This window comes from Mauremys mutica, unplaced genomic scaffold (genome assembly GCF_020497125.1).
Source record: "Mauremys mutica isolate MM-2020 ecotype Southern unplaced genomic scaffold, ASM2049712v1 Super-Scaffold_100033, whole genome shotgun sequence".
NCBI lineage: Eukaryota > Metazoa > Chordata > Testudines > Geoemydidae > Mauremys > Mauremys mutica.
The window spans coordinates 252225-395841 of NW_025423255.1; the positions used below are offsets into that span (position 1 = coordinate 252225).

The 143617-nt window shown below is 51.3% G+C and overlaps 1 protein-coding gene and 1 long non-coding RNA gene across 2 annotated transcripts; both read right to left on the minus strand.

Annotated features, from left to right (window-relative positions):
- Positions 1 to 35966: 35966 nt before the first annotated feature.
- Positions 35967 to 120092, minus strand: LOC123358218 (zinc finger protein 420-like; the record flags this gene model as incomplete). The annotated part of the gene is made up of 2 exons (XM_045000883.1): positions 35967 to 36699; positions 119230 to 120092. Coding segments are annotated over 2 exons (1596 nt in total), but the record flags the coding sequence as incomplete, so codon positions are not given.
- LOC123358219 lies at positions 46333 to 53931 on the minus strand. The gene is made up of 3 exons (XR_006575692.1): positions 53869 to 53931; positions 46963 to 47118; positions 46333 to 46393 (listed from the first exon to the last, which is right to left on the minus strand). It is a non-coding gene; the product is annotated as an uncharacterized LOC123358219 (long non-coding RNA).
- Positions 120093 to 143617: the final 23525 nt, after the last annotated feature.

Below are 143617 nucleotides of genomic sequence, written 5' to 3' on the forward strand. Positions count from 1 at the left end.
GGTGTCCGATTCAGGTGGACTCACTGCAGGAAGCTCCTGGTGTGGAACAGGGGGGCTGAAAGGTCCAAGGTCAGTCCCAGGAGGGGCTGAAGCCAAGGAGGCTTCTCCCAGTGAGGGCGTCTCCTGGGGGTGTCACACTGAGGAGGCTCCTGCCTGGGTTTGACTCCGAGCTGTTCCAGAGCACGGAGCCTGTGTGCCCGTCACAGCCCCCCAGCATGTGACCTACAGGCTCCACTCTGGCAAAGCTCCCTGTCCCTAGACTTTAGCATCACTAGCCCCTGCTTAGTGACTAGGGGTCAGTTTAGGGCAGCGGACCCCAAAATGTGGGGCGTGACTCCTAGGGGGACACAGAGGAAGATTGATGGGGGCACCTCAGGGCCTGAGCCAGCCCCCACGGAGGGCAGGGAGGGAGCCCCACTCAGCCCCACTCTGTCCCAGCTCTTCCCCAACCCCACCCTCAGCCTGGGCCCGTGGCTCCCAGCCCGGCCTCGACCCCCTTACCCCTGTCCGCACCCCTCTCCCCAGCAAGCAACGGCCCCACTCCCAGCCCCGGTTCTCGACCGCGGCTTCCGAGGGGCCACAGCCATGGATACGAGGGTGCAGTGTGAAATGTTTGGGGACGACTGGGTTAGGGTGACGTCCTCAATCACTTCTCTGCAGTCCAATGAAAGCGATTCCTCACCCACCCACCCCTCCGTCAGGACGGCCTAGGTACGTTCCGCTGCCCTTCACTCGTACAGGGAGGAGAATAACATTTCATTCCACTCAATGCTAAAGTGATTTGCAACCCACCACCATCCCAAACTGGTCATTTTGGGGAAGCGGCCCCATCATGCTGCATAGCTAGGCAGAGTAGGGGTGTCTATGCAAACACGGCCTGTTCCTGAAGTCTTCCCCCAGCTCCTCACTAGATGTGAGGGGGGAGCTCATTCAGCCCCTGCTTACGCTTAGTATTTAAAAACTCCTTAGTGTCCCTCTCTCTGCCGGCCTTAGATTTCTCCTCCTGTCCACTTCTTGCTAGCTCAGATGAGGTGGCCGAGTGGTTAAGGTGATGGATTGCTAATCCATTGTGCTCTGCACACATGGGTTCAAATCCCATCCGCATGGGCTGCATTTAATCTTTGTTCTCCTTTATAGGCAACCATCTCCCCCCTTTGGTACAATGACAGATCAAACAATGTTGCTTCTTGCAAACAAAAACCTTCTCAGAATCTCTCCCCCACCCCCCCTTTGCTTCAAATAAAATGTCTAAATACCAGATTTCTAAAAAAATTCTCTAGTCCTGCATTTCTTAGTTTTTATCTCAAAAGGGAACAGCCTCATAATCTCCCCCAAACACCCTGGGACCTCCCCAAATAATTAAAATACCCCCAACCTGAGCAAGGCCACAACAGTGAACCAGAGCTAGTGTCTAGGCCAAGCTGTTCCGAAGGAGACAACTCAACCATTTTCTCCCTGCTTCCCTTGGCAAAGTCTGACTGAGAAAACAAAATTCCCCAAACTGAAAATTTTCTGCTGAAAAACCACTACTAGTCTGTTTGGGGACTTTGGTTTGAATGTACTATTATTATTCTCTTCTGATTTCTGAATCAGTTTTGTCATCCAGGTGTGTTTCCAGCTGTTGAGTTGTGGGGGAGAGAGGCCAACTCATGATGTCTCTACTCCCCCTTTCATAGTTTCTTCCAACTGGCTAGGAAGTACCTTTGCTACGATGTGAGTCAAGCAGTGTCCATTGTCGCTGTGCTATCTCGGAGAAGTCTGCATTGTACACGGTTCCTGGGATAGTCCTTGGGAGTGTGGATCCCTTTAATGGGCCAGCAGCAGGTCTGGCTCCTCCATTGTCACACCTGAAAGGCTGGTGGTGGGCATTTCCCAACCTCATCTCAGTCACACACACAGAGCAAAACTTCCCAGCCAATGCTACACACACAATCCAACACAATAGTAATGTTCAACAGATCAAGACTTTTGAAATGATACCTCACCAGGCAGACTTTGTACAAACCGTATCATCATTGTATGAGAGTGGTGAATATGGGGCTTACAGGGTGCTGCTTTGAGCACAGCATGCCACACCTGGGTTCACATTGCTATGTGGAGACGGACCCTTAGAGTCCATCTCTCCTGGGATAAAGATGGCAGCATGGCTGGCCTGGACCATCTGACGTGGGCTCATGAAGCTAAAGCTGAGAGGCTAAAAACTGTGGTGCAGATATTTGTGTTCACACTGAAGCCTGCGTTCGGAAACCCTCACCCCTCGTGGGGTCTCAGAGGTTGGGCTCAAGCCCATCTGTCTGCCCTGTAATTTTATAGTCTTGCAGCTCAAGCCCCATAACCCTGAGTCAGCTGACCCGGGCTTTGAGACAGGTGCCCTGGGTGTGTTAATCACAGTGTAGACATAATATTAGGCTACGTCTCCAGTGCAATGAAACACCCATGACTGGCCCATGTCACATTAATCAGGGTCATGCGGCTTGGGTTGTAAAGTTGCAGTGTCCGTGTCTCGGCTCAGGCTCAGTCCCCTGCTCCAGGAGCCCAGAAGGTTGGGAGGGAGTTTAGCAAGTGGAAATGGTAAAACCGCAGGGGAGTATTACCCTGGACTCATGGCATTTCTCCATTGGTCTGTCTGCTCTGGGGCAGGGACAGAAACACGTCCTTCTGCTTTTGTTATTTCAAAGGGCGGGTCAGGATTTTCATTCGCAGATACGGTGCACAAAACAGGACTCAAGCCTCGGCATAAACTAAACGAGCTGCCCACAGATTCTGACAGCCACAATGAGCATCTGGTGTGAGAGCTCAGACCTGCCCCTGTCCCAGAGGGAGGGGGTCATCCATGAGGGGACTGGACCACTGACCTATCAGCTCCTAACTCCCAAACTTTCAGTAACTCTATCCTCAGTGCCTGTGAGTGTAATTTAAACCATAAGAAAAACCACACTAGGCTAGGCCGAAGGTCCATCTAGCTCTGAATCTTGTCTTCTGACAGCAGCCAATACCAGGTGCCCCAAAAGCAACTCAGTAAGGTACCACTGGAACTTGAACCCAGGATCTTCTGTATACACAGCAGTGGTTTTAGCCAGCTAAGCCCATGGTGCCTACAGCTGCCGAAGGGATCATGTCTGCACACACCTGACTCTCTGCCAACCTCCATCTGGGCCTGACAAGCTTTGCTTGTGTTTGGATTCAGTAAAGCAGAGGAGCAGGTGAAGTTTTACTCCCAAGGTTCTTTGGACAGATCTACACTACAAAATTAGATCGGTGTAACTACATTACTCAGGGGTGTGAAAAATTTACCTCCCTAAGCAATGCAGTTATATCAGCCTAACCCCGGTGCAGATAGCGCTGTGCCAACAGGAGGGCTTCTCCCATCAACATAGCTTGGGGAGGGGCTTGGTTAGTGAAGATGAAGAGAATAGGTGGCCCATGGCTCTTGCATTTGGGGAGGCTGGGTATGAGCGCTGGAAGCTCCCTAAAAGTGGGGGGCCCATTGGTGCCCAGACCATGCCACTGACCCCCCACCCTTCTCCTATCTCTGAGGCCCCACCTGTGCTCCCCCCTTGCTCCTGTTTGGCCACTTCCCACCCCCGCTCTTCCTCTTTGGCTGAGGACGGCTGAGCCACCTTTCGCTCGCTCCTCTCCTCCCCCAAGGCCTTCCTGCCTCCTGCTCGTGCCTCTCCACCCCCTACCACACGGTCTGCCCACCAGCCGCCACCTCGCTGACCCATCCCTGCAACCCACCCTGCCCACCACCCACACCTCAGTGCCCCTCCCCTGAGACCTGCCCTGCCCACCACTTGCACCTCTGTGCCCCTCCCTGGAGACCCACCCTGCCCACTTCTCTCACCTCTGCCCCTTCCCTGAGACCTGCCCTGCCCACTGCCCCCACCTCCGAGACCTGCTCTGCCCACCGCTCGAAACTCTCTGCCCCTCCCCGAGACCCACCCTGTCCACGTCTTTCTTCGGTCATCTGTTGTTATTCCATGAAGCATCAAGAATGGAATAAAAAGCTGAGTTTACTCCAGGGTGAGGAAAGAAAGGAGCCACCAACCCCCCGGCATTGCTGCTTTAGTTAAAGTGTTTTAACTAAACAGCTATTGAATGTCCTCCCTATGCCCCTTGTGTCACCAGAGCACATCCATGCTAGCAGTTCGTGGATGGTAACAGAGAGCAGTGCACTGTGGGCAACTATCCCACTGTGCAACTGGCTGCAGGGTGTTTTGGGAAGGGTTTGCAATGCCTCACGGACTGGTACAGCATCACATGATGCAGGTTTCTCTATCCCACCGTTCCACGGGCATTTTACTAGATTGCCAGCTGCTTTTCAACAGCAGTGTGCGTGGCGGGGTAGAGACTGTTTGTGTTCTGGGGAGAGACAGTGTGTGTGCTGGGGAAGAGTGAGCGTGTTGAGCTAGGTAGGAGCGGATCATTATTATCCCTTCTCGAAAGAGAGAGAAGCTCAGGCTGAGAAAGGAGAATTGACTTGTCTTAGGTCACACAGCCAGTCAGTGGCAGAGTTGGGAATAGGACCCAAGAGCCCTGATTTTCAAACTAACCTTTGGATCTTGAATTTCATACACTGAATGACCTGAATAAAGTGCTCTCAGATGAGCTCCAGACCAACAACAGTGATAGTAATTATTCAGCAAATATTTGAGAAGAACTGCAATGTTAGAGAGAATCATGAACTGCTCAGAGACCATTAATGCAGAGAAGCCGCAAAATTCATCAAACACAGAACTGGTTCTGACTTATTTACTTGGTCTTAAAAGATACCAACAAGGACCTGAGTCTCCTCCCTGTCAATAACCCCCTGCTCAGCCAATCAGGGTAGAGACTGAGGACGGGAGGCTGAGGGTTCTCACCAGAGAGCCCAAAGGATGGCCCAGGTCACTGGTGGGGATCACTGCCCGAGCACTATTTCAGCCCCACATTTTTGGGTGGACTTCCCACAGTGGGAGCTGCAGAGCACTCCCCTGCAACACACACACACACACACACACACACACCCTACCTCCTGGTGTTGGGAGGGGAACAGGAGAAAGGACAAAAGAAGCAAGAAACGAAGAGAAAGGAGGGAGGGAGGGATGGAGGAAAAGGGGAAACAAAAAGGACAAACCCTAATGTCCACAGTGATTCTGAGGGACAAAATCCCAGGTGCGCAATAAAATTCTGCCTCCTTAAGCTCGTGTTTTCCATGCCTAGAATTCAACTCTCACCAGATGGATCAGACTGAACAGGTTTCAAAGCTCCAGGAGGCTCTTACCTTCTAAACAGGGACGGCTGTTTTCTAGTAAAATCACTAAAAGGGAAGGAGAAAACTCGAAAGAGGTTCCTCCTGGCGCTCACGTCCGTGAACCCGAATACTCCCTCAGTCCTCAAAGAGAGACCTGGAGAAGGAGACTTGCTGCAGCAAAGCCACAGGGGTCTCTGAGGTTTCCCTGGCCCCTCGCCCCTGCCCTGCCTGGCTGATGTCAGCATCTCTCTGTGAGGTCACCACCTCCCCACCACCTTGGACCAATAGGCTGAGGTCCTGCCAAAGGCCTTTGTGATGTCACTGCCACACCCCTCCCTTGCTGGGCCAATGTCCTGCCCCTGGCCAGGCACTTTGCAGGTTTGAGCTACTCCCTGTGGATCACCCCACTCAAGGAGCGTTCGTTCTAGGCAGCAAGCCAGCTAGACAGGGAAACATCAGATGCTGCTCCCAATGCTACACTCAGTTTTTCAGAAATGAGTCGACTTTATGGCCAGAAGAGATCATTAGAGCATCTAATCTGACCCCCTGCATATCACAGGCCTCCTGTAGGACACAAGAGCTACTTTTGGGGCAAACACATTCCAGAAAGGCATCTAGTCTTTATGAAATGACATCAGGAGATGGAGAATCCATCACTTTCCTTGGTAGCTTGTTCCTGTGGTGAATCATCCTCGCTGTTGAATCTTTGTGCCTTAGTTGTAATATGAATTTGTCTCTTTTCACCTTCCAGCCATTGGCTCTTGTTATGCTTTTCTCTGCTCGATTAAAGAGCCCTTTAATACCCAATCTTTTCTCTCCATTAAGGCACTTCAACACTTCAATTAAGTCACCTTTCAATCTTCTTTTGATCAGCTAATCAGGTTGAGCTCTTTCAATAGCTCCCTAGAAGGCATTTTTCTCCAGCCCTCAGAACATTTGGTGGCTCTTTGCTGCCCCAGGTCCAGTTTCACACCATCTTTTTCAAATGAAGACACCAAAACTGGAGGCAGTATTCCAGTATCAGTCTCACTGATGCCGTGTCACCTCCTGTGACGTTATTGACATAATCTGTAACTGTATAGATCACCGTTGCGACCACTGTTCTATATTCACAGCCAATATTGTAGAAAGGCTGTTGTGTAAGGGGGTCTATGGAGAGGTTCTGATTGGCTGATTATAATTATGCCATCTCTAGATGTATCATTTTTGAAGTTGACGTTATATTGGCTCTCTGCTGTCCGTATTTCAAACCTGTGCTATGCTTCCAGGGAGACAAGTTGGTGTCAGTTCTGCCTATTTTGCTTGATGGCCCATTAAGGACCATCAGCTACACAATCGACCCACTGAGAGAAGGCAGATACGCGTTGTGATTCAGCAAGGTCTGCAGGGACCTGCCTATGGACAGAACTCTAAGGTTTTTCTATGCCATGTGCTCAGGGAGATGTATTTTCCATGCCCTGGTTCCTCGCTGACCCAGAGAGAACAAAGGAACACGAAAACAGAAACCTTCCCCCACAGATTTGAAAGTATTTTCTTCCCTTATTGGTCCTTTTGGTCCTGGGCCAACCAGGTTATCTGAGCTTTTTAACCCTTTACAGGGTATGTTATGCTACCTGTAGCTATACGTTTATGACACCCTGTAAATAGCAATCTGCAGAATCTGATTCTGAGAAAGGGCAGGGTGAAGGGCAGTGGCTTCAGCAGATTTACTGAGCATGCTCGGTTCATGTGAGCATGCTCAGTGCACCATAAGTAGCAAATTCCTACACACAGCAGTTTCTCACACTACACCTGAGGCAGCATGAGGCAGGGGCTCCATCACTGTCCAGAGCCCACCCAAGAGCAGATCCCCGGGGGCTGCGAGACCCTCAGCTTCTGGGACCTGTGTGTGGAGTCTCTCTTCTGCCCACCCAGGGCTGCCCCTGGGGTCCCTCTGGCCCCTAGCGCCTGCAGCCTCTGGCCAGGGGCAGCAGAGCCTGGGACTGGGTCCAGCTGGAGAAAGTCCCCACCTTGGATGGGCACAGAAAGTGCTTCAGTGAAAGTCTGTCCTTGGAGCAGCCCCTCTGGCGCCGCAGCAGCAGCCCGGAGCTCAGCCCCGGCTCCCAGCGCACACTGGAGGCAGCAGCACCAGCAGTGTCTGGTACCTTACAAAGCCCGGCCACCAGGAGCTGCCCCACGGATCTTTTCCTTGTTTTTCCTGCATCCTTCCTACCAGCCCCCCACTGCTCCGGCCCCTTCCTGGCTCCTTCAAGCCCAACCCAGGCTGCAGCTGCCACACTCACCGGGCCAGGGACTTTCTGAGGTGGGAACTAGCCCCATCTCTGCTCCTCCTCCTCCTGCCCCTGTGTGTCCCAGAGCCGCTGCAGGGACTGACACGCACCCAGGCTCTCGCTCCTATTAGCGCTCGCAGGGGCCAATCCAGCTACGGGAGAGTGAGCACCCCTGGGAGCAGGGAAGTGACCACGTCTCCCTGCCAGAGGGTAGGGGAGGAGGAAGAAAGGGAAAGAGGAGAGATTGAAAGGGGATAAGGAGAAATAAGTGAGGAAAGCAGCACCCAGCTCTTTTCTGCTGCATCACCCCTGAGCAGATTGCTCCTGAGCTCTGGGTAAATAGCCCCCAGTGTCTCCCAGATCCCCCTGCTCTCAAGACAATGCACATAGGGAGCTCCTTCCTGCCAGGCGTGATTACAAGTAGGTGTAGGTGTCACCCTTATGCCATGATTGGAGAAAGACAGCAAAGCTTGGGAACACGCATCTGTATTTCCAGTCCAGTGTGACAATCCCGGCTCCAGGAGGGGTTTGTTCTCTGCTCCTGCTGGATGGGCACAGAATGGGGCAGCAACAGGTTTGTGTCAGTTTTTGTTGCTCCACGTTCCTTAACTTAGAACAGTGTGAAATGAAGAAAATGGAGAGTGAATTAAAGGGAAATACACAAAGAAAAGTTCCAGCCCCTGTTGCTTATTGAAAGAAATGACTCAATTTCCCAGTTACTTGTTTTATTAACATGAACAAATAAATCCAAGAGCGCACGTCACTAAGGCTAAATGACTATAGACACCACTCAGCTAAGGGTTAAACAACACAGTGATAAAGTTCAGGTCAAATCAGGAAATCAATGAGATAACAAGGATATTGCGCTGGAATCAAGTCGTCAATTTAGTCCAACCGTCAGATTAATACAGCAGAAAAACCAACCCCTATAAATCCTGAAAGAGCAACCCAAGAAGGCAGGTGCACATTTAGTGATGCCGAAACCCCAGAGATTTTTCACCCAGGCAGTGCAACCCAGATTTACCCAGCTGAATATTTCAATGCCGAAACCTAATTATTGCTGACATTTAGCCCACAAGCTCAACGCTAATTACAGTTTTCTCCTTAGATTTCACTATTCTGTAGCTAATACTTCTCCTCGCCCTCTCGCCCCAAAACACATACAGACCTTAAGAGAGACATTAGTAAAAGAAGTTCAGACAGCTCTCGCTGAACAATACGTATCTGACCGCTCAATTCCTTGCGATGCTTGCACAGGTGAGGCGCATGCATTCTGTCATTTCATAGGGCAGGGTTTTAAGGCTATTAAGATTTGGGGAACTATTCTTCCTAGCATCTTCCCGTTGTAGATTTCAGAGGTGTTCACACCCTCACCAAGCTGCACTGTTACATCCCAATCGAATAGAAAGGCCGGGAGGTCTCCAACTTCATAAAAAGAAACAGACAAAACAATAGAAAAGGGAACAAAATGTTTCTAAGATAATAAGGGGTTGGATCTCTGCACCTCTCGGGCTTTGGAGTAGGAACTGTAGCTGCAGTTTAGGAACCAGGTACTGGCATAGATTTCCTCTCTCTCAAGTGCAGGGCGTGACCTATGTCTCATTCTCTCTGTCTCCCATCAGGTGATGGGACAGTGAGTGAGAATGAGGAGGGGAAACCCCAGCAGGAAGATGCTGAGGAATTAGAACCACCTGTGCTCTATTTTCACACTTTCTAATTTTTCAAAGAAGCAGGAGGCAGAGAGGTGATACAAATGCATTAGACTCAAGAGAAAAACTAACGACAGGTCTACACTAGGAGGGGGGATCGATCTAAGATACACAACTTCAGCTACGGGAATAGCAGACCTGAAGTCGACGTATGTAGGTCGACTTACCTCGGCATCTTCACGGCGCTGAGTCGACTGCTGCTGCTCCCCTGTCGACTCCGCTTGCGCCTCTCGTGGTGCTGGAGTACCAGAGTCGATGGGAGAGCGCTCAGGGATTGATTTATCATGTCTAGACTAGATGAGATAAATCAACACCCCAATAGATCGATCGCTACCCGCTGATCCGGTGAGTAGCATAGACCTGCCCTAAGAGACCAAACCACAGACTCTGGACTCAGCATTCAAGTATCCTGCAGTCTGAACTTCACATCTGATACATTCCCTCATTGGCTACCATTATTTGGCCAGCAAGGAAGTGATCCTTGTCCAACAAGGCAGCCAGATTGGGACCCATAGGCATGGAATGGCTCTGAAGGAATCAGCTGTTTCTCTCTGTGCTTCATCTAACTTTGGAGCCAGATGGTAAAAGACAGTTGTGCCCAGTTTAATCATGGTGTCCTTTAGGAATGTGATCAATGCCACTTAACTAGGGAGCAGGATTCTAAAAACACCATAGCTTCCATATCTGGGGTGAAAATCAACCACCACTACCTGCAGTTTCTACCTGAGTTCTTGTCAAATCTTTGACCTTGGAGTAATTTGACACTTCTCTGGCGTAGAATTCTTCACCAACCACACAACAGATCAGTAGCAACAGTGAGGTACAACTCCCCCTACTGTGCCCTTTTATTTCTTTAATCTGGTGGCACAGATTTAAATTAGGGACTAAATTCAGGTGTGGCTTAGAATCCCTGTAAGACAACAAATCTCGGGTCTCTATTAAAAATAGGTATCTTTCTGCAGATATATCACATTCAACATGGGTTTCAATTTCTACACATTTGCAGCATCCCCCAGGGATGAGCTGAACAGAAATGTCACCTCCATTTTTCCCCATCTCTACCTAGATAGGGATTGCATTTCCCAAATAATAGGCAACATGCACCTGATTAGGAAGGAGATCTCTTCAGGAGCGATAGGGCCTGGGCCACAATGGCTCTGGGAGCCCAATGCATGGGTATTTTGCTTAGTTCCAAGTCATTTACTAGGGTATCATCTTCCCAGCCCTTTAGAAAAAAGATTGACCTAACCAACTGCACAACAGGGGGACTGGGATGGTGATGGGGAATAAGGGAATCCCTCTGACTTACCCTATCTCCTTCTATTGTTACAGAGGGTGAAATGACATTTTCCCCTATCCCTGCCCTGTTCCTGCTCTTTGTTATAGTTCAATATAGTTTAAGTGAGGAAAATGGTAGTAAAAATATCTGTTCTCCAGCACAACCTGAACCAACATCAGAGCAACGGGGAAATGAAACAATTTGTTCCCAAAGGGGGAACTCGATGACTAACAATTGCTGTGAAATGGGGGAACAGTATAACCGTGATGCTCAGGGTTTGTTTAGACTAGGGAAAGTGATGGAGTTTAGGTCAGGACAAGGGGAAAGCTAATGCCAACCACTGCACCTGGGCTGCATCTGCTCTACAACTATAATTGTCTTTTTACACCAAGATCACTAATTTGAGCAGCCAACGCCATGTACAGCCCTAGTGGATGTCAGGCACAAGTAGTTTTTGCCTCAGTGTAGCTTGTTGGGAATCAAACCTCTCCCCCCCAACCTGGAGCTGACGGAGCTTGGCTGTTCTCAGTGGTAGCAGATGACAGAACAAGGAGCAATGGTCTCAAGTTGCAGTGGGAGCCATCTAGGTTGGATATTAGGAAACTAATTTTGCTAAGGTGGTGGTGAAGCACTGGAATGGGTTACCTAGGGACGTGGTGGAATCTCCATCCTGAGAGATTTTTAAGGCCTGGCTTGACAAAGCCTGGCTGGGTTGATTTAGTTGGGGTTGGTCCTGCTTTCAGGAGCATGGCCCAGATACCTCCCTGAGGTCCCTTCCAACCCTGATATTCTATGGTTCTATGACATACACTCCTACGACTCAATAGAAAAGATCATAGGACTGACCCCAAAGAAGGGTGAGCTGGAAAAGGCAGAAGCAGGCAACTCATCTGGGGGAGCTGAGCTACTAGGGTGAAGATGGTGCAAAGATCACTATGTGGGAATTAGCAAATGTGATTTAAAAAAAAAAATCTTTGCTCAGCCCTAGTCAAGGCATTTATTACAGTTCTCTCTTACGTGGATTTTCTGATGCCTGATAAGGTGTGAGCTCCAACTGAAGCTTTTCCCGCACTCAGAGCACCTGTAGGGCGTCTCCCCTGTGTGGATTCTCTGATGTGATATGAGGGCTGAACTATCAGTGAAGTGTTTCCCGCACTCAAAGCATGTGTAGGGCGTCTCTCCTGTGTGGATTCGAAGATGTGTGATAAGGTGTGAGCGCCGACTAAAGCTTTTCCCACACTCAGAGCACGTGTAGGGTCTCTCTCCTGTGTGAATTCGCTGATGTGAGAAGAGGGTTGAACTATCAATGAAGTGTTTCCCACACTCAGAACATCCATAAGGTTTCTCACCTGTGTGGATTCTCCGATGCGTCATAAGGGCAGAGCTTTGATTGAAACATTTCCCGCACTCAGAGCACATGTAGGGTTTCTCTCCAGTGTGGGTTCTCCAGTGTGTGATAAGGGTAGAGCTCTGACTGAAGCTTTTCCTGCACTCGGAGCACATGTAGGGTCTCTCTCCTCTGTGCATTCTCTGATGAGTGACAAGGTCTGAGCTCCCATTGAAGCTTTTTCCACACTCATGGCACGTGTAGCGTGTCTCTTCCAAGTTGATTCTCTCGTGTGGAATAAGGTCTGAGAGGCTACTTAAGTTTTCTTCTGACCTCTGCTGAGTCTCACAAGCTGTTTCTTTTTCTGGGAGTGCACAACTCCCGGAAACATTCCCTTTGGATCTTCCTGACAACGTTCCATGTGGTTCTACTTGCTCAGCATCTTCCTGCTGAGGTTTCTGCTCCTCATTCTCACTCACCATCCCAACACCTGATGGGAGACAGAGAGAATCCAGACATAGGTCACTCCCTGCACCGGAGAGAAAGGAAATGTCAGAGAGAGGAATGGAAAAAGGGATGAACAAACCAAAATATGCGTGGGAGAGATCAAATCGATCAGGAGCTGGTTTTCCCCAAACCCTTCCCCAGAGGAGAGAGGAAGGGATCAGCTTTAGTCCGCATCTCACCAGAACACTCTGGGGAAAGCTACATTGGGCAGGGACCTGCTGCCACTTGTCAGAGTATAGGTGGGAAGCCATGAGTCACATCTGCCTAATGATTCCACATCTGCAGGGAACAATCCTGAACTTGGAGAGCTCACAGGGTCTTTGTAGGGCATCCCAAATGTTTCCTGAATTCAGAGACAGTTTTTGAGTGGGTTTAACCAAGTCCCTACCTGTGAAGGCAGCTCTCAGGAGCACTTCTTTCTCAGAGCCCTGGAGATCTGGGACCCACGGCTCTTCCTCTCGTTCCAGCTGTGAGATCACATCAGGTTTGGAATCTGGAAGCCCTACTCCAGGCAAAGAAAACAAGGGAGGTCAGTGGAATTTGTGGGATACTTGTCACAAGGAATAGTCCATGGTTTTACCCCCAGCTCATTGTTAAGCAGTAACATCCCAAGGCCAGCTTCCCTTAGCTCAAAGTGGCAGGAGAGTTGTTAATCATATGCATTACCTTCGTGCCTAAGAACGAACTAACAGTGGGTCCCCATTGTGCTAGGCAAAGTACAACAGAGAATAGTACCTGGGCCATGCTCTGAAGAATTTACAGTTTAAATAGACCAGACAGACACAGAATGGGGGAAGGGGTAGAACCCACTGTTAGAATAGAGATATTCAGGCCTGCCTGTAAGGCCTATAGTCTAAGAACTTAGGTGTATTTTTATCACTTAGCTAGTTACAGAGGTATAAAAACAAAGAGAAAAAATCACTGTCTGTATTTGTAAGGGCCTTGTCTTACTGTGACAGTCTGAGGCCTTGTTCTTAGGCTAAGCAGCAGAGGCAGCCATAAGCTGGGAAGCGAAGGGTCACATCCTCACATCCCAAACCAGTCACACTGAAATAAGGTGCTATTGGGCTGTTAGGAAGACAATCCTGTCCTGATAGTGCCCATCACCACCAGATAAAGAAACAGATCTTAAGATGGTTAAAGAAAACTTAGTTTGACAGCAGCTGGTCTGGCAAGAAATCACTTCTCAATGGTTGTGAAACCCTCATTTCTGTATTGCTTTATATTTATGTCTCACAATTTTCCATTGTTAATCTGTCTGGTTCTCTAATTGTTTCTCTCTGCTGTATAATTAATTTTGCTAGGTGTAAGTTAATTTGGGTGGTGGGATGTAATTGGTTAGAGAATTATGTTACAATCTGTTAGAATTGGTTCATTAAATTTCAGTACAATGATTGGTTAACGTATAGCTGAGAATATTACTCTATAAACAGGAGGGGGAAGGGAAATTGGAATCATGTTTGTTAACAGGGGGGAACGTGGAACAGGAACACAGGCCAGGCTCTGCGGCATCAGAGCTGGGAAGGAAACACTGGGGAACAGACTCTATGGGAGTATAGAGATAAGCCCGACTGGTGTGAAGGGCTTCGGAATATGCTTGCTTAGAAACTAACCCCAATAAACGTGGCATTGTCTGCGCTTCAGACTTCTGGTCTTTTGCTGTTTGCTGTCTGCGTGACAAGAACCAGGGAAGCGGGAGGCCTCTAACATAACTGACATGACCTGATAACTAAGAGGTAAGCTTTTAAGGAAGATTTTAATACACGTTGGAAATGATCAGGGACTCCCATGAGCACTGATGAGGGGACCATGCAAAATATGCATTTAGATCCTTGTCTTGTTTTATATCCTTTCCCCATTAGGCACACTGTCATGGATCCATGGGATCTGTGCAATGCCTGGGCTTTTAAACAGTGCTTGGGAAGCCTCTGGCTTCAACACTCCTATTTCAACCTGTTAGCTCTGCCAGCAGGTCCAGCTGAACGACACTCCTGTTCAGAGACTGTTCCTCAGTCAATGCACAGAGCAAGTTTTTGCTGTGGCACTGGGCAGACTGTTAAAACATAGCAGGGTTCATTAGTGAACCGAAACACAGCACTGGAAAGTCCTTAGATTAGCACAGGGAAGCAAAGAAGACAATATAGTCCATACTGGCCAATGCCCTTGAGCCAGGCTGCTGTAGAAAACGCTTTGGTTTCCTTTAACTGCACCTGTCCATTTGTCTTTGCTCCAGTAGAGCTCCCTGCGCTTGCGAGCCCAGTTATTCCTGCTCCCAAAAAATGTAACGAGCCCATGTGTGCTTCACTCAGCCAAGCGGAGATCCTCCCATGGACAGGTGACAATTATTCCCTTGTCTCTGTCGGGTATTCCATTGATCTAGGTTGGTCCCAGTCTGTCCTTAATGACCCATTCATATCACCCCATGACAGCTACGTGACAAAACACCTCATGTCTCCTGCTTTTTATAATCATAGCAATACCAACCACAGAGGGAAACTGAGGTGCGTATTGGCATCATACAAGTATCACCAAAATTCCCACCTCTCTCACACACACACACTGCTCACAGCCCCTGGAGAGAAAGCAACGCACAGGAATTAGACGTTAGTCCAGTGAACACAGTGGAGGACAAGCTGCAATCCTCAAACCCTGGTGAAAAAGGAGAGGCATGCGAGTCCCTATCCAAGCACGTGCCTGGGATGGCAAGCCGCGGGGGCCGCCCGGGTGGTCCCTGTGAGGGCGGCAGTCAGGCAGCCTTCGGCGGCTTGCCTGCAGGAGGTCCGCCGGTCCCGTGGATTCTGCGCCAATTCAGCAACGGGTACATTATGTAGATTGATCCTTGCCTATGATTTCAGTTATAACTGTCTCCATTAAATCAAGTTTCTGTGTGTTCCACCAAATTTCATCTTCTCAATTAACTTTGAGTAGCCATGTACAAGGGCAAGTTGTGCCCCAATACGTAATCTTATAGGTGTAAAAATTGCACAGGCTACACCACCAGCCTGTGACATCATCAACAAAGTGCCCATTTGTGCCTGGGTAGGGGCCCTGCTGTGGGAGGGAGGATGCAGCAAGGACTCAGGATCGGTGGCCGGGGTCTCTGTGCACAGAGATGGGGAGGTTATACGGGGAGGGCGTAATGAGTGGGAGAGGGAGGTCAAGAGTTAAGATAATAATATTTGGGGAAAACATGTATATAAGTGAAACTGAACAGAAAGAAAACTGGAGTGTAGGCTCTAGAACAAGGCTTGGGTAGGGATTCGGGGTTAAAAGTCTGGGATCCCCCACAGCTCTGGATCCCCAAACCTCTCCTCTCTCCCACTGACCCACCCAGCCCACTTCCCAAGTGCCCTTCCCCGACACTCTCCTCCCCTTCTTCCCTTTACTCTCAGCTGGCATCACCTCCCGGCACCTTGGGAGCATCTTCTGTTCCTTCCTCGTCTCTCACAACCTCATCCCTCCTTTCTCCATCTTAACTCTAACCCTGCACACACCCGCCCCATGTCCTGGCACCCCAGAATTATCTACTCCCCCCCTTTGCCTCCTCTCACATGGCTCTGTTCTCCTTTCACCTTTGGGCTCCTGAATGACAATGTTATACTCTCTTCCATCAAAAGAGGAGCTCATCTGACTGTCACACAAGCCCTGCATCGGTCACACACTTATTTACTCAATTTAGAATTCTACAGGAGCCATATTTTCCTCTTAAAATGAGGGAAAGGCATGAAACCTACAGTTATTAATGTAGCCAATAAGGATACATTAAATGAAATTTAAAAATGACTGATGACAAATGTCTAAAAATTATTCTAGTGGGTGGGAGATGAGGCAAAAAACGGGAGGCAAGGAAACTTGTCAAAACTTTTATGACAAATGAAGGTATAAAGTTATTACTGCTCAGGTTCTTTAGAGACCCCACAGCTTGTACTGACCAAGGTAACAGGACTCCTTACCCAGCGAGGTCACCATCTCATAGTTCTCCTGCATGACATCCCAGTAGAGGGCTCTCTGAGCGGGGTCCAGCAGAGCCCCCTCTTCCCTGGTGAAGTACACAGCCACCTTCTCTAAGGTCACCAGCCCCTGAAAGAGCAAGAGTCCAACACTCGGTACCTGCTGCCCCAGTCACAGCCCCACACTCGTGGGGCAGAGGAGCCAATCAAATGGAAGCTCTGGGTGGCTCACAGGCAGAGTCCCACCCCCACCCCGCTCAGAGCAGCCAGGAAACGCCAGGGGGAGGGGACGAAGCGAGAGCCCCTTGTCTCTCCCAGCAGATCCATCACCTCCCTACTAGCCACAGACGGACACAGGAGATGGAGGCCCTGGCAGGTGCAGGGAGAGCTCGCTGGCAGGGAGCCCAGCGCTGTTCTCATTGTGAAGAGCTGGACGGGGCCAGACTCAGTGGGGGGCAGATGACACAATGGTCCAGGGGGGCCTTGCTGAGGGGGTTCCTCCAGCAGGGGTGTCCTGTCTCTCCTCCCCCCACTTCTCTTCAGCTGTCTGCCCCTGCACCTGTTCCTGCAGCCCTGCCCCCCACCCCCACTTGGAGCTGCCCCGGCCAAGCTGCTCCCAGGAGCCTCCTGTGCTGTGCGGGGGTGGGGTGGGGGAGGGGTTTGCTGATGTCGGGGTGGCCCCACCCTCCTGCCTCTGTGCCCAGTCTCTGCTGAGCTGAGGTGGGGGGACAAGATTCTGTGCTGCTGCCTCTGGGTCAGGAGTGGGAGCTGCTGGCCCCTGCTGCCGTGTGAACGAGCCTTCGGACTAGTGAGTGCCGCTGGGCTGGAAGTGACAGCGGGCTGGGTCTCACCCTCCCCCCACACACACACACATTCATCCCACCACAGACACGTCAGTTACTGTTGTTACTTCCTTTTACTTCCTGTCAAAATGCGCAAAGTACATGTAGTCTCTGTAATTTTATTCTTTCACATTCGGTCAGGATGACAGTGCTGGTAGTTTAGCTTTTTAATGGGTCTGTGCATTTCATCATTTTATTTCTGTCTTATGCTTAAATTCAGTTCTTTGAGTAACGAGTTCTAAAACGCCTCACCTGGCCTGGCTGGAGTAATTATCATTATTACTGTTATTGCCGTATTGTGCTTTGTCATTCGTTACACAGATTGTGTGTGTGTGATGAAGCAGGGAGTGGGGAGGATTGAGCTGGGGATGTTGCGGGGGAGTTTTACTGGGACTGTCTGCATTGGGGATGGGATATCAGGGTGTGACTTCACTTGAGGGGCGATAGCTGAGCATGTGACCTGAGCCGGGGGGGGGAGAATGGGCCCAGGTGACACCTTCTGCCCGGGAAACTGGACAAAGGCTGGAGGAGGAGCCGGGGGGTGTGGCTGGAGGAGATGGCTGGAGGGGGGCGGGTTCAGTTTGGAGCTGGCTGGGGAAATGGAGGGAGGCCAGAACCGGGTCTGGCTCCCTACCCCCCAAGATGGACCTGACCAAGGGGTCCTGTTGTCTGTACCTACGAGCTCTGTTTGGGACTGTGTTCCTGTCGTCTAACAACCCTTCTGCTCTACTGGCTGGCTGAGAGTCACAGTGAATAGCAGGAAGTGGGGGAGGTGCAGGGCCCCGTCTCCCCCAAACTTCATGGTACAGTTACATCTGGAAAGTAACTTAAAACTTCTATGAAAATAAATGCAGTTCCAAGTATGATACTGATAGCAGTGATGGAGTCAAATGTTAGTGAGTCACATACATGATTGTGATCAGTAAACATAAATGCTAAAATAACTAGAAAAATTAATTCCTGTTCTTAATAAAGGAGAAAAAACCATAATCACGTATATAAAAGTAAGTAAATACGTTATCAGTAGAATGAAAATCAAATTGACTAAAATAGAGGAGATAATGGCAGTAACACAGAGTGTGTCTGTTTTTATCTCTTTAGTAGAGAGGGTGCAAAGTATCAAACTTGTGTTTCTGACACCTGCATCTAAGCTCCAGAACTGATACCTCAAGGCTTGGGAGAGGGAATATCTTGCTGTATTATCTCCTGATTGTTCTAAATTTACTCTTAAATTTAATACGTGGCTGTAATTGGAATCAATATATATTTATCTTTCTTTATATAACAATTAGATAGAAATTTGCTGACAGAAGCATTTCTAAGTTATTTTCTGCAGAAAAACCTACAGTTTTCAGGTGCCTCAGTAGTCCCTGGAATCACAGTTAAAGTTGCCCCCTCCCCAAAATCTGAAATGGCCCCTGGTGAGCCAGGAGCGGCCACAGGGCTGCAGGGTATCTGGGGCTCCGGCAAGATGCAGCCCCCGTGTGAGTGCGCAAAGCTCATCTTGAGCTGCAGGCAGAGCGCCGGGCACCACAGGCCACAGCAGCAGTGTAGGAGTAAGGGTGGGAACGGCAGCCAGTGATTTTAGTTTACCGTTCATTTATTGTGTGGTGTTATAAATAACTAACAAGTTATGTCACATGGAATCACTGTGTGCTAAATAGAGAATCGATTGTTCGGTCTGTAGCAAGAATAACCATGTATTAGGTATCTACGTAAATAGGGCTGACAGGCAAGGCCTGTAGGCTGAGACCTGCAAGATTTTAGCTTCACTATTTTAGGCCTTGGAGCTAGGAAATGCTGACAGAAGTAAATGGCCGAGGAATAACCCGATGCCCTAAGATGATGGGAAAAGAGGTACCAAGTGGGAACAGGGTGAACAATTAGCCAGAAGATTAATTTTAAATAAAAAAATTTCTGGAAAGGCACCTCTGTTTCCAAATGTGCCTTAACCACAGGACACAGGTGGTGCGTCAATGCTAATGAGGTATAATCAGAATCACGTTATATAAAGGGGGTCCCCAGAGTGGGAAAATTGAGCTCCCTGTGGGAAATTCCTGCAGGAACCATCCCTCTACTGATGATCAATCCATGAGAGACACATCAGACCCTAATACTATTGTCAGGATGTGAGTGGAACTAGAGTTGTAACTTTTGCACAGGTCTTTATAGAATTTCTGTGCGCTTGGGTCGTCATAACCTTAACTGTAACTTTAATAAAACTTGTAAAACCGACTAGAACTTGTGCTTGTGAATGTCTGTGTGGTCACTTCCCTTGGTCTCTGTGTGTTCCTAGAGACTGTACATTTGAAGCAAGTAGCAGAGACGACTTTCACTCTGTTAAGCTTGAAACTGTCGCCACCAGAGCCGACCCTGCGGGGGTGAAATGCCACATTACAAACTGCACTTTACATAAAATAAAAGGCTGCACAATACACCACACACCAGGCCACCCTCACTTCAGCGCTGCTGCTGGCGGTGGCATGGCCTTCAGAGCTGGGCGCTCGGCCAGCAGCCGCCGCTGGGAGGCTGCCCAGCCAGTGCTGAATTTGTGCCAGGGCTGAGCTCTGGCGCCTCTTTCAATACAAACTAAGCCCTAGAGGGAGGCACCAGGGTCTGGACATGATGGTGGGGAGCACGTGAGGGCCAGGGGGGATGGGAGTTCACCCAGGGCGCCATTTTCTCTAAGGCCAGCCCTGGAGCTGGGTATGGGGGAGGGGCACATCCCCTAAGGCCGTGGTTCTCAGCTAGGGGTCCCTGGGCCTCTGGGGGGCTGCGAGCAGGTTTCAGGGGGGCCTCCAAGCAGGGCCCGTGTCAGACTCGCTTGGGCCCAGGGCAGAAAGCCCAAACCTCCCTGCCTGGGGCTGAAGCCTGGGGCCATGAGCCCTGCCACCAGGGGCTGAAGCCAAAGCTTGAGCAATTAGCTTTACGGGGGGGCCTGTCACATGGGGCCCCAGGCAATTGCCCTGGCTGCCGCCCCCTAACGCCAGCCCTGGCTTTTATATGCAGAGAACCAGGCACATGCAGGGCTGTGGAGTTTTTATAGCATGTTGGGGGCCTTAGAAAGAAAAAGATTAAGTACCACCCCCCCCCCAAGGCTCCCTGGTGGGTGCCCCTCACATCTCACAGCAGCCGCTGGTTAATCAGGTCGGGCTCCAGCCCAGGGAGTCTGGCCCATTTTCCTAGCCCCACCTAGGGGGGTTGTTTCCTGTCCCACAAATTAGAGCATTTCCACCCTCCAACCTCATGGGTCTGTTCCTAGATTGGAAGCCGCATATTGAACAAGTCCCAACAGGTTTGCTACACCCTGGCCTCCTCCCATTCTCCCCCCTGGGAATTTCCTGCCCCGCTCCAACCTCCAAACCAGACTGCCCAAACCTCCCTCCTCCTGTGTATTTGCTGTCCCTCTCTCTCCAGCAGGAACCCACCAGGACCTCCGCCCCCTACCATAATCCCTACCTGAGCTGGCTCCACTGCAGCCATTTCCCTTCCCTGTCCCATGGGAGGATGGGATGAGCTGGAGTGAAACATGGACGACATCCTGCAGCCTGGCAGGGCGAGAAAGGCAGTTGCGGAGGTTTCAGAACAGGCTTTAGTTCATGTCACATCACGACTCCCCCAGGATCTTTCCCTGCAGAGACACAGCCTAGGCTCTGCCATGCTGGGAACATGCTCCAGCTCTTTATTGCAGGGGAGACCTGGTCCCTCCTGCCAGGCTAAGCCCACAGGGAGATTTTTCAGCCTCCCCAGTAATAAAGTCTCTGAACAAAATGCTGGAAAGGAGCAGAACCAAAGGGGCTGGGCCGGCTCCATAGGGACACTGGCTCCTCCCTTCCCCTCCTGTGCGGCCATGTCCTGTCGCTGGCAGAGATCGGCCCCCCCATCTCCCCCCCCAGAGGCAGCCGTGTCTGCGGGCTCCTCCAGCCAGCACCTACTAACCCCCACCCACGCTGGGGGAGTGACACAGGACAGCAAATTCCACCTACCCAAGGACAAATTGCTGCAGATAAACGGGCTGGGTTCACATCCCAAAGCTGAGGAGAATTGAAGAAATAGGAAAAATGAGAGACGAGAGAGTCAATAATTTTAGGGTAAACGAGGGAATCTCCTTGGATTTTCTAGCCACATGTGGGGAGGGGAGAGAGAAGGGGAAGAACCAGAGAGAATTGTTCTCAGGTTTTGAGACGGAAAGAAATGGAACAAACAGGAAAAGGATGTGAGTAGCTCACCCCCGTGACCATAGGCGTGTGCAGCCCATTTCATTAGGGTGTGCACCCAGGGAGCCTTGCCCTAGCCCCACCCCATCCACTGCCTCCCCCTTCCTGCCCCCTGGCTGCCCCCCTCAGAACCCCCAACCCCCCCTGCTCCTTGTCCCCTGACTGCCCCCTCCTGGGATCCCCCCACTGTAACTGCCTCCCTAGGACCCAACCCCCTACCTGTCCCCCTGACCCTTATCTACCCCCCTGCCCCCAGACAGACCCCGGGGACTCCCACGCCCCATCCAACCGCTCCCCACCCCCTGATAGGACCCCCAGAACTCCCGACCCATCCAACTCCCTCTGCTCCCTGCCTGCCCCGACCCCGCTCCACCTCCCGAACCCTCAACCCATCCAATGCCCCTGCTCCTTGTCCCCTGACCGCCCCCTCCAGAGACCCCCCACCACTAATCACCCCCCCAACTATCCAACCCCCCTCCCCACCTCCTGGCAGCTCTGTCTAGTGGCTGCTCCCACCCACACACTCAAAGTGGCAGAGGAGGTTCCCTCTCCTTCGGGGGGAAGGTTGCCTAGTGGTTAAGGCACAGGACTCAGGCTCAGGTGCTCTGGGTTTGAGTCTCTGCTCTGCCACAGACTCCCTGCTTAGCCTTGGGAAAGTCACTTCACCTCATTGTGCCCTAGATCCCACCTGCTGAATGGGGCCAACACTTGACCCTACCTCCTGGGCTAAATCCATTCATGGCTGGGTGATGGGGGGGGAAATGGAGATACCAACATGGGGAGAGTTGGGCTGAATTTCTCCACAGCCGGAGAGTGGGAGCCAGCTCCACAGGGGGGATGGGAGCGAGAGGGGCTCAGGCCAGCTCCACACAGAGGGGGGTCAGGGCTTCAGCCCTGCAACCTTCACCACTAAGGTGGCTGGGGCTCCCGAGCCGGGGACTTCAGCCCCACATCTTCTGCCAGGGCCCAGGGTTCTCCTCCCGGCCCCAGGGGGGCTCCTCTCCCCCTCCATCCCCCCCAGTGCAGCTCCTACTGGGGTCTGGGCTCCCCCCCCCGCCTCCCAACCCAGCGGGGCTTCTCCTCCCCCCTCCAGCTCGGCTCCTCTCCCCCGCCCCCTGCCGGTATCTGGAGCTTCTCACCCCCCAACCTTCCCCCGCCCCAGCCCAGCTGGGCTCCCCGGGGCACCCGCCGCTGCTGTGGCCAGAGCCGATCCTGGCGGGCAGGGAGCAGCGATTCACGCGGGGGCCCTGGCAGAGCCCCCAGCCTGAGCGGGGCGGGGCAGCCCCAGGGGAGCGGGGGGGGCTCTGCTGCTGCTGGCCCCACCCCCCACGGACCCCTGGGGCTGTTTGGGGGAGCTCACTCAGCCCCCCAGGAGGGGGGGGAGCAGCCTCCCCAGCCGGGGCTCAGGGCATTGGGGTGCCGGGGCTCCCCCCATGCGCACGCCTGGGCCTGGGACACTCACACACACACTCTGCCCCGGGGCTCCCCTGGTGCCCAGAGACCGATCAACCCCCCGCCTGCCCCCCCGCCCTTCCCCGCCTGCCGCTTCGGCCTCTCCCCTCCCCTCCGCCAGCCGCACCCAGGGGAACCCCGGGCTCCAGGCTCTGTCCCCACCTGGAGCCCAGCGGGGCGGGGGCAGCTCCTGCTGCAGCTGAGAACAGCGGCTCCGCTCCGGCCCGGGCGGCTCCAGCGCTGTTGGCAGCACGTGGCCACCAGGGAGCAGCTGCTGAGCCCGGGCTCCGCGTCACAATGTGCCAGAGCCCCGCCCCCAGGAGCTGCCCCGCCCCCGGCCTGTGCCAGAGCCCCGCCCCCATGAGCTGCCCCGCCCCTGGGCTGTGCCAGAGCCCCGCACCCAGGAGCTGCCCCGCCCCCGGGCTGTGCAAGAGCCCCGCCCCCAGGAGCTCCCCCACCCCTGGGCTGTGCCAGAGCCCCGCCCCCAGGAGCTGCCCGCCCCTGGGCTGTGCCAGAGCCCCACCCCCAAGAGCTGCCCCACCCCCAGGCTGTGCCAGAGCCCCGCCTCCAGGAGCTCCCCCAACCCCGGGCTGTGCCGGAGCCCCGCCCCCAGGAGTGCCCGACCCCTGGCTGTGGCAATGCCCCGCCCCCCATGAGCTGCCCCGCCCCCGGGCTGTGCCAGAGCCCCGCCCCCAGGAGCTCCCCCACCCCTGGGCTGTGCCAGAGCCCCGCCCCCAGGAGCTGCCCGCCCCTGGGCTGTGCCAGAGCCCCACCCCCAAGAGCTGCCCCACCCCCAGGCTGTGCCAGAGCCCCGCCTCCAGGAGCTCCCCCACCCCCGGGCTGTGCCGGAGCCCCGCCCCCAGGAGCTGCCCCACCCCCTGGCTGTGCCAAAGCCCCGCCCCCCAGGAGCTGCCCCGCCCCCGGCCTGTGCCAAAGCCCCTCCCCCAGGAGCTGCCCCGCCCCCGGGCTGTGCCAGAGCCCCGCCCCCAGGAGCTGCCCCCGACCTCTGGGATTTCTTCTCCTGCCTCCTTCTTCCCAGAACCCCCTGTTCCCAGCTGCTCCCTTCCTGTGTCTGCAAACACCCCCCGGGCGGGCTGCACTGCTCGCTGGGGCTGGCTCCAGTGGCTGAAGTTGCCTCCATCTCTGATCACCCGGGGAGAACAAACAGAGGAGATGGGCCCAGGGAGTGAAAGCGGAATTAGGGGGCAGGGAAAGAAGGACTGTTTGGAAAGGTGGGTTTTTTGCAGGGGGGGGTGATCCAGATGGAGTCAGAAGCAGTTGGGCAGCAGAGGCTCAGGGAAATTGAGGGGAACCCCCTGGGTGTCCCAGTGTTGGCCAGGGATTGTACAGCACCTTGCACAATATGGGGTCCCAGAGCCGTAACTAGCTATTTTTGCACCCAACGCAAAAAATAAAATTGCGCCCCCCATAGGGTACAGGTGGGGGGGGGGAGCCCAGGGCTGGGGCAGCAGAGGGTGTGTGGGTGGGGGACCACTGGTGGGGAGGGGGGAGCACAGAGCTGAGGCAACATGGGGCATGTGTGGGGGAGAGCCCACGGCAGGAGGGTGCAGGACGGGGGCAGAGCCCAGAGTTAGGGTGGCAGGGGTGTGTGTGGGGGGGGAGAGCCCAGGACTGGGGCAGTAGAGGGTTCAAATGGGTGGGGGGGAGCCCAGGTGTTGGGCAGCAGGAGGGTGTGGGTGGGAGCAGCTAAATTTTTTTTTCCTTTGGGTGGCAAAAAAATCTATAGCCAGCCCTGCCTCCACCCACTGTGAGGTAGGTATAAGCGGATCATTATTATCCCTACTCGAAAGAGGGAGAAGCTAAGGCTGAGAAAGGAGAATTGACTTGTCTTAGGTCACACAGCCAGTCAGTGGCAGAGTTGGGAATAGGACCCAAGAGCCCTGATTTTCAAACTAACCATCGGATCTTGAATTTCAGACATTGAATGACCTGAATAAAGTGCTCTGATGAGCTCCAGACCAACAACAGTGACAGTAAATATTCAGCAAGTATTTGAGGAGAACTGCAATGTTAGAGAGAATCGTGAACTGCTTAGAGACAATTAATGCAGAGAAGCAGCAAAATTTATCAAACACAGAACTGGTTCTGACTTATTTACTTGGTCTTGAAAGAGAACAACAAGGATCTGAGTCTCCTCCCTGTCAATAACCCCCTGCTCAGCCAATCAGGGTAGAGACTGAGGACGGGAGGCTGAGGGTTCTCACCAGAGAGCCCAAAGGATGGCCCAGGTCACTGATGGGATCACTGCCCAAGCACTATTTCAGCCCCATATTTTTGGGTGGACCTCCCACAGTGGGAGCTGCAGAGCACTCCCCTGCCACACACACACACACCCCTCTCCTGGTGTTGGGAGGTGAACAGGAGAAAGGACAAAAGAAGCAAGAGACGAAGAGAAAGGAGGGAGGGAGGGAGGAAAAGGGGAAACAAAAAGGACAAACCCTAATCTCCCCAGTGATTCTAAGGGACAAAATCCCAGGTGCAGAATAAAATTCTGCCTCCTTAAGCTCGTGTTTTCCATGCCTAGAATTCAACTCTCACCAGCTGGATCAGACTGAACAGGTTTCAAACCTCCAGGAGGCTCTTACCTTCTAAACAGGTTGTTTTCTAGTAAAATCACTGAAAGGGAAGGAGAAAACTCGAAAGAGGTTCCTTCTGGCGCTCACGTCCGGGAACCCGAATACTCTCTCAGTCCTCAGAGAGAGACCTGGAGAAGGAGACTTGCTGGAGCAAAGCCACAGGGGTCTCTGAGGTCTCCCTGGCCCCTCGCCCCTCTCCTGCCTGGCTGATGTCAGCATCTCTCTGTGAAGTCACCACCTCCCCACCACCTTGGACCAATAGACTGAGGTCCTGCAAAAGGCCTTTGTGATGTCACTGCCACATCCCTCCCTTGCTGGGCTAATGTCCTGCCCCTGGCCAGGCACTTTGAAGGTTTGAGCTACTCCCTGTGGATCACCCCACTCACACCCAGCCTCCCCAAATGCAAGAGCCATGGGCCACCTATTCTCTTCATCTTCACTAACCAAGCCCCTCCCCAAGCTATGTTGTTGGGAGAAGCCCTCCTGTTGGCACAGCGCTATCTGCACCGGGGTTAGGCTGATATAACTGCATTGCTTAGGGAGGTAAATTTTTTACACCCCTGAGTAATGTAGTTACACCGATCTAATTTTGTAGTGTAGACCTGTCCAAAGAACCTTGGGAGTAAAATTTCACCTGCTCCTCTGCTTTACTGAATCCAAACACAAGCAAAGCTTGTCAGGCGCAGATGGAGGTTGGCAGAGAGTCAGGTCTGTGCAGACATGATCCCTTCAGCAGCTGTAGGCACCATGGCTTAGCTGGCTAAAACCACTGTTTTGTATACAGGAGATCCTGGGTTCAAGTTCCAGTGGTACCTTACTGAGTTGCTTTTGGGGCACCTGGAATTGGCTACTGTCAGAAGACAAGATTCAGAGTTAGATGGACCTTCGGACTAGCCTCGTGTGGTTTTTCTTATGGTTTAAATTACACTCACAGGCACTGAGGATAGAGTTACTGAAAGTTTGGGAGTTAGGAGCTGATAGGTCAGTGGTCCAGTCCCCTCTCAGACGACCCTGACCCTCTGGGACAGGGGCAGGTCTGAGCTCTCTCACCAAATGCTCATTGTGGCTGCCAGAATCTGTGGGCAGCTCGTTTAGTTTATGCCGAGGGTTGAGTCCTGTTTTGTGCACTGTGTCTGCGAATGAAAATCCTAAACCACCCTTTGAAATAACAAAAGCAGCAGGACGTGTTTCTGTCCCTGCCCCAGAGCAGACAGACCAATGGAGAAATGCCATGAGTCCAGGGTAATACTCCCCTGCGGTTTTACCATTTCCACTTGCTAAACTCCCTCCCAACCTTCTGGGCTCCTGGAGCAGGGGACTGAGCCTGAGCCGAGACACGGACACTGCAACTTTACAGCCCAAGCCGCATGACCCTGATTAATGTGACACGGGCCAGTCGTGGGTGTTTCATTGCACTGGAGACATAGCCTAATGTTATGTCTGCACTGCGATTAACACACCCAGGGCACCTGTCGCAAAGCCCGGGTCAGCTGACTCAGGGTTATGGGGCTTGGGCTGCAAGACTATAAAATTACAGTGCAGACAGATGGGCTTGAGCCCAGTCTCTGAGACCCCACGAGGGTTGAGGGTTTCCGAACCCAGGCTTCAATGTGAACACAAATATCTGCACCACAGTTTTTAGCCTCTCAGCTTTAGCTTCATGAGCCCACGTCAGATGGTCCAGGCCAGCCATGCTGCCATCTTTATCCCAGGAGAGATGGACTCTAAGGGTACGTCTCCACTGCAGTGTCAGCCCAGGGGTGGCACGCTGTGCTCAAAGCAGCACCCTGGAAGCCCCACGTTCCCCAGTCTCATATAATGATGATACGGTTTGTACAAAAGTCTTGGTCTGTTGAACCTTAATATTGTGTTGGATTGTGTGTGTAGCATTGGCTGGGAAGTTTTGCTCTGTGTGTGTGACTGAGATGAGGTTGGGAAATGCCCACCACCAGCCTTTCAGGTGTGACAATGGAGGAGCCAGACTCGCTGCTGGCCCATTAAAGGGATCCACACTCCCAAGGACTATCCCAGGAACCGGGTACAATGCAGACTTCTCCGAGATAGCACAGCGACAATAGGCACTGCTTGACTCACATCCTAGCAAAGGTACGTCCTAGCCAGTTGGAAGAAACTAAGAAAGGGGGGGTAGAGACATGAATTGGCCTCTCTCCCCCGCAACTCAACACCTGTAAACACATCTGGAGGACAAACACTGTTAGGTGTGAGAAGTATAAACTGTTCAATATGTTCAGTTAGTTGGTTAATAAGATGTTTATGAAGTAAATTGAAATTTAATGTGGATAAATGTAAAGTAATGCACATCGGAAAAAATAACCCCAACTATACATACAATATGATGGGGACTAATTTAGCTACAACGAGTCAGGAAAAAGATCTTGGAGTCATCGTGGATAGTTCTCTGAAGATGTCCACGCAGTGTGCAGAGGCAGTCAAAAAAGCAAACAGGATGTTAGGAATCATTAAAAAGGGGATAGAAAATAAGACTGAGAATATATTATTGCCCTTATATAAATCCATGGTACGCCCACATCTCGAATACTGTGTACAGATGTGGTCTCCTCACCTCAAAAAAGATATTCTAGCACTAGAAAAGGTTCAGAAAAGAGCAACTAAAATGATTAGGGGTTTAGAGAGGGTCCCATATGAGGAAAGATTAAAGAGGCTAGGTCTCTTCAGCTTGGAAAAGAGGAGACTAAGGGGGGATATGATAGAGGTCTATAAAATCATGAGTGATGTTGAGAAAGTGGATAAGGAAAAGTTATTTACTTATTCCCATAATACAAGAACTAGGGGTCACCAAATGAAATTAATAGGCAGCAGGTTTAAAACAAATAAAAGGACGTTCTTCTTCACGCAGCGCACGGTCAACTTGTGGAACTCCTTACCTGAGGAGGTTGTGAAGGACTATAACAATGTTTAAAAGGGGACTGGATAAATTCATGGTGGCTAAGTCCATAAATGGCTATTAGTCAGGATGGGTAAGAATGGTGTCCCTAGCCTCTGTTCATCAGAGGATGGAGATGGATGACAGGAGAGAGATCACTTGATCATTGCCTGTTAGGTTCACTCCCTCTGGGGCACCTGGCATTGGCCATTGTCGGTAGACAGATACTGGGCTAGATGGACCCTTGGTCTGACCCGGTACGGCCTTTCTTATGTTCTTATGTTAAATCACTGGCTTTAAAATAAGATCCAATCTGGAGCATATGAACTATTGACCCCTGGACTCCATCTCTGAGAGGGGACTTGTTTACCATCAGGACACAGGCTCAAACCAGTCCAAACCGGTTTTTCCCGCCAAAACCAGCCCTCAGCGTTCCATCTCCTCAGCACTTTTCCCGCCACAGAAGTGATATAAGGACGTGTTCAGCGCCTGTGTGGGGCCGTTCCCCGCCCCCCCCAGCGACGGCCCGTCCACGGTCGGGTCTTCCCAGTGCTCCCGAGCTGGAGAGTGACGAACCCCCTGGGTCCCGCCGTGAGACTGAGGAACAGGAGGCCTGTCACCACCATTCCTGCCGTCCTGCATCCCTGGTGTCCAGCCTCCCACAGGGCCTCCCTGCCAGCGACGAAACCCACCCGTCGTCTGGACTCCCCAGTGCTCCTCCTCAACGGCTCTAAACCAGCCGGAGAGTGGAAGGTCCTGGGCCTCGCGCCGGCCCGTGGGACCCGCTGCACCTGCACAGGGGGGGAAAGGTTTCTGTGCTGGGACATCGTTTAGTGTTTTCCGGTTTCCAAGGGAGGGTTTCTGGGCCTGAGCGTTAAGCTCCCAAAGCCAGTCGCTGTTTGATTGGATTCATTAAGTTTGCATTTTCCCTTCTTCCCCCAGTTTTCTGTACCTTTACCCTGACTACACTGACCTTTGTTTGTGCCAAACCACCTTGTTGCCTCTTTATTTTATTGACAGCTCACAAGGAGGGAGGCTAAATCCACTGGTGATAGAGACAGGAGGGAGTCGAGTTTGTATCTCCTGAGAAAAGGGGCGTTTTCCTTTCCTATTTCTCCCCTTCCACTTCTAACGTTTTCCTTTGAAGCGCTGCCTTATTCCCCTGGAGGTCACAGAGGGGACGTGGCCACCTTCCCCTCTGAGAGTGAGATATTGGCTCGGCTCTTTCTTTACGCTGCTGCTGTTAGTCCATGAAACATCAGGGATGGATGCAAGGCTGAGCTCACGCACCAACCCCCTGAAACATTTCAGTGGCCCAGAGAAATCCTGCCCCCGGCTATTGGCATCATCTGGTGGCCTCTGGGTGACTGGGCAGTGCTAAGATGTAGCCACCTCTGGGGTGGATCCATGGTGGCCATTATTTGCTAGTGACAGGCATGGACATTTCTTACCTAGTTTGTCCCTCCAGGCCTTCCATTCTCCTGTTCAAGAGACATCCCCCAGGGCTCCCTCTGCCTGTGTGACTGGCCAGCCGGGGGCGGTGATCACTCTCTATCCACTTCTCAGGCACTGTGAGGTAACAGTGTTGCTGGGTGGGGGTGGGGCTGTGTGGGGAGATAGCAGCTGAAGGGGGATTGTGGTGGGGGGAGGCCTCTGGGTGGCTGGGCAGGGGGTACCCTAGTGAGGTTGGTGGGTTCTAGAGATTTGGGGTTTCAGGGGGTGGTTGTGATGTGCCCAGCCCTGAGGCTGTGGGTCCTGGAGGTGGGTATCGCTGGGGGCCTGGTGGCTGCAGAACAGCCGGGGTGGGCGTCTCTTGGGGAGGTGGGACAGGGGGTTAGAGGGAGCCTGGTGCTGTGCCAGGGGCTCCGTCTGGGCTTCCCCCGCAGACTCCTGGGATCGCTGCCGTGCCCAGTGCACAGAGTGTGTGGGGGAGAATCCCCGGCGCTAGGCCAGGGGGTGCCCCTGTAAAGCATCAGGGGATCCATGCAGAGCACAATGGATTAGCAGTCCATCACCTTAACAACTCGGCCACCTCCTCTGAGCTGTCAAGAAGTGGACAGGAGGAGAAATCTAAGGCCAGCAGTGATAGGGCCACTAAGGAGTTTCCCAATACTAAGCGTAAGCAGGGTCTGAATGAGCTCCCCCCTCACATCTAGTGAGGAGCTGGGGGAAGACTTCAGGAACAGGCCATGTTTGCATAGACACCCCTACTCTGCCTAGCTATGCAGCATGAGGGGGCCGCTTCCCCAAAATGACCAGTTTGGGATGGTGGTGGGTTACACATCACTTTAGGATTGAGTGCGATGAAATGTTATTCTCCTTCCTGTACGAGTGAAGGGCAGCAGAACATACCTAGGCCGTCCTGATGGAGGGGTGGGTGGGTGAGGAATCGCTTTAATTGGACTGCAGAGAAGTGATTGAGGACGTCACCCTAACCCAGTAGTCCCCAAACATTTCACACTGCGCCCTCGTACCATGGCTGTGGCCCCTCGGAAGCCGCCGTCGAGAACCAGGGCTGGGAGTGGGGCCGTTGCTTGCTGGGGAGGGGGGTGCAGACAGGGGTAAGGGGGTCGAGGCTGGGCTGGGAGCCAGGGGCCCAGGCTGAGGGTGGGGTTGGGGAAGAGCTGGGACAGAGTGGGGCTGAGTGGGGCTCCCTCCCTGCCCTCCATGGGGGCTGGCTCAGGCCCTGAGGTGCCCCCATCAATCTTCCTCTGTGTCCCCCTAGGAGTCACCCCCCACATTTTGGGGACCACTGACCCCTACTCGCTAAGCAGGGGCTAGTGAGGCCAAAGCCCAGGGAAAGGGAGAACAAGTGCGGGGGCCCCAGCACTGGAACCATGGCCCCCCCACTTCTGTGTGTGGCTCCGCCCCCTTCCACACCTTCCACCCACGGCCCCACCCACTGTCACCTCTGTTCCACCCCTTCCCCCACTGGCCCCACCCGGTCACTCCTTTACCCCGGCCCCGCTGTGGCCCCGAGACCAGAGAAGCTCTGTGCCCCTGCTGCAGCCCCCGGGCCGTAGCAGGGAGTGGGAGCTCCTCCAGCCCTGGGGCTGACATGGGGGAGACTTTCCCAGGGGGGCCCAATTTGGCCAGGGCCCCTAGTCATGGGCGCCAGGGCCCCCTTGGCAACACAAGGTTTGGGGAGGCTGAGCCCCCCCCAAGCCTCCATTACGAGCCGCCCAGGCTACCTCTGCTCAGTGGGTGGCCAGTCTCCCTGTGTCTCTGCTGTTCGTGCTGGGGAGCCCGGCCGGCCTTAGGGGTGAGGTCCCTGGCAGCCGCCCAGGGCTCCAGGGGGTCAAAGGGCACCGTGTGGCCGTGCAAAGCTGCTCACTGCTCTCCCCTGCCCCAGTGCTCCTCCGTGGCCCCACAGAGGGTGGGGGGAGCGAGGAGCAGCACTATGTGCCCCATGCGTCCTGGTCACTTTCCCCACCTGGGCTGGGCTGTGAGGGGAGCATCAGAAGCTGCTGCTCTCTGCCCTCCCCTTACGCAGCCCGGCTGAGGAAAGTGACCTGGATGCAGGGAGCTCGGATGATGTCCCTTCTCGCCCCCCCCTGCCCCTGCTAGGCAAGGCTGCTGTGTGGTGTCTCCATGGCTGCACTTTCAGCGATGCAGGTTTCTCTCTCCCATTGTTCCAGGGGCATCCTACTAGATAAAATTGAGCAAGAAATGCTTCCCAGTGGTTTTTAGGACTGGAATTGCTATTTTCAACAGCCATTGCCATTTTTTTTTCTAGTTTTGTTTGTTTGAAAGGAAGACAGTGATATTGCACTGGCAAATTCCCCATAGAAACAAAGAATAATAAAGGCACCTCAACTTTTCCTCATTTATGGAGGACAATCTTATAATATGCATCCAGATCTCCTCCAGTCACACAAGCTGAAAATTGTTTCACTTTACTGCAGTTCTGTAACCATGCGGGAACCAATCCTGTCTGTGTTCTGTGCACATCCAAAATTCCTGCTGAATGACCCGCCTTGGGAGCAAGTTACCAGTGACCCAGGGCTGGGACAGAAGGAGGGTGCAGGTGTGGGGGGGAGCCCAGGGCTGGGGCAGCAGAGGGTGTGTGTGGGGAAGGGGCAGCCCAGGGCTGGGGCGGCAGGTGGGGGGGACGCCCAAAGCTGGGGCGGCAGGGGGGTGCGGGTAGGGGGGGCAGAGCCCAGGGCTCGGGCAGCAGGGGAGTGCGGGTAGGGGGGAGGCCCAGAGCTAGGGTGGCAGGGGGTGCGGGTGTGGGGGGCAGAGCCCAGGGCTCAGGCAGCAAGGGTTGTGGGGGGGAGCCCAGGGCTGGGGTGGGGGCAGCCACATTTTTTTTCCTTGGGGTGGCAAAAAACCTAGAGCCGGCCCTGCCTCCACCCACCGTGAAGTAGGTAGGAGCGGATCATTATTATCCCTACTTGAAAGAGGGAGAAGCTAAGGCTGAGAAAGGAGAATTGACTTGTCTTAGGTCACACATCCAGTCAGTGGCAGAGTTGGGAATAGGACCCAAGAGCCCTGATTTTCAATATACCTGCCCTGGAAATTTCCACTACATGCATCCGCTGAAGTGGGTATTCACCCACAAAAGCTCATGCTCCAAAACATCTGCTAGTCTATAAGGTGCCACAGGACTCTTTGCTGCTTTTACAAACTAACCATCAGATCTTGAATTTCAGACATTGAATGACCTGAATAAAGAGCTCTGTGATGAGCTCCAGATCAACAACAGTGCACAGTAATTATTCAGCAAGTATTTGAGGAGAACTGCAATGTCAGAGAGAATCATGAACTGCTCAGAGACCATTAATGCAGAGAAGCAGCAAAATTCATCAAACATAGAACTGGTTCTGACTTATTTCCTTGGTCTTAAAAGAGAACAAGGACCTGAGTCTCCTCCCTGTCAATAACCCCCTGCTCAGCCAATCAGGGTAGAGACTGAGGACTGTGGACCTCCCACAGTGGGAGCTGCAGAGCACTCCCCCGCAACACACACACCCACCACCTTGGACCAATAGTCTGAGGTCCTGCCAAAGGCCTTTGTGATGTCACTGCCACACCCCTCCCTTGCTGTGCCAATGTCCTGCCCCTGGCCAGGCACTTTGCAGGTTTGAGCTACTCCCTGGGGATCACCCCACTCAAGGAGCGTTCGTTCTAGGCAGCAAGCGGGCTAGACAGGGAAACATCAGACGCTGCTCCCAATGGTACACTCAGTTTGCCAGAAATTACTCAACTTTACGGCCAGAAGAAACCATTAGACCATCTAATCTGACCCCCTGCGTATCACAGGCCTCCTGTAGGACACAATAGCAGGTGAGGGAGGGGGTCTGAGGAGGCGAGTGGCGCGCAGTGGCAAGGGGGTGGGTGAGCCGGGCGAGTGGGCGGGCAGTGGCAAAGGGGTGGGTGAGCCGGCAGCATGAAGGGGGGGGGGATGAGGAGGCAAGTGGGAGGGGCTGGTGAGCCGGCAGCAGGGGACTGAGGAGACGAGCTGTGAGTCGGTGGCTGACCTGTTCTGCTGATCTGGTCTGGCTCCCAGCCCCTCTCCAAGGGTTGCAGCTGTCTGGAGGTGCTGCCTTCCTCAGTCCCACCTCAGTCACTCCACAGAGCAACTGATTACAAAGTGGGGGGAAGATCTTATTCTACTTCTAGCAAAAAGACATTTTCCTTTTACCTTAATTATACTACCTTAGAGGCCCGCTATAACATATTACCAAGGTTCAATGCCACCGTTTTGGCAGGACGGTGCTAGGGAAGGAGGGTTTGTTTCCATGGGGCGGGTGGCCCTTGGGGGGGATTTTTTCGGGGAGGGGCTCGGCAGCGCTGGGGGCTGGTGTTCAGTAAGGCCGGGGGGGTTTCATCCCTCAGCTGTTTTCTTTGGAGTAATATGGCCCTCGCCGCTTTATGAGTTGTGCAGGCCTAGACTAAATCAGAGACTCTGGACTCAGCATTCAAGTATCCTGCAGTCTGAACTTTGCATCTGATACATTCCCTCATTGGCTGCCATTGTTTGGCCAGCAGGGAAGTGCTTCTTGTCCAACAAGGCAGCCAGATTGGGACCCATAGGCACAGAATGGCTCTGAAGGAATCAGCTGTTTCTCTCTGTGCTTTGGATCCAAATGGTAAAAGACAGTTGTGCCCAATTTAATCATGGCGTCCTTTAGGAGTGTGACCAATGCCACTTAACTAGGGAGCAAGTTCTAAAAATAGTTTACCTGGGCCACAGGTCACCATAGCTTCCATCTCAGGGGTGAAAATCAACCACTAGTACCTGCAATTTCTACCTGAGCTCTTGTCAAATCTTTGACTTTCCTTGGATTAATTTGACACTTCTCTGGCGTAGAATTCTTCACCAACCGCACAACAGATCAGTAGCGACAGTGAGGTACAACTCCCCCAACTATGCCCTTTTATTTCTTTAATCTGGTGGCACAGATTTAAATTAGGGACTAAATTCAGGTGCGGCTTGGAATCCCTGTAAGACACCAAATGTCAGGTCTCTATTAAAAATAGGTATCTTTCTGCAGCTACAGCACATTCAACACGGATTTCATTTTCTACACATTTGCAGCATCTCCCAGGGGTGAGCTGAAGAGGAAAGTCACTTCCATTTTTCCCATCTCTACCTAGCTAGGGATTGTATTTCCCAAATAATAGGCAACATGCAGCTAATGAGGAAGGAGATCTCTTCAGGAGCCGTTTCCTGCAGGGCCTGGGCCACAACGGCGTTGGGAGCCCAATGCATGGGCACTTTGTTTAGTTACAAGTTATTTACGAGGGAATCCTCTTCCCAGCCCTTTAGAAAAAATACTGACCTAACCAACTGCACAACAGGGGGGGATTGGGATAGTGATGGGGAATAAGGGAATCCCTCTGATTTACCCCATCTTCTTCTGTTGTTCCAGAGGGTGAAATGACATTTTCCCCTATCCCTGCCCTGTTCCTGCTCTTTGTTATAGTTCAATATATTTTAAGTGAGAAAAATGGTAGTAAAAATATCTGCTCTGCAGCACAACCTGAACCAACATCAGAGCAACTGGGAGTGAAACAACTTCTTCCCCAAGAGTGAACTCGATGACTAACAATGCCTTTGAAATGGGGGAACAGTATAACCGTGATGCTCAGGGTTTGTTTAGACTAGGGAAAGTGATGGAGTTTAGGTCAGGTCAAGGGGGAAGCTAATGGCAACCCCTGCACCTGGGCTGCATCTGCACAACAACTATAATTGTCTTGTTACACCAAGATCACTAACTTGAGCAGCCAACACCATATACAGTCCTAGTGGATGTCAGGCACAGGTAGCTTTAGCCTCAGTGTAGCTTGTTGGGATCAAACCTCTCTCCCACCTGGAGCTGACGAACATTCCTGGCAGGAGGGAAACACACTCATTTGACTCAAAGGAAAGGAGTTGATAGAAAAGATCACAGGACTGACCCCAAAGAAGGATGAGCTGCAAAAGGCAGAAGCAGGCAACTGATGTGGTGGAGCTGAGACACCACGGTGAAGATGGTACAAAAATCACTGTGTGGGAATTAGCAAATGTGATTTAAAAAACAAAAACAAAAAACTTTCTCCAGCCCTAGTCAAGGGATTTAAAACAGTTCTCTCTCACGTGGATTTTCTGATGTGTAATAACGTGTGAGCTCTGTTTGAAGCTTTTCCCACACTCAGGGCACGTGTAGGGCTTCTCCCCTGTGTGGTTTCTCTGATGTACGATAAGGTGAGAGCTCCGCCCGAAGCTTTTCCCGCACTCAGAGCACGTGTAGGGCGTCTCCCCAGTGTGGATTCTCTGATGTTTGATAAGGATAGAGCTCTCCCTGAAGCTTTTCCTGCACTCAGAGCATGTGTAGGGCGTCTCCCCAGTGTGGCTTCTCTGATGTGCGATAAGGTTTGAGCGTCGATTGAAGCTTTTCCCGCACTCAGAGCACGTGTAGGGCGTCTCCCCTGTGTGGATTCTCTGATGTGTAATAAGGTTTGAGCATCGATTGAAGCTTTTCCCGCACTCAGAGCACGTGTAGGGCGTCTCCCCTGTGTGGATTCTCTCATGTCTGATAAGGTGAGCGCTCTCCCCGAAGCTTTTCCCGCACTCAGAGCACGTGTAGGACGTCTCCCCTGTGTGGATTCTCTGATGTGTAATAAGGTTTGAGCGTCGATTGAAGCTTTTCCCGCACTCAGAGCACGTGTAGGGCGTCTCCCCTGTGTGGATTCTCTCATGTCTGATAAGGTGAGAGCTCTCCCCGAAGCTTTTCCCGCACTCAGAGCACGGGTAGGGCGTCTCCCCAGTGTGGCTTCTCTGATGTGCGATAAGGTGAGAGCTCTGCCCGAAGCTTTTCCCGCACTCAGAGCACGTGTATGGCGTCTCCCCAGTGTGGATTCTCTGATGTGTGATAAGGTGTGAGCGCTGATTGAAGCTTTTCCCGCACTCATGGCACATGTAGCGTCTCTCTTCCAAGTTGATTCTGTTGTGTGGAATAAGGGCTGAGTGGCTACTGTAGTTTTCCTCTGGCCTCTGCTGAGTCTCACAGGCTTTTGTGTTTTCTAGGAGTGCACAACTCCTGGAAACATTCCCTTTGGATCTTCCTGATAACATCCAATGTGGATCTACTTGCACAGTGTCTTCCTGCTGGGGTTTCTCCTCCTCATTCTCACTCACCAGCCCATCGCCGGATGGGAGACAGAGAGAATCCAGACATAGGTCACTCCCTGTGCCTGAGAAAAAGGAAATGTCAGAGAGAGGAATGGAAACCAAAATATATCTGGGAGAGATCAAACCTATCAGGTGCTGATTTTCCCCAAACCCTTCCACAGAGAAGAGAGGAAGGGATCAGTTCTGGGTCCTCATTGCACCATAACTCTCAGGGAAAGTGAGATCAGGGAGGGACCTGCTGCCAGTTGTCAGTCAGAATAGGAGGGAAGCCATGAGTGACATCTGCCATAATGATTCCACATCTGCAGGGAACAATCCTGAACTTGAAGAGCTCACAGGGTCTTTGTAGGGCATCCCAAATGTTTCCTGCATTCCTAAGCAGTTGTTGAGTTGTTGAACCAATTCCTCACCTGCAAAGGAAGCTCTCGGGACCACTTCTTTCTCAGAGCCCTGGAGGTCCGGGACCCACGGCTCTTCCCCTCGTTCCAGCTGCGAGATCACATCAGGTTTGGAAACTGGAAACCCTACTGCAGGCAAAGAAAACAAGGGAGGTCAGTGGAATTTGTGGGATACTTGTCACAAAGAATATTCCATAGTTTTAACCCCATCTCATTTTTAGACAGTAACATCTGTAGCTCTCAGGATTCATCTGCTTGCCTGCATCAATATCTCTTTTCTTATAAGTACAGTATTGTGATAGGTTTATTAATTCATATTAAAAAAATATTTGGCTGTAATGCAAGAAACCTACAGGCCAAAAACCTGCATTTTAAGCTAAAGCAAAGTTAGCATAGCTACATCCTGTGCCCTTTTACTCAGAAAAGGAACTGTTTTTCCTATACCCAAACAAAGTGCCTATGCTTAGGTCTAAGACCCTTTACCTAGACCAACAGACAATGAAGAATAGCAAAGGGGATTTTTCAAAGTTGCACTCACAGACTGAACAAGTACCCCACAAGTGCGCAGATACCTGTCATCCATACGCACATACATACTAGCCTATGGAGTAAGCGTACCCTAACATTTCTATGGGGGAAGACTGAAATTTGGGCATAAGAGGAAGAATTTCCGGCATTTATTTCTATAAAAAGAGGTAACCTACCTCACTATGGTATCCCCACCCCCACCTCGACCTCCTCCTTCTTCTCTACACTTCACCATCTTCAACTACGTATTCATGCTATCCATCTACGACAGCTATTAACCAGTAATACGCTGCACTTATTTTCTTTTCAAACCTTAAGTTCAAAAGGGACTCGGCTAAGCTTGGTCTCTCTAAACTTTATTTTAATTTGTGTATCAGATTATTTAGTTGACCTAAAAAGTAAATTCCAAAGTAGATTTGACAGCTCTTTGCATTAGTTTCCCTTGCAAGAGCTGGGAAACCAGAACCGCCAGAGGCGAGGCCAACAGCAGTTTATCAAAACAGGGTGTGAATATTAACCGAAGTTTGCAGCACATAATATTGTATCATCATATGTATCTCCTGAACAACAGTAATACAATTGTAACTCTGTAATTCTACCTGTTTTACAATTTACTTACTATTTCATTGAGTTTAATAAAGTCTTTATGACTATATCTGTCTCCCTGTGAGCTTCCTGTCATACCCCCGAAGGTTCCTTTATCAATTCTGTGGAACCCGATTCGAAACACGAACTTTTATCTTTATCTTTTATCTTCTGATTAAACAAATTGGCAAGCCTAAACCCATATTAATTAATATAAATGATTAAGTATTATTAATTAATTAAAATAATTACAATACAAATTAAATTAAGTTGATATATCAAATCAACATTATTAACACACCCCAAATAAGGCTACGCATCCCAAGGCCATCTTCCTTGGCTCAAAGTGGCAGGAGAGTTACTATTATAACAAATCATATTCATTACCTTAGTGCCTAAGGACCAACTAACAGTGGGTCCCCATTGTGCTAGGCAAAGTGCAAACAGAGAATAGTAGATGGCCCATGCCCTGAAGAATTTACAATCTAAATCAGGGGTAGGCAACCTGCGGCACACAAGCTGATTTTCAGTGGCACTCACACTGCCTGGGTCCTGGCCCCTGGTCGGGGGGGCTCTGCATTTTAAATTAAGCTTCTTAAACATTTTAAAAACCTTATTTACTTTACATACAACAATAGTTTAGTTCTATATTATAGACTTATAGAAAGAGACCTTCTAAAAACATTAATATGTGTTACTGGCACACGGAACCTTAAATTAGAGTGAATAAATGAAGACTCAGCACAGCACTGCTGAAAGGTTGCCGACCCCGATCTAAATAGACAGGACAGACACAGAATGGGGGAAGGGGTAGAACTCACTGTTAGAATAGAGATATTCAGGCCTGCCTGTAAAGCCTAGACTTTAAGAACGTAGGTGTATTTTTATCACTTTGTCTTTATACCCCTGTAACTAGCTAATTATCAAAATCTCAGTCTGCCTGTGTAAGGGCCTTCTCTCACTAGGATAGGCTGAGGCCTTGTTCTTAGGCTAAGGCCTTTGGCTAAGCAGCAGGGGCAGCCATAAGCTGGGAAGCGAAGGGTCACATCCTCACATCCCAAACCAGTCACACTGAAATAAGGTGCTATTGGGCTGTTAGGAAGATGATCCTGTCCTGATAGTGCCCATCGCCACCAGATAAAGATACAGATCTTAAGATGGATAAAGAAAACTTAGTTTGATAGCAGCCTGTCTGGAAAGAAATCACTTATCAATGGTTGTGAAACCCTCATTTCTGTACTGTTTTATCTTTATGGCCACCACTTTAACCTTGTTAATCAGTCTGGTTCTCTAATTGTTTCTGTCTGCTGCATAATTATTTTTTCTAGGTGTAAGTTCATTAGGGCAGTGGAATATGCTTGCTTGGAAATAAACCCAATAAACATCGCATTATCTGTGCTTCAGACTTCTGGTCATTTGCTGCTTGCTGTCTGCGTGACAAGAACCAGGGAAGTGGGAGGGTGAAGGGAAAACCCTCTAACAAATGGACATGACCTGATAACCAAGAGGTAAGCCTTTAAGGAAGGTTTTAATACACTTTGGAACAGATCAGGGATTCCCCTGAGGACTGAGAGGGAGCGATGGTAAACACGCATTTAGATACTTTTCTTGTTTTATATATTTTTCCCATAAGGCTGAACCTCTGGCACGGTCATGGATCCATAGGATCTGTGCAATGCCCTGGCTTTTAAACAGTCCTTGGGAGGTGCCCCTTGAGTGCACTAGACCCTCAAGGGCTCCCACTCTTCCACAAGGACAGGCCACTTAGCTTCAGCACCTGACAACGAGCCACTTCCTCGGTGCCCTTCCTCCACACTCCTCTCCACTTCTTCCCATTACTCTCAGCCAGCACCACCTGCCGGCACCTTGGGAGCTTCTTGTGTTCCCTCCTCATCTCTCACAACCTCATCCCTCCCTGCTGCTTCTTAGCTCTAACCCTGCACACACCCTCCCCATGTCCTGACACCCCAGAATTATCTACTCCCCTCTTCTCCTCCCTTCCCACAGCTCTGTCCTCCCTTCATCCGTGGGGTCCTGAATGGCAACATTATACGCTCTCCTATCAAAATAGGAGCTCATCTGACTGTCACACAAGCCATGCATGAGTCATACACCTATTTACTCAATTTAGAATTCTATAGGAGGTATATTTTCCTCTTAAAATGAGGAATAGGCATGAAAGCTACAGTTATTAATGTATCCAATAAGGATACATTAAATGCAATTTTAAAATGACTGACGGCACCAAAAAGGCAAATGATACTAGTGGGTGGGAGATAAGGCAAAAAAAGGGGGAGCAAGGAAACTTGTATGACAAATAAAGGTATAAAGTTATTACTACTCAGGTTCTTCAGAGACCCCACAGCTTCTAATAAGCCAGGGGACAGGACTCCTTACCCAGCGAGGTCACATTCTCATAGTTCTCCTGCATGACACCCCTGTAGAGGGCTCTCTGAGTGGGGTCCAGCAGAGCCCCCTCTTCCCTGGTGAAATACACAGCCACCTCCTCAAAGGTCACCGGCCCCTGAAAGAGCAAGAGTCCAACACTCAGTACCTGCTGCCCCACTCACAGCCCCACTATTCACGGAACAGCAGCACCAGGGAAATGGAAGCTCTGGGAGTCACATGTTAACAGAGTCCCACCCCACCTTGCTTAGAGCAGCCAGGAGGCATCAGAGGGTGGAAAGAGAGAACCTCTGTGTCTCCCAGCTGACAGACGGAGGCAGGATCTTCACATTTATCACATACCTACTAGCCAGAGCTTAATATAGGAGATGGGGCTGGCTCTGGACCCTGCTGGTGGCTCCCTGGTAGGAATCCCACCACTCTCCAAATAAAATATATGGAAGAAAGGGGAAGTCAATAGTAAAGAATAGAAGGTCAGAATTGTAGAAAGTTGGCAAGGGAAGCTATCAGAAATCAATGACCAATTAATGAAAATAAGAAGGAAGTTTTTAAAAAGTATATTAAGTACAAAATTAATCCTAACAATGGAAGTGGCAAATTACTAGATGGAAATGGCAGAATTATCAAAAATAATGTAGAAGAGGTAAAAGCGTTCAATAAATATTTCTCTCCTGGATTTGGAGAAAAACGGATGATGTAAGTCATATAAGACGTTGACGACGACAGTCTTTCCATTCCAACAATAACTCACGAGGATGTTGAACAGCAGCTATTACAGTTAGACATGTTTAAATAAGCAGGTCCAGATAACTTGTATCCCAAGAGTTTTGAAAGACCTGGTGGAGGAGTGTGGTGGACTTTTAATGGTGATTATAATTAGGACTTGGAACACTGGGGAAATTCCAGAAGACTGGACTAAAGCTAATGCCGTGCCAATATTTTAAAAGTGTAAAAGAGATGACCCAGCTAATTATGAGAGTGTTAGTCTGATACTGGGCAAGATAATGGAGCAGCGAATATGGATTTAATTAATAAAGAATGAAAGGAGGGTAATATAATTAGTACCAATTAACAAAGGTTCAGAGACAACAGATCCAATCAAACTAACTGGATATCCTTATTGCATGAGATCAAAAGTTTGGTTGCAACTAATAGTATTGATGAAATACACCTAAACTTCTGTAAGGCATATGACTTGGTTCAGCACAACATTTTGACTAGAAAACTAGAATGATACAAAATAAACACAACATACATTAAATAGATTAAAAACTATGATTGTAAATGGGGAACCATGCTTGAGTAGATTTCTTTCTAGGGGGTTCCCACAAGGATTGGTTCTTGGCCCTGTGTTATTTAACATTCTTATCAATGACCTGGAAGAGAATATAAAATCATCACGGATAAAGTTCGCAGTTGCCACAAAGATCGGGGTTGGTGGTAACTAATGAAGTGTCAGTTGGTTCAGGCTTCAGCACTGGGAGTCTGGGTAGTTTTCACAGCCATGGCTAGAGGGTTATTTCCTGTTCCACAAAGAGGGGAAGTTTCATTCCCAAACACCTGTGCCTTGAAATTAGGCCCTGACACTACACCCCACATGCAGCCTAGTGGTATGATTATCAAATGATTAGGACATAATTATGAGGCATTTTGTGCAAGATGCGTCATGTTCAGTGTCATTGGAAAAGTTATGATTTGCTGAATATGATTGTCCTATTTAGAATCATAGAATCATAGAATTCAAGATCAGAAGGGACCATTATGATCATCTAGTCTGACCTCCTGCAAGATGCAGGCCACATAAGCCGCTCCACCCACTCCTTTAGCAAGCGACCCCTGCCCCATGCTTCGGAGGAAGGCGAAAAACCTCCAGGGCCACTGCCAATCTTCCCTGGAGGAAAATTCCTTCCCGACCCAAATATGGCGGTCAGCTGAACCCCGAGCATGCGGGCAAGACTCTCCAGCTATACCCTCTTGAAAAATGTTATATCATATCATTGACCCATTGTACTATTTACTTCAGTGTGGCCCTTAATTGACCTATTGACTAAGCCCGTTATCCTATCATACCATCTCCTCCATAAACTTATCTAGCTTAATCTTAAAGTCATGGAGGTCCTTCGCCCCCACTGTTTCCCTCGGTAGGCTGTTCCAGTATTGCACTCCCCTGATGGTTAGAAACCTTCGTCTAATTTCAAGCCTGAATTTCCTGACTGACAATTTATATCCGTTTGTCCTCGTGTCCACATTAGCACTGAGCTGAAATAATTCCTCTCCTTCCCTGGTATTTATCCCTCTGATATATTTAAAGAGTGCAATCATATCTCCTCTTATCCTTCTTTTGGTTAAGGAAAACAAACCGAGCTCCTCAAGTCTCCTTTCATACGACAGGCCTTCCATTCCTCGGATCATTCTAGTGGCCCTTCTTTGTACCCGTTCCAGTTTGAATTCATCCTTCTTAAACATGGGAGACCAAAACTGCACACAATACTCCAAATGAGGTCTCACCAACGCCTTATATAACGGGACTAGCACCTCCTTATCCCTACTAGAAATACCTCGCCTAATGCATCCCAAGACCGCATTAGCTTTTTTAACGGCCACATCACATTGCCTACTCATAGTCATCCTACGATCAACCAGGACTCCTAGGTCCTTCTCCTCCTCCGTTACTTCCAACTGGTGCGTCCCCAGCTTATAACTAAAATTCATGTTAGTCATCCCTAAATGCATAACCTTACACTTTTCACTATTGAATTTCATCCTGTTTCTAATACTCCAGTTTACAAGGTCATCCAAATCTCCCTGGAGGATATCCCGATCCTTTTCCGAATTGGCAATACCTCCCAACTTGGTGTCATCCGCAAACTTTATTAGCCCACTCCTACTCTTGGTTCCCAGGTCAGCAATAAATAGATTGAATAAAATCGGACCCAAAACCGAACCTTGAGGAACTCCACTGGTAACCCCCCTCCACCCTGACAGTTCCCCCTTCAATACGACCCTCTGCAGTCTCCCCTTTAACCAGCTCCTTATCCACCTCTGGATTTTCATTTCGATCCCCATCTTTTCCAATTTAACCAGTAATTCCTCATGCGGTACCGTATCAAACGCCTTACTGAAATCCAGATATATTAGATCTACCGCATTTCCCTTGTCTAAAAAATCTGTCACTTTCTCAAAGAAGGAGATCAGGTTGGTTTGGCACGATCTACCTTTCGTAAATCCATGCTGTAATCTATCCCAGTTGCCATCGGACTCATGCTCCGGAACCACTCTCTCTTTTAAGATTTTCTCCATGACTTTGCATACTACAGATGTCAAACTAACAGGCCTGTAGTTACCCGGGTCACTTTTTTTCCCCTTCTTGAATATAGGAACTACATTCGCTAATCTCCAGTCAAACGGTACAATCCCCGAATTTAGAGATTTATTAAAAATTATCGCTAACGGGCTAGCAATATCACTCGCCAATTCCCTTAATATTCTAGGATGAAGATTATCCGGGCCCCCCGATTTACTTCCGTTAAGCTGTTCAAGTTTGGCTTTTACCTCAGATACCGTAATGTCTACCCCCATATTTTCATTCCCATCGGTCCCTCTATCACTATTCCTTAGCCCTTCATTAGCCTCATTAAAGACCGAGGCAAAATATTCGTTCAGATATTGTGCCATTCCAAGATTATCCCTAATCTCCACTCCGTTTAAAGTTTTAAGCGGTCCCACTTCTTCTTTCTTGGTTTTCTTCCTATTTATATGGCTAAAAAAACCGTTTGCTATTGGTTTTAATCCCCTTCGCTAGGTCCATCTCCACCCGTCGCTTTGCCTTTCTTACTGCTTCCCTACACCCTCTGACCTCAATAAGGTAGGTTTCTTTGCTGATCCCTCCCATTTTCCACTCCTGGTACGCTTTCTGTTTTTTCTTAATGACCCCTCTAAGACGCTTGCTCATCCAGCTCGGTCTAAAACTGCTACCTATGAGCCATTTTCCCCTTCTCGGGATACATGCCTCTGACAACTCCTGCAACTTCAACCTGAAGTAACTCCAGGCGTCATCTGCCTTTAGATCCCCAAGTATGTTAGTCCAGTCCACTTCCCTAACTAGTCGCCTTAATTTAGTAAAGTTAGCCCTTTTGAAATCATAAATCCTAGTCTCAGATGCACTATTGATTATCCTCCCATTTATTTTGAAACGAATTAGCTCATGATCACTCGAGCCAAGGTTGTCCCCTACAACAATTTCCTCAACAAGGTCCTCGTTACTCACCAAAATCAAATCTAAAATGGCATCCCCCCTCGTCAGTTCAGCAACCACTTGATGAAGGAATTCATTAGCTATCACGTCTAGGAAAAGCTGAGCCCTATTATTATTACTAGCATTTGTTTCCCAATCTATATCCGGGAAGTTAAAGTCCCCCATGATCAAGCAGTTCCTATTAGTATTTACTTCCTTAAAAACATTAAAGAGCTCTCTATCTGTCTCCAAGCTAGATCCCGGCGGTCTATAGCACACCCCAAGCACTATCCCGGGTGAGGCTCTGGTAGTTTTCTTCCCCAATGTGACCATTGCCCAGACAGACTCCGTATTATCCATTGCATTGCTAGTTATTTCATTACATTTCACCTCATTATTGATATACAATGCTACTCCCCCACCTTTACCTTTGCATCGGTCCTTCCTAAATAGCACATACCCTTCCATACCTGTACTCCAGTCATGGCTACCGTTCCACCATGTTTCGGTTATTCCTACGATATCCGGTTTCAATTCTCGGACCAGGAGCTCCAGTTCCTCCATTTTGTTACCTAAGCTTCTCGCATTGGTGAACAAACATCCTAATTTTTCCTGTTGGGCTCCTCTCCCTCTTTTCACCCAACTTGTTAGGGACCCAGTACTTCCAGTATGACTTGTAGATCTAGTATCCGTCCCCCCCCTCTTCCTTACACCTAACTGTCCCCCTCTGGCTATATCTGTTGTTATCTTGTTGTTCTCACTCCCAATGTACAAATCTGGCGTGGAGAGCACCAGGACCTCTCCCAACAGTCTCCCCCCAGTGTCTAGTTTAAAGCTCTTTTAATCAGATGAGCCAGCCTCCCTCCTAGAAGTCTACTTCCTTCCCTACTTAGGTGGAGCCCATCCCGTGAGAACAGTTGTCTGTCCCCAAAAGCCTCCCAGTGCCCATACATCCCAAAGCCCTCCTTGTAACACCACTCCCTCAGCCAACTATTAATCGTCACGATCCTGTCACCCCTTTGGCGCCCTTCCCTAGGGACAGGTAGGATCCCACTGAAGATCACCTGAGCCTCAATTTCCTTGAGCGTCTTACCCAACCTAGCATAGTCTCCCTTGATCCTTTCTAGCGAGAATCTAGCCGTGTCATTCGTTCCCACATGTAGGATGACCAAAGGGTTCTTACCTGCTCCTCTTAGGATCCTTTTCAACCTCAGTCCACATCCCGTATTTTAGCGCCCGGTAGACAGCACACCCTTCTGTTCTCCGGATCGGCCCTGGTCACAGGCCTGTCCAACCTTCTCAGTATGGAATCCCCAATCACGTAGACCTGCCTTCGCCTGGGGACAGTGCGGTCCTCTAACCTATCCTCCGTCCCCCCCTGGTTGCAAGCTCCTTCCATTCCTATCATCCCTTGTGGTTCCCCTTAAGCCATCCTGTATCCTCCCTGGGCCCAAACTTGGTGCTACCTCCATAGACTCCTCCCCTTTTTCTATGGGACTGGCCGCTCGTCTCTTTTTCCTTGGCCTCCCACCGTCAGCTACCACCTGCTTTACCCCTTCCTCATTCTCCAAACCTTCAAACCTGTTCCTTAGCTCAATTTCCCCCTCACTGGCTCTCCTTTTCCTTGGCCTGCTTCTCACGGTCACATGCTTCCACCGCCCATCTGCCTCATCTGGTGGTCCCCCCTCATTGGCCTCAGCCCCTGCTCCCCCCTGTGCCCCTGGGCGTTCCCCTTCAGTTACTGCTTGCCATTGCTCCATCAGCTGCTCAAACCCCCTTCTATTCTCTATCAGAGTTTCTACCTGCAGCTCTAGGCCCTGGATCTTTTCCTCCAGCAGCTCTATTAGGCGGCACTTCATGCATACATAGTACTGTTCTGGGTCCCCCGCTAGGACCAGGTACATACCGCAGCTGCTGCATGCTCTCATCCTCGGTGTGTCCTCTGCTTCTTGGCTCATGGCTGCTGCTGTCTCGGCCTCGCTCGGCATTCTTACCTGGGGAGCACAGGGGACACGGTGCCTCCCCCTTCCACCTCCCCCTGCAAACTCCCCTGTTGGCAGCCCTGTGTGCACATATCATGTTCGTATCTGAAGTTATGGATATTGACTCTGTATCTGTATTTCAACTGTGCTTACTCTGGGTAACAGCCACAACAAGCCTTTCAGGTACAACAAAGAAGCCAGACAGTGTTCATGGCTCATCAACAAAGACAATGGACCGTGGAAGAGCTTAGCCTTCCTGTGAATGTTTCAGCCAGCCTATGAGTCACGGCTACTATGACTCAGCAGGACATGCTAGAGCATGTGACCAGACCATTTGACACTAAACTCCATTTAGTGTCACAAACTGGACTGGGAACTGAGTTTGGAACAAAGGGTTCCTGCCATATGGAAAAGCTACATAAGGTGGGGTGTGATGGCATCTCTTGGCCTCATTCCGCACACAAAAGAACTCCTGGAAGCACCTGAGGAACAAAGACTGAACTGGGGGATGTGCTGGTCCCAGGGTAAAGGGATTTCTAGCTTGTGTATGGAAACTTGGGGGACTGCTTCTATCATCAGTCAGGGTGAGAAATTGCTAATTCAAAAATTCTATCCAGATAGTATGTTAGGCTTTTTTGAGTTTTTGGTCATTTGCTAAGTCACCTGCTTTGATCTGTTTGCTAACACTTATTGCAGGGAAATTGGCTGTTGTCTTCTCTCTCTCCTTGAGTGGCTTAGGTAAAGCGCTCAGGTAGCTTAGTTGGGTGTATGGCGCCACCTGCTCTCGTGTTGGGTGATAACAGGCAATGGAGAGGCTGGCTGAATCTCCAGCAAAGCAGCGTGAGAAGGGGCAGCCCAGCTTGAGGGTTAGAGGACACAGCGGTTCCCAGAAGCTCCCCAGACTGCACCCCGGGGTGACAACCCATCATACCCTAAATGGCGCCACCTGCTGTCGTGTTGGGTGATAACAGGGCTTAAAGAGGCTGGCTGAATGTCCAGCAAAGCAGTGTGAGAAGGTGTGATGGAGTAGGGGCTGTCTGTGTGGGGGAGAGCCAGGGATTACTTTAGGTGAGAGACAAGTGCTCAGCCTGTAACCTGAGCCAGGGAGCGGTGTCAACGCCTTTGCCCGGGAAGGTGGACAAAGGAAGGGGCCGGCTGGAGGGAGGGGAGTTTAGTTTTGGTTTTGGGCTGGGTGGTTGGAATTTAGGGGATTAAGCTTCCTGGACCCCAGAGGGGCTTGACTGAGGGGTGCTGGCTGTGCCTCCAAGCTCTGCTGTAACCTGCATTCCTGTTGTCCAATAAACCTTCTGTTTTACTGGCTGGCCGAGAGTCACTGTGAGTCCTAGGAAGAGGGGTGCAGGACCAGACTCTCCCACACTCCGTGACAACTGGTGGCAACAGTGGGATTTACTGCACCCCCATGGACGGCGCTTCCTGCAGTAAGTGACTGGGGAGCAGTAAAAGAAAGGGACAATTTTAGGGGTAATTAACCCCTGGGAGTGTGTGACCAGAGAGAAAGAATTTGCAGTAACAGGGTCCCCCGGGGGATTGCAGCGAGCAGTCCCAGGGGCGGAGGAGTCTGCGGCTTGACCCTGGCAGAGAGGTGGTGACCTCAAGAAGGGCTGGTGCACTAGGGGTCTCCCTGGAAACCGTGGGGAGCGGTGAGCACCCCGGCCTGCGAGTGGCCAGCAGGAAGATGTATGCCAAGCGGCGTAAGTGCGACCTGGTGGAGCTGTGCAAGCAGAGGGGGCTGCGCAGAGGGAGGCTCACCAAGGACCAGCTGATTGCCCAGCTGGAGGAGGGAGACCACTTGAATGAACTGATCCCAGTGTCTGAGGGAAGCAGCCTGGCAGATGCAGCGCAGGCCCCAGTGTCTGTCCCAGCTGGGAGTGGTCAGCCGGCAGCTGAGGGCTTCCCGAGACCCCCCATCCCTATGCCTAGGGGAAGGGCGGGGAGGAGCCCAGTGAATACCGAGGGCACTGTGACCCCTCCGGCCAGCAGGGGATCCTCCCGGCGAAGCTCACCCCCCAGCAGGGGATCGTCCCGGAGACGCTCGGCATCCGTGGAGCGGAAGCGGCTGGAATGGGAGAAGGAGCTAAAACTGAGAGAGCTGGAGGATCGTGAGAAACAGAGAGAACATGACCGGGAGGAGAAAGAGACAGAGAGACCATGAGGAGCGACAGAGAGACCATGACCGGGAGGAGAAAGAGAGACAGCATCATCATGAGCTGGAACTGGTGAGGCTGAGGGGCAGTGAGCCCCCGGCTGCGGTGAGTGAGGGGGGGCCCAGGACTGCGCAGAGCTTTGGTAAGTGCATCCTGCCCCAGCGTAAGGAGGGAAAGGACATGGATGACTTCCTGGATGCCTTTGAGATGGCCTACAAGCTGCACCAGCTAGATCCTGTGGACAGGCTCCGAGTTCTCACCCCCTTACTGGACCCCAAGGCCGTGGCATTGTACGGCCAGCTGGAAGAGGCGGAGAAAGGGAACTACGAACTATTCAAGCAGGCCCTGCTGCGCGAGTTTGGGCTGACTCCTGAGATGTACCGGGAGAGGTTCCGGAGTCAGTATAAAACCCCTGAGGTCTCCTATCTGCAACTAGCCGTCCGCATGGAGGGATACGTCAGCAAGTGGGCAGATGGGGCCCAGACGAAGGGGGACGTGATTAAACTGCTGCTACTGGAGCAACTGTATGAGCGGTGCCCATCCGACCTGAGGCTGTGGTTGAGGGACCAAAAGCCGGAGAACCCGCAACATGCAGGGCGGCTGGCCGATGACTTTGTGAAGAGCCGGTCGGGGGGTGGCAGGGAGGAGCCCCAAAGGAACAGGCCCGCTGCGATGCAGAGAGAGAGTCATCCTGGGACCACCCAAAGGGGGAATCGGGAGAACCCCCTCCCAAGGGGAATGCCTAGCGTCAGGGACAACCGACCAGATCGAGGGGACCAAGGGGACATGAGCTGCTATCAATGTGGCCAGAGGGGCCACATACGATCCCAGTGCCCCAGGCTCAAGGACAGACTGAGCAGACCGACCTCACACCAGATTAACTTGGTAGAGACCCAGCTGGACGAGGGGCAGTGTTCCCAGGAAAGGGAGGCTGGCCGCGTACCACCGTCGAAGGAGGGAGGAGGGCCCCAGGTCAGCTCCTCTGGGGGGCTGGATGCTCCAGGCTCCGAGTTTTTGGTTTACAGGGTGGGGGCGAGGCTGCCCCTGCGGAGCGAGTGCCTTGTTTCCCTGGAGGTAAATGGGAGAAAGGTCACTGGGAACTGGGACACGGGCGCAGAGGTGACGCTGGCCCGACCCAAGGTGGTGGCCTCAGATCGGATGTTGCCTTACACCTACCTGACCCTGATGGGCGTGGGCGGGACCCCATTCAAAGTGCCCATGGCGAGGGTACACCTGAAGTGGGGGGCCAAGGAGGGCCCCAAGGACGTGGGGGTACACCCATATTTGCCCACGGAGGTGTTAATGGTGGGGGACCTGGAGGTCTGGCCCAGCAATGCCCGGGGTGCCCTGGTCGTGACCCGTAGTCAGAGTCGGTGCAGGGCACTGCACCCTGACAACGGGGAAGGTACTCTGCCCGAGGGGAGGGACCGACCAGGGACACGGCTCAGAGGGGCTGCGGCCTCAGACCCAGCCAGCGAGAGAGAACAGGTCCCCATCCCTGTCCCAGCTGCTGAGTTCCAGGCCGAGTTGCAGAAGGATCCCTCCTTGCGGAAGCCCAGGGAATGGGCTAACCTCAGTGCGGTACAGACCATGAGGAGAGGTTGCAAGGAGAGGTTCCTGTGGGAGAAGGGGTTCCTGTACCGAGAATGGGCTCCCCCCGGGGAGGTGGAGTCACGGGGGATCAGGAGGCAGCTGGTGGTTCCCCAGAAGTTTCGCCACAAGCTGCTGTACCTGGCCCATGACATCCCTCTTGCAGGGCACCAGGGAATCCGGCGCACCAGGCAGAGGCTGCTACAGAACTTTTACTGGCCTGGGGTCTTTACCCATGTTCGACAGTACTGCCGATCCTGTGACCCTGCCAGCGGGTGGGGAAGGCCCGAGTCAAGGGGAAAGCAGCTTTGAGGCCTTTACCCATTATAGAAGAACCTTTCCAGAAGGTGGCCATGGACATAGTGGGACCTCTCAGCAAGGCGACCCGGTCGGGGAAGAAATACATTCTGGTGGTAGTAGACTTCGCCACTCGCTATCCTGAGGCGGTGGCCTTGTCCTCTATCGAAGCAGACACCGTGGCAGATGCGCCGCTGACCATTTTCAGCCGGGTGGGGTTCCCCAAGGAAGTCTTAACGGACCAGGGGTCCAACTTCATGTCGGCCCTGCTCCGGTGCTTGTGGGAGAAATGTGGGGTCCAGCACAACTGGGCCTCAGCGTATCACCCCCAGACCAACGGGCTGGTGGAAAGGTTCAGTGGGATGCTAAAGATGATGCTAAAAACATTTATGAATCAGCACCCGCAGGACTGGGACAAGTACTTACCTCACCTGCTGTTCGCGTACAGGGAGGTACCCCAGGAATCTACTGGGTTTTTGCCTTTCAAACTGTTATATGGAAGGCGGGTAAGGGGGCCCCTGGACCTGATGAGAGACGAATGGGAAGGGAAGGTCGCTCCCGATGGAGAGTCAGTGGTGGAGTATGTCCTGACCTTCCGGGAAAGACTGGCCGAGCTCATGGGCCTGGCCAGGGAGAATCTGGCCAGAGCCCAGAGGAAGCAGAAGGTCTGGTATGACCGCACGGCACGGGCCTGCACCTTCGCCACCGGGGATCAAGTGATGGTTCTCATCCCCATGAGGAAAAACAAACTCCAGGCTACCTGAGAAGGGCCCTTCAAGGTTGTCAAGCAACTAAATGAGGTAAACTATGTGGTGGAGCTGTCGAACCGGGCTGATCACCGCTGGGTGCACCATGTGAATATGATGAAGCCATACTATGACAGGGGGAATGTGGTGTTGGCCATGTGTGGACATTGGGAGGAGCAGGGAGATGACCCTTTAGTGGATCTATTCCCTGGGACAAAAGCTGGTTCCCCCCTGGAGGCAATTCCCCTCTCTGATCAGCTGACCCTGGCCCAGCATGCTGAGATCACAGGGGTGCTGCATCTATACCGACAGCTGTTTTCCAACCAGCCTGGACGCATTAATTTGACTGTCCAACGGGTAGAGACTGGGTCACATCCCCCTATAAGATGTTCCCCTTTTCGGGTCACCGGGAAAACTGCCCAGGACCTACAAAGAGAGGTCAGGGACATGCTGGCTTTGGGCGTGATCCAGCCGTCTTCCAGCCCTTGGGCCTCGCCGGTGGTGCTGGTCCCCAAAAGGGATGGGTCGATCCGGTTCTGTGTGGACTATCGAAAGCTCAATGCCATCACCGTATCTGATGCCTACCCCCATGCCCAGGCCTGACGAGCTCCTAGACAAGCTGGGAGGCGCTCGGTACCTCACCACCATGGATCTTACAAAGGGCTACTGGCAAGTGCTGCTGGATGCAGATGCCAGGCTGAAATCGGCCTTTATCACCCCTCTGGGGCTCTACGAGTTTCTGATCCTGCCCTTCGGCCTCAAGGGAGCGCCGGCCACCTTCCAGCGCCTGGTGGATCAGTTCCTGCGGGGGATGGAGAGTTTTGCCGTGGCGTATATTGACGACATCTGCGTCTTTAGCCAGACCTGGGAGGACCACGTGTCCCAGGTTAAACAAGTGCTGGACCGACTCCAGAAGGCTGGGCTAACCATAAAGGCTGAGAAGTGCAAAGGTAATAGGCAAACCCAGATTTTGACAAGCCCTTTATGGTGTTCACCGACGCCTCAGACACGGGACTGGGGACGGTGTTAATGCAGGAGAATGAAAAGGGGGAGAGACACCCTATCGTGTACCTGAGCAAGAAGTTGCTACCCCGGGAGCAGAACTACGCGGCCATCGAGAAGGAATGCCTGGCCATGGTGTGGGCCCTTAAGAAACTAGAGCCATATCTCTTTGGGCAACACTTCACCGTGTACACCGACCACTCTCCCATGACCTGGCTGCACCAGATGAAAGGAGCCAACGCCAAGCTCCTGAGGTGGAGCCTGATCCTGCAGGACTATGACATGGACGTGGTTCATGTGAAGGGAAGTGCCAACCTGATAGCGGACGCGCTGTCCCGGAGAGGGGGCCCTGAACTTCCTCAGGTCACTGGGCAGAGTGACCCCGCTCAGTTCAGTCTCAAAGGGGGAGAGCTGTGATGGAGTAGGGGCTATCTGTGTGGGAGATGGGAGAGCCGGGGATTACTTTAGGGGAGAGACAAGTGCTCAGCCTGTAACCTGAGCCAGGGAGCAGGGAGCGGTGTCAACACCTTTGCCCGGGAAGGTGGACGAAGGAAGGAGCCGGCTGGAGGGAGGGGAGTTTAGTTTCGGTTTTGGGCTGGGAGGTTGGAATTTAGGGGACAAATCTTCTTGGACCCCAGAGGGGCTTGATGGAGGGGTCCTGGCTGTGCCTCCCAGCTCTGCTGTAACCTGCATTCCTGTTGCCCAATAAATCTTCTGTTTTACTGGTTGGCTGAGAGTCACTGTGAGTCCCAGGCAGGGGGGTGCAGGACCGGACTCCCCCACACTCCGTGACAGAAGGACCAGCCCAGCTTGAGGGTTAGAGGGCACAGCGGTTCCCAGAAACTCCCCAGACTGCACCCCGGGGTGACAACCCATCACACCCTAGAGTACACAAGTCTCAGCAGGTTTGTCACATCCTTTCCCCTCCCATTCCACACCCTAGATAGTTCCTGCCTCCCACCCTCCTATACATTTACTGCTCCTCTCCCTCCAACCAGAACCCACCACCAGCTCCCTGAGAATCCCTTACCTGAGCCAGCTCCATTGCAGCCATTTCCTTCCCCTGGAGGGGATGATTTGGGGCGAAATGTGGACGTTATTGTGTAGCCTGCCAGGGCGAGAAGGGCAATGTGAGTTCAGACAGGGTTTCTGTCCTTTCCATATGTCGATTCCCCCCAGCATTTTTCCCTGGTAATGGACATTCTAGGTTCTGCCACACTGTGAAGCACAGAGTGACCTTATTCCAGTACACGCCTAGTCCCCTCCCACCAGGGTGTAACCCTCTGACACCCTCTGAAACCCTCCCAGTAACAGAGTCTCTGTGTTACACTTATCAAGTTTGCAGATGATAACAAGCTGGGAGGGGTTGCAAGTGCTTTGGAGGACAGAATTAAAATTCAAAATGATCTGGACAAACTGGAGAAATGGTCTGAAGTAGACAGGATGAAATTCAATAAGGACAAATGCAAAGTACTCCACTTAGGAAGGAACAATCACTTGCACACATGCAAGACAGGAAATGACTGCCCGGGAAGGAGCACTGCAGAAACGGATCTGGGAGTCACAGTGGATCACAAGCTAAACATGAGTCAACAATGTTACACTGTTGCAAAAAAAGCAAGTATAATTCTAAGATGTATTAGCAGCAGTATTGTATCTATTGGGTTTCCTGGAAACGGGGCGGGCAGGAGCCCACCCCATGCTAACGGATCCCCCCCAGCCTAAGGGGAGGATCCACAGGACCTCAGAAACCCACTAATTTCAGGGGACAACTAATAAAAGAACAGGGACAGGAGTGCGGTCAAAGGGTCATATGAAGGGAGCCTGACAGGGACACCGAGCAGAGAACCCCGGACAGCGCCCACTGCTCCTCGAAAGTGTCAAAGGAGCCAGCGGACGCCGCCCAGAGGAACTCCGCCCGGAGATGTGAACGGACTAAGGATCGGAAACAAGCCCCACAGTCGCAGGAGTCTCCATTGGCCAACCGCCTCCCCCTGGTCGCGTAGATGGCCATTTTAGCCAGGGCGAGGAGGAGGCTGTCCAGGAGGTCCCGCGACTTTGTGGGGCCACGGATAGGGAGTGCATGGAGAAGGAGGTGAGGGGAAAAGTGCAGCCAGAAACACAAGACGATATTGGTGAGGAGCCGGTATAGGGGCTGCAGCCTGGCACACTCTAAGTAAATGTGCGCCAGGGTCTCCCTCACGCCACAGAAGGGGCAGGTGTCTGGGACAGGGGTAAACCGCGCCAAGTACACGCCCATGCTCACGGCCCCATGGAGGAGCCGCCAACTGATATCCCCGGCGGGCCTCGGGACCAGGGTGGAGTAGAGGCTGGCCCACCAGGGCTCCTCACCCTCCAGAGGTGGCAGGCAGGACTTGGTGTCGGGGCGGTGTAAGCAAGACACGAGAAGTAATTCTTCCGCTCTACTCCGCGCTGATTAGGCCTCAACTGGAATAGTGTGTCCAGTTCTGGGTGCCACATTTCAGGAAAGATGTGGAAAAATTGGAGAAAGTCCAGAGAAGAGCAACAAAAATGATTAAAGGTCTAGAGAACATGACCTATGAGGGAAGAACGAAAAAATTGCGTTTGTTTAGTCTGGAGAAGAGAAGACTGAGAGGGGACATGATCAGCTTTCAAGTACATAAAAGGTCATTTCAAGGAGGAGAGAGAAAAATTGTTCTTCTTAACCTCTGCAGACAGGATAAAAAGCAATGGGCTTAAATTGCAGCAAGGAAGGTTTAGGTTGGACATTAGGAAAAACTCCCTAACTGTCAGGGTGGTTAAGCACTAGAATAAATTGCCTAGGGAAGTTGTGGAATCTCCGTCATTGGGGATTCAGAAAGAAAAAGGTTGAGTAAGGGACCATCTGTCACAAAGGTGAGCTCACCTGCGTGGTGAGATATATGGGATCACCCAAGGGGACTGTCTGTGATTCCATGCTAATGCTGTTACAGAGCCTGAAGCGTTTACACTGGATACTTGGTTGGTGAAATCTCCATACAGACCTCACACCCAATTTGGGGTTTGTTCCCTGCTTCTTGCCAGTCTGCCCGAGGCTGGTGCTCGTGCTCTCGAGTCACTGGGGACAGCGTTACAGAGAGAGGGGCTGTGACTTCCCCACGGTCACTGAACAGGTCCGTGACAGAGCCAGGAACAGACCCTGTTAACTCCAGAGCCCCGTCACCCGCAGCTTGGAAAGGTCCCCCGAGCACACTGTATTAGGCTGCAGGAAGAGGTGTGCAGGGACTGCAGGTGAGCTGCCCTGCCAAGACAGCCTGTGCATCCATGGACAAACCACCTCGTTGGGGGGGTGTCCCCTTGGTCAGGAGAAGTCAGTGTCCAGCCCTGTGGGGCTGTGCTCCTGGCTCATACCACCAGCACTCACTGCTGCCCCTCCCTTCCCAGCTGCACTGTTCAGCCAGCCCCAGGCCTCTGTGAGGTCACTTCCCCCAGCCCTCACCTCAAACCTTCAAACAGGGACATGGTGCACCAGTGCCAATCAGAGTGCACTAGTGTAAATTCTGTCTGTACTAAGGGTTTGCACCAGTGCCTAAAACACCAGGGTGGCAGAGACCTTCAGAAACAGCAGTACGGTGGCACTAGAACATATTTCTAGCTCGGTCACGTACAGCCTGGGTGACCTTGGACACATCAATGTTTCTCCTCCCAACTTCAATCTCTTTACCCAGCTGCCCACTCACTGGGGTCTCCTCTCTCTCCAGAGCTGCTCACCACTACAATCTGTGTGGGTGTCCCCAGAGCTAAGGCAGTTCAGCTCTGGAATAGTCTTACAAGGGGGGCTGGGGAGTCTCTGTCCCTGGACATTTTTAAGAACAAGTAGGACAACGCTCTGCCAGAGATAATCTACAGATACTTGTCCAGCTCTCTCTGCTGAGGCAGGACCTTGATGACATCTTGAGGTCTTATCTAGCCCTACATGTCTAGGATGCCATGAAATATATACATATAAAAACCCAACATACAGAATAAAACCCACCACAACAGGCAATTCGGGGGGGACGACGACCACAACCTACACTCCACAGCATAAAATGACAATACAAAGGAGAAGAAAGCAACACGATGCAAACGATGACATCCTAGGGCAAAAGCAGACAATGGAAAATAGCTCAACTCAAACGAACACAGCACAGGCACCAAACAAGCTGAGGCATCATAAAACTGCTACACAACATGGTGCGATCACAGTTCCAAATGGCACCATGCAAAACAGCTCAGTGTAGAACAGGACACAGCACAAAAGAGAATTATTTCAATGTAGGCCTGGAAGGGATCTTGAGAGGGCGTCTACTCCAGCCCCCTGTGCTGAGGCAGGACCAAGTATCCCTAGACATTCCCAGACTGGTGTATCTCTAACCTGATCTTAAAAACCTCCAGTGAAGGAAATTCCACAGCCTCCCTTGGAAGCCAATGCAAGGCAAACACTGACCAAAACAACGCTGTACACACACAAGCTGGGCTTGGGGTTAAGGGGAGAGGCAAGAATTCAAACAATCTGGGTTCAGTTCCCAGTTTTGCCCCAAATTCTCCATGCAAACTTGAGCAAATTACTTCAGCTCTCTGAGCTTCAGTTTCCCCATCTGTAAAATGGAGAGTCGCCTCCCACCACTGGCCTATTTAGTCTTTGAGCTTTTTGTGGCAAGGCCTCTCTGTCCCTGTGGGCATGTCCACACTGCAGTCAGACACCGGCAGCTGGCCCGTGCCCGCTGACTTGGGCTCACACGGCTCAGGCTGTGGGGCTGTTTAATTGTGGTGTCTATGTTCCGGCTGGGGCTGCAGCCCAAGGTCTGGCCCCCTCCCACCTCACAGGGTCCTACAGCCTGGCCCCAGCCCGAGCCCAGACATCTACACTGCAATTAAATAGCCCCTTCGCCTGAGCCCACTGGGGGTTTTAATGGCAGGGTAGAGATACCCTTGGTGTCTGTTCAGCACCTGTCACAAAGGAGACCCTGATCTTGGTCAGTGTCTGTGCAGAGCCCTGCACAATAGGGGCATGATCTCAGCCAGGGTCTCTGCAACTCCCAGCATTACAGGATCCCTGATTTTGTTTAGGGCCCCTGCAGCATCTGACAAAATATGGGGCCAGGATCTCTGTCAGGGTCTGTGCAGTGCCCAGTACAGTGGGGGGTGCAGGGCCAGACCCAACGGAGACACAGGTCTCAGTCGAGGTCTCTGTAGTGCCCAGCACAATGGAGGCAGCAGTTTGGGTCACAGTCATGCGCTGCCTGGCACAAGGGAGGGGCCCATGATCTCAGTCCAGGTCTGTTTTACCTGGCACAACAGTGGGGTCTGATCTCACCTGCGGTCTCTGCAGCGCCTGGCAGAACAGGGCCCAGATCTCAGTTGGGGTCGCTGCAGCAGCTGTCAGAACAGGAACACGCTCAGTACGATCAGAGCCCTGATCTCAGTCAGATATCTGGAGAGAAAAGTGGGAAGATTTTCAAGAATTCGATATCAGTATTTCAGAACTGAGGAGAAAATGGGGCACAAACTAAATATTTGCTAATGTAAGAGAGAGGAACCAACATCTGGGGAGATTTTATGTCACCATTTAACAGTTCAAGAGAAAAGATGGGAAACTGGAGAGGATTTTACAGGGTTATTCAATCAACAACAGACTGGGACAGATTCTTCTTGTCACATAGTCACATGGCCAACAGAGCCCTAGGTGATGTGGCTTTCACAGGGGACAGGAGTGGGAATGTGACTAGCAGGTGATGGGGTGGGGGAGGCTGCTGGGTTGGGCAGGTGGGGGAGGGGAAGTAGCTGGGAGGGGAAACCTGGGGCTGGGCCGTCTCCATGGGGGACACTTGCTCCTCCCTCCCCTTCCTGGCCCTTCCCAGGCCCCGTTGCCAGCAGAGAGTGGCCCCCCCAGCCCAGCCCAGAGGTGTCCCTGTCTCAGGGCCCCCCCAGCCTCTGCCCATTCACCCTCTGCCCAGCTCAGGAATCACTCGGGGGAACCATTTCCCACCCGCACAAGGACAAATCCCTGCAGGTGGAAATGGGGGAAACCCCCAAACCTGAGACCTGAACTGGCCACTGGCGAAGGGGAGAGAAAATGGGGCACAATCGGGGGGGGGGGGGACAGGGAACTTCTCAGGGGTTGGGGGAGGGGGGGTCACCCTGGGCGCTGCTCGTGGCTCTCTAGGGAGAAAGGGGGCAGGACGGGGGAGGAGGGGGGTCCCCACGGGAGGGGGCAGCGGTAAATCCGAGGGGATCTCAGCCCCCCCCCCTTTCTCTCCCCGCTCCTCGGGGGTCACCTGCCCCCCCCCGCCATGTCCGGGCTGCACCGACATTTCCCGCCCGCCCCCAGCCCGGTCTCCCCCGCCAGCCCCACGCAGGGACCCCAGCGGGCCCGGGCCCGGGCCCCTCCCCCCGGCACCCCCCGCGGGCGCTGCCCCCCCCGGGAGCAGATCCCGGCGCTGCGAGATGCCGGGTCCCCCCCGGGCACTGGGGCAGAGTCACGGCCCCGCCCCGCCCGGGCACGGCCCGGGGGGGGGGTTAATGAAGGGCTCTCCCGCCACGATCTGCGCATGCCCAGAGCCCCAACGGCACCAACCCTTCTCCGGCCGGGAGAGGCTCCAACGGCCCCGCGCGACCCAGGCAGAGCCTCAGCGCCCAACACTCTTGCGCAGCCCGGCCCCGCCTCCTCTGCGAACGTCAATTCCGCTTCCGGGAGAGTCAGAAACTACATCTCCCAGCCTGCGCCGGGGGCGCTTCCGCTCTCCGCAGCCCAGGTAAGGGAGGCCCCATCTCATCCCCGCCCCTCGCAGAGACCCCGCCCCCAGCCGGCGCCTCTCAGACCCGCCCCGCCCCAGGAGCAGCGGCCCCGCCCTGAGCCCCCCGGCCCCGCCCCCTCCCCGTGTGCCGGTCCCTGCCCGCGGCCGGGGCGCGTCCCCCTCGCGCCAGAGCCCGAGACCCCGGGAGCAGCTCGCGGGGCCCGAGACGCAGCGGCCTGTGGGGGGCAGGCGGGGCCGGGCTCTGCCCGCAGCGAGGCCGGGAAGGGACCGGAGGGGAAAGTCCCCCCTGGAGACTGTCCGGCCCCAGGTTCCACCGGCCTCCTGGTGTGCCAGCGCCCCCCCCCCGCTGCTGCCCCCCCAGCACCCCCCCAGCTGCCAGTCACCCCCCCCCGCCCTGCTGCTGCTGCTGCCCCCCCCGCCCAGCGCCCCCCCAGCTGCCAGTCACCCCCCCCGCCCCGCTGCTGCCCCCCCTGCCCGGCGCCCCCCCCAGCTGCCAGTCACCCCCTCCCTGCTGCTGCCCCCCTGCCCGGCACCCCCCCCGCTGCCAGTCACCCCCCCCGCTGCTGCCCCCCCCCAGCGCCCCCCCAGCTGCCAGTCACCCGCCCCCCCTACTGGTGCCACCACTGCCCAGCGCCCCCCCAGCTGCCAGTCACCCGCCCCCCTGCTGGTGCCACCACTGCCCAGCGCCGCGCCCTCTGCCAGTCACCCGCCCCCCTGCTGCTGCCCCCCTGCCCAGCGCCCCCCCAGCTGCCAGTCACCCGCCTGCCCTGCTGCTGCTGCCCCCCCCGCCCAGCGCCCCCCCCAGCTGCCAGTCACCCACCCCCCCTGCTGGTGCCACCACTGCCCAGCGCCCCCCCAGCTGCCAGTCACCCCCCGCCCTGCTGCCCCCCCTGCCCAGCGCCCCCCAGCTGCCAGTCACCCCCCGCCCTGCTGCCCCCCCGCCCAGCGCCCCCCAGCTGCCAGTCACCCGCCCGTCCTGCTGCTGCTGCTGCCCCCCCCGCCCAGCGCCCCCCCTGCTGCTGCCCCGCCCAGCGCCCCCCCAGCTGCCAGTCATCCACCCCCCTGCTGCTGCCCCCCCTGCCCAGCGCCCCCCCAGCTGCCAGTCACCCCCCCGCCCTGCTGCTGCTGCTGCTGCCCCCCGTGCCCAGCACCCCCCCAGCTGCCAGTCACCCGCCCCCCCTGCTGCTGCTGCCCCCACCGCCCAGCGCCCCCCCAGCTGCCAGTCACCCGCCCGCCCTACTGCTGCCTCCTCCCCACTGCCAGGGACTGCACGACTAGGTGCTGGCTGAGGGGGGCGTGGGAATTGGTGGCCTCTGCTGCAGGTGATGGGAATCGCAGGTATTTAAAGCCATGGCCTAGAGGAGGGAAGTGCCTAACTGCAGAGTCTGCAGCTGCCTAGGGCCAGGGCTGAGGATTTAGAGTCCCCAGTGCTGCCGTTGCAAGGTTCAAGCAATGCCGTGACTGGTGACATGGGGGGGTGGGTACTGGAGACATGGCTAGAGAAGGTCTGAATGAGGAAGGAGATAAATCTGTGGGAAGTTTCCTTGATCGCTATGAAAGTTCTGCTCACTGTGGACACTGGTAAACCCACATGGGTGTACAGCTCAATAAGAAAACCTGGGGGCTGAGGGAGCTGTGTATGGCAATGCGTACAGTCATGTAGGGGTGTGTGATCAAAATGAAAAATGTCTCTGAGGTTCAGTAGCGGGTATGCTATGGCACCAATGGCACTGCCCCACCAGGCCCACAGTGACTACATAGGGGCCTACAAATATGTTTGGTACCAGGACCCACAGAAGGTTAATCTGGTCCTGACTGCCTGAGCACTATTTCAGCCCCACATTTTTGGGTGGACCTCCCAGAGTGGGAGCTGCAGAGCCCTCCCCCGCAACACACACACCCACCCCATCCTACCTCCTGGTGTTGGGAGGGGAACAGGAGAAAGGACAAAAGAAGCAAGAGAAGAAGCGAAAGGAGGGAGGGAGGGATGGAGGAAAAGGTGAAACAAAAAGGACAAACCCTAATGTCCCCAGTGATTCTAAGGGACAAAATCCCAGGTGTGCAATAAAATTCTGCCTCCTTAAGCTCGTGTTTTCCATGCCTAGAATTCAACTCTCACCAGATGGATCAGACTGAACAGGTTTCAAACCTCCAGGAGGCTCTTACCTTCTAAACAGGGACGGCTGTTTTCTAGTAAAATCACTGAAAGGGAAAGAGAAAACTCGAAAGAGGTTCCTCCTGGCGCTCACGTCCGTGAACCCGAATACTCTCTCAGTCCTCAAAGAGTGACCTGGGGAAGGAGACTTGCTGAAGCAAAGCCACAGGGGTCTCTGAGGTTTCCCTGGCCCCTCACCCCTGTCCTGCCTGGCTGATGTCAGCATCTCTCTGTGAGGTCACCACCTCCCCACCACCTTGGACCAATAGTCTGAGGTCCTGCCAAAGGCCTTTGTGATGTCACTGCCACACCCCTCCCTTGCTGTGCCAATGTCCTGCCCCTGGCCAGGCACTTTGCAGGTTTGAGCTACTCCCTGTGGATCACCCCACTCCAGGAGCGTTCGTTCTAGGCAGCAAGCCGGCTAGACAGGGAAACATCAGACGCTGCTCCCAATGCTACACTCAGTTTTTCAGAAATTAGTCGACTTTACGCCCAGAAGAAACCATTAGAGCATCTAATCTGACCCCCTGCATATCACAGGCCTCCTGTATGACACAATAGCAGGTCAGGGAGGGGGCCTGAGGAAGCGTGCAGGCAGGCAGTGGCGGGGGGGGGGGCAGGTGAGCCGGCAGCTGGCCCCAGCTCACCTCCACTCTGCCTCCTCCCCTGAATGCCCCGCCTCGCTCTCCCCCCTCCCCCTGCTAATCAGCTGTTCGCGCAGGAAGCCTTGGAGGGAAGAGAAGCCGTGTGGCGGCTTCGCACTCAGGCCCAGCAAGGTGGAGACGGAGACGAGGTGAGCTGGGGCAGGGGGGCTGCCCGCACTGCAGCAGGTAACCCAGGGGGCACTGGGGAACCGCTCCCCACCCCAGCTCACCTACCTCCCCTCTGCCTCCCTGGGCCTGAGCACAAAGCCACCATTTGCTTCTCAGCCCTCCCAGGCTTCCCGCGTGAACCGTCAGGGGCAGGGGTTCCAGGGGCCGTCAGGGGACAGGGAGAAGGGGTGGTTGGATGGGGCAAGGGTCCCAGGGGGGCCATCAGGAATGAGAGGAGGAGTTGGATGGGGCGGCAGGGGGCAGTCAGGGGACAGGGAAGGAGGGTAGATGGAGTAGGGGTCCCGGGGGGGGTGTCAAGGAACATGGGGGGTTGGATGGGGCAGGAGTCCCAGGGGGCAGGGGTGGGCCACAACCCCCCTGTGGGGTGAGGAGGGAACTGGTTGTTAAGATTTTGGCAGCTCATCACTGGCCAGGGGGTGGGAGGCTGAGGAGGCGAGCGGGCGGGCAGTGGCGGGGGGTGAATATGCGAGCCGGGGAGGGGGGAATGGAGGTGAGTGGGGGCAGGGCAGGTGAGCCAGGGGGAGTGAGGGGTCTGAGGAGACAAGCGGGTGGGCATTGGCGGGGGGTCAGGTGAGCTGGCGGTGGGGGAGGAGAGGTGAGGAGGCGAGTGGACGGGCAGGCAGGTGAGCCGTGGGGGGCTGAGGCGAGTGGCTGGGTGAGCCGGCGGCAGGGGAGGGGGGTTGAGGAGGTGAGCGGGGGGTGGGGGGCTGAGGAGGTGAATGGTGAGTCAGTGGCTGACCTGTTCTGCTGATCTGGTCTGGCTCCCAGCCCCTCTCCAAGGGTTGCAGCTGTCTGGAGGTGCTGCCTTCCACGCCTTCCTCAGTCCCACCTCATTGACTCCACAGGCAACTGATTACAAAGTGGGGGAAGATCTTATTCTACTTCTAGCAAAAAGACATTTTCCTTTTACCTTAATTATACTACCTTAGGGGCCCCCTATAACATATTAGCAAGGTTTAATACCACTGTTTTGGCGGGGCGGTGCTGGGGAAGGAAGGTTTGTTTCCACGGGGCGGGTGGCATTGGGGGGTGTTTCGGGGGGCTGGGAGGCACTGGAGGGTTGTTTTTGCAGGGTAAGCAGTGCTGGGGGGCTGTGTTTCAGGGGGGCTGGGTGGTGCAGGGAGGGTGTTTCACCAGTGCTGGGGGTGTTCGTTAGGGCCGGGGGAGTTTCATCCCTCAGCTGTTTTCTTTGGAGTAATATTGCCCTCGCTGCTTTACGAGTTGTTCAGGCCTAGACTAAACCACAGCCTTGGGACTCAGCATTCAAGTATCCTGCAGTCTGAACTTCGCATCTGATACATTCCCTCATTGGCTACCATTGTATGGCCAGCAGGGAAGTGCTCCTTGTCCAACAAGGCAGCCAGATTGGGACCCGTAGGCACAGAATGGCTCTGAAGGAATCAGCTGTTTCTCTCTGCGCTTCATGAAACTTTGGATCCAAACGGTAAAAGACATTTGTGGCCAATTTAATCATGGCGTCCTTTAGGAGTGTGATCAATGCCACTTAACAAGGGAGCAGGTTCTAAAAATAGTTTACCTGGGCCACAGGTCACCATAGCTTCCATCTCAGGGGTGAAAATCAACCACTAGTACCTGCAATTTCTACCTGCGCTCTTGTCAAATCTTTGACCTTCCTTGGAGTAATTTTACACTTCTCTGGTGTAGAATTCTTCACCAAGCGCACAACAGATCAGTAGCAACAGTGAGGTACAACTCCCCCAACTATGCCCTTTTATTTCTTTAATCTGGTGGCACAGATTTTGTTGTCAGAGTGGTACCGGTGTGGTGCTCTGCTTTCTCCTTGTTGATATCACTCGGCTGTGTGCGTGAGTTCCCTCTGTGTGCTGCCCCAGCTCTGCAGGTAGCTGACACAGCAGACCCGACGAGAATCCCCAATAACCACAGAGTCCAGTAAGATGCAAAGCCACGTCAGCTAGGTTTATTGCGACCTCGGACACCCGTGCAGGGTCCCCGTAGATTACTTAGTGTACCGGGCGTACTGCGAGAGAGTGCCTCTTGGCAATGGACCCGGCTCAGTGGCGGGACTTTCCACTCCCCCTTCGGCCGGACAAAGACACCTCCCCAGGAATGCATTCTTATACACAGATACAAACAAGTTACACATCACACCTGACGTATGCTTCCACGTAGCAAGGTACAACCTTTCTACGTATTAAGGTACCGCCTTCTACCTTGTACATGTTGGTTCGATCAAAACAACTCTATCCATCATTTTACCCTTTTGCCCCTGTCATTGGGATGGGTCGGCCTGTCCTCCTGTTATCTATGGAATGTTTCAGTATAGTGTGTTCTAGTGCTATGTTTATGCTAGGTGAATATATGTTTATGCAGCATCAGCCCTTTTCGTGCCAGCTTCTGTGAGCAGGGCCTACCTCTGGCTCACAGCTTAACTTTGCTTTATGTTAGCAAAGTCTTGACCATTACTTTAGGTCAGGCCTCAGGCCTCATACTGGGCCTTTATCAGGGCCTGCACTTACTACAGATTTAAATTAGGGACTAAATTCAGGTGTGACTTAGAATCCCTGTAAGACAACAAATCTCAGGTCTCTATTAAAAATAGGTATCTTTCTGCAGCTATAGCACATTCAACACAGATTTCATTTTCTACACATTTGTAGAATCTCCCAGGGGTGAGCTGAACAGAAAAGTCACTTCCATGTTTCCCATCTCTACCTAGCTAGGGATTGCATTTCCCAAATAATAGGCAACATGCAGCTGATTAGGAAGGAGATCTCTTCAGGAGCGACCTCCTGCAGGGCCTGGGCCACAGCGGCTTTAGTAGCCAAATGCATGGGTATTTTGTTTAATTACAAGTGAATCCTCTTCCCAGCCCTTTAGAAAAAATACTGACCTAAGAAGCTGAACAAAAGGGAGATTGGGATGGTGATGAGGAATCAGGGTAAATCAGAGGGATTCCCTATGTTCTTCTGCTGTTATAGAGGAGAAATGACATTTTCCCGTATCCCTACGTTGTTCCTGCACTTTGTTATAGTTCAATATATTTTAAGTGAGGAAAATGGGAGCAAAAATATCTGCTCCCCAGCACAACCTGAACCAACATCAGAGCAACTGGGAATGAAACAATTGGTTTCTGAAGGGGGAACTTGATGACTAACAATTGCTGTGAAATGGGGGAACAGTATAACCGTGATGCTCAGGGTTTGTTTAGACTAGGAAAAGTGATGGAGTTTAGGTCAGGTCAAGGGGGAAGCTAATGCCAACCCCTGCACCTGGACGGCATCTGCTCTACAACTAAAATTTCCTTTTTACCCCAAGATCACTAACTTGAGCAGCCAACGCCATGTACAGCCCTAGTGGATGGAAGGCTCGGGTAGTTTTTGCCTCAGTGTAGCTTGTTGGGTGTGACGATACGGTCCTGGCGGGACCCAACTGAGAGTGCCAGTTCAGGACCAATTGCTTAAACAGGGCAGTTACAGACCTAGGCTGGGGTTTTTCCACCTCTAAGGCAAACCAAACCAGCCAGCCAAAGAGGAGTTTGGTTTCACACCACTGGCTAACCACAAGTCACACAAGCAATTTCCTTAGACACTCCACAAAAAGAACAGGAGTACTTGTGGCACCTTAGAGACTAACAAATTTATTTTAGCGTGAGCTATAGCTCATTTCTTCGGATGCATAGAATGGAACACACAGACAGGAGATATTTATACATACAGAGAACATGAAAAGGTGGAAGTATGCATACCAACAGGAAAAGTCTAATCAATTGAGATGAGCTATCATCAGCAGGAGGAAAAAACTTTTTGAAGTGGTAATTAAGATGATCCATAGGAGGTGTGAGGAGAACTTAACATAGGGAAATAGATTCAATTAGTGTAATGACCCAACCATTCCCAGTCTCTGTTTAGGCCAGAGTTAATTGTATCTAATTTGCATATTAATTCCAGTTCAGCAGTTTCTCTTTGGAGTCTGTTTTTGAAGTTTTTTGTTGCAAAATAGCCACCTTCAAGTCTGTCACTGAGTGGTTAGAGAGGTTGAAGTGTTCTCCCACTGGTTTTTGAATGTTATGATTCCTGATGTCAGATTTGTGTCCATTTATTCTTTTGCGTAGAGACTGTCCAGTTTGGCCAATGTACATGGCAGAGGGGCATTGCTGGCACATGATGGCATATATCACATTGGTAGATGTGCAGGTGAACAAGCCCCTGATGGCATGTCTAATGTGATTAGGTCCTATGATGGTGTCACTTGAATAGATGTGGACAGAGCTGGCATCGGGCTTTGTTGCAAGGACAGGTTCCTGGGTTAGTGTTTATGTTGTATGGTGTGCGGTTGCTGGTGAGTATTTGCTTCAGGTTGGGAGGCTGTCTGTAAGCAAGGACTGGCCTGTCTCCCAAGATCTGTGAGAGTGAGGGATCATCTTTAAGGATAGGTTGTAGATCTTTGATGATGCGCTGGAGAGGTTTTAGTTGGGGGCTGTAGGTGATGGCTAGTGGCGTTCTGTTATTTTCTTTGTTAGGCCTGTCCTGTAGTAGGTGGCTTCTGGGTACTCTTCTGGCTCTGTCAATCTGCTTCTTCACTTCAGCAGGTGGGTACTGTAGTTTTAAGAATGCTTGATAGAGATCTTGTAGGTGTTTATCTCTGTCTGAGGGATTGGAGCAAATACGGTTGTATCTTAGAGCTTGGCTGTAGACAATGGATCGTGTGGTGTGTCCGAGATGGAAGCTGGAGGCATGTAGGTAAGTATTAGCGGTCAGCGGGTTTCCGGTATAGGGTGGTGTTTATGTGACCATCGCTTATTAGCACAGTAGTGTCTAGGAAATGGACTGCTTGTGTGGATTGGTCTAGGCTGAAGTTGATGGTGGGATGGAAATTGTGAAAATCACGGTGGAATTCCTCGAGGGCTTCTTTTCCATGAGTCCAGATGATGAAGATGTCAGCAGTGTAGCGCAAGTAGAGTAGGGGCGTTAGGGAACGAGAGCTAAGGAAGCGCTGTTCTAAGTCAGCCATAAAGATGTTGGCATACTGAGGGGCCATGCGGGTACCCATAGCAGTGCCACTGACTTGAAGGTAAACATTGTCCCCAAATGTGAAATAGTTGTGGGTGAGGACAAAGTCACAAAGTTCAGCCACCAGGTTTGCCGTGATATTATCGGGGATACTGTTCCTGATGGCCTGTAGTCCATCTTTGTGTGGAATGTTGGTGTAGAGGGCTTCCACATCCATAGTGGCCAGAATGGTGCTTTCTGGAAGATCACCAAGGGATTATAGTTTCTTCAGGAAGTCAGTGGTGTCTCGAAGATAGCTGGGAGTGCTGGTAGCATAGGGCCTGAGGAGAGAGTCCACATAGCCAGACAATCCTGCTGTTAAGGTGCCAATGTTTGAGATGATGGGGTGTCCAGGATTTCCAGGTTTATGGATCTTGGGTAGCAAATAGAATACACCTATTCTGAAACTTAGACACTCCAGTCTCCCAGTATCACCACCAGGGCCACTCGTCCTGGGGATGAATGGTTATGAAAACCAACACCCCAATAAAAGAAAACGGATCTCTTGATCCCAAGGAATAAAGCCCCAGACCCAGGTCAATATACAAATCAGATCTTACCCACAAATCATGCTGTTGCCAATCCTTTAGAATCTAAAATCTAAAGGTTTATTCATAAAGGGGAAAAGGTAGAGATGAGAGCTAGAATAGGTTAAATTGAATCAATTCCATACAGTAAAGGCAAAGTTCTTAGTTCAGGCTTGTAGCAGTGATGGAGTAAACTGCAGGTTCAAATCAAGTCTCTGGAGTACATCCCCCGCTGGGATGGGTCAGTCAGTCCCTTGTGTAGAGCTTCAGTTTGTAGCAAAGTCCCTCCAGAGGTAAGAAGCAGGATTGAAGACAAGATGGAGATGAGGCATTAGCCTTATATAGGCTTTTCCAGGTGTAAGAACCTCTTTGTTCCTTACTGTGGAAAATTACAGCAAAATGGAGTCTGGAGTCACATGGGCCAGTCCCTGCATACTTTGCTGAGTAACAAGGCGTATCTGCCTTCTCTCAATGGGTTAATTGTGTAGCTGATGGCCGTTAATGGGACATCAAGCAGGATAGGAAGAGCTAACACCAACTTGTCTGGGATGTCTCCCAGAAGTACAGCACAAATTTGAAATACAGACAGTATAGATTCAATATTCATAACTTCAACTACAAAAGGATACATGCATACAGACAGCATAATAATAACCAGCAACCCATAACCTGGCCTTAGACACCTTATATGACCCCTTTTTACATAAGATTTGGTGGCACTACAGGACCTTGGTTGCAAACCATATTCTATATGGTCCCAGTTTATATCAATAACATCACAGGGAATGACACAGGACAGCAAATTCCCACCTACCCAAGGGCAAATTGTTGCAGATAAAATGGGCTGGGTTCACATCCCAAAGCTGAGGAGAATTGAAGAATTATGGACAAAATAGGGAAAATAAGAGACTAGAGAGTCAATAATTTTAGGGAAAACGAGGGAATCTCCTTGGATTTTCTAGCCACATGTGGGGAGGGGAGAGAGAAGGGGAAGAACCAGAGAGAATTGTTCTCACGTTTGAGATGGAAAGAAACGGCACAAACAGGAAAAGGATGCAAGTGGCTCACCCCCGTGACCATAGGCATGTGCAGCACATTTCATTAGGGTGTGCACCCAGGGAGCACCGCCCTAGCCCCACCCCATCCACTGCCTCCCCCTTCCTGCCCCCCTCAGAACCCCCAACCCCCCTGCTCCTTGTCCCCTGACTGCCCCCTCCAGTTACCACTGTAACTGCCTCCTAGGACCCTACCCCCCTGTCCCCCTGACCCTTATCTACACCCCCAACCCCAGACAAACCCCCGGGAATCCCACGCCCCATCCAACTGCTCCCCACCCCCTGACAGGACCCCAAGAACTCCCGACCCATCCAACTCCCTCTGCTCCCTGCCTGCCCCGACCCCACTCCGCCCCCCACCCCCAGACAGGCACCCCCCGAACCCTCAACCCATCCAACCCCCCTGCTCCTTGTCCCTTGACCGCCCCCTCCAGAGACCCACCCACCCCCTAATCACCCCCACAACTATCCTCCCCACCTCCTGGCAGCTCTGTCTAGTGGCTGCTCCCACCCACACACTCAAAGGTGCGGAGGAGGTTTAGGCACAGGACTCAGGCTCAGGTGTTCTGGGTTTGAGTCTCTGCTCTGCCACAAAAAGAAGAGGAGTACTAACAAATAGTCTTTAAGGTGCCACAAGTACTCCTGTTCTTTTTGCGGATACAGACTAACACAGCTGCTACTCTGAAACCTGCTCTGCCACAGACTCCCTGCTTAGCCTTGGGAAAGTCACTTCACCTCGTTGTGCCCTAGATCCCACCTGCCCAATGGGGCCAACACTGACCCTGCCTCCTGGGCTAAATCCATCCATGGCTGCGTGATGGGGCTGGGCCCCCAGCATAGCTCCAGCCCAGTAAGGGGCTTCTCCAGCTCAGCTCCTCCCCCCACACGCCGGTATCTGGAGCTTCTCCTCCCCCCAACCTCCCCCTGCCCCAGCCCCAGCCCAGCTGGGCTCCCCGGGGCACCCGCCGCTGCTGTGGCCGGAGCCGAGCCTGGCGGGCAGGGAGCAGCGATTCACGCAGACCCTGGCAGAGCCCCCAGCCCGAGCGGGGCGGGGCAGCCCCAGGGGAGTAAGGGGGGGGGGCTCTGCTGCTGCTGGCCCCGCCCCCACACCGACCCCTGGGGCTGTTTGGGGGGGGCTCACTCAGCCCCCCAGGAGCGGGGGGGGGGAGCAGCGGAGCGGAGCCTGCCCAGCAAACAGCTGATCGCAGCTGCGCCCAGGCCGCCCCCGGGGAAAAGCTCCGCGGAGGAGGCGCCACAAGCTGCCGGCAGCGGGTCAGTCCCGGGGGGGGGGCCGAGCACCCGCCTGCAGCCGCCGCAGCCTCCTCCCCCCCCCGGAGCCCCCACGGGAGGGGGGGAGCAGCCTCCCCAGCCGGGGCTCAGGGCATTGGGGTGCCGGGGCTCCCCCCCTGCGCACGCCTGGGCCCGGGACACTCACACACACACTCTGCCCCGGGGCTCCCCTGGTGCCCAGAGACCGATCAACCCCCCGCCTGCCCCCCCGCCCTTCCCCGCCTGCAGCTCCGGCCTCTCCCCTCCCCTCCCGCCCCGCCAGCCGCACCCAGGGGAGCCCCGGGCCCCAGGCTCTGTCCCCACCTGGAGCCCAGCGGGGCCGGGGGCAGCTCCTGCTGAAGCTGAGAACAGCGGCTCCGCTCCGGCCCGGGCGGCTCCAGCGCTGCTGGCAGCACGTGGCCACCAGGGAGCAGCTGCTGAGCCCGGGCTCCTGCGTCACAATGTGCCAGAGCCCCGCCCCCAGGAGCTGCCCCGCCCATGGGCTGTGCCAGAGCCCCGCCCCCAGGAGCTGCCCCGCCCCTGGGCTTTGACAGAGCCCCGCCCCCAGGAGCTGCCCCGCCCCCGGGCTGTGCCAGAGCCCCGCCCCCAGGAGCTGCCCCGCCCCCGGCCTGCGCCTGAGCCCCACCCCCAGGAGCTGCCCCGCCCCCGGCCTGTGCCAGAGCCCCGCCCCCAGGAGCTGCCCCGCCCCCGGGCTGTGCCAGAGCCCCGCCCCCAGGAGCTTCCCCGCCCCCGGGCTGTGCCAGAGCCCCGCCCCCAGGAGCTGCCCGCCCCCCGGCTGTGCCAGAGCCCCGCCCCCAGGAGCTGCCCCGCCCCCGGGCTGTGCCAGAGCCCCGCCCCCAGGAGCTGCCCCGCCCCGGCCGGTGCCGGAGCCCCGCCCCCAGCCTGTGCCAGAGCCCCGCCCCCAGGAGCTGCCCAGTGTTGAGTCTCTGGGATTTGTTCTCCCGCCTCCTATTTCCCAGCACCCACCGCTCCCAGCTGCTCCCTTCCTGTGTCTGCAAACACCCCCCGGGCGGGCTGCAGCACTCGCTGGGGCTGGCTCCAGTGGCTGAAGTTGCCTCCATCTCTAATCACCCGGGGGGGGGGCGGGGAGGGACGAAGAGAGGAGATGGGCCCAGGGTGTGAAAGCAGAATCAGGGGGCAGGGAAAGAAGGACTGTTTGGAAAGGTGGGTTTTTTGCGAGGGGTGGGGTGAGCCAGATGGAGTCAGAAGCAGTTGGGCAGCAGAGGCTCAGGGAGATTGAGGGGAACCCCCTGGGTGTCCGAGTGTTGGCCAGGGATTGTACAGCACCTAGCGCAATATGGGGTCCCAGAGCCGTAACTAGCTATTTTTACACCCAAGGCAAGAATATAAAATTGTGCCCCCCCTGCTCTGCCATCCAGCCCCCCTTGAAACACCCCCTCTGCACCACCCATCCCTGTGGAAACAACCCTCCCCCAGCGCTGCCCGCCCCACAGAAACAAACCCTCCTTCCCCAGCTCCGCCCCCCCGAAACAGCTGTGGGCCGAAAAGGAAGGTTTGGGGGAGGGAGAAGAAACGGCCCCCATAGGGTGACCAGATCTCACCATCACACCCCTCTTCACCCCCTAGCCCCCCACTGGCCTGCTGCATCTCCTGCTAGTCAGTCCCCCACCCACCACTCACCTCCTTTCACCTCCTCCCTCCCCTGCCAGAAACCCCCCTGCCCGCCCCTAGAGCCCCTGCTGGCTCACTGCTCACCTCTGTGCCCACCTGCCACTTGCCCACCCGCTCACCCACCTGCTCCCCACTTGCCCCCTCAACCCCCCCAAGTATAAAGCCCCATTCAGAGACCCAGGGGTCACTATATCACTGCACACAGCAGTCACTCAATGCGGTTGTAGATAAATCTCTGCATTACGCATTTTTGTATAACTTGTCTATGACTTTGTATTGAACCTTGGTAATATGTTATAGGGTGCCCCTAAGGTAGTGCAATTAAGGTAATAGAAAAATGTCTTTTTGCTAGAAGTAGAATAAGATCTTCCCCCCACTTGGTAACCCGTCGCCCTGTGGAGTGAATGAGGTGGGACTGAGGAAGGCAGCACCTCCAGACAGCTGCAACCCTTGGAGAGGGGCTGGGAGCCCGACCAAGGCCAGTCAGACTTGGCAAGTGGGCTGGCTAGAGAAGAGCCGACACACTGACGGCCTCGGGGGTTAGGAGCAAGCACCTTCCTGTGGGAACCCCCTCTGTGCAGCACTGGGACAACCCCCAACCCAGAGAAACACTGCAAAAAGGACCAACAGACACTGTCCCAGATTTTGAAGCTGGGAGATTTGCCCCTCTCCATCCGCCAACTCGCCGCTTGCCCCCTCACCCCCCCCAAGTTAAAGCCTCATTCAGAGACCCAGGGGTCACTATATCACTGCACCCAGCAGTCACTCACTGCAGCACCAAACATTAAACTACTGAAAATGGCGCTCCCCTCCAGCCACCGACGTTTTGGACTAGAAAGCTTTGCCCCAGATCTCCCCTTCAGAAGACACCCCCAGACTGGCTGAGGGATGCTGCTGTGACCTCACCTGGCAGCCCCCAAAGAAGGAACTGGGGGGGGCTAAATGGACAGGGCCCCTCTCTAGCTGAAGCCTGGCAAGGGAGGTACGTGGATCCCACCAGAATTTAAAATGAAAAGTGAGGGAGGGGAGGCTCTACTGGACCTGGGCAGCTCTAGATACAGCACCAGGCATGTAGGTGGATTTCCACTCCTGAGCCATGGAAGCAGGAATTGACTTTTCCTTTCTGGATTTAGCTAATGTTCAGAAAGGGAATCTAGCGCCTGCCTTCCAGATTTGAACACCTCAACATTCAGGAGTGCTCCAGCTCAATTTGGGCAGCTGTTACTTCATTTCTCCCAAATCAAATATGCTGATCCGCTGTCATTTGCTGTAGAAAAAGTAGGATAAAATTGAGCAAGAAATGCTTCCCAGGGGTTATTAGGAGGAATTGCAATTTTCAACAGCCATTGCCTTTTTGTTTGTTTTTGTTTTATTTGTTTAAAAGGAAGACAGTCATATTGCATTGGCAAATTCCCCAGAGAAAGAAGGAGTGGAACAAAAGAATAATAAAGACACCTCAACTTTTCCTCATTTATGGAGGACAGGCTTATAATATGCATCCAGATCTCCTCCAATCACACAAGCTGAAAATTGTTCCATTTTACTGCAGTTTTGTAACCATATGGGAACCAATCCTGTCTGTGTTCTGTGCACATCCAAAATTCCTGCTGAGTGACCCACCCTGGGAGCAAGTTACCAGTGACCCAGGGCTGGGGTGGAAGGAGAGTGCAGGGGGTGTGTGTGTGTGGGGAGAGCCCAGGGCTGGGGTGGCAGGGGGTGTGTCGGTGGGGGAGCAGTGGGGGGAAAGGGCGAAGGCAAGAGCTGGGGCAGCATGGGGTATGTGGGGGGGAGAGCCCAGGGCTGGGGTGGCAGGGGGTGTCTCGGTGGGGGAGAAGGGGGGGGAAAGGGCGAAGGCAAGAGCTGGGGCAGCCTGGGGTATGTGGGGGGGAGAGCCCAGGGCTGGGATGGCAGGGGGTGCAGGTGGGGGGGAGAGCCCAGGGCTGGGATGGCAGGGGGTGCAGGTGGGGGGGAGAGCCCAGGGCTGGGATGGCAGGGGGTGCAGGTGGGGGGGAGAGCCCAGGGCTGGGATGGCAGGGGGTGTGGGTGGAGGGAGCAGAGCCCAGGTCTGGGGTGGCAGGGGGTGCAGGTGGGGGGGAGAGCCCAGGGCTGGGATGGCAGGGGGTGCAGGTGGGGGGGAGAGCCCAGGGCTGGGATGGCAGGGGGTGCAGGTGGGGGGGAGAGCCCAGGGCTGGGATGGCAGGGGGTGCAGGTGGGGGGGAGAGCCCAGGGCTGGGATGGCAGGGGGTGCGGGTGGAGGGAGCAGAGCCCAGGGCTGGGATGGCAGGGGGTGCGGGTGGAGGGAGCAGAGCCCAGGTCTGGGGTGGCAGGGGGTGCAGGTGGGGGGGAGAGCCCAGGGCTGGGGTGGCAGGGGGTGCAGGTGGGGGGGAGAGCCCAGGGCTGGGATGGCAGGGGGTGCAGGTGAGGGGGAGAGCCCAGGGCTGGGATGGCAGGGAGGTGCAGGTGGGGGGGAGAGCCCAGGGCTGGGATGGCAGGGAGGTGCAGGGGGGAGCCCAGGGCTGGGGTGGGGGCAGCCAAAAATTTTTTTTTGCTTGGGACGGCAAAAAACCTAGAACCGGCCCTGCCTCCACGCACTGTGAGGTAGGTAGGAGCGGATCATTATTATCCCTACTTGAAAGAGGGAGAAGCTCAGGCTGAGAAAGGAGAATTGAGTTGTCTGAGGTCACACAGCCAGTCAGGGGCAGAGTTGGGAATAGGACCCAAGAGCCCTGATTTTCAAACTAACCATCGGATCTTGAATTTCAGACATTGAATGACCTGAGTAAAGTGCTCTCAGATGAGCTCCAGACCAACAACAGTGCACAGGAATTATTCAGCAAGTATCTCAGGAGAACTGCAATGTTAGAGAGAATCATGAACTGCTCAGAGAACATTAATGTACAGAAGCAGCAAAATTCATCAAACATGTAACTGGTTCTGACTTATTTCATAGAATCATAGAACTTAAGATCAGAAGGGACCATTATGATCATCTAGTCTGACCTCCCGCAAGATGCAGGCCACAAAAGCTGACCCACCCATTCCTGAAATAATTCTCTCCCTTGACTCAGCTGTTGAAGTCCCCAAATCCTGATTTAAAGACTTCAAGTAGCAGATAATCCTCCAGCAAGCGACCCCTGCCCCATGCTGCGGAGGAAGGCGAAAAACCTCCAGGGCCACTGCCAATCTACCCTGGAGGAAAATTCCTTCCTGACCCCAAATATGGAGATCAGCTGAACCCCGAGCATGCGGGCAAGACTCTCCAGCCAGACACTCAGGAAAAAGACTTTCAATATCCCAACATTGACCCTCGGAACTAATTACCAGTGGTCGCACGTTATTGACCTATTGACTAAATCACGTTATCCTATCAAACCATTCCCTCCATAAACTTATCAAGCTTAATCTTAAAGCCAGAGAGGTCCTTCGCCCCCACTGTTTCCCTCGGTAGGCTGTTCCAGAATTTCACTCCCCTGATGGTTAGAAACCTTCGTCTAATTTCAAGCCTAAACTTCCCGACTGCCAATTTATATCCATTTGTTCTCGTGTCCACATTAGTACTGAGCTGAAATAATTCCTCTCCCTCCCTGGTATTTATCCCTCTGATATATTTAAAGAGAGCAATCATATCTCCTCTCAACCTTCTTTTGATTAAGGAAAACAAACCGAGCTCCTCAAGTCTCCTTTCATACGACAGGCTTTCCATTCCTCGGATCAGTCTAGTGGCCCTTCTTTGTACCCGTTCCAGCTTGAATTCATCCTTCTTAAACATGGGAGACCAAAACTGCACACAGTACTCCAAATGAGGTCTCACCAACGCCTTGTATAACGGGACTAGCACCTCCTTATCTCTACTAGAAATACCTCGCCTAATGCATCCCAAGACCGCATTAGCTTTTTTAACGGCCACATCACATTGCCGACTCATAGTCATCCTGCGATCAACCAGGACTCCGAGGTCCTTCTCCTCTTCCGTTACTTCCAGCTGGTGCGTCCCCAGCTTATAACTAAAATTCCTGTTAGTCATCCCTAAATGCATAACCTTACACTTCTCACTATTGTATTTCATCTTATTACTAATACTCCAGTTTACAAGGTCATCCAAATCTCCCTGGAGGATATCCCGATCCTTCTCCGAATTGGCAATACCTCCCAACTTCGTGTCATCCGCAAACTTTATCAGCCCACTCCTACTTTTGGTCTTGAAAGAGAACAACAAGGACCTGAGTCTCCTCCCTGTCAATAACCCCCTGCTCAGCTAATCAGGGTAGAGACTGAGGACGGGAGGCTGAGGGTTCTCACCAGAGAGCCCAAAGGATGGCCCAGGTCACCGGTGGGGATCACTGCCCGAGCACTATTTCAGCCCCACAGTTTTGGGCGGACCTCCCACAGTGGGAGCTGCAGAGCCCTCCCCTGCAACACACACACACACACACACACACACACACACACACACACACACACACACACACACACGTGGTACTGGGAGGGGAACAGGAGAAAGGACAAAATACGCAAGAGACAAAGAGAAAGGAGGAAGGGGGGGAGGGAGGAAAAGGTGAAACAAAAAGCACAAACCCCAATGTCTCCAGTGATTCTAAGGGACAAAATCAGTGATGAGCTGCCAAAATATTAACAACCGGTTCCCTCCTCCTCACCCCGTGAGGGGTCATGCCCCTCCCCTGACTCCTGTCCCATCCAACCCCCCCATGTTCCTTGACAGCCCCCCCCCCCGGACCCGTGCCCCATCCACCACCTTCCCTGTCCCCTGACTGCCCCTTGCCACCCCATCCAACCCCTTCTCTCATTCCTGATGGCACCCAGGACCCCTACCCCATCCAACCACCCCCTCTCTGTCCCCTGACTGTCCCTGGAATCCCTACCCCTAACTGCCCCCCACCGCCCCATCCAACCCCTGCTCCTTTCTGACTGCCCCCCCGGGACCCTTGCCCCCATTCAATCCCCCTGTTCCCTGCCCTCTGACTGCTCCAACATTAATCCACCCCCCCCCAACTCCCCTGCCCTCCCTGCTCCCTTACCTTGCTGCCTGAAAATGGGGGCCCAGGTGGGCTGGGGCTGGGACCCTGACGCCGGGGCAGGAGCCGAGCCCCGCTGCGCTGCGCCGCCCGGCCCGACTCCGGGGCAGGAGCCGAGCCCTGCCGCGCCGCGCCGCCCGGCCGGACCCCGGGGCAGGAACCGAGCCCTGCCGCGCCGCCCGGCCCGACCCCGGGGCCGGGGCAGGAGCCGAGCCGCGCCACCCGGCCGCACCTCCCCTCCCCCTTGCCCCAGCTTACCTGCCTGCCTCCCTGCCTGCTGCTTGTTCAGGCATTCCTCTCTCTGAGATTTCCTTTCTTTCCGGCACAGGGAGTGACCGATGTCTGGATTCTCTCTCTCTCCCATCAGGTGATGATGGGATGGTGAGTGAGAATGAGGAGGAGAAACCCCAGCAGGAAGACGCTCAGCAAGTAGAACCACATGGAACGTTATCGGGAAGATCCAAAGGGAATGTTTATGGGAGTTGTGCACTCCCAGAAAAAGCAAAAGCCTGTGAGATTCAGCAGAGGCCAGAGGAAAACTTCAGTAGCCACTCAGACCTTATAACCCGCAACAGAATCCACTTGGAAGGGAGATGCTACACATGCCATGAGTGTGGGAAAAGCTTCAGTCGGAGCTCAGACCTTCTCGTACATCGTAGAATCCACACAGGAGAGACGCCCTACACATGCGCTGAGTGCGGGAAAAGCTTCAGTCGGCATTCAAACCTTATCACACATCGTAGAACCCACACAGGAGAGATGACCTACACATGTGCTGAGTGCGGGAAAAGCTTTAATCACAGCTCTACCCTGAGCGCACACAGCAGAATCCACACGGGTCAGAAACCTTATGGATGCTCTGAGTGCGGGAAAAGCTTTAATCGGAGCTCTGCCCTGAGCACACATAGGAGAATCCACACGGGTGAGAAACCTTATGGATGCTCTGAGTGCGGGAAAAGCTTCGGTCAGCGTTCACACCTTATCTCACATCAAAGACTCCACACGGGAGAGACGCCCTACACATGCTCTGACTGTGGAAAAAGCTTTAATCAGAGCTCTGCCCTGAGCAGACACCGGCGAATCCACATGGGTGAGAAACCTTATGGATGCTTTGAGTGTGGGAAAAGCTTCAATCGGAGCTCACACCTGATCACGCATCAGCGAATCCACACAGGAGAGAAGCCCTACACATGCGCTGAGTGCGGGAAAAGCTTTAATCACAGCTCTGCCCTGAGCACACATCGGAGAATCCATACGGGTGAGAAACCTTATGGATGCTTTGAGTGTGGGAAAAGCTTTAGTCAGTGTTCAAACCTTATCACACATCGGAGACTCCACACAGGAGAGATGCCCTACACATGCGCTGAGTGCGGGAAAAGCTTCAAAAAGAGCTCACATCTTATTAGACATCGCAAAATCCACATTGGAGAACTGTTACAAATGCCTTGATTAGGGCTGGGAAAAGATTAAAAAAAAATCACATTTGCTAATTCTCACATAGTGATCTGTGCACCATCTTCACTGTGGTCTCTCAGGTCCACCAGATGAATTGCCTGCTTCTGCCTTTTGCAGCTCACCCTTCTTTGGGGTCAGTCCCATGATCTTTTCTATCAACTGCTTTCCTTTTGAGTCACAGGAGTGTGTGTCCCTCCTGCCAGGAATGTTCATCAGCTCCAGGTGGGGTACCCTGAGGCAAAAACTACCTGTGCCTGACATCCACTAGGGCTGTACATGGCGTCGGCTGCTCAAGTTAGTGATCTTGGTGTAAAAAGACAATTATAGTTGTAGAGCAGTTGCAGCCCAGGTGCAGGGGTTGGCATTAGCTTTCCCCGTGACCTGACCTAAACAAACCCTGAGCATCACGGCTATACTGTTCCCCCATTTCAAAGCAATTCTTAGTCATCAAGTTCCCCCCTTTGGGAACAAATTGTTTCAGTCCCAGTTGCTCTGCTGTTGCTTCAGGTTGTGCTGCAGAGCAGATATTTTTGCTACCATTTTCCTCACTTCAAATATATTGAACTATAACAAAGAGCAGGAACAGGACAGGGCTAGGGGAAAATGTCATGTCACCCTCTGTAACAGCAGAGGAAGATGGGGTAAATCAGAGGGATTCCCTTATTCCCCATCACTTTCCCAGTCCCCCTGTTGTTCAGTTGGTTAGGTCAATATTTTTTCTAAAGGGCTGGGAAGAGGATTCCCTCCTAAATGACTTGGAACTAAGCAAAATACCCATGCATTGGGCTCCCAAAGCAGTTGTGGCCCAGGCCCTGCAGGAGGTCACTCCTGAAGAGATGTCCTTCCTAATCAGGTGCATGTTGCCTATTATTTGGGAAATGCAATCCCTGTCTAGGTAGGGATGGGAAAATGGAAGTGACATTTTCGTTCAGCTCCCCCCGGGAGATGCTGCAAATGTGTAGAAAATGAAATCCTGTGTTGAATGTGCTATAGCTGCAGAAATATAACTATTTTTAATAGAGACCTGACATTTGGTGTCTTACAGGGATTCTAAGCCGCACCTGAATTTAGTCCCTAATTTAAATTTGTGGCACCAGATTAAAGAAATAAAAGATCATAGTTGGGGGAGTTGTACCTCACTATCGCCACTGATCTGTTGTGCAGTTGGTGAAGAATTCTACGCCAGAGAAGTGTCAAATTACTCCAAGTAACGTCAAAGGTGTGACAAGAACTCAAGTAGAAATTGCAGATAGTGCTGGTTGATTTTCACCCCCGAGATGGAAGCTGCGGTGACCTGTGGCTCAGGTAAACTGTCTTTAGAATCTGCTCCCTAGTTAAGTGGCATTGGTCACACTCCTGAAGGATACCATGATTAAATTGGGCACAACTGTCTTTACCAAAGTTTCATGAAGCACAGAGAGAAACAGCTGATTCCTTCAGAGCCATTCCATGCCTATGGGTCCCAATCTGGCTGCCTTGTTGGACAAGAAGCACTTCCATGCTGGGCAAATGATGGTAGCCAATGAGAGAATGTATCAGATTCCAAGTTCAGACTGCAGGATACATGAATGCGGAGTCCAGAGTCTGTGGTTTGGTGTCTTAGTTTTGCTCTAGCATCTGATGCATTTGTATCGCTTCTCCTCCTGCTGCTACTTTGAAGGATTAGAAAGTGTGAAAATAGAGCACAGGTGGTTTTTCTCATGATGCAGCCTTCCCACGTCGTGTGAGACCCCTTCCCCCCCACACTTCTGGGAGAAGCCCCAGGGAGAAATGAACTCACAGAAATGGAAGGCTCCTAGGTTATTGCAGAATGTGTCTTCACACAAAGCTGACTGGGTGGAAATGGGAATTAAGAGAAAACTGCCCTCTGGGTTTATATGTTGTAATTGTTGAATAAATTGGTACCAGCGACAATGAAATTAAACATGAAGTTAATTAGTATTAGGAAGAGGCTGATTACGTGCTAACTTTCAGTGTTACAATATAATTCAGGTTTTCTTGTTCTCTCCCTGCCCCCTCCTACTATACAGGAAATGGTGGCTAATCCTGAAATTAAACTCTCACTCCAAAGGAATTAAAGTGGGGGAATAGGTGAGAGAAATAGCATGTGTGAGAATAGAGACCCAGGATAGACTGTAATTATTTCTATTTCAAATGGAATTTTTGATAAATTTTAAATCTTCTGTTAAGAGGAAAATTACTTGAGACAGTATGTGTAACCTTTTACCCAGTTAGAGGGTAACAGCCACAGACTTCTCCAGGTCTCTTGTTTGCAAAGCAAAGATGTCACATCAGGCAGGAGATGTCAAAATCTACAATGGTGATGGATGCGTGATGGGAGCTTTTCTGCATTGGTTTTTCGGTTTGGTTTTTTTAATGTACTAGGCGATCCTCCGTTTGGAGCAATGTTGAGCTGCTGGACCTCCTCAGCATTTGGGGAGAGGAGGCTGTTGCTGTCTAAGGATTAATATGCTTATTTGCATAGTTAGAACGTAAACAGCTTTAACAGGTTTTGCATTAGCTTCCTCGTCAGAAGTGTGACATTAGTTTCCTCTGCCAGAGGCACCACCAAAGGTGTGATCCGATATCTTTCAACACCAGGTCATCAAAACAGGGTGTGAGTATTAACCAAAGCTTTGCAGCACAATATCGTGTATTACCATATATATAGATATCTTGAATAACTGTGATACAATTATAATTTTGTAATTCTAACTGATTTACCATTTACTTATTATTTAATTGATTTTAATAAAAAGTCTTTATAACTATACCTGTCTGAGTGTGAGCTTCCTGTCATACCCCCAAAGGTCCTTTTATAAACTCTGTAAAGCCTAATTCAAAACAAACGTTATCTTCTAATCAAACACATTGGCAAGCCTAAACCCATATTAATTAATATCCATAATAATGATTATTAATATCAATTACATTAATTAAATAAAATTGAATTAAGTCAATAAATTAAATCAACACCACTAACACACCTCAAATCAGGCTACACTGTCCAGTCCCAGCTGTGCTCCAGCCTTAGAAATTATGATACATATGCACAGATTTCACGATGCATGACAGAAAGGGGCCATGACCGGGACACGCTGCAAGGCAGGGTCAAAGTGAAGGAGCTGTGGAACGCCTACTCCATGGCACGGGAGAACATAAGAACGGCCGTACCGGGTCAGACCAAAGGTCCATCTAGCCCAGTATCTGTCTACCGACAGTGACCAATGAATTTATCCAGTTCCCTTTTAAACATTGTTATAGTCCTGGCCTTCACAACCTCCTCAGGTAAGGAGTTCCACAAGTTGACTGTGCACTGCGTGAAGAAGAACTTCCTTTTATTTGTTTTAAACCTGCTGCCTATTAATTTCATTTGGTGACCCCTAGTTCTTGTATTATGGGAATAAGTAAATAACTTTTCCTTACCCACTTTCTCAACATCACTCATGATTTTATAGACCTCTATCATATCACCCCTTAGTCTCCTCTTTTCCATGCTGAAGAGTCCTAGCCTCTTTAATCTTTCCTCGTATGGGACCCTCTCCAAACCCCTAATCATTTTAGTTGCCCTTTTCTGAACCTTTTCTAGTACTAGAATATCTTTTTTGAGGTGAGGAGACCACATCTGTACACAATATTTGAGATGCGGGTATACCATGGATTTATATAAGGGCAATAATATATTCTCAGTCTTATTCTCTATCCCCTTTTTAATGATTCCTAACATCCTGTTTGCTTTTTTGACCTCCTCTGCACACTGCGTGGACGTCTTCAGAGAACTGTCCACGATGACTCCAAGATCTTTTTCCTGACTCATTGTAGCTAAATTAGCCCCCATCATATTGTATGTATAGTTGGGGTTATTTTTTCCAATGTGCATTACTTTACATTTATCCACATTAAATTAAATTTGCCATTTTGTTGCCCAGTCACTTAGTTTTGTGAGATCTTTTTGAAGTTCTTCACAATCTGCTTTGGTTTTAACTATCTTGAGCAGTTTAGTATCATCTGCAAACTTTGCCACCTCACTGTTTACCCCTTTCTCCAGATCATTTATGAATAAATTGAATAGGATTGGTCCTAGGACTGACCCTTGGGGAACACCACTAGTTATCCCTCTCCATTCTGAGAATTTACCATTAATTCCTACCCTTTGTTCTCTCTTTTAACCAGTTCTCAGTCCATGAAAGGACCTTCCCTTTTATCCCATGACAGCTTAATTTACGTAAGAGCCTTTGGTGAGGGACCTTGTCAAAGGCTTTCTGGAAATCCAAGTACACTATATCCACCGGATCCCCCTTGTCCACATGTTTGTTGATCCCTTCAAAGAACTCTAATAGATTAGTAAGACATGTTTTCCCTTTACAGAAACCATGTTGACTATTGCTCAACAGTTTGTTTTTCTATGTGTCTTACAATTTTATTCTTAACTATTTTTTCGACTAATTTGCCCGGTACCGATGTTAGACTTACCGGTCTGTAATGGCCGGTATCACCTCTAGAGCCCTTTTTAAATATTGGCGTTACATTAGCTAACTTCCAGTCATTGGGTACCAAAGCCGATTTAAAGGACAGGTTACAAACTTTGGTAAAAGTTCCGCAACTTCACATTTGAGTTCTTTCAGAACTCTTGGGTGAATGCCATCTGGTCCCGGTGACTTGTTAATGTTGAGTTTATCAATTAATTCCAAAACCACCTCTAGTGACACTGCAATCTGTGACAGTTCCTCAGATTTGTCACCTACAAAAGCTAGCTCAGGTTTGGGAATCTCCCTAACATCCTCAGCCGTGAAGACTGAAGCAAAGAATCCATTTAGTTTCTCCGCAATGACTTTATCGTCTTTAAGCGCTCCTTTTGTATTTCGATCGTCAAGGGGCCCCACTGGTTGTGTAGCAGGCTTCCGGCTTCTGATGGACTTACAAAACATTTTTATTACCACCTTTGGAGTTTTTGGCTAGCCATTCTTCAAACTCCTCTTTGGCTTTTCTTATTACACTCTTGCACTTAAGTTGGCAGTGTTTGTTCTTTCTATTTGCCTTACTAGGATTTGACTTCCACTTTTTAAAGGAAATCTTTTTATCTCTCACTGCTTCTTTTACATGGTTGTTAAGCCACAGTGGCTCTTTTTTAGTTCTTTTACTGTGTTTCTTAATTTGGGGTATACATTGAAGTTGGGCCTCTATTATGGTGTCTTTAAAAAGGGCCCATGCATCTTGCAGGGATTTCACTTTAGTCACTGTATCTTTTAACTTTTGTTTAACTAACCCCCTCATTTTTGTATAGTTCCCCCTTTTGAAATTAAATGCCACAGTGTTGGGCTGTTGAGGTGTTCTTCCCACCACAGGGATGTTGAATGCTATTGTATTATGGTCACTATTTCCAAGCAGTCCTGCTATAGTTACCTCTTGGACCAGCTCCTGCGCTCCACTCAGGATTAAATCGAGAGTTGCCTCTCCCCTTGTGGGTTCCCATACCAGCTGCTCCATGAAGCAGTCCCCTGCTGCCGGCTCACCAGCCCCTCCCACTCGCCTCCTCAGACCCCCCCCCCATTCCCGCAGCTCACCTGTCCCCCCGCCACTGCCTGCCCACTTGCCTCCTCAGCACCCCCCTTCAGTGCCCCCGGCTCACCTGCCCCCCTGCCACTCACCTCCTCAGCCCCCCACCCTCACCTGCTATTGTGTCATACAGGAGGCCTGTGATGTGCAGGTGGTCAGATTAGATGCTCTAATGGTCTCTTCTGGCTGTAAGGTCGACTAATTTCTGAAAAAATGAGTGTAGCATTGGGAGCAGCGTCTGATGTTTCCCTGTCTAGCCGGCTTGCTGCCTAGAACGAACGCTCCTTGAGTGGGGTGGTCCACAGGGAGTAGCTCAAACCTGCAAAGTCCCTGGCCAGGGGCAGGACATTGGCACAGCAAGGGAGGGGCAGTGACATCACAAAGGCCTTTGGCAGGACCTCAGACTATTGGTCCAAGGTTGTGGGGAGGTGATGACCTCACAGAGAGATGCTGACATCAGCCAGGAGGGACCGGGGCGAGGGGCCAGGGAAACCTCAGAGACCCCTGTGGCTTTGCTGCAGCAAGTCTCCTTCTCCAGGTCTCTCTTTGAGGACTGAGAGAGTATTCGGGTTCACGGACGTGAGCGCCAGGAGGAACCTCTTTCGAGTTTTCTCCTTCCCTTTTAGTGATTTTACTAGAAAACAGCCGTCCCTGTTTAGAAGGTAAGAGCCTCCTGGAGATTTGAAACCTGTTCAGTCTGATCCATCTGGTGAGAGTTGAATTCTAGGCATGGAAAACACGAGTTTAAGGAGGCAGAATATTATTCCGCACCTGAGATTTTGTCCCTTAGACTCATTGGGGACATTAGGGTTTGTCCTTTTTGTTTCACTTTTTCCTCCCTCCCTCCCTCCCTCCTTTCTCTTCGTCTCTTGCTTATTTTGTCCTTTCTCCTGTTCCCCTCCCAACAGCAGGAGGGGTGTGTGTGTGTGGGAGAGAGAGAGAGATATGTGGAGGAGGGCTCTGCAGCTCCCACTGTGGGAGGACCACCTAAAAATGTGGGGCTGAAATAGTGCTCAGGCAATCAGGGCCGGATTAACCTTTTGTGGGTCCCAGCACCAAACATATTTGTAGGCCCCTATGTAGTCACTGTGGGCTCCGAGTGTGGGCCTGGTGGGGCAGTGCCATTGGTGCCATAGCATACCCGGTACTGAACCTCAGAGACATTTTTCATTTTGATCACACACCCCTACATGACTATATGCAGGGGTGAGCTGGAGCCGGTTCGCACGGGTTCGCGCGACCCCGTTGTTAAATTTAGAAGCGGTTTTAGAACCGCTTGTTAACTAGCTTCCCTGCGAGGGAAGCTTGGATGAGCTCTGCCTGGGAAGCCTGTAATTCCTCCTCCCGGCCGCCGGGGGGCGCTGCGCTGTGCTGCGGGAGCCATGTGAGCTGCCTCCTGGCCCTGCTGCTGCTCCTGCTCTTTGGAGCTCTGGCCCTGGGGCTCCTGCTGCTGCCTGGTGGGTGCCCGGCTGCCTCCTGCCGCTCCCAGCCCCGCCCCCGTGTGAGTATCTGCGCCCCTCCCCCGCCTTCCCTGCCCCCAGCCACCCACAGCCAGCCCCTGCCAGCCCCTGCCAGCCCCTGCCCCCAGCCAGCCCCTGCCCCACCCCCTGCCCCCAGCCACCCTCTGCCCCCAGCCAGCCCCTGCCAGCCCCTGCCCCCAGCCAGCCCCTGCCCCACCCCCTGCCCCCAGCCACCCCCAGCCAGCCCCTGCCCACAGCCACCCCCTGCCCCCAGCCAGCCCCTGCCCCCAGCCACCCACAGCCACCCCCCTGCCTGCAGCCAGCCCCTGCCCACAGCCGCCCTCTGCCCCCAGCCACCCCCAGCCAGCCCCTGCCAGCCCCTGCCCCCAGCCAGCCCCTGCCCCCACAGCCACCCCCTGCCCCCAGCCACCCCTGCCCCACCCCCTGCCCCCAGCCAGCCCCTGCCAGCCCCTGCCCACAGCCGCCCTCTGCCCCCAGCCAGCCCCTGCCCCCAGCCACCCACAGCCACCCCCCTGCCTGCAGCCAGCCCCTGCCCCCAGCCACTCCCTGCCCCCAGCCAGCCCCTGCCCCCAGCCACCCACAGCCACCCCCCTGCCTGCAGCCAGCCCCTGCCCACAGCCGCCCTCTGCCCACAGCCACCCCCAGCCAGCCCCTGCCAGCCCCTGCCCCCAGCCAGCCCCTGCCCCCACAGCCACCCCCTGCCCCCAGCCAGCCCCTGCCAGCCCCTGCCCACAGCCAGCCCCTGCCCCCACAGCCACCCCCTGCCCCAGCCACCCCAGCCAGCCCCTGCCAGCCCCTGCCCACAGCCACCCCTGCCCCCAGCCAGCCCCTGCCCCCAGCCACCCACAGCCACCCCCCTGCCTGCAGCCAGCCCCTGCCGACAGCCGCCCCCTGCCCCACCCCCTGCCCACAGCCACCCGCAGCCACCCCCCTGCCCCCAGCCGCCCTCTGCCCACAGCCACCCCCAGCCAGCCCCTGCCAGCCCCTACCCACAGCCGCCCTCTGCCCCCAGCCAGCCCCTGCCCACAGCCACCCTCTGCCCGCAGCCAGCCTCTGCCTGCAGCCCCTGCCACAGCCACCCCCTGTCCCCAGCCAGCCCCTGCCCCACCCCCCACCCGCAGCCAGCCCCTGCCTCCAGCCAGCCCCTGCCCCCAGCCACCCACAGCCACCCCCCTGCCTGCAGCCAGCCCCTGCCCACAGCCGCCCCCTGCCCCACCCCCTGCCCCCAGCCACCCGCAGCCAGCCCCTGCCCACAGCCAGCCCCTGCCCACAGCCACCCCCAGCCAGCCCCTGCCACCCCCTGCCCCCAGCCACCCCCTGCCCCACCCCCTGCCCCAGCCAGCCCCTGGCCGCCGCCACCCCCCTGCCTGCAGCCAGCCCCTGCCCACAGCCGCCCCCTGCCCCACCCCCTGCCCACAGCCACCCGCAGCCACCCCCCTGCCTGCAGCCAGCCCCTGCCCACAGCCACCCTCTGCCCGCAGCCACCCGCAGCCACCCCCCTGCCTGCAGCCAGCCCCTGCCCACAGCCGCCCCTGCCCCGCCCCCTGCCCACAGCCACCCGCAGCCGCCCTCTGCCCACAGCCGCCCTCTGCCCGCAGCCAGCCCCTGCCCCCAGCCAGCCCCTGCCCACAGCCACCCGCAGCCAGCCCCTGCCCACAGCCGCTCTCTGCCCGCAGCCAGCCCCTGCCCACAGCCAGCCCCTGCCCACAGCCACCCCCAGCCAGCCCCTGCCAGCCCCTGCCCCCAGCCAGCCCCAGCCAGCCCCTGCCCCCAGCCAGCCCCTGCCCCCAGCCAGCCCCTGCCCACAGCCACCCGCAGCCACCCCCCTGCCTGCAGCCAGCCCCTGCCCACAGCCGCCCCTGCCCCGCCCCCTGCCCACAGCCACCCGCAGCCGCCCTCTGCCCACAGCCGCCCTCTGCCCGCAGCCAGCCCCTGCCCACAGCCACCCGCAGCCAGCCCCTGCCCACAGCCGCCCTCTGCCCGCAGCCAGCCCCTGCCCGCAGCCAGCCCCTGCCCACAGCCACCCCCAGCCAGCCCCTGCCAGCCCCTGCCCCCAGCCAGCCCCAGCCAGCCCCTGCCCCCAGCCAGCCCCTGCCCCCAGCCACCCGCAGCCAGCCCCCTGCCCCCAGCCGCCCCCTGCCAGCCCCTGCCAGCCCCTGCCCCCAGCCAGCCCCTGCCCCCAGCCACCTGCAGCCAGCCCCCTGCCCGCAGCCAGCCCCCTGCCCGCAGCCAGCCCCTGCCCACAGCCACCCGCAGCCACCCCCTGCCCACAGCCGCCCTCTGCCCCACCCCCTGCCCACAGCCACCCGCAGCCAGTCTCTGCCCACAGCCGCCCTCTGCCCACAGCCAGCCCTTGCCACAGCCACCCTCTGCCCGCAGCCAGCCTCTGCCTGCAGCCCCTGCCACAGCCACCCCCTGCCTGCAGCCAGCCTCTGCCCACAGCCGCCCGCAGCCACCCCCTGCCCACAGCCACCCGCAGCCCGCCCGTCTGCATCACCTGCCCACAGCCAGCCCGTGTCACTCCCTGCCTCCAGCTAGCCCTGCCCCACGCCCCTATCTGCAGCCAGCCCCACATCCACTGGTGCCCTGCAGTTCCCAGGGCAGTAACCCTGCACACCTGCTTTAATGAGGGGGGGGGCAGGGAGCAGCTGGGACCCACACATGTGCACACCCTAGAGTGACCAGACAGCAAGTGTGAAAAATCGGGACGGGGGTGAGGGGTAATAGGAGCCTATATAAGAAAAAGACCCAAAAATTGAGACTGTCCCTGATCACCACCCACACATGTGAAACGGAGCTCATTTCTAGTTCAGCCCCATCTTTTTAAAAAAGAATTTAGGTAGGGTTAAAATACATCTGTATTTTCCTGGACATGTCAGGCTTTTCGGTTCTTAATCACCTCCTGGGAAAATATGGATGTATGGTAACCCTATTGGTACAAAAAATACATGCTGTCGCACATCCCTTAAATCAGAACTTTTTATAGGGAACCCGTTGTTAAATCAGAACTTTTTATAGGGAACCCGTTGTTAAGATTTTGGCAGCTCATCACTGACTATATGCATTGCCATACACAGCTCCCTCAGCCCCCGGTTTTCTTATTGAGCTGTACACCCATGTGGGTTTACCAGTGTCCACAGTGAGCAGAACTTTCATAGTGATCAAGGAAACTCCCCACAGATTTATCTCCTTCCTCATTCAGACCTTCTCTAGCCATGTCTCCAGCAGGGCCGGCTTTAGGCCAATTCCACCAATTCCCCCGAATCGGGCCCCGCGCCTAAGAGGGCCCCGCACCCAGTGAGAATCTCTTCCTTGGCTAGAGGCACCTTTTAAATTTTTATTCACCTGGCAGCGCTCCGGGTCTTCGGCGACACTTTGGCAGTGGGTCCTTCGCTTGCTCTGGGTCTTCAGCGGCACTTTGGCGGCTGGTCCTTCAGTGCCACCAAAGACTTGGAGCGAGTGAAGGACCCGCCGCTGAAGACTCGGAGCACTGTCCGGTGAGTACAAGCCCCATGTGTTTTTTACATTTTTTTTTATATATATAGTCATCCCTGCCGGGGCCCCATTGAAACAGTTTGAATTGGGCCCCGCACTTGCTAAAGCCGGCCCTGGTCTCCAGTACCCCCCATGTCACCAGTCACGGCATGTGGTCCTAGTCTCAGCTCAGTTCTAAAGCCAGCAGATACCTGATCAGTTCTGACAGATCCCTCCCTCAGCCCCCATCCTGCAATGTGAGCCAGCCACCTGCAAACACCATCTCCCCAAAGTCAGGACTTAGCCCTTGGGAATCTGAAGCCACCAGCCTCTCTCCCTCTGCTCCCATCTACATGCTAGTCTGCTACCTGGTCACCACCACCTCTCCCCATGCTTGTTTCCTTTCCACTTTGGACATGCTCCCACCCAGCTGGAAGCTCCCTCTGCCAGCCTGACCTGCTCCCTCTTTCCCTGCTCCCCCTGACATTCCTGTCCTACTGGTGACCTCTGTTCCTTGAGGTGAACTCCAGTGTCTTTAGCTGTTCTAGCTTAATGGCCCCCAGTAGTCACAGAGCCACCTGCAGCTTCTCTGGCTACAGCCATGGGGCCAGTTCCCAGAGGCCAGCCTTAGCCAGCTGCAGCTACTAGCCGCAGGAGGGGTGGCAATGCCAAGGCTGAGCCTGCTTGAACCTTACAATGGCAGCACTAGGGACTCTAAATCCTCAGCCCTGGCCCTAGGCAGCTGCAGACTCTGGAGTTAGGCACTTCCCTCCTCTAGGCCATGGCTTTAAATACCCGAGATTCCCATCACCTGCAGCAGAGGCCACCAATTCCCACGCCCCCCTCAGCCAGCACCTAGTTGTGCAGAAAGCGCAGCCTGAGTGATTTTGGAGGCTGGGGTGCCAGGAGGTTCCCGTCCCTGAGCAGCAGCTCTGCAACAAGCTCACGTGCTTCCCAGTTAGGACATTAGCCGTTACTGACAAGGCTTGTCTGTGTTCTTTTTTTTATCTCATTGCTAGGTGTGAGAAGTATAAACTGTTCAATAGGTTCCATTAGTTGGTTAATAAGATGTTTATAAAGTAAATCACTGGCTTTAAAATAAGATCCAATCTGGAGCATATGAACTATTGACCCCTGGACTCCATCTCTGAGAGGGGACTTGTTTACCATCAGGACACAGGCTCAAACCAGTCCAAACCGGTTTTTCCCGCCAAAACCAGCCCTCAGCTTCCATCTCCTCAGACCTTTTCCCGCCAGCAGCACATTCCTACCCCGGCCGGGGGGGGGCTTTCTCCAGCTGGGACCGGCCCGCTGGGCAGCCCCGGGCTCTCCCCACACCAGACCCCTGGGCCGGAGCCCCCCGGTGAGTGAGAGACCCCGGGGGGGGGGCACTGGGGCTGGGCAGGAAAGTGACTCTGCCCCGGGGAACCTGGGAGAAGCCTCAGAGCTGCCTCAGCCCCAGTGGAGCTGCAGCAGGATCTGACCCGGCACTGCTGGGATTTGGGGGGCAGAGACTGGGGCCTGGCGGGGGGATCCCTGTGGTGTGGGGGAAGATCGGGGGTGTCAGGCAGGGAGGGGAGAAGCTGGAGTTGTAGGGAGGGGAAGGTTGGTGGGGGGGGGGGGGGTGTTGAACTGTCTCTGGGCAGCCAGGAAAGTCCCGGGGGGGGGGGGAGTGGCGGGCGGGCGAGGGGGGGGGGGGGGTTAGTTGGGTCCTTCCCTGTTTGTGCCACTTGCCTCTCACCCCTGATACAAATTCTCTCTAGTTCTGCCCCTTTTCTCGCTCAGTGTCTCACACGGGCTATAAAATCTGGGGCGATTCCCCCCCATCCCCTCCAATGATCAGCTCTCCCGTCTCCCCCGATTTCCCCCATTCTCCCCATGAGTCTCAAATGCCAGTTTAAAATCTTCTCTAGTGAGGGGCATTTTCCCACCCATTTTATCTGCAGCGATTTGTCCTTGTTTAGGTGGGAAATTGTTGCCCTGAGTCATTCCCCAGCACATGGCTGCCCCTGGAGTGGGGGTGGGATGGCTCAGTGGTTGGAGCACTGGCCTGCTAAACCCAGGGCTGGGAGCTGACTCCTTGAGGGGGCCATTTGGGGATTTAGTTGGGGATTGGCCCTGCTTTGAGCAGGGCGTTGGACTAGACACCTCCTGAGGTCCCTTCCAGCCCTGATATTCTATGAGATGCCGGGTCTCTGCCAGGGCAGGGAAGGGAGGCGCACGTGTCCCCCATGGGGACTGCCCAGACCCCCATTTCCCAATCCTAGTTGCTGCCCCCTAACTACCAACACAGTTACCCCCAACCATCAGTTGCCAGTCACCTGCCCGTCCCCCACTGCTGCCCCCTTCCCTCATCCAGGGACCTTCCAGCTCCCCCTCCCCCTCCCTTGCCCTTTTAATCAGCTCCTCAAAGGGCTCCCTGCTGCCCATGGGAATGGTGGGGGTGGGGGAACCATCACTTTGTGTTTATGTATTGGACAGTCGTATAAAATCCAGTCCAACAGTCCTGCTTTTCCACTAATTCGTTAACAACAATATAAAATCCCCTCAGATCTTGGTGTTTTTCTCTCATGTTATCAAATACGCAGTTTGACACATTTTCTTTGCAAATCTCAAAGATTCATATAAAATACCATAAACGTTTGCCCCACTGCTCTCTAGTTGTCTATTTCTAATTGAATATGCCCTGAGATTTCCCCCTGTCTCTCTAAGTATAAAATACCAAGCAAATCTCAGATTTACACCTTTTCTCAGATTCTTGAACCTGGATATAAAATGTTTGCAAATGTTGCCCATTTCCTCTTTATTCATTTATCAAATATTGATGTGAAACACTCAGATTTTGCCTCCTATCGACAACTGATATAAAATCCCTCTGATTTTCCACTTTCCTCTCTATAATTTGCAAAATGGATCCAAAATCTCTCAGATTGGGAACTCTTTCATTTCTGAACGTTGCTCTCAAAGCTCAGGTTTTGCCTCTTTCTATGTCATTATCAAATGTCAGTTAAAAATCCTCTCAGGTTTGCGGCTGTTCCCCGTGTTTTTAAATCCCAGCAACTTCTTCCTTCAAGGGAACGTGTTGCCCTGAGTCCTTCTCCATCCTGGATGTTGTAGGGGGTTAAATTGCCCAGAGATCATCTTTCCCGACTCCTTTGCGAATCATTTGTTCCCTCCTTTACCTCTGTTAAAATGTTTGCCGAAGAAAGAGATCAGCCAGATATTTAATACACATCAAAGCCAGAGGCCTCCCCCTGTTTGGGGATCAGTGGTTCCCAGCTGGTAATGGGAGAGTTGGCTGGACCCTTTTCTTTTCTCCAGCTGGCATGGGATGAGGAGGTCACTCTGAGTGCAGTGTGTGTCCAGAAGTATCCCAAACCCCATGAAAAATAGCCTCTGTGAGGGGTTGCTTCCCACAGTGCTAAGATGTAGCCACCTCTGGGGTGGATCCAGGGTGGCCATTATTTGCTAGTGACAGGCATGGACATTTCTTACCTATTTTGTCCCTCCAGGTCTTCCATACTCCTGTTCAAGAGACATCCCCCGGGGCTCCCTCTGCCTGTGTGACTGGCCAGCAGGGGGCGGTGGTCACTTTCTATCCACTTCTCAGGCACTGTGAGGTAACAGTGTTGCTGGGTGGGGGTGGGGCTGTGGGCAGAGATAGCAGCTGAAGGGGGATTGTGGTGGGGGGAGGCCTCTGGGTGGCTGGGCAGGGGGTACCCTAGTGAGGTTGGTGGGTTCTGGAGATTTGGGGTTTCAGGGGGTGGGTGTGATGTGCCCAGCCCTGAGGCTGTGGGTCCTGGAGGTGGGTATCGCTGGGGGCCTGTTGGCTGCAGAACAGCCGGGGTGGGCGTCTCTTGGGGAGGCGGGACAGGGGGTTAGAGGGAGCCTGGTGCTGTGCCAGGGGCTCTGTCTGGGCTTCCCCCGCAGACTCCTGGGATCGCTGCCCTGCCCAGTGCACAGAGTGTGTGTGGGAGAATCCCCGGTGCTAGGCCAGGGGGTGCCCCTGTAAAGCACCAGGGGATCCCGCAGGGGGGAGGAGGGGGTGCCAGGCAAAGGGCAGCGCAGATCCTGCTGGAGGGCGGGGGGATCCTAGGCAGGCAATGAGGGACTGAGTTCCCAGTGGGGGGGGGTCCCTTTTGGGGGGTCTCTGGCTGTTGGGGTCTTTTGGTGGGGGGAACCCTTTGGGATTCCCAACCTGGCAGTGATGGTCTGGTGGGGGTTCTCTGGCCGGTGGGGGTCTGAGGGGTATCTGAGCTCCCTAGCCAGGGACTCTGGGGGCTGGGTCCCATGGAATATCTGGGGGGGGGGGTGGCTGGGGCTCTGGGGGCTGCTCCTGACCCGTCTTCTTCTCCGTGATTAGCTTATGCCAGAATCCTGGCTCCAAGCACTGCCCGACATTCCCCGGCCAGGTCCAGTCACTGTGATAACTTTCTAGCCACTTATCAAACACTCATCAGAGGGGTAGCCGTGTTAGTCTGGTTCTGTAAAAGCAGCAAAGAATCCTGTGGCACCGTATAGACTAACGGACGTTTTGTAGCATGAGCTTTCGTGGGTGAATACCCACTTCGTCGGATGCAAGAGGTGGGAGTTCCAGTTCCATTCTCCTAGATTGTCCAGTCCTTGTCCTGGATCTGGGGGTGAGGGAGGTGGGAAGGGGGTCAGCACTGCCGCACAATGGTCCCTTCCACAGCATTCTGGACTCATTCTTTCTGAACTCTGGTTTCATTGAGACCATTGTTAATCCAGAGTCATTGTATGGAAAGACAAGGAGTGACTCCGGATCGACAGTGGGGCAAATGAGATCAGCAATTCTCCCTGTGAGGAGGGGTTCTCATTAGCGGCTCTCCCAAGAGAGCTAAAGGAGGGAAGCTTCTCAAACGCTCTGTCCCTCTCTGCTCAGGATATTGGGGTTCAGCTTCCTGGGTCAGATGCTGCAGCCTCCATTGTGATCTGGGAAATCAGGCTTAGCAGCTGCTGCTCCACCAGCGGGGTTCTATGCTGGGAAGTGACCTGAATTAAAGCTGCTTCTCTGCCCGGCCCAGGGGATGACTTTCTCCAGCTGGTCCTAGCCCCCTAGGGCAGCCCTGGTCCCTGTTAATACTAAATTCTGAGCCAGAGTCTCCAGGTAACTGACAGACCTCAGGGAAAGTGCTGGGGTCTGGCAAGAAAGTGACTCTGCACAAACAGCCCCTCCTCATTTCTCCTCCCAGTAGCAATTGCCAGGAAAAAATCCAGCCTTGGGAGAGCAAAGCCCCCAGGAATGGGACTGTCCCAGCCAGAGGGGCAGGGAGAGAGGACAGGGGAAGGAGAGACTGAAAGGGGCAGTGGTAGAAATGAGTGGGGGGAGAGATTTCCAGCTCTCTAGTCCACCCAGACACATGTATTGCTGCATCCCTGGGCAGAACCACTTTCCAGTGAACAAGCAAAGGATCAGAGAGAGGAAAAGCCAGTTCCTGACTCCATATTCCCCCTGCTGGGGTGTGGCTGCCGTGGGGTCAGTGTCCGAGGGAATCCCCCACAGTGACTCCTTTGGTTCTGCTCTTTTCTAGCCTTGTGTTCAGAGACTTTGTTAGGGGGTGAGGAGAGGGAGAAGGGAGGTTAAAAATGTGTCTGGGCTTAGCTGGCAGGAGGGGCCAGGTCTACATTGTAATAAACAGATTTAGCATTTCCCAGCATGGCAGGATCTAGGGTGTCTGTCTGCAGGGAAAGGGCCTGGGGGAATTCTGATGTGAAATTAACTAAAACCTGTTCTGAAATGCCCACAACTGCCCTTCTCCCCCAGACAGGCTGCAGAATGGCGTCCATGTTTTGCTCCAGGTCATCCCAGCCTGACATGGGACAGGGAAGAGAAATGGCTGCAGTGGAGTCAGTTCAGGTAGAGATTATCGGGGGGTTGCTGGTGGGTTCCTGCTGGAGGAGAGGGACAGCAAATACACCGGAGATGGGAAGGTTTGCACAGTCTGGTCTGGAGGTTGGAGCGGGGCAGAAAATTCACAGCATGGGGAAAGGAGGAGGCCAGGGTGTGGCAAACCTGCTGGGAGTTATTTAATAAGTGGCCTAGATTCTAGGAACAGACCCAGGAGGTTGGGAGGCAGAAATGCCCTAATTTGTGAAGAAAGAAAATAACCCACCTATATGGAGCTAGTCAAACTGACCAGAGTCCCAGTGCTGGAGCCTGACCTCACTAACCAGCGGCTGCTGTGAGATATGAAGGGGGCACCCATGAGTCAGGCTTATTGGAGCTGCCTCTCCCTTCATATCCTGCTCCTCACAATGAGGAGGTTATTGGGCTTCCTACCAGGGAGCTCTCCCTGGACCCTGCTAGGGGCTCCATCTCCTGTATCAGTCGGTGGCCAGTAGGTGTGTGATGGATCTGCTGGGAGAGACAAGGGGCTCTCTCTTCGTCCCCCCACCCTGGTATTTGCTGGATACGCTGAGCGGGGTGGGGATGGGACTCTGTTGAGTGGGATCCACACGGAGCTTCCATTTGATTGGCTCCTCTCTGCCACAAATAGTGGGGCTGTGAGTGGGGAAAGAGATCCTGAGTGTTGGACTCTTGCTCTTTCAGGGGCCGGTGACCTTCGAGGAGGTGGCTGTGCATTTCACCAGGGAAGAGTGGGCTCTGCTGGACCCCGCTCAGAGAGCCCTCTACTGGGATGTCATGCAGGAGAACTATGAGACTGTGACCTCACTGGGTAAGGGTTCCTGTCCCCTCGGTTCTTGGAAGGGGAAATGAAGAGATAAAGTTCACACCAGCCCCACAATGCCACCTCTACTCTGTCCTGTTTCAGCATCACCCCAATATGCCAGTGACACACACACACACTGCCACAGACCCTCCCCTGCTGCAGAACACTTTGGGAACAGAGCACAGGAGCCGTATCGCACAGTGTCAAATAGCTCCTGTTTGCTCAAGTGAAACTGGGGGTTAGGTCTGGCATAACTGTTCCATACCCCTAATCATTTTTGTTGCCCTTTTCTGAACTTTTTCCAATTCCAATATATCTTTTTTTGAGATGGGGCGACAACATCTGCATGCAGTATTCAAGATGTGGGTGTATCATGGATTCATTTGCTGTTTTTACAAATATGATATATGATATATTCTGTCGTATCTATCCCTTTCTTAATTATTTCCAACATTGTTCGCTTTTTTTCACTGCTGCTGCACATTGAGTGGATGTTTTCAGAGAACTATCCACAGTGACTCCAAGATCCATCTCTTGAGTGGAAACAGCTAATTTAGACCCCATCATTCTGTATGTATAGTTGGGATTATTTTTTCCAATGGGCTGCACTATGTGCTATCCTGACATCTAGCACTGCTGAGATCCTGCATTCAGTGATATCCCTGCCCTTCCTGTTCCCTTTCTCCACTGAACCCCACCGGCCCATGCTTCCTGTTCCCAGCTTCCCCAGGACACTCTCTCTGTCTCTGAACCTCTCGGTGCGACCTTGAATGCTGGCTGGGAGTATCCATTCAGGGGATCTCCAGCAGCAGAACACTGAATCTCACCCAGGATTACAGATGACACAACTCCTCACTGCTCTGGATTGCACCCCAGCATGTGAAAATGGCCTAGGTTGGTAGTGACATTTCTTGAGACATGCAGAGTCTTGTTCCCATATCACCAGGTGTGATAATGATAACAGGGAAGGCCGAATATGGGAAACTGATTGTTCAGCTTGCTTTTGACCTGCATCATATTTTGCAATATATTCCAAATAAGGAAATTAACGTGCAACGTATGTGTCATTGTTTGGGGTTTTAAGCTTTAAAAGGCTTGTGTGATTTTTAGTTCAGGGGGACAGTATTCCAATAGCTGTTGCCCCCTGTGCACTTTTAACCAAGAAAAGAGCCTCAGGCTGAGCTGATTCAAAATCAATCGTGTGGTCGTTTTCCACAACAGCTTCAAGAGGTCCCTGTGATGGAATGTAAATGTCTTCTTCACACCTTCCCCGTGCAGGAGAATGGCTCTTTGACCAGCTGTTTGCCTTGCTGTCTCTGAGGAACTGCTCTGTGGGTGTTTCCCAGAATTGTAACTTTTTCAGTAATATCATACAGTAAAATCTCATAACTTTACATACAGTGTTACTACACATTTTAACAGGAGGATAATATTCAGTAGATTATGCATTTTCAAATGATACCTCACAAGCCATACTGTGTACAAAATTGATCATAATTTTCTAGAAGAGTGAACATAGGGGTGTAGACTGACACAGTGTCTGAGTGTGTGTTCCCAGCAGATATGTGGGTATTTCAATCCCTCATAAGCACAGTGTTCGGCATCTTCAAGGACCTGAGGAACTAGTCCTAGAAATTCACTGGTTTACCAAGTGTGACACTGGATGGAATTGTGAGACACTTTGGTATTAATAATAAAATAATATTATAATCTGATAAAATTGCAATGAATCATGCTAGATATGCCATGCCAGGTGTCAGTGAAAATGTTTTGATATTCCACGTATGATAATTTTGTTTCTATGTTTGTATCACCTTTGTATTGTAAGTTATAGATATGCAGGGTATATCTGTATTTCCAGACTTGTGCAGTGTTTCTGGGTGACACCCCCAGACATATTAGCATCAACACTGCCTAGCCTGTTTGATGGCCCATTGAGGGTCATCAGCTGTACAATGAGCCCATGGAAAGGACCAAGGGGATACACCTATTGAGTCAGGAAGACATGCCGGGGTATGCCTGTTTAATGAGAACTTCAAGGCTTTTCCATGCCACGTGCTGTGAAGCTTGTGTTTGGGACTCAGGAAGTACAGGCCACATGGCAAAAGGAATATAAAGGGCAGCTGCATCATCTCCATTTTGTCTTCAATCCACCTTCCTACCTCTGGAGCACCTTCTCTACAAACTGAACCCTGGAACAAAGGACTGAATGACCCATCCAATCTGTGGATGTGTTCCAGACAGACTTTCAAGCCAGCAACTCACCAATACTGCTAAGAACCTGATATATCCATTTTGGAATGTATCTGACTGCTTTCCCATTTAACTTCTTTCTGTCTTTCTTTCCTTTAAACCTTTAGTTTAGATGCTAAAGGATTGTCTGGAAGGATGGAATTTTGGGTAATATCCAAACCTATACTGACCTGGTGATGTGGCTGACCCTTTGGGGTCAGAGGAACACTTTGTTTATGTGAGCAGAGTTTTTAAATAACCTCTCACTGTACTGGACCTAGCTGCTGATTAGGAGCCAGAGAACTGGGATGCAATAAAGGGGGCTGCGTGATTTCTTTTTTCAGCTTCTCGATAACCTGTGTTTGTGACTGATCGGTGAGTTTAACTTCAGTATTAACCACCATTTTTGGGAGCATCTGCTCTCCCTTTTTCAGCCTGCCCTAACTTTGGCATTTTCAGTGAGAACTGCCCCTGGCCCACCAGGTCACACTAAGCACTGAAGTTAAAGTAATAGAATGTTTTTTTATGCCCAAGTCTTATGAAATCAACTGAACTCCTTTCTTTTCTTTCATCTGAGCAGGGTTTCTAGTTTTCCAGCATGATGTGATCTCCCAGCTGGAACAAGGGGAAGAGCCATGCGTCCCAGACCTCCAAGGTTCAGAGGAAAGAGAGATCCTGAGATCTCCCTGCACAGGTGAGGAAACATTAAACCACCCAGAATCTGTAAGTGCCTGAAGGAAACATCTGGGATGCCTAACAAAGCCCTTGGGAGGTCTCTCAGTTCATTATTGTCCCTAGCAGGGGTCATATCCTCAGGGTAAATATAGATCTTTGAGTGCTTGCTCATATCCATTCCAGTAAGTGTGAGCATGCCGCGTGCACGCTTGTCAGAAGATTTTTACCCTAGCAACACTCGGTGGGTCAGCGCCGCTATAGCACCAGATATATACCCCTGCCGACCCATCCGCCCCTCAGTTCCTTCTTCCCGCCCGTGACGGTCGTTGGAACAGTGGAGAGTGGCTTTGCTGACCTCCACATCCCTAGCTTCTTGTAGTTATTTACTCTTTATCGTGTATATAGTTCAAGTTCTTGTAGTTATAGTTAATTTTAGTACGTATTTTCATAGTTAGTGTATATAGTTAAGCGGGGGATTGGGGGAGTAGCCCCCTTTCCTCCGACCCGGTGCGGGCTCATGCCCAAGGCACCGGGATTTAATCCCTGCTCGGTGTGCCAGAAGCCGATGCCGGTGGGGGATCCTCATGACTGCTGCCTAAAATGCTTAGGAGAATCCCACCTGACAGACAGGTGCCGAATTTGCAAGTCGTTCAAGCCAAGAACGAAGAAGGAGCGGGACTTCTGACTAAAGCAGCTCCTTATGGAATCGGCCCTTAGTCCTGCGGTGCCGGCACCGTCCACCCAACCTGCGTCGATGAGGAGCGCACCTTCGGCACCAGATCGCTCCAGTACCAAAAAGGACTCCCAGCACCGGCATCTGCCAGCACCGGCTCCCCGGCATTGCTCCCTTTCCCCGACTGGGAAATGACGTACTGCTCCGACCCCATCCTCGCAGAAGGAGCACACATCAAAGTCCATCCGTCGGATCCCGGTAACTGCTGCGGCACCGCCAACACCGGCAACGCAGTTGGCAGCTCCTCCTAGCACGGCACCATCAATTTCGGTACTGCATTGAGTCTGGTGCCACATAGCTCCCCGGCTCATGCTGTGGTCGAGCTCACTCTCCCTTGTATGCCGGAGACCTTCTCAACGACAAGAGAGCTCATCGCGCTGACGGAGTCGATGCAGCCTCAACCCCCGGCACCAGCGGTGCGGGTTATCCAATCCATCGGCAAGCTGGCCCTGATAAGGCCTCCTTCCGTCGGTCCACTGGAGAGACGTCTTTCCAGGTCGCGGTCTCGGAGACATTCCCGCTCCTGCCGTTCCTGATTCCGGCACCGCTCGCAGTCCCGGCACCGCTCTCCATCGCAGTACCGGTCGTACTCGCGGAGACTTTCAAGATCTCTGTCACCGGACAGATACTCCTGATACTGATCCGGCTCTCGGTACCGATCTCAGTACCGTGCGTCCCGCAGTCACTTCCGGCACAGGGACTCAAGATCCCGGTCGACCTCCCGGCACCGGCACGGTAGAAGGTCCCGGTCTCGTTCGTGGCACCGACAAGACCGGTACCGCTCACCGGTACCGCCCCGGGACCGAACGTGGCCTTCGAGACACATGTCAATGTCGTCCCAGGCTGGGAGTGCTTCTTACCACCAGGACTGGGCATCTGATATTCCGTGCCACCATCCAGAGGCACAAAGCCAGGAGCAAGGTCCTCATCGATGGGCCTTTTGGACTCCGTGGGCATATCACGAGGCCCAAGGTGCCCCACTTGTGGCTCAACGCTCCGGCCCCTCAGAGCACAGGGTTCCTGAAGCGACTGTAAGCCATCCTCCTCCCGCAGGCACGGACGAAGATCCACTTCAATCTGCAGACCCGGAGATTCCACCTGATGCAGATGGTGCTCCGCCGGTCCATGACCCACCTCAGGACCCGTTGGTACCGGGCCTCTCCTCCCCCTCCTTTCCTGATGAGGCAGTGGCAGGAACATCCTCCTCTGGTCCTCCGCCTATTGATCTCAGGGCCCATCAAGACCTCTTGTGGAGAGTAGCACAAAACATTAATTTGCCAGTGGAGGAGGTTGCTGAAATAGAGGACCCTGTCGTAGACATATTATCTGCGGATGCGCCCCTTCGAGTGGCTCTCCCGTTCATCCGCACTATTCAAGCCAATGCAGACACAATTTGGCAATCCCCAGCTTCTATTACACCTACAGCTAGGGGAGTAGAGAGAAAATATATGGTCTCCTCCAAGGGGTACGAATATCTCTACACCCACCCACCTCCCTGCTCCCTGGTTGTCCAATCCGTGAACAAACGGGAGCATCATGGCCAGCAAGCACCGGCTCCTAAGGCGAAGGAGGCGAGGCGCATGGACCTCCTCGACTGTAAGGTCTACTCGGCTGGAGGCCTCCAACTTAGGGTGGCAAACCAGCAGGCCCTCCTAAGTCGTTATAATTTTAATACGTGGGTGTCTGTGGGGAAGTTTGCACAACTCCTTCCCCAGGAATCCCGCGCAGAGTTTACGGCCCTACTAGAGGAGGGTAAAAAAGTGGCGAGAACTTTTCTCCAGGCCTCTCTGGATGCAGCGGACTCAGCAGCCAGAACGCTTGCATCCGGGGTAATGATGAGACGTATCTCCTGACTACAAGCTTCAGGCCTTCCCCCAGAATTGCAGCAGACAATTCAGGATTTACCTTTTGAGGGCCAGGGCCTTTTCTTGGACAAAACTGACCCCAGGTTGCAGAGCCTGAAGGACAATCAAGTCATAATGCACTCGTTGGGTATGCACACACCGGTGACCCAACATAGGTCCTTCACGCCCCAACCATACCGCCCTTATAACCAGCCTAGGCCGCGTCAGGATACATCCAGACGGCACGGCAGGGGGAATCGGTGGAGACAGTCTGGCCCTCAGGGAAACCAAAGTCAAGCGCCCCCTAAACCACCTATGGGGCTAAAACAAAACTTTTGATGGGACGTCCAAGGACGGCCCACCAGTTTCCCTGCCAGATCGTTCTTCCTCCTTCTTCAACCGCCTCTCCCATTTCCTCCCTGCTTGGTCCTAGCTGACCTCCGACCGTTGGGTCCTCTGCACGGTGGAAACAGGATACCACCTCCAATTTGTTTCTCCACCCCCATCCCACCCTCTCTACCCGTCCCTCTTCAGGGACCCCTCTCACGAGCAATTCCTCTTACAAGAGGTCCATGCGCTCCTAAATCTGGGAGCCATAGAGGAGGTGCCAGAGGACATGAGGGGCAAGGGGTTCTATTCCCGCTATTTTTTAATCCCCAAGGCAAAGGGCGGTCTACGACCGATCCTCGACCTGCGAGAACTCAACAAATTCATGATAAAGCTCAAGTTCCGCATGATATCCCTGGGGACCATCATCCCATCCCTGGATCCGGGTGACGGGTATGCCGCCCTCGATATGAAGGACGTGTATTTCCATATCGCCATTTACCCGCCGCACAGACGGTTTCTCCGTTTTGTGGTCAACCAACAGCACTTCCTGTTCACGGTGCTTCCCTTCGGTCTTTCCACGGTCCCGAGAGTCTTCACCAAATGTATGGCCGTTGTAGCTGCCTCCCTCCGCCGTCGTCGAATACACGTCTACCCGGACCTCGACGATTGGCTCATTCGAGGTACTTCCCAGTTGCAAGTATCACAGCACCTGTGTGTCATCAAAGACCTCTTTGGGAGGCTAGGCCTCATGATCAACATAGAAACGTCTACCCTGACTCCAACGCAGAGAATAGACTTTATTGGAGCAGTTCTGGACTCCAATCTGGCCAGGGCCTGCCTTCCTGTGCCACGGTTTCAGGCAATGTCTTTGATCATTCGAAGTTTTCAATCCTTCCCGACAACGTCAGTGCGCACCTGCCTCGGTCTATTAGGTCACATGGCATCCTGCACCTTTGTGACCAAGTACGCGAGGCTGCGACTTCGGTGCTTCCAAACCTGGCTTGCTTCTCTATACCGTCCACACAGAGACAATATAGACTCGGTGATCACTATCCCCAGGACGGTTCTCGACTCCCTCACTTGGAGTCCACTGTAGTTTGCGCAGAGATGCCGTTCCACCCTCCTCAGCCCTCGGTGGCACTAACCACAGACGCATCATCTCTGGGTTGGGGTGCCCATCTCGGGAACCTTCACACTCAAGGCCTCTGGTTGCCCCAGGAGCTGGCCTTGCATATCAACGTGAGGAAGCTGAGGGCAGTCTGTCTAGCATGCCAGGTGTTTCGGGTCCATCTCCAAGGCTGCTGTGTATACATGTTCACGGACAACACAACGACCATGTTTTACATAAACAAGCAGGGCGGGGCACGCTCCTCCGTACTTTGCCAAGAAGCCACTCACCTGTGGGACTTTTGCATAGCCCACTCAATCGATTTGGTAGCGTCTTTTCTCCCAGGAGTCCAGAACACTCTGGCAGATCGCCTCAGCAGGTCCTTCCTGTCTCACGAGTGGTCAATCCGTCCCGACGTCATCCATTCCGTTTTCTGGAGGTGGGGCTTTCCCCGCATAGACCTCTTTGCCTCCCGAGAGAACAGGAAATGCCAGGTGTTCTGCTCCTACCAAGGGCGCTTCCCGGGCTCCCTCTCAGACACATTTCTGATCCCGTGGAAGAGGCACCTACTCTATGCCTTCCCACCATTTCCGCTCATTCACAGAGTCCTACTCAAGCTCTGCAGGGACAGAGACAACCTGATCCTCATTGCTCCAGCATGGCCGAGGCAGCACTGGTACACCCAGTTGTTCGACCTCTCAGTGGCGGATCCGATTCCCCTGCCACTGTGGCCGGACCTCATAACACAGGACTTCGGCAGGCTTCACCACCCAGACCTGCAGTCCCTTCATCTCACTGCATGGCTCCTGCGTGGTTGAACCAATCGGAGTTGTGCTGCTCTGCTTCGGTACAACAGGTCGTCTTGGGAAGTAGGAAGCCTTCCACTAGGATGACTTATCTCGTCAAGTGGAAGCGTTTCTCGCACTGGTGTGATCAGAGTAACTTGGTCCCCGGGCAGGTTTCTATCCCTACTATCCTGGATTACCTCTGGTCCCTCAAAGAGCAGGGCCTGGCGGTCTCTTCTATAAAGGTTCATCTGGCAGCTATTTCCGCCTTCCACCCAGGTGAAAGTGACTGTTCAATTTTTTCTCACCCCATAGTTTCCAGGTTCCTTAAGGGACTGGAACGGTTGTACCCCCAAGTCCGTCGCCCAGCCCCCACCTGGGATCTAAACCTGGTGTTGACCAAGCTTATGGGGGCCCCCTTCGAGCCTATGGCCACATGTTCCCTGCTGTACCTTTCCTGGAAGAAAGGTCGCTATCACCTCTGCGCTATCACCTCAGTGAGGCGAGTCTCGGAGCTTCGTGCCTTGACGGCTGATCCCCCTTATACGGTCTTGTAGCGAGTCGGTGTGGCTCCCCTCCTGCCCAGCAGGCGCTCCCTCCCAGAAGCCCAGCTGGGCTGAGCCACCACTTCCTGTCCCCGCCCCCCGGAAGTCAAGGGGCGGGACAGGAAGTAGAAAAGGAGACCGCCAGACCTCAGTCAGGGGCCAGCCACCGCCGCGAGCAGACGTGCCGGCGGGAGCTCCGGACTGGGAACCCTCCAGGACCCGAGGGGGCGATCCGGACTGGCCCCCACTGCCCCGCGCCCGGTACGAAGAGGAACCTGCGGAACTTCCCCGGGATTGGAACCCGGAGCAGCCGCCAGGACTTCCTCCCGCCCGGTACGAGGAGGAGCCGCCGCCGCCGCTTCCGCCCTGCTGTTACCCGGAGGAGCCGTCGGAGGCAGCCGGGCCGGACTTCCCGCAGGAGTTGCCGGACCTGCCCCCAAGCCCTGGTCCCGAGGAGCCCATGCAGATGGACTGGCCCGATCTCCCGGCGACCGAGGAGCAGGTACCCACGGAGGGGGAGATGGACTGTAGCCCGGGGATAGCCGACCCCTGTCAGGCTATAGGCACCGAGGTGCCCATGTCGGTGTGTTTCGGTCAGGACCCCACTGACCAGCGGCCGTGCTAGCCGCTAATAGGGCCCCGGGCTGGGACACAGTGGAGTGGGTGGGCCTGTGTCCCCCCTGCCACCCCACTCACGGGTGGCAGTCTCCCCCTCACCCCAGCGCTCAGGCTTAGGCTTACCTGAACCGCTGCTCAGCCCTGCCTAAGGGTCTGAGCCCTCTGTGTGTTGCTGCCCCGCCCTGAGCTAGGGCCTGGGCTTATAAACTGAACTACTGCTCAGCCCTGCCTAAGGGTCTGAGCCCTCTGTGTGTTGCTGCCCCGCCCTGAGCTAGGGCCTGGGCTTATAAACTGAACTACTGCTCAGCCCTGCCTAAGGGTCTGAGCCCTCTGTGTGTTGCTGCCCCGCCCTGGACTAGGGCCGGGGCTTATAGACTCGAACTGCTGCTCAGCCCGGTCTGAGGGTCTGAGCCCTGTGTTGGTTGCTGCCCGCCCTGAGCTAGGGCTTGGGCTCATAGACTTGAACTGCTGTTGCCCCGCCCTGACTGAGGGCCTGGGCTTCCACTAACTGACTGGGTGCCTTGTGTTCAGCCCCTGCCTGAGGGTCTGAACCTGTGAACCTTCTAATTGAGACTGATCGCTGTTGCCCAGCCCCCTGTTCCAGAGGGCCTAGGCTTATAGACTGATTGCTGTTACCCAAGCCCCTGCTCCAGAGGGCATGGGTCTATTGAGACTGATCGCTGTTGCCCAGCCCCTGCTCCAGAGGGCCTGGGTCTATTGAGACTGATTGCTGTTACCCCAGCCCCTGCTCCAGAGGGCCTGGGTCTATTGAGACTGATTGCTGTTACCCCAGCCCCTGCTCCAGAGGGCCGGGGCCTATTGAGACTGGTTGCTGTTACCCAAGCCCCTGTTCCAGAGGGCCTGGGTTTATTGAGACTGATTGCTGTTACCCCAGCCCCTGCTCCAGAGGGCCGGGGCCTATTGAGACTGGTTGCTGTTACCCAAGCCCCTGTTCCAGAGGGCCTGGGTTTATTAGGACTGATTGCTGTTACCCAAGCCCCTGCTCCAGAGGGCCGGGGCCTATTGAGACTGGTTGCTGTTACCCAAGCCCCTGTTCCAGAGGGCCTGGGTTTATTAGGACTGATTGCTGTTACCCCAGCCCCTGCTCCAGAGGGCCGGGGCCTATTGAGACTGGTTGCTGTTACCCAAGCCCCTGTTCCAGAGGGCCTGGGTTTATTAGGACTGATTGCTGTTACCCAAGCCCCTGCCCCAGAGGGCCAGGGCTTATCTGAACTGCTGTTGCCCTGCCCTGCTCCAGAGGGCCAGGGCTTATCTGAACTGTTGTTGCCCTACCCTGCTCCAGAGGGCCAGGGCTTAGCTGAACTGCTGTTGCCCTGCCCTGCTCCAGAGGGCCAGGGCTTAGCTGAACTGTTGTTGCCCTGCCCTGCTCCAGAGGGCCAGGGCTTAGCTGAACTGCTGTTGCCCTGCCCTGCTCCAGAGGGCCAGGGCTTAGATGAACTGTTGTTGCCCTGCCCTGCTCCAGAGGGCCAGGGCTTAGCTGAACTGTTGTTGCCCTGCCCTGCTCCAGAGGGCCAGGGCTTATTCGAACTGCTGTTGCCCTGCCCTGCTCCAGGGGGCCAGGGCTTATCTGTGCTACTGTTGCCCAGCCCCTGCTCCAGAGGGCCTGGGCCTATTTGAACTGCTGTTGGCCAGCCCCTGCACCAGAGGGCCTGGCGGTCTAACGTTGTTCCCTGTGACTCCTAAAAGACCAGCAGAAGAAAAGAAGCGAGTCGGTGTGGCTCCCCTCCCGCCCGCCGGAGAGTTGAGCCCCGACCAACAGCTTACAGGTCTTCCATAAGGACAAGGTACACCTGCGGCCACACCCCTCTTTCCTCCCTAAGGTGGTGTCTGCTTTTCATGTCAATCAAGACATTTTCCTCCCAGTTTTTTTCCTGAAGCCGCACTCATCGCGCCGGGAACAACAACTACATACTTTGGATGTCCATAGGGCTCTCGCCTTTTATATAGAGAGAACAAAACCCTTCCGGCGTTCACCCCAGCTCTTTGTAGCGGTGGCAGACCGTATGTAGGGCATGCTGGTCTCTTCCCAATGGATCTCATCTTGGGTAACATCCTGCATCAGAACGTGCTACAAACTGGCTCACGTTCCCGCTAGCCATCTCACTGCCCATTCTATGTGGGCACAGGCCTCTTCTGCCGCCTTCCTGGCTCATGTCCCCATCCAGGAAATACGTAGGGCGGCTACCTGGTCATCGATTCACACCTTTGCCTCACACTACGCATTGGTCCAACAATCCAGAGACGATGCAGCCTTTGGCTCAGCAGTTTTGCATTCTGCGACGTCTCGCTCCGACCCCACCGCCTAGGTAAGGCTTGGGAATCACCTAACTGGAATGGATATGAGCAACCACTCGAAGAAGAAAAGACGGTTACTCACCGTTGTAACTGTTGTTCTTCGAGATGTGTTGCTCATATCCATTCCAAACCCGCCCTCCTTCCCCACTGTCGGAGTAGCCGGCAAGAAGGAACGGAGGAGCGGATGGGTTGGCAGGGGTATATATCCAGTGCCATAGTGGCGCCACTCCAGGGGGCACCCAGCTGACCCACCGAGTGTTGCTAGGGTAAAAAACTTCCGACGAGCGTGCACGTGGCGCGCGCGCACCTAACTGAAATGGATATGAGCAACACATCTCAAAGAACAACAGTTACAACGGTGAGTAACCGTCTTTTTCAGTGTGACGGGTTTGGGATGTGAGGATGTGACCCTTCGCTTCCCAGCTTATGGCTGCCCCTGCTGCTTAGCCAAAGGCCTTAGCCTAAGAACAAGGACTCAGACGGTCACAGTAAGAGAAGGCCCTTACAAATACAGACAGTGATTTTGATTCTTTGTTTTCATACTCCTGTAAGTAGCTAAGTGATAAAAATACACCTAAGTTCTTAAACTATAGACTTTACAGGCAGGCCTGAATATCTCTATTCTAACAGTGGGTTCTACCCCTTCCCCCATTCTGTGTCTGTCTTGTCTATTCAGATTGTAAATTTTTCAGGACATGGGCCATCTACTATTCTGTGTTTGTACTTTGCTGAGCACAATGGGGACCCACTGTTAGTTGGTCCTTAGGCACTAAGGTAATACATATGATTTATAATCATCATAACTCTCCTGCCACTTGGAGCCAAGGAAGCTGGTCTTGGGATGTTACTTCTTAAAAATGAGCTGGGGGTTAAAACCATGGACTATTCTTTGTGACAAGTATCCCACAAATTCCACTGACCTCTCTCGTTTTCTTTGCCTGCAGTAGGGTTTCCAAATTCCAAACCTGATGTGATCTCCCAGCTGGAAAGAGGGGAAGAGCCGTGGGTCCCGGACCTCCAGGGCTCTGAGAAAGAAGTGCTTCCAAGAGCTGCCTTCACAGGTGAGGAATTGGTTAAACCAACTTAACAACTGTGTGGGAACTCAGGAAACATTTGGGATGCCCTACAAAGACCCTGTGAGCTCTCCAAGTTCAGGATTGTTCCCTGCAGATGTGGAATCATTATGGCAGATGTCACTCATGGCTTCCCTCCTATTCTGACTGACAACTGGCAGCAGGTCCCTCCCCAGTCTCGCTTTCCCCCGAGTGTTCTCGTGAGATGCAGACCAAAACTGATCCCTTCCTCTCTCCTCTGGGGAAGGCTTTGGGGAAAATCAGCACCTGATAGGTTTGATCTCTCCCCCACATATTTTGGATTGTTCATCCCTTTTACCATTCCTCTCTCTGAGATTTTCTTTCTTTCCGGCAAAGGGAGTGACCTGTGTCTGGATTCTCTCTGTCTCCCATCAGGTGATAGGATGGTGAGTCAGAATGAGGAGGAGAAACCCCAGCAGGAAGATGCTGAGCAAGGAGAACCACATGGAACTTTATCAGGAAGATCCAAATGGAATGTTTCCGGGAGTTATGCACTCCCAGAAAAAACAAAAGCCTGTGAGACTCAGCAGAGGCCAGAGGAAAACTTTAGTAGCCACTCAGACCTTATTTCAAGTGACAGAATTAACTTGGAAGACACACGCTACATGTGCCATGAGTGCGGGAAAAGCTTCAATTGGAGCTCTGCCCTTATCAGACATCAGAGAATCCACACAGGGGAGACACCCTACACGTGCTTTGAGTGCGGGAAAAGCTTCAGTCAGAGCTCTCACCTTATCAGACATAAGAAAATCCACACAAGGGAGACGCCCTACACGTGCTCTGAGTGCGGGAAAAGCTTCAATCAGCGCTCACACCTTATCAGACATCAGAGAATCCACACAGGGGAGACGCCCTACACATGCGCTGAGTGCGGGAAAAGCTTCAATCGGAGCTCTGCCCTTATCAGACATGAGAGAATCCACACAGGGGAGACGCCCTACACATGCTCTGAGTGCGGGAAAAGCTTCAATCAGAGCTCTGTCCTTATCAGACATCAGAAAATCCACATGAGAGAGAACTGTAATAAATCTCTTGACTAGGGCTGGGCAAAATTTAAAAAAAAATCACATTTTCTAATTCCCATATTGTGATTTTCGCACCATCTTCACCGTGGTCTCTCAGCTCCCCCAGATGAGTTACCTGCTTCTGCCTTTTGCAGCTCACCCTTCTTTGGGGTCAGTCCTGTGATCTTTTCTATCAACTCCTTTCCTTTTGAGCCAGGAATGTTCATCAGCTCCTGGAGGTTTGATCCCAACAAGGTACACTGAGGCAAAATCTATCTGTGCCTGACATCCACTAGGGCTGTACATGGCGTCGGCTGCTCAAGTTAATGATCTTGATGTAAAAAGACAATTACAGTTGTAGAACAGATGCAGCCCAGGTGCAGTGGTTGGCATTAGCTTTCCCCTTGACCTGACCTAAACTCCATCACTTTTCCTAGTCTAAACAAACCCTGAGCATCACGGTTATACTGTTCCCCCATTTCAAAGCCATTGTTAGTCACTGAGTTCCCCTTTTGGAAATAAATTGTTTCATTCCCAGTTGCTCTGATGTTGCTTCAAGTTGTGCTGGAGAGCAGATATTTTTACTACCATTTTTCTCACTTAAAATATATTGAACTATAACAAAGAGCAGGAACAGGGCAGGGATAGGAAAAATTGTCATTTCACCCTCTGTAAAAACGGTAAATCAGAGGGATTCCCAACGAGAGGCGTACAGCTTTCTGTGCCGGGGCTACAGCGCCACGGTACCAGTGTAGACACCCTGGTCGATTACAGTGCTGTGATTGGCCTAAGGGAGGTGTCCCACAATCCCTGTTCTCGCCTCTCTAGTCTTTGGTTTGAACTCTATTGCACTGCCCTCAGGTGACCAACCGTGAACCCCACCCCTTAAATTCCTTGGGAATTTTGAAAGTCCCACTTCTACAGAGACTAATTATGGTTACAGACCCATCCTGAAATTAGAGCAGGATATTGTAAAGCTTTATCTCATAGTACAGTAACACAATTCAAACCTGTCGGCACAGAGGAGAAAGCACTCCTTCAGTTCACATTTATTGTTTATTAATTTATTGTTACTGATCTCACTGACAAACTTTCTTTTCTCGGTGCTGCTCCAGGTGTTTTCCCTCTGTTCCCTTCCAGCTGTGGTTACGGGACTGCAGCAGCTCCCCAGGGCCAGCTTTGCTCTTTCACTTACATCCTTCACTTGTTTGGATAGAGCTGTGTCTGCCCCCAGTTTAATTCACATCTGAGAGCTCAGGTACCAGCAGATCGTTACAAAGGCTAAATTCCCATCACCACCAGTGGGAGGTTATCCTGGGCTGCCAAGGCTGCAGGATTTACCCGTGGTCAGTCAAGATGCTACAGCAGCTGCACTCTTACATTGTTAGTCCTGCAGCTTCATACCAAACTGCTCTGCCATAGTCTGCAGGGGGCCTGACTTGCTGAGAATCTGGCAGAAGAGAGACCCTGGAGTAGAGAAGGAAAATATCCTCAGCAGTCACAGCCGGCAGGAGCAGGAAAGGTTCGGTTTATTTTTAAACTCCTCTCCCTGCTCAAGCCTGTAATCATTCCTGTGGCTCTTCTCTGAACCCTCTGCAATTTATCAGGGAAAGCAGCCAACCCATGAACCAACCAAACCAAACCAAACCAGGCTGTTCTGCCCAATGTAACAGTCTATTGCCTTCCAAGGTTGAATACAAATCAGATCGGTCTATTCACCCAAGAGTTCCACTTTAAGGACTTTTTGTTTTCTAGTTCCAGTCAGATCCTGTGCAACAGCATCATTGTTAACTCACCACTTGGTCACTTCACATTCACAGGGTCACAAAGTTGGCAGGTCTAAGTCTTTCCTCCCACACCAATGAAAAAAATCAGTGACAGAAAATGCCCTAAAGCGCCTCTGCTGCCTTGCACAACAGCCTGGGGGAAACACACGAGGGGAAGTGCTTTCCTCTCTCCTCCTGACACCGGGTAACATTTCTGTCTGTCCTTGAGATCCTGCCACAGGGACAAGGCTTGAGGATGCAAATGACATGTTAAGGCTTCATTGGTTTGCACGTTCCTTTACTCCTTCAATAGTGATAAGGGTGCGTGAGCATGAAATAATCCCGCTCTGACTTTCACACCGGAGGCAATTTTCAGGCTCATAAAAAAAAAACCCAACTTTCTTTCTAACCTGAGCAAGTTGAATCGAGTCGTTGCGAGATGATAAATCCAGAGCCCCGGGGAACGTCTCGGGCAGCTCCTTGGCCAGCTGTGGCTGGCAGGAGACCCAGCGAGGCAGGAGCTGCTCTGGGTTCTCTGCAGGGGAGATTAACTGGGAGAAGGGGGGAGTTTGTCTCTGATTTACAGGGAGCTTTGCCAGAGTGGAGCCTGTAGGTCACATGCTGGGGGGCTGTGACGGGCACACAGGCTCTGTGCTCTGGAACAGCTCTGAGTCAAACCCAGGCAGGAGCCTCGTCAGTGTGACACCCCCAGGGGACGCCCTCACTGGGGGAAGCCTCCTTGGCTTCAGCCCCTCCTGGGACTGACCTTGGACCTTTCAGCCCCCCTGTTCCACACCAGGAGCTTCCTGCAGTGAGTCTACCTGAATCGGACACCTGGGAAAGCCTCACTCCCCCGAAGGGGAGTCCTGCACCCCCAACTTCCACAATCACCAGTGACTCTCAGCCAGCGCTGTACAACAGAAGGTTTGTTAGGGGTCTGGGATCCAGCTTGGGAAAGTTCTGTGTTCGCACAGGAAGCAGGAAGATTCAGCAATGTCCATCTTGGGCAGACCCCGAACTCAGAGCCTGGGCTCTCCCGTCGAGTCCCCAAACCCAGCAGACTCCTTGCTCCCAACAGCCCGACTCAGCCAGGCCCTTTGCCCCTCGTCTGTCCTCTGTCCTGTTTCCCTGGCAACCTGCTCAGCTGGCCTCCAGCTCGTTCTTTGTTCTCCGACTCCTCCCAGCCAGCTGGCCTCTTGCAGCAGGTGTGCCCCGGCCATTGGTTGCTAGGAGACAGAATTTGTGACCATTGTCTGGGCCCAGGCAGCCAGACAGCAGCCACACCTGCCCTTTGGGGGGTCTCTGCCAAGATTTAACCCCCTTGTCCCACCACCGAGATCAGTGGTCCTGAATCATGGCTGGGAGTGGGGCCGCAGCTAAGGGGGAAGGGACACAGACAGGGGTAAGGGGGCTGAGGCAGGGGCCAGAGCTGGGGCTGGAGCCAAGAGTGGAGCTTAGTGGCTCCTCCTCCCCACCCCCATGGCGGCTGGCCCGGGCCCAGTTGCATCCCCCTGAATGTTACTCCATTCCCCTGAGCTAGAACCTGAGACTCCTTCCCCTTCCCCAGGCTGTGGGCGGGGAGGCATTTCACAGAGCTCTTGGAGCTATAGCCCGTGGCTAAGGAGAGAGAAAAAGCCTCCCATCCCCCTCTGCTCTGGGGGCTGGGTTTCCTCCTGAAGCCTCTGCCTCCCACCTAGTGCCTATGGCTCATCCCTGACCCTTGCTGCTGCTCCTTGCTATAGACTGTGAGAGGAGCGGAGGCAGCGCAGGAGCCTTCTGGGGACGCAGATCTGAGGCTTTGGGAGAGACACATTGTCTGAGACGTCAGAGTGCTGCAAACCCTGCAGCCACCCCCTCACTCCGGGGCCTGTTCCAGCCCTGAGTCTGGGCTGCCGCGATCCCTCCCCCAGAGCAGGTCGCCCACAGATTACAGCCTGGAAATAGGGGTGTGAGACTAGCTCCTGCTTTCCCTGACAGGGCCTCCCCTAGACCAAGTGGCATCCCAGGCAAGACGTGTCTTCAGTGCCCCCCAGCCCCGCTCCATATGTTAAACCATTGAATACCTTATTTTTATTGCATTTGTAGCTCATTTCATGATTTCGATGCACAGTTTGGATGCAGGATTTTCTCTATCATATAAGACAATAAATGTTCATGCTAGGATGTGTAAATCTGTATTTATTCATGCCATATATAAGCAAATTAAAAAATCATTTCTTTTAAGCATATAGAAACTTTTAATTTTGACAGTAACTGAAATGTACTAACATCTAGAAATGGAACTGTCACTAGCACCGGGTGGGCCAGTATTAAATAGTGTTACAGTCGGAGACAGACAGCATTAGGATGTTAACCCCAGGCCCTTTGTTCAAAGGTCGCTTCTCTCGCTTTTCCCCCATGAAGTGAAGCGCAGCATTTGAGAGATCCAGAGACTAGTTGATGATGTTTCCAAGGGCTAAAATAGCAAGCGATGTCTGTCTTGCATTGGCCATTGTTGACTGGAGAGATGGTTTATGGAGAATAAACTCCAAGGTGAGAAGCAGCAGCCCAAAAAAGGCCCCTGCAGGTGCTGAAGTAGCTCAGTTGGGAGAGCATTAGACTGAAGATCTAAAGGTCCCTGGTTCAATCACAGGCTGTTTCATCCCTCTTTCTGCAGTAGTCGGCTCTTTCCTGGAAGCACAGCACTGCCTTTACTCAATGCAAGTCCCTCATTTTGGGCTTCACTGCAGGAAAAGGCAGCATTGGCTTCTGCACCCAGTTGCCCCACCGGACCTTTCTTTCTTCTCTTGCTGCTTCTCAGCAAGGGGAAGAAAAAGAAGCTCCCCTTCAAGCTAGAGTCACAAAGGTGATGTAAGGACGACTTCCTGATCCCTGGCTCCAGTCCTCTGTTCTTCCAGCTGACCCATCAAAGAGCTGCTGCGAGTTTCTCCAGGTTCGCCCATCAGTGTGTGCCAGGGTGAGCACCACCAAAGTGCAGGGAATTTGAGGGCAGGGCAGGGCAGGGCAGTGTAATGGACTTTCTGTAGTGTAGTGGTTCTCACATTTGCCTAACCTGCATCAAGCAGGCTAGGCAGAACTGACACCATCATCTCTCAGGTGTTCCCTTTAAGCAGAGCACAACTTTGAAATACGGGCAGCATAGAACCAATATTCATAATGTCAACTACAAAAATGATACACATTTAGAGATAGCATCATTATAATCAGCCAATCAGAACCTCTCCATAGACCCCTTACACAACAACCTTTCTACAATATTGGCTGCAAATATAGAACAGCAGTCGCAACGGTGATCTATACAGTTACAGATTATGTCAGTAACGTCACAGGAGGTGACACAGCATCAGTGAGACTGATACTGGAATACTGCCTCCAGTTTTGGTGTCCTCGTTTGAAAAAGATGTTGTGAAATTAGAGTTTGGGACAGCAAAGAGCCACCAAATGTTCTGAGGGCTGGAGAAAAATGCCTTCTAGTGAGCTATTGAAAGAGCTCAACCTGTTTAGCTGATCAAAAGAAGATTGAAAGGTGACTTCACTGAAGTATTGAAGTGTCTTAATGGAGAGATAAGATTGGGTATTAAAGGGCTCTTGAATCGAGCAGAGAAAGGCATAACAATACCCAGTGGCTGGAAGGTGAAAAGAGACAAATTCATATTACAATTAAGGCTCAAATATTCAACAGTGAGGATGATTCACCACAGGAACAAGCTACCAAGGAAAGTGGTGGATTCTCCATCTCTTGATGTCATTTCATGAAGACTAGATGCCTTTCTGGAATGTGTTTGCCCAAAAGTAGCTCTTGTGTCCTACAGGAGGCCTGTGATATGCAGGGGGTCAGATTAGATGCTCTAATGGTCTCTTCTGGCCATAAAGTCGACTAATTTCTGAAAAACTGAGTGTAGCATTGGGAGCAGCGTCTGATGTTTCCCTGTCTAGCCGGCTTGCTGCCTAGAACGAACGCTCCTTGAGTGGGGTGATCCCAAGGGAGTAGCTCAAACCTGCAAAGTGCCTGGCCAGGAGCAGGACATTGGCACAGCAAGGGAGGGGTGTGGCAGTGACATCACAAAGGCCTTTTGCAGGACCTCAGACTATTGGTCCAAGGTGGTGGGGAGGTGGTGACCTCACAGAGAGATGCTGACATCAGCCAGGCAGGGCAGGGGCGAGGGGCCAGGGGAACCTCAGAGACCCCTGTGGCTTTGCTTCAGCAAGTCTCCTTCTCCAGGTCTCTCTTTGAGGTCTGAGGGAGTATTCGGGTTCACGGACGTGAGCGCCAGGAGGAACCTCTTTCGAGTTTTCTCCTTCCCTTTTAGTGATTTTACTAGAAAACAGCCATCCCTGTTTAGAAGGTAAGAGCCTCCTCGAGGGAAGGGGTGTCATGGGATGTCACAGTTCGGATGCCGGTGGCACCCCACACTGTAAGGAAGTTCCCGCCCCCTGCTCTGTGTTCGCAGTGCCGGAGAGCAGCATTCCACGGCAGTGATTTGCTCCTGGCTGCCGGAGCAGAGCAGCAGGCTCAGCTGCCAAAACTTCCTGGAGCTCGGAAAGGGGAGGGGCCCAGCCTCTTTAGCAGGAATGCAGGGCAGGTGAGTTCACAGCGGGCATTGTGGGATACTGGCGGAGGCCAGTTATGGTGATTTAAAGACCAGCAGCATTTACACTGGCACTCTGTCACTGTAAGTTTGCTGCAAAAAGATTTAGGTCTCTCATCGAAGTGGTTTTCTTTTGTCACCAAAATAGGGCAGTTTTGTCACCAGACGTGGCATTGCAGTGTGTACACCAGCCACACCAAGCTGCCGACCGAGGGAGTGTTGTGTGTTCTTCACACACCTGAGCAATATATTTCTGCTGAAACAACTTTGTAGTGCAGACCTGGCCAAAGATTCACTCACACACACAGCTTGCAAGGAAAACGTCACCTGCTCCTCTGCTTTGCAGAATCCAAACACAAGGAAAGCGTGTCAGGTCCTGGTGGAGATGGCAGGGAGTCAGGTGTGGGCAGACACTATATCTTACACTCAGGCAGGCACCGTGGCTTAGCTGGCTAAAGCACCTGCCTTGTAAACAGGTGATCCTGGGTTCAACTCCCAGTGGTGGCTTTGGGGGCACCTGGTATTGGCTACTGTCAAAGGACAAGATTCAGAGCGAGATGGGCCTTTGGTCTAGCCTAGTGTGGTTTTTCTCATGGTTTAAATTACACTCATGGGCACTGATAATAGAGTTACTGAAAGTTTGGGAGTTAGGCGCTGGTAGATCAGTGGTCCAAGCCCCTTGTAGACACCCCCCTCCCTCTGGGACAGGGGCAGGTCTGAGCTCTCGCACCAACTGCTCATTGTGGCTGCCAGAACCTGTGAGTGGCTCATTTCGTTTGCACCCTGGGTTGAGTCCTGCTTTGTGCACCGTGTCTGAGAATGAAAATCCTAAACCCCCCTTTGAAATGACGAATGCAGCAGGACGTGTCATTGTCCCTGCCCCAAAGCAGACAGACCAATGGAGAAATGCCGTCGAGTCCAAGGTAATACTTCACTGCGGTTTTACCATTTCCACTTGCTAAATTCCCTCCTATCTGCCCAGCCCAGGTGTCCTCTGCCTCAGCTGCTGCTCCCGGCCTGCTCTAGAGTCAAATATGCAGGGCCCCCAGGGGAACAGAGGCTGGGACAGGGCAGCAGCCTGGGTTGGGCTGGGCAGATGCTGGGAGTTCTCGTTCCCTGAGAACTGGCCTGGCTCCCTTCCCAACAGCAAACAAATCAATTCCACGCCCCCTCCCCAGAAAAATCAGCCTGGAGCCAAGGGCAGCAGGGGACGATTCCCTCTAGTTCCCACCGAGGCAGGAGAGAACCCAGGGCCTTTCTAGCAGAGCTTATGGAACCGACGTGGGGAAACCAGCCTTTAATAACAGGCAGTTCACGTTTAAGCTCAGTGTTTTTAACAATTTTTACAACCTTAAATCACCCTTCAGTCGTGTCACTATCCATAACATTGCTTCAACCTTATAGGTTCCCAAGTGCAAAACTCAACATCTCTTCAAACACAAGAGAGTGCAGATCAGTCAGTGCTCAGAGTCATCCCACATAAACGAATCATGTTGTGGTACATATTGGCCTCATCATGTGGCCGTTGCCTTTCCCTCCGCTCTGTTAAAAGGTTTGGTATTTTGCACAGAAACTTTCTTCCTCAGGAGAGACCTGGGAACCAAGGCTGCCAGACAAACACCTTTAAGAGGAGGCGTAACCTGTCAAAAAATGATCTCCCTCCTTCAGTTCAGTGACAGCCTGAAATGTTACTTATTCCGGCAGAGCCGGAGGATTGAAAGCAGCTACATCAAATCCCTGGTATCTGAAGAGTTGTTTAGTTTTACCCTTGGTAAACTAGAAGTCTAAAGGGAAGGAAGGTGGTGCCATATATAAAGAGTGAAACACAAAACAATCATAGTTATGCCCATAGTGACTGCAAAATATTTCTATATTCTTCTCATTAGCATCAGTGTATTATTTTCTCTGGCGTCTATACATTGATTATACCTTGACCAAGAAATTTGAATCTTGATAAAATAATCGACTACCCCTGGTTAAGGCAATGGACTCGATACCCACTCGGGTGTCCCTACACAGGTTCAGGTACTAACAACAGTGGCTGCCTTTTAGCAAGAGTTCCTGCCCATTTCCCTTCCGGATGGAGCATGATTAGAGTGTGTTTGTGGTTAAAGACATTGCTATAGATTGTTGTTCATTCCCCACACTGACAATTCAGACCGTCCAGTTCCTATTCAAATCTCCACCAGATCATGCCAATAGCCGGAGTCAGGATTTCTCTGGGGCGCTGAAATGTTTCAGGGGGTTGGTGCATGAACTCAGCCTTGCATCCATCCCTGATGTTTCATGGACTAACAGCAGCAGCGTAAAGAAAGAGCTGATCCAATATCTCACTGTCAGAGGTGAAGGTGGCCTCGTCCCGTCTGCATGACCATTGCCATTGCAGGAGAGAAGGTGTCAATGGAATCGAATGCGCTGGCTCAGACAAGAGACACAGGGAGGTTTTGCTGTTCATGGATCGGTGCAAAGGAAATTGTGTCTCTGTCTGAAATTGAGGAGGGAAATGAAACGTCCACATGGTGGCCCAATGCCCTAAGGAATGTGGGTGATGGACTACGGCTGGGAAATGATTTTACAGGATCAATGTATTGCCCTGATTAAAAGCTCTGGCTAAAAGGCAGCCACTGTTGTCAGTACCTGAACCTGCAGACTATATAGTAAAATTGGAGTTCTGCTTAGCTATACCTTAACCAATCATTTTACTGAAATGTAACTTACCAATCCTAACATGATTATCTAACCAGTTATACCCCACCACCTGAATTGCTTTACACCCAACAAATTAATTATACAGCAGACAGAAACAATCACAGAACCAGACAGAGATTATACAGACAAGCAATAGGAAAGTGGAGACTACAGTGATAGAACAAAGAAATGAGGATTTCAGACCCCAGCTATTGATAAGTGAGTTGTTGCCAGACGGGATGCTATCATGGTAGAGGTTGTGGATGCTGGTTGCTTAACTGTCTGGCCCCCAGGGCAGGATTTTGAGGGTCTCAGAATGCCAGCACCCATCTTTTGTTCGCTTAAAACGTGAGCAGGGAGATTCCAACACTGCAGAACTCATGGAACTCCAGGAAACGTGTAACTTTAGGTCCGGGTGAGTGTGCCTAAAAATCAGCTGTGCTGGAGAAGGTCTCTAGGAGTTGAAAGAGATGTGCCATCTTGCCTCCCTAAAGAGTGTCATCAAATATTAATGAAAACTAGGGTTGATAAGTCACATTCTTTGTAGCGTTAGGATTGTGGACTGGTCCAAAGTGCCAGTTTTAAGACTCTTTTTTCCTCTCTCTTGGGTGTTCTGGTTTCTGCATAGAGACGTGGTTTCAAATCCCACTCCTGACATGACCATTTTCTTTTATCTGGAGAAAATGGCCTCACTTCAATCTCCTTTGCAACAATAGGACACCATTTGTTTAGCTTTTCTATTCCAGTAGTTGTGAGAGAAGTTCCAAACTAGGGGAAAACAGGGCCTTTTCTCTCGACCGATCAATTTTTGTCTTCCTTCTTTCCAAGCCATTTTCTCAGATACAGCCGTATTTCCCACTTTTTTGTTCAGCGTTCTTTGCTTTTATGAAATTTTAGGGTCATCACTTAATTGCCACACAACTGTACTTACGCAGTGAAGTGAAACACAATATTTTTTGGATATTCTTGCAGAAGAGTTTTGCTTTCTGACCTGGAATTGAACAGGGGTTTTTATGGTGTTCATTGCCCTTGCAGATTCTCTGATGGCTAATATGGGCTGAGTGCCAAGAGAAGGTTTTCCCACACTCACGGCATTCGTAGGGCCTGTTCCCCGGTGTGGATTCTCTGATGTCTAGAAAGGTGTGAGCTGTTAGTGAAGTTTTTCCCACACTCACGGCATTCGTAGGGCCTGTCCCCTGTGTGGCTCCTCTGATGTCTAGAAAGGCTTGATCTTTGAGCGAAGCTTTTCCCACACTCACGGCATTCATAGAGCCTCTCCCCTGTGTGGATTCTCTGATGGGTAAAAAGGGCTGATCTGCGATTGAAGGTTTTCCCACACTCATGGCATTCATAGGGCCTCTCCCCTGTGTGAATTCTCTGATGAACAGAAAGGGTTGATCTTTGAGTGAAGGTTTTCCCACACTCACGGCATTTGTAGGGCCTGTCCCCTGTGTGGATTCTCCGATGTCTAGAAAGGGCTGATCTGTGAGTGAAGCTTTTCCCACACTCACGACATTCATAGGGCCTTTCCCCTGTGTGGATTCTCTGATGTTTAGAAAGGTCTGAGCTGCTAGTGAAGTTTTTCCCACACTCACAGCATTCATAGGGCCTGTCCCCTGTGTGGATTCTCTGATGTTTAGAAAGGTCTGATCTGCGATTGAAGGTTTTCCCACACTCAAGGCATTCGTAGGGCCTGTCCCCTGTGTGGATTATCTGATGTTTAGAAAGGTCTGATCTGCAATTGAAGGTTTTCCCACACTCACGGCATTCGTAGGGCCTGTCCCCTGTGTGGATTCTCTGATGAACAGAAAGGGCTGATCTGTGAGTGAAGCTTTTCCCACACTCACAGCATTCATAGGGCCTGTCCCCTGTGTGGATTCTCTGATGTCTAGAAAGGACTGATCTTTGAGTGAAGCTTTTCCCACACTCACGGCATTCGTAGGGCCTGTCCCTTGTGTGGATTCTCTGATGATTAAGAAGGGCTGAGTAGTCACGTAAGTTTTTTCCACACACTGTGCATGTATTTTTTCTCTTTCCAATGATGATTTCCTGCTTTGTTGTGGTTTCCTTGAGGTCCTTCTGAGTTCCCTGAGAGGAAATACATTTACCCATTTTCACCCCTGGCTGGTTTCCTTGTTCTCTCTCTGGTCTGTGCTGAATCTCACAGGATTTTTCCTCCTCATGACTCCTGGACACATGGCTTTTTGATCTTTGCAATAATGCTCTGTGTTTATCCACTTGCTGAACATTTTTCTGCTGAGAATTCTGCTCCTCTTTCTCACATGCCATTGCATCACCTGCTGTGAAAAAGACAGAAACATCAAACAGGGATGAAAAGTGAAAAGCCAAAACAAACTAAGTGCTGGAGGAGGTCAAATAAAAATCACAAACTGAACTCCCCCGTACTCTTCCCCAAAACAGGAGAGAGGAGGGGATCAATTTGGCTTTCAAATCCCATCCAAATACGCAGGGGGAAGGGAGGAAGCTACTGCTGGTGTCTGCTAGGATCTACGGGAAGCCATGAGCTATAGTTACCCTGAGGATATGACCCCTGCTGGCAACAATAATGAACTGAGACACCTCTCAAGGGCTTGGTAGGGCATCCCAGATGTTTCCTTCAGGCACTTTCACACTCAGAGTTGGTTTAATGTTTCCTCACCTCTGCAGGGAGATCTCAGGGTCTGTTTTCCCTCTGAACCCTGCAGGTCTGAGACCCACGGCTCTTCCCCTTGTTCCAGCTGGGAGATCACATCAGGTTTGGAAAATGGAAACCCTGCTCAGAAGAAAGAAAACAAAGGAGTTCCATTGATTTCATAAAACTTTCTCATAAAAAACATTCTATTAATTTAACTTTAATACTTAGCGTGACCCGGTGTGCCTGGGCTAGTCCTCACTGAAAATGCCAAGACCAGGGCAGGCTGAAAAAGGGAGAGCAGAGGCTCCCGAAACTGGTGGTTAACACGGAAGTTAAACTCACCAACCAGTCACCAACTGTGCTTCTGATCCCCCACACTGGTTATCGAGAAACTGAAAAAAGAAATCACACGGCCCCCTTTATTGCATTCCAGTTCTCTGGCTCCTAATCAGCACCTAGGTCCAGCACAGTGAGAGGTTATTTAAAAACTCTGCTCACATAAACAAAGTGTTCTTCTGACCCCAGAGTCAGTCACATTACCAGGTGTAGCCCTGAGGATTAATCTGTTGGTCTGTATAAAATGTCTTTTTGATAAAAGTGTGTAGGCTGCATAGATTAATAGAATTTGCAATAGCTGTAAACGCAAGATACCTAGAAACTTCTAGACCAGACATCCTGGCCTATTTCCTCTGTGACGCTGAAAGCAACCTTTAAGACCCTTACTCAGAAAAGTGATAATAGGAAACAGACCTACGCAAATTGTCTAGGGACTTTCTGAATATCTGCTAACCTTTCACCTAGTTAGGTGCAAAAGGACCTAACAAGTACACCACAAGATACGTAGATAGTTGTCATTAATACGTATACAAAGGTCAGCCTATGAAAACAGGTACCCTCACCTTTCCATGGGGAAAGCCAAATTTGGGCGTAAGAGGAAGGAGTTCTCCCTATAAAAGGTGTGATAATCCACCATTAGAGCAGGCGATACATCTCTCTGTTTCCTTGTCGTCTCAACCTGCTTCGAAGCCTTTTCTCCTATGAAAGCTGTTAATACTAAGTCGTAGTATTGATTCTTCTCAAAGTTGTGAGTATGAACATATTCTCATTTCTGCTAGAGCATTTAGGTTAAACAAAAGAGGGTTTTACTTATAACCAGTTTCTTTGTAACTTCCTCTAGCAGAGGTGTGAAATTTACTCTAGCGCTGTAGAGTACATTTAGAACTGTATAATATCATATTATATCTCTTAAAGAACTGTGATATTTTGTAACTTTGTAATCTCATACTGCTTTTAACATTTTACATTTACTTCTTGTTTTGTTGATTTTAAATAAAAGGTCTTGTTTGACTAAACTCTGTCTCTGTCCTAATTCCTGTAATACACCCCAATCTCCTTGTATTAAATTCTGTGAAGCCTGATTCAAGACGAACTTTTATCTTCTGATCACACATATTGGCGAGCCATACCCATATTATTAATATCTATTAATTATTACTAACACTCTTAATTAATTATAAAATTAATTATTACATACAACCAAATTAAGTGGATAAATTCCACTGTCCCTACAAACCCTCCCCAAATCAGGCAACAGACTGGCGAGCCGCCAGGAGGAGATTTGAGGAGTGTGACAGGAATCCAGAGATATTTCTGGACCCTTTGGAGAATTTTTCTTTGAAACGTAAGTAAATAGTTAACTTCAGTACACTCTGGAACTCTTAAACCAGAGACACCTTCCTGTGATTATTGTTGCTGGCAGTACGCCCAGTATTTCCGTTTTGTATTGTGGTTATACATCCGAAAGGTTTTTACTTTCACTTTTGCCTAAAGGATTTTAACTGTATTAGCTAACTGAATATTGAAGTAATAAAGTTTAAAAGTGATATATGTGCACAGAAAGGGGTTTTTATATGTTGAAGAAGTTAATGAATGGTACCGAATAAAATAATAGCAGCCGCATCTGGATCCGATGACCCACACTAGTGGTGGCGGGGAGTTAATAAAGCAAGGTATTCATAGCCGCCAGAAAGGCCGCAATCAGTCAGAACTTGAATAGTTCAAAGATACCTTATCTTAGTCCCACTAACTCTTCCGGACTGCACCTCTGATCCGTCTGCCTCAGTATTCCCCCAATATTTGGCAGGTCCCGACAGAGGGGAAAGACCTCTCGATCTGCTATAAGCCATCGAGAGAAGAGAGAAGAGAGTATCCCCGCTCCCTCTATTTACTTGGGACTTTTATGATACAGTGCTTAAACCGGTGTTAAGGGGTTATATTCCTGTTGTTTCTGTAAAAGGGACGCCTTTTTGTGTATCAGAAGTAAATCAACAGAGGATAGATTCTAGTGAATATACTAGACTATACTAGATTCTAGTGAATATACTAGGAAAAGAAAGAGATGAATTCTCTATTTCGTAGTAAGAGTGTTAAAAGTGAAGATAGAACTGGAGTGGAGTGTGTTGGAATTTCTAGCAGTTTAGCTTTGGAAAACTTTGCTAGGAAATATATTCAGGAACATGGTGGAGGTTTGGAGCAGCTGAGAAATAGTGGAATGATTTCTGAGCAGAGAAACCCGTGGGGTTTTGTGAGTAATGTATTTGAGGATGAAACACAGCAGAAAAAGAAGAGAGCTAAGGTGGTGAAGGGAATAGCTGTTGAATGCTTGCTTGTAGCTTGTAGTTCATTGGGAAAGAAATTGGATAAAAAGATGGAGTTACTCAGGGAAGTTCAGCAGATGCTAGTAGCCTATAGAGTAGACCGCGGTCGGCTGTTGGAAAAGATTAAAGAACTAGAAAAGGGAGAAAATATAGCAGAGGAGGTTGAAGAATTGATTCCCATCCCTATTGGTATGGTAGATCCGAGAGAGGTAGAAAATCCTATTGGACCAGTGACTAGAAGTAAAACAAGAGAATTAGCTCAAGCAGACACAGTACCTTCAGAAGCGAATTTGCAAGTTGAATCTGTGGAGTCAGAAGAAATTGGCAGTGCAGCAGTCACTGATAGTCTGCTGGTAGAAGACGGAAGTTCTGAAGTGACAGTTCAGGAGGCGGAGACAAGTGTCACAGTCAGTGAAGTAGTTAGTGACACAAACAGAGAAGCAGAGAAAGAGGAAAAGATCTCTACTTCTGTAGAGACAGCTTCTGTGAGTGTACCTTTAGAATCGGTCATTGTTCAAGGGTTAGAAGAGGCTGTATCACAGGTAACACAGGTAGCTAATGCATGTGATGTAGTGATCTCTAAGTTACAAAGAGAGCTACAACAACAAGCAGGGAATAGAATTCCTGCTCCTCCACCCAATGTTACATTAGCACCATATAGAGTAGAAAATCCAGTCCCTTTGGGTGGACATTTATTGGCATTCGGGCAATCAACATTGCCTAGACTCCAGGAATTTCGTGGGTCCTCTACACCCCCGTGGTATATGCTGGTATCACCTAGTGTATCGGTAGAACGCCCTACCACGCCAGACTTTAGTGGACTAAGGGATGTCCTGCGTCAATGTGGAGACACTTTGAATGTAAGCCATAGACATTTCATGGAAAATTATCCTAGATATCCAGGATTATCTCCAGTGGAAAGTTTTGATGGTTCAGATGAGGAAAATGTGAATCCAGGTAGAAGGAGGCAAGGAATAGAAATTGTAGATTTAAGCTCAGATGAAAGCTCAGATGAAAGCTCAGATTCAGATCCAGAAGAAGGAACTGCAGGTTCCAATTCTGATTGTCCTGTAGCAGTTGTTACAGATATTAAAACCTTAGACCTGGTAGCAAAGCAAGTAGGAATGATGGAGGATTCTTCAGTTGCTATGCATGCACAACGTGTGCAGGAGACAGCAAAAGTGTTTGGCTTACCAAGGGAGGATTGGGTTAAAATCTTACAACTCACAGTGAATCGAGCATTGTGGAGTACTTTGCCACTTAAGTTTAGGGTAGGAGAGAAAACTTTTCAAGAGACAGTAGCCCTATTGGAACATAATCAGCACCCAGGGCAAGCTGGAGTAGCAATTCTGTCTAATTTAAAGCAGAAACCTAATGAAACTCCACATCAGTTTCATTTGCGGTTAAGTGCAGCTTGGCGGAGTCATATCAAAGAAGAAACAGATGAACTGCCATATATCAGTCTGCTTGTTAATAATTCCCTTCCTCAGTTAAGAGAAATGGTTAATATGCATATCACTGATGATATTTCTTTAAAAAGAACATTAGCCTTACTGGCTAAAGCACATGCACAGGGAGGCTCTAAATTAGGTCGGCGTGGAGCCCCGGTTGCAGTACTTCAGGAACCACAAACTAATCCTACGGTGAGGATTGAGGGACCTCAACCTCAGCCAGGATTAGGACGAGGAGTTCCTAAATTCCCTAAGTATCAACGTTGGCAAAATGACCCTAACCCACGTAATAACCCTGGACCTTCGAGTGGCCAGGCCCCTCGACAGGGTTATGCGTTTGGATCCTATGCAGGAGCCCGGGATCGTGTTCCTTTCTTTTCAGATGCTGCACAGAACAGTTCACGTCTGCAGAGACCTAAATCACCGCCTTTGCACAAAACTGAGGACTCAGTTGTGAAAATGTTTAAAACAGTGCAACAGACGCTTGAGGCTCAACGACGGGCTATCCGAGAACTTCATGCCCGTGTGAATGAGCTGATGATGATGGAAGGCCAAGGCTCAGCAACCTTGAACCGTCCAGTGGCCTCCGTCGATCCATCCCCTTTTCCCCAGTGGACAGCCACTCCTCCAGAATTGGCTGCCTCTGAGGAGATAGAGGAGGAACCCCTTAATTATCTGACAGCATATGCTGCATGACTACCAACAACCCCGAGTGTAGCCATAACCCCTTTAGGCAGAGATACAAGTGGAAGACCCACAATATCTGCAGTGATAGAGGGACTAGACAGGAATCTCATTATAGATACTGGAGCAGCAATCAGTATTCTCCATGTCGAGGATCCTAGATCCTCTCCTCTATCATCAGGATGTACCAAGACACTTGCAACCTTTGCAAGTAATCAGGTTACTACCACACTTTCTACACCCCTTGAAGTACAGATAGGTCACCTAAGAAAGAATCATACTTTTGCATTAATGAAGTTAGCAGACCCAAAGAATTCCTTATTGGGAACTGATTTCTTATACAAACAGGGATGTGTTCTTGATTTGTGTAACCAATTATTGTGTCTTTCAGTAGAACAGGAAAAGGATGACTCTCCAGTGGTCATACCTGAGTGTGGCATGGTATCTCCAGTGGAGGACTTTGAACCTGAAGGGTATGATTTGGACAAAATAGTGGCTAAACATGCAGACCAACCTGAGTTACAGGCATTACTGTACAAACATACAGATGCCTTTGCTAAACACAAACATGACTGTGGATGCATGGCCGTCACTATTGTTGTGGAAGGAGGAGAAATTTCAGCCCAAAAACAGTATCCTTACCCAGAACAAGCAAATCCATACATAGAAAAGACTATTACGTCCTTGCTGACACAGGGAGTACTACGAAAATGTACTTCCACTGCAAATTCACCTATTTGGCCTGTTAAGAAACCGGATGGTTCGTGGCGTCTCACAATAGATTACAGACGCCTAAACCAAGTCACACCAACTTGTGCCCCCACAGTGGCCAAAATGCCAGATCTAATCAAATCCTTTGATCCAGAGGCTGTATGGTTTACTGTATTAGATATCAGTAACAGCTTTTGGACATTACCATTGGCACACATTTCACAGTACCGTTTTGCATTTAGTTTTCAGGGAGTGCAATATTCTTGGACACGTTTGCCCCAGGGATATAAAAACTCTCCAGCTTTATTCCATGCACAAATGAGACGGATACTGTCACCATTTTCTAAACCAAATGTTCTATTTCAATATGTAGATGATCTGTGTTTAGCAACACAGACGAAAAAGGAGCATTTAGAAAGACTTGATGAGCTCCTGCAAATTCTAAAAGAAGCAGGGTTAAAGTGCAATCCAGCCAAGGCTCAGCTAATGGCTAATTGTGTCTCTTTCTTGGGCCTCACCCTGACAAAATGGGGTAGGACTCCAGCGCAACAGAAGGTGGATGCAATCCAAACATTGCCTTTACCACAGGAACCTACGGCTTTAAGAGCTTTCCTAGGTTTAACTGGGTACCATAGGGATTTCATCCCTAATTTTGCTTCTATTGCAGGTCCTTTGTACCAACTTCTAAAGAAAGGTGTACAGTGGGAATGGTCTGAGCAACACACGGAGGCAGTATCCCAACTAAAACAGGCCATTATCAAGGCTCCGGTGTTGATCACACCAAATCCTGAAATACCCTATCATCTGGAGGTAGCGGTCGCAGGAGCAACTTCCTCCTCAGGACTTAAGTGATCAGACGAAATCGCAACAATTGGAGCCCAGCAGTTTGCAACCATGAAATTGACATTGACATTTTTGACTTATTACACCCTTATTGTTGCTCTAAGGGTAGGACTATGCCAAAATCTTAAGTCTGAAACCGAAATATTGCAACCCCAGGAAACCAGACGACCGGATCGTACTCAGTTATCTGAGCCCAAGCAACAGAACATACCAACAAAGAAGGAACGGACTATTATCCTTAATCCAGAACTGGTCAACAACCCGATTCAACAGGTTAAGGGAATTCGGGGGGAAGATGTTACTTTTGAATATCAATTGGTAGAAGTAACTACACTACCCTCTAGTGGTTGGAAAAAGATGTGGCCCTTGGATGAGGATTCAAAGGGTGGTGGTTGCAAGACGTTTATAAATTCAACTTCCCTAAAACATGGTATAGCTTATGGAACTTGGAAAAATAAGGCTAGCTGTAATAATTTGATAACAGGGGGAAGTTTAACCTTGTATAAGCTTGAATATGAGGACCAAGGGCGATATGAGGTGCTCATTATAGCTACCTTTCAAACCAAAACAGGAAACAAAAAATATGTCCAGAATATGACATTTGAACTTAGAGTTCAGGACCCAGTTATTGACTATGATGTTGATCAGTCAAGAATAAATGATGTAAATTGTCCAGTGTTAAGCCCAGGACCTGTTAGTGGTCTTACCACAACACCCATGATGGGGAAAATAATTAATCAAGTTCAATTTATGCATATTCCTGTAGTGCTAAATTTGTCTAATTGGTACTTGGGAGACTTTAGCTATTGTCAGCATACCAAAGTAGCTTCTTTCTTCTCAGTACGACTTGTGGATAGGATTGTAGCCTATCAGCAACGAGTACGGGATATTGTTCTGTTGAAGGATGATAAAGTCCCTAAGTCACCAACTCTTAGGAGAAAACGTAGCCTAAATCTCCTTGGAGGTTTAGGATCCCTAACTGGACTATTTGGTGCAGGAATGTCAATTTGGAACCAAGCGGATATTGGAAAAATCCGCAAGCATATAGATTATGTGTTAAAGGAGGAAGCTAACCGAGTAGTCAATCCAATGTTACAGGGAATAAAGGGATTGGCACAGGAAGAACGATTTACTGTTTATAATATGCATGATATAACCCAATTGTTTAATGAAACTCAACAGAAAATTAACCAGTTAATTTCTTTAAACAATGATCAGAAAAGAGATCAGCATTTGGGGAAAGAAATTATATGTTCTGCATATGGAGAATATGTTGTCAGCACAATTACTGATGCATTACGATCCTTAAAATTAGGAGAAGTCCCTGACTTAATTAAGGATGAACAACTAATGAGTTGGTATTGTCCTAAATGTTTTCAGAAGCTGGAAAAGGAAAGATCCACTTGTTTGGATGCATGCCAGCATTTGTCAGTGGGTGCTATGAGAGAGATAGGATCTGTGACACCTCACCCCAACCGAGACAGTTGTTCTCTTACAAAAGATTGTATGATGGCACGGTCTTTGTATGTCTCATTCACGGTCTCGTTACCAGTGTTTGACCCAGACAGAGATGTGTACAGGCAATTGGCTGCTATCCATTCTATAGGTCACCTTGAAGATGACATCTACAGGGAACGCGTTAATGCACCTCCCCTGGTAGTCTATCACACTCCAACTCAGACTTGGAAGGTACCACAGATGGCCTGTTGTTCTGAAAAAGGACCCCAGTATATCTGTAGGTGTAATGTGTTTGAAACAGACACTGTTTTGTGTGGACTACAGGGAGAGAAAGCACAGAATTCATCATCGTCATGCCTGGTGAGGCTGACCACATGGAAGACTCCGATGGAGAGGGTGACCTATGCTGGAAGGAACCAATTTTGTGTGGTTACCAACCAAAAGAGGTACCAGTATGGTCCCTTGGAGTGTCCTGTCACAGAGCCAAATTTCTGTTTTACCCCAAAGCAGCCCACGGTAATAGGAAATCAAGTTATTTCCCCTATTCCTATTTTTGAGAACATTACCATTATTCAGTCTAACCCTGATTACCAGAATTTAACTATTCAAAGTACACCTACTTTTCTGGCTTATATTCCACCATTAGGGTTGCAACTGAAATCCTTAATGACTCGTAAAGAGACTCACCTCATTCAAATTACTAATAATATGGATGAAGCCCAACAAGTTATTACCCAATTAATGAATGAAGGGAATGAGCCTGCAACAACTTCTAAAGAAAAATTCGGATTAGAAGTATGGATAATTATCCAAGGAATTGGGATTGTGATTAATTTCCTTATGTTAGGTTGTATGCTGTATAAACACAACAAACCCAAGCCAAAAACTAGGCAGAGACCTAGACAGACACCCAGACAATCACCTAAACAAATGCACAGACGAGCACCATCTGGGGATAAAGATGAATATATATACATGGTGCCCATTCCTGATACCTACCAAAATTTGCCCAGGTATGAAACTAAAAAGGGCCCCACAGATGTTAAGTCCTAGGTGACGGGGTTTCTTTATGTAAACCACCCCGTCAAAGGGGGGCGTGTAGCCCTGAGGATTAATCTGTTGGTCTGTATAAAATGTCTTTTTGATAAAAGTGTGTAGGCTGCATAGATTAATAGAATTTGCAATAGCTGTAAACGCAAGATACCTAGAAACTTCTAGACCAGACATCCTGGCCTATTTCCTCTGTGACGCTGAAAGCAACCTTTAAGACCCTTACTCAGAAAAGTGATAATAGGAAACAGACCTACGCAAATTGTCTAGGGACTTTCTGAATATCTGCTAACCTTTCACCTAGTTAGGTGCAAAAGGACCTAACAAGTACACCACAAGATACGTAGATAGTTGTCATTAATACGTATACAAAGGTCAGCCTATGAAAACAGGTACCCTCACCTTTCCATGGGGAAAGCCAAATTTGGGCGTAAGAGGAAGGAGTTCTCCCTATAAAAGGTGTGATAATCCACCATTAGAGCAGGCGATACATCTCTCTGTTTCCTTGTCGTCTCAACCTGCTTCGAAGCCTTTTCTCCTATGAAAGCTGTTAATACTAAGTCGTAGTATTGATTCTTCTCAAAGTTGTGAGTATGAACATATTCTCATTTCTGCTAGAGCATTTAGGTTAAACAAAAGAGGGTTTTACTTATAACCAGTTTCTTTGTAACTTCCTCTAGCAGAGGTGTGAAATTTACTCTAGCGCTGTAGAGTACATTTAGAACTGTATAATATCATATTATATCTCTTAAAGAACTGTGATATTTTGTAACTTTGTAATCTCATACTGCTTTTAACATTTTACATTTACTTCTTGTTTTGTTGATTTTAAATAAAAGGTCTTGTTTGACTAAACTCTGTCTCTGTCCTAATTCCTGTAATACACCCCAATCTCCTTGTATTAAATTCTGTGAAGCCTGATTCAAGACGAACTTTTATCTTCTGATCACACATATTGGCGAGCCATACCCATATTATTAATATCTATTAATTATTACTAACACTCTTAATTAATTATAAAATTAATTATTACATACAACCAAATTAAGTGGATAAATTCCACTGTCCCTACAAACCCTCCCCAAATCAGGCAACACAGGTCAGTATAGGTTTGGATCTTACTCAAAATACTACGATGCCAGCCATTCGTTGGCATCTAAACTAAAGGTTTATAAGCAAGAAAGCATCTGAACTAAAGGTTTATTATAAAAGAAAGAAAAAGGGAGTTGTTAAATGGGAAAGCAGTCAGACACATTCAGAAATCTATACAGCTGGTTCTTAGCAGTATTGGTGAGTTTCTGGCTTGAATGGCTCTCTGGTAAACATCCACATTATTCACTCCTTTGTTCAAGCCTTCAGTTTGTAGAGAAGTTGCTCCACAGGTAGGAAGAGGCATTAAAGACAAAATGGAGATGATGCAGCTGCCCTTTATATTCCTTTTGCCAAGTGGCTTCTAATTCCTGTGTCCCAAACACAAGCTTCACAGCACATGGCATGGAAAAGCCTTGGAGTTCTCAGTACACAGTGTGATACAGCCTGGCCAGAGGGCAGCTGGAGAGGGTTAGAAGGGAGCCTTATTCCCTGTAGAGGGAAGAAAGTTTGCCATAGATGAACTAGAGCACCTGAAGCCAATTAGAGCACCTGCAGTCAGTCACCTGATAAAGACCCTTGCTCCAATCAGACAGGGAAGGAGCTGGAGCAGAGGGGATTGGTGTTGGAGCAGAGAACAGTTTGAAGGGAAGCAGAGGAAAGTTTGGAGAAGTACTGCAGTGGGCTAAGAAGTCCAAGACACTAGGTAAGGGGCACCTGGCTTGTACAGAGGGAGGGCAGGAAGCCCCCACAAACTGAAGGGTAGGAGCGGGAAGTAGCCCAGGGGAAGGAACCATCAGTTCAAGTGGTTCACCACTATCCTCAGGGCCCCTGGGCTGGGACCTGGAGTAGAGGGCGGGCCCAGGTCCCTCCCTCTCCACTCCCCTCCTCAAGGACACCAGTGGGGTAATTAAAATACCGATTCAGAGGCAAGCAGTGGCGCCCTGAACCTTCTCCAAAGAAGAGAAAGCGCGAGACCCAGCATAACCGTACCGGCAATTTGCCACAGTATTTATAATAAAATAATAATATAAAGTGTCTCTCAATTCCATACAGTGTCACTTAATAAACCAGTGAATTCCCAGGACCGGTTCCTCAGCTGTTTGAAGATGCCGAACACCTTGCTTGTGAGGGACTAGAATACCCACATGTATGTTGGGAACACACAGACACTGTGCTAGTCTGTTCCCCTATGTTCACTCTTCTAGAAAATTATGATCAATTTTGTTCATAGTATGTGTCAGGGCTGAATCCCGACTCTGTCACTCCGAGTACAGAAAGCGGGGGCCCGACAGGATTCTACAAATTAATTTGTGCCACTCTAGGCTTGTATTAAAGCCCCAAAGTTACAGCTTTTCTCTGACCTTGGCTTGGTAAATGCTGCCACCACCCAAATGCAAAAAAAACCCAAACCCTTGGACCCAGGAAGGAGCACTTGAGAATTCTTCCCTCTGGGGCACCCTCAAGCCCTTTCACCTCCTCTCCGGGAAAGAGCTGAGAAAGAAAACAAAGGAAATTAGCTGTGGCTACCAGCTAATCAAACTTGCATCTGAAGAAGTGGGTATTCACACACGAAAGCTCATGCTGCAAAACATCTGTTAGTCTATAAGGTGCCACAGAATTCTTTGCAGCTAATCAAACAACACACACAAACCTCTTAGGACACCAAAAATCCAATCCTGTTCTTAAAAGAGGTAAATTTTATTAAAATTGAAAAGGAAAACAATACATCTGGAACTTAGGCTTTTGCTAGATCTTAAAAGAAATTTTTTGTAAGCACCCAAAATAGCTTTCTTGGGGGTTCAGCTTAAAGCTTACAAGCAAACAAAAGCATCTGGGACAGCACCGAGGAGATCCAAAAGCCAAAATAAAAAATAAACCTGATTGTGTCTGTCTAAATATTCCCTGTCCAAATCATTTCTTCTAGGTATGGAAGATGAATTTTCATACCTGCTTCAAGCCATACACAGCATTGCTACTCCGTGTCGCCTTCTCCGGAGAACAAGAGACAAAGGGAAAGTTACTTTCCCATTTAAAAAAGTTCTAGCCTTTCCATTGGCTCTTTTGGTCAGGTGCCCAATACTTTTTTTTTTTTAAAAACCCTGTTGGCTTGTTAACCCTTTAGAGGTAAAGCAAGCAGAGAACTCGCACCAAAAGGGATTTTACAGCCAACTGGCTGGCTGGTTGTTTATAAAAGGGAGATCCCTCCCCTCCCCTTCATTTATCACTGTAGGGCTTGTGAGGTACCATTTGAAAAGACATAATCTACTGAATATCCTCCTGTTAAACTGTGTAGCAACATTGTATGGAAAGTGATGAGATTTTACGCTATGATATTACTGAAAAAGCTGCAACCCTAATCCTAAATTCCTCAGAGACAGCAAGGCAAACAGCTGGTCAAATAGCCATTCTCCACCAGGGGGAAGGTGTGAAGATGACATTTACATTCCATCACAGAGACACTTGAAGCTCGTATCTATGACAGCCTGTCACCATGACTCAGCTGAGAACTGAAGTGGTTTCTAGTACAAAGGACTGAATTATAAAAAGAGGTGAGGAAAATGCATGAGACACTCTCTCTCTCTCTCCCCTTTCCCTCTGCTCATGACAACTCCTGAAGAACTGAATGTGGGCGGCAGGGGCAGGTTAGGGGGAGTCCTGGCTGAAAGGAAAACCAGCCTGTCTCAGCAGATGGTGAGAGAAACATTTGTTTTAAATCCCTTTTAGCTTGTTAGGTTAAACATTAGTTTATGTTTTATCTTGCATTTCTTTCATAAACAATTCTGACTTTTATGCCTCATTACTTGTAGTCACTTCAAATCTTTTTTTTCAGTAGTTAATTTTATTTCCTTTTTTTTTTTTTATCAAACCAGTGTGTTTGGATTAAAGTGTGTTGGAAACTCCATTTGGAAGGCTAGTGCATGTCATTTTCCACTGTTGAAACAACAGATTTCATATGAGCTCCCATTGTTCAGGAGTGTGCTGGACAGTGCAAGATGCACATTTCTGGGGGAAGTCTGGGAGCAGAGAATTTTCTGGGGTTCTCCTGTGGGGGACTGTAATTTGTGAGTCACGGACTAGCAGTACTCAATACTGTGTAGCTGGGAGCGAGTTACATGCTGGAGACTGCGTGTGAACTGCCCAGGAGTGGCTGCTCTCACAGTAGAGCAGTGTAAAAGGCACCCCAGCTTGGGGAACTGAGGGGACACAGCTGTTAACAGTCCAGATTGTACTGTGCTTAATGTCACAGACACTCAATTTCAAAGACTCTCCTAAAACACACAGAAAGTAAATCCACATCCCAGAAATCGAAGTCTCCCTGGCACTGCTTCTTGCTGACAGATGGGTCCAGAGACAAAGACAGAGTCCTGGGAAAGGAGGAAACATAAGCGTGGGGTTCGGTGGAGAACGGGAACAGGAAGGGCAGGGATATTATTGAATGCAGGATCTCAGCAGTGGTAGATGTCAGGATAACACATATTGCAGCCCATTGGCAAACATAATCCCAAATATACATATAAAACGATGGTCTAAATTAGTGACTTCCATTGATTTATACACGGGCAATAACATATTCTCTGTATTACTGTCTATCCCTTTTTAAATAATTCCTAACATCCTGTTTGCTTTTTTGACTTCCGCTGCACACGGCTGGATGTCTTCAGAGAACTATCCACAATGACAAAAAGATCTTTTTCCTGATTAGCCTAATTTTGCCCCCATCATATTGTATGTATAGTTGGGGTTATTTTTTCCAATCTGCATTACTTTACATTTATACACATTTGTCATTTTGTTGCCCAGTCACTTAGTTTTGTGACATCTTTTTGAAGTTCTTCACAGTTTGCTTTGGTCTTAACTATCTTGAGCAGTTTAGTATTGTGACGTTATTGATATAATCTGGGACCATATAGAACATGGTTGCAACCAAGGTCCTGTAGTGGCACCAAATCTTATGTAAAGGGGGTCATATAAGGTGTCCAAGACCAGGTTATGTGTTGCTGGTTATAATTATGGTGTCTATATGTATGTATCACTTTGTAGTTGAAGTTATGAGTATTGGCTCTATACTGTCTGTATTTCCAACTTATGCTGTGCTTCTGGGAGACAGCCCAGACAAGCTGGTGTTAGCACTGCCTAACCTGCTTGATGGCCCATTAAGGACCATCAGCTATTCAACTGACCCATTGAGAGAAGGCAGATATGCCTTGTAACTCAGCAAAGTATGCAGGGACTTGCCCATGTGACTCTAGACTCCATTTTGCTGTAATTTTCCACAGTAAGGAACAAAGACAGTGTTCTTACAGCTGGAAAAGCCTATAAAAGGCTGATGCCTCATCTCCATCTTGTTTTCAATCCTGCTTCTTACCTTTGGAGAAACTTTGCTACAAACTGAAGCTATGCACAAAGAACTGACTGACCTATCCCAGCGGAGGATGTACTCCAGAGTCTTGATTTGAACCTGCAGTTTACTCCATCACTGCTACAAGCCTGAACTAAGAACTTTGCATTACTGCATGTAATTGATTCCATTTAACCAATTCTAGCTCTCATCTCTATCTTTTTCCTTTGATGAATAAACCTTTAGATTCTACAGGATTGGCAACAGCATGATTTGTGGGTAAGATCTGATGTGTATATTGACCTGGGTCTGGGGCTTGATTCTTTGGGATCGAGAGAACCTTTTTCTTTTATTGGGGTGTTGGTTTTCATAACCATTCCTCCCCAGGACAAGTGCACTGGTGGTGATACTGGAAGACTGCAGTGTCTAAGGGAATTGCTTGTGTGACTTGTGGTTAGCCAGTGCGGTAAGATCAAAGTCCTCTTTGTCTGGCTGGTTTGGTTTGCCTTAGACGTGGAAAAATCCCAGCCTTGGACTGTAACTGCACTGTTTTAAGCGATTTTGTCACTCTCAGTTGGATCCCACCAGAACCGCATCGTCACAAATATCATCTGCAAACTTTGCCACCTCACTGTTTACCCCTTTCTCCAGATCATTTATGAATACGTTGAATAGGATTGGTCCTAGGACTGACCCTTGGGGAACACCTCTCTCCATTCTGAAAATTTACCATTTATTCCTACCCTTTGTTCCCTGTCTTTTAACCAGTTCTCAATCCATGAAAAGATCTTCCCTCTTATCCCATGATAACATAATTTATGTAAGAGCCTTTGGTGAGGGACCTTGTCAAAGGCTTTCTGGAAATCTAACTACAGTACGTTCACTGGATCCCCCTTGTCCACATGTTTGTTGACCCCGTCAAAGAACTCTAATAGATTAGTAAGACATGATTTCCCTTTACAGAAACCATATTGACTTTTGCTCAACAATTTTTGTTCTTCTATGTGCCTGACAATTTTATTCCTTTACTATTGTTTCAACTAATTTGCCTGGTACAGACGTTAGACTTACCGGTCCGCAACTGCCAGGATCGCCTCTAGAGCCCTTTTTAAATATTGGCGTTACATTAGCAATCCTCCAGTCATTGGGTACAGAAGCCGATTTAAACGACAGGTTACAAACCAATGCTAATAGCTCCCCAATTTCACATTTGAGTTCCTTCAGAACTCTTGGTAAATACCATCTGGTTCCGGTGACTTGTTACAGTTAAGTTTATCAAGTAGTTCCAAAACCTGCTCTAGTGACACTTCAGTCTGTGGCAGTTCCTCAGATTTGTCACCCACAAAAGGTTTGGGAATCTCACCAACATCCTCAGCCATGAAGACTGAAGCAAAGAATCCATTTAGTTTCTCTGCAATGACTTTATAGTCTTTAAGGGCTCCTTTTGCCTCTCAATCGTCCAGTGGCCCCACTGGTTGTTTAGCAGGCTTCCTGCTTTTGATGTACTTAAAAACATTTTGTTATTACATTTTGAGTTTTTGGCTAGCCCCTTCTTCAAACTCCTCTTTGGCTTTTCTTATTACATTTTTACACTTAATTTGGTAGTGTTTATGCTCCTTTCTATGTACCTCACTAGGATTTGACTTCCACTTTTTAAAAGATGCCTTTTTATCTCTCACTGCTTCTTTTACATGGTCGTTAAGCCAGGGTGACTCTTTTATAGTTCTTTTGCTGTGTTTTTTAATTTGGGGTATATATTTAAGTTGGGCCTCTAATATTGTGTTTTTGAAAAGTGTCCATGCAGCTTGCAGGGATTTCACTCTAGTCATTGTACCTTTTAATTTCTGTTTAACTAACCCCCTCATTTTTGCATAGTTCCCCTTCCTGAAATTAAATGCCTTTGTTGAGCTGTTCTTCCCACCACAGAAATGTTAAATGTTGTTATATTATGGTCACTATTTCCTAGTGGTCCTGTTACAGTTAGCCCTTGGACTAGATCCTGCGCTCCACTCAGCACTAAATCGAGAGTTGCTTCTCCCGTTGCGGGTTCTTGTACCAGCTGCTCCAAGAAACAGTCATTTAAAGTATCCAGAAATTTTGTCTCTGCATTTTGTCCTGAGGTGACATGTACCCAGTCAATCTAGGGATAACTGAAATCTCCCACTATTATGGAGTTCTTTATTTTGATACCCTTTCTAATCTCCCTTCGCATTTCATCCTCACTATCACTGTCTTTGACAGGTGGTCGATAACAGATCCCTATTGTTATATTCTTATTAGAGCATGGAATTACTATCCATAGAGATTCTATGGAACATGTGGTTTCATTTAAGATTTTTACTTTAATTTGAGTTTACATTTTCTTTAACATACAGTGCCACTCCCCTCCCCACCCCCCGAGTATGGGGGGATCCAGTGGACATAGTGTACTTAGATTTCCAGAAAGCCTTTGACAAGGTCCCTCACCAAAGGCTCTTACGTAAATTAAGCTGTCATGGGATAAAAGGGAAGGTCCTTTCATGGATTGAGAACTGGTTAAAAGACAGGGAACAAAGGGTAGGAATTAATGGTAAATTCTCAGAATGGAGAGGGGTGTTCCCCAAGGGTCAGTCCTAGGACCAATCCTATTCAATTTATTCATAAATGATCTGGACAAAGGGGTAAACAGTGAGGTGGCAAAGTTTGCAGATGATACTAAACTGCTCAAGATAGTTAAGAACAAAGCAGATTGTGAAGAACTTCAAAAAGATCTCACAAAACTAAGTGATTGGGCAACAAAATGGCAAATGAAATTTAATGTGGATAAATGTAAAGTAATGCACATTGGAAAAAATAACCCCAACTATACATACAATATGATGGAGGCTAATTTAGCTACATCGAGTCAGGGAAAAGATCTTGGAGTCATCGTGGATAGTTCTCTGAAGATGTCCACGCAGTGTGCAGAGGCGGTCAAAAAAGCAAACAGGATGTTAGGAATCATTAAAAAGGGGATAGAGAATAAGACTGAGAAAATATTATTGCCCTTATATTATTCCATGGTACACCCACATCTCGAATACTGTGTACAGATGTGGTCTCACCTCAAAAAAGATATTCTAGCACTAGAAAAGGTTCAGAAAAGGACAACTAAAATGATTAGGGGTTTGGAGAGGGTCCCATATGAGAAAAGATTAAAGAGGCTAGGACTCTTCAGCTTGGAAAAGAGGAGACTAAGGGGGGATATGATAGAGGTATATAAAATCATGAGTGATGTTGAGAAAGTGGAGAAGGAAAAAGTTATTTACTTATTCCCATAATACAAGAACTAGGGGTCACCATATGAAATTAATAGGCAGCACAGCAGGTTTAAAACAAATAAAAGGAAGTTCTTCTTCACGCAACGCACAGTCAACTTGTGGAACTCCTTACCTGAGGAGGTTGTGAAGGCTAGGACTATAACAATGTTTAAAAGGGAACTGGATAAATTCATGGTGGCTAAGTCCATTAATGGCTATTAGCCAGGCTGGGTAAGGAATGGTTTCCCTAGCCTCTGTTTGGCAGAGGATGGAAATGGATGGCAGGAGAGGGATCACTTGATCATTGTCTGTTAGGTTCACTCCCTCTGGGGCACCTGGCATTGGCCACTGTCGGCAGACATATACTGGGCTAGATGGACCTTTGGTCTAACCCGGTACGGCCGTTCTTATGTTCTTATGACCTGCTCTGTCCTTCTGATATATTTTGAACCCTGGAATGATTGTGTCCCATTGATTGTCCTCACTCCACCAGGTTTCTGTGATGCCTATTATGTCAATATCCTCCTTTAACACGAGGCACTCTAATTCAGCCATCTTATTATTTACACTTCTAGCATTTGTGTACAAGCACTTTAAAAACTTGTCACTGTTTATTTGTCTGCCCTTTTCTGATGTGTCAGATTCTTGTGAGTGTGAATGCTTCTCGTCTGATCTGGCCCCTACTTTATCCTCTTCCAGCCTCTCTTCCTGACTAAACTAGAAGATCTCTATCACTAGACTCTCCTCTAAGACAAGTCTCTGTCCGATCCACGAGCTCCTCTGCAGCCATTGGCTTTCCCCCATCTCTTAGTTTAAAAACTGCTCTGCAACCTTTTTAATGTTAAGTGTCAGCAGTCTGGTTCCACTTTGGTTTAGGTGGAGCCCATCCTTCCTGTATAGGCTCCCCCATCCCCAGTTCCTAATCAATCTAAACGCCTCCTCTCTACACCATCATCTCATCCACCCATTGAGACTCTGAAGCTCTGCCTGCCTACCTGGCCCTGTGCGTAGAACTGGAAGCATTTCTGAGAATGCCACCATAGAGGTCCCAGATTTCAGTCTCTTTCCTCGCAGACTAAATTTGGCCTCCAGGACGTCTCACCTACCGTTCCTTATGTCATTGGTACCTACATGTACCACGAACACCGGCTCCTCCCCAGCACTACACATAAATCTATCTAGATGCCTCGAGAAATCAGCAACCTTTGCACCAGGCAGACAAGTCACCATATGGTTCTCCCGGTCATCACAAACCCAGCTATCCTTGTTTCTAATGATCAAATCTCCCATTACTAACAGCTGCCTTTTCTTAATGCCTGGGGTTCCCTCCCCGGAGAGGTAACCTCAGTGCAAGAGGTTACCCCAACACCATCTGCAAGGAGGGTCCCAACTATGGGAAGGTTTCCCTCTGCTCCCATTGACAGTTCTCCTTCCCTGGGCCTTTCATCCTCCTCAACAGTGCAGTGGCTGTCTGACCGGAGGTGGGAGAAATCTACAGTGTCCCGGAAAGCCTCATCAACATACTTCTCTGCCTACCTTAGCGTCTCCAGTTCCACCACCCTGGCCTCCAAAGCCTCCACACGGTCTCTGACGGCCAGGAGCTCCTTGCACCGAATGCACACGTAAGCCACCCGCCCACAGGGCAGGTAATCATACATGCTACATTGAGAGCAATAAACAGGATAGCCCCCACTCTGCTGCTGGGCTTCTGCCTGCATTCTCTCTTACAGCTACCTAGGTTAACAACAGGGGTTTTGTTTCAACCAAGAAGTTTGTATTATAGCTTAAGTGTTTTAAAGAATGGCAAGAGTACCTCGCCCCCTTCCCACTCCCCTTCCAAACTCCCTCACGAAGCTCCCCATTAGCAGCCCTGTTTGAAAAGCTCCCTGGTCACCTGCTCACTGCTTTACAAAGCACTCCCCTATCACATACCCCCCAGCCCCTGCTTGAGCCACTCAGGGTAGGGGGCTGGGAGCACCCCCAGTACCCCAGCCCACCCTCCCAGCCCCCAGACCTGACTCCTGTATCCCCTCCCACATAACGAGCCCTCACACCCCCTGCTCTGACTCCTGCACCCCCCGCACATCCTCAACCGCACCCTGAGCACCAAATGGGAGCTCCTGCACACCCCCCTCTACATTGCCATCTGCACCCCTCATACCAAATGGGAGCTGCCCCAGGTAAGCACTTCACACCCCAACCTCCTGCCCCAACCCTGAGCCCCCTCCTGCATCCTAAAATCTGGCCAGACCCTGCACCCCAATCTCCAGCTGCTCCTGCACCCCAACTCCCTCCCAGACCCTGCACCCCCAGCCCTGACCCCTGCACCCTGAACACCCTGCCCTCCCTGACCCCTGCACCCCCTCACACCCCCAGCCCTTACTCCTTCACCCCTCTCAAACACACCCCAGTTCCCTGCCCTCCCTGACTCCTGCAGCCACCCATAACCACTTATCCCCCACCCCCTGCCCATCACACACACACCCCCAGCCCTGACTCCTGCACCCTGAACGCCCTGCCCTCCCTGACTCCTGCCCCCCTCCCAGAAGCCTCCTGCCCACCCTGACTCCTGCCCCCCTCACATCCCCACCTGCATTGCTCGCATGAAACAGGAGCTGCTCCAGGTAAGTGCTCCACACCCCAACCCCCTGCCCCCTCCCACACCCTAACTCCTGGCCAGACCCTGCACTCCAACATTTTTAATTTTTAATACAGGGCTCTTATCCAAAGCGCTTTACAATAGATAGCTAATGGCACAAACAATATATGGAAGGATCATTAAGTGGTGCACCAAGACTCAGCGATTTTCAAGTCGTCTGTGGAAAAATCGGTTAGATGACAAAAATAATCAAGGTACCTCACTTTATTTTCAGTTACTTCCTATTACTTATAGGAGGAGGAGGAGGAAGGAAAAAAAGAATGAAAAATGGGGGTGGGAGGGAAATGAGAGAATGTTCTTTTTCTTGCCTATGTCCCAAGGAGGGACCCCTAAAATGGAGCTGAGCACAGGGCCCCACTAACGCTAAATCCGCCACTGAGCTTCCTTCTCTGGATACCCCCAGCCAGCATTCAAGGACGCACGGAGTGTCTGTGTGATAAGTGACCCTGGGCCAGCAGCTCAGACTCCAGCAGCTTGCTCGTTACACCCCAAGCATAATTGTGGACTGGGAGAAGAAGGCTCAGGGTTTGAGCCGTCAGGGGTAGGAAGCTTCTGCTGATTATGCCGCTCCTAACCCTCAGTTTTACTTCAGCAAACAGGAGATATTTGACACTGTGTGATACGGCTCCTGTGCTCTGTTCCCAAAGTGTTCTGCAGCAGGGGAGGGTCTGTGGCAGTGTGTGTGTGTGTGTGTATGTGTGTCACTGGCATATTGGGGTAATGCTGCAACAGGGCAGAGTAGAGGTGGCATTGTGGGGCTGGCGTGAACCATCTCTCTTCTTTTCACCTTCCAAGAACAGAGGGGAGAGGAACCCTTACCCAGCGAGGTCACATTCACATAGTTCTCCTGCATGACATCCCTGTAGAGGGCTCTCTGAGCAGGGTCCAGCAGAGCCCACTCTTCCCTGGTGAAATACACAGCCACCTCCTCGAAGGTCACCGGCCCCTGAAAGAGCAAGAGTCCAACACTCAGTACCTGCTGCCCCAATCACAGCCCCCCTATACATGGGGGAGAGGAACCAAACAGAAACTCTGGGTGCATTGCAGTCAGAGTCCCACCCCCACCCTGCTCAGAGCATCCAGGAAACACCAGGGGGAGGGGACGAAGCGAGAGCCCCTCCTGTCTCCCAGCAGACCCATCACCCCCCTACTATCCACAGACTGATTCAGGAGATGGAGCCCCTAGCAGGGTCCAGGGACAGCTCCCTGGTAGGAAGCCCAACACCCTCCCCATTCTGAAGAGCTGGATGTGAAGGGAGGGGAATCTCCCCTAAGCCTCACTGGTGGGTGCCCCCTTCATATCTCACAGCAGCCGCTGGTTAGTCAGGTCGGGCTCCAGCACTATGAGTCTGGTCAGTTTTCCCAGCCCCATGCAGCGGGGTTATTTTCTGCTCCACAAACTAGAGCATTTCCACCACCGAACCTCCTGGGTCTGTTCCTAGAATCTAGGCCACATATTAAATAACTCCCAGCAGGGTTAGCACACCCCTGTCCTCCTCCCTTTCTCCACCCTGTGCATTTCCTGCAAACCAGACTGCAACCTCCAAACCAGCCTGTGCAAACCTTCCTATCTCCCACGTATTTGTTGTCCCTCTCCCCCCCTGGAGGAACCCACCAGCAACCCCCTGATAATACCTACCTGAACTGGCTCCTCTGCGGCCATTTCTCTCCCCTGTCCAACGAGAGGACGGGATGAACTGGAGTGAAACATGGACGTTATTCTGCAGCCTGGCAGGGCGAGAAGGGCAGTTGTGAAGGTTTCAGAACAGGCTTTAATTCATTTCACAGCATGATTCCCCCAGGCCCTTTCCCTGCAGACAGACACCCTAGAGTCTGCCATGCTGGGAAATGCTCAGTCTGTTTATTACAATGTAGATCTGGCCCCTCCTGCCAGGCTAAGCCCCAGACACATTTTTAACCTCCCTTCTCCCTCCCCTCACCCCGTAACAAAGTCTCTGAACACAAGGCTAGAAAAAAGCAGAACCAAAGGAGTCACTGTGGGGGATTCCCTCGGACACTGACCCCATGGCAGCCACACCCCAGCAGGAGGGATATGGAGTCAGGAACTGGATTTTCCTGTGTCTGATTCTCATCTTTTCCACAGGAAAGTGACTCTACCCAGGGTGCAGTAAAACATCTGTCTGGGCAGATTAGAGATCTGGAAATCTCTCTCCAAACTCTTCTCTCCCACAGCCCCTTTCAGTCTCTCTTTCTCCTTCTATCTCCTTTTCCCCCTCTCCCTGCCCGTCTGGTAGGAAAGTCCCATTCCTGGGTAGTTTGCTCTCCCATGGCTGGATTTGCTCCTGCAATTGTTAATTGGATGAGAAACGAGGGGGGTCTGTTTGTGTGGAGTCATTTTAAGGCCAGACCCCAGCATTTTCCCTTGGTTTCTTTCAGTTACCTGGAGACTCTTGCTCAGAATTTAGTATTAACAGGGCCCAGGGCTGCCCTAGGGGGCTAGGACCAGCTAGAGAAAGTCATCCCCTGGGCCGGGCAGAGAAGCAGCTTTAATTCAGGTCACTTCCCAGCACAGAACCCCGCTGGGGGTGCAGCAGCTGCTAAGCTTGGTCTCCCAGATCACTATGGAGGCTGCAGCCTCTGACCCAGGAAGCTGAACCCCA